Source organism: Prenolepis imparis, unplaced genomic scaffold (assembly GCF_030444845.1).
Source record: "Prenolepis imparis isolate NDT839.2.m4 unplaced genomic scaffold, iyPreImpa1.0 SCAF_8, whole genome shotgun sequence".
Taxonomy (NCBI): domain Eukaryota; kingdom Metazoa; phylum Arthropoda; class Insecta; order Hymenoptera; family Formicidae; genus Prenolepis; species Prenolepis imparis.
Window position 1 is genome coordinate 7,425,097 of NW_028141166.1, and position 116,856 is coordinate 7,541,952.

The following is a 116,856-nucleotide window of genomic DNA, read 5'->3' on the forward strand; positions in this document are numbered from 1 at the left end:
AGCAGTGGTATCAACGCAGAGTACTGGTCGCAGTCAAAATGGCCGACGTCGTGTCGCGGCGTACGTCACGTCGGAGCTCGGCTAGGCTCGGCTCGGCTCGGCTCGGCTCGGCTCGGCTCGACTCGGCGCGGCTCGGCAGTCCGGACCGTCTTTCCGGCTGCGACCTTGGAGTGCTGCGCGTCTCGTAAATGGCAGTGTCAGTTTTACATCAATATTACAGTTTTTAGACGTATTTCCGGTTGTTCGCGATCGACGTTTGCGTGCTCATCGCCGTTCCGCGACAGTACGAGTATGAGTTTAGTCGTTTTACGTGTTTAATTATCGTATAAATCCGATCGCGTCGCGAAATCATGTACCGACATCGTGATCGCAACGGTCAGGCGAGTGTGTGCATGAAGTTGGCCACACGTATCCATTATACGGACGGATCGAATTACCGTTGCTCTTTCGACGCGAATTTCCGGAGTTTTTCGGTGTTGTCGATCCGCGATTTCTACGTCGTTGAATTGTGAGATATAAGACACAGTGAAATGTAGTGGAATTTCTTGAAATTCGGCGACTCCTAGTGCGTCGCGAGGGAGTCGCCGCATCATCGTCGTTCGACGAGGCCCTTCGATAATGGGCCTCGAAAAAAACGGCGACGCAAAAACAGAGCATCGGTTCTATTCGTGCGCGAATAAGCTCTCGCGATTCTCATTCTCTTTTGCCGAAACGCGTCGAAAATGTGATAAATGAAATCCGGGCGTCGCCGCGCGTCGCGAACGAAAAAAAAAGTAACGCGAGTGCAAGTGTTCCGAAGCTTCTACGAGGAGGAGGCCCGGGGAGGCATCGGGCATCCACGGAGCAACCATGTGGTAAGCAGAAAATAATTTAAGAAAAAAAAATATATATTGATATATAATTAATAGAAAAATAAAAGATTTATTAACTGCGCGCATTATTGCGCATTATTAGCTTTTTCAAATATTAATTAATTTGAAAACTATTTCATATACATATAATTTGTGTTTTTTATATGTTATAGATCAACGCTTTGTACCATAGAACTTCACTGCGCATCGTATTGGTGAGTGTATTACATGTATACATATATATATATATATAACATTATTTGTATATGTAAATTAATCGCCAGAAATTAATTAGAGCGCAGTTCCGAAAAGAAAGAATTAAGAAATTACATGTTAATTTTATTTAAAAAAAGATTTAAGAAATTATATGTTAACTTTTTCATTAAAACAATAAAGTACATAATTTTCTTTAAAAAAAACCTAAAATTATATGACAAGCAAATAAAAGTGTTAAATATTTTCGTTTTTTTGGTTCATGTATATTTACACATTCATGAACACGGTTAAAACTTTCTGGCGATTATTTCTATGTTATATATATTAAAATATATCAATATTGTGCTATTCTGAAATGTGGCTCACTCTAGAAACAAAATACTTTCGCAAATGTTTGGCCCCGAAAAGTTCGCAAAAACATAATACAATATATCAATATATACTGAAAAATTAAATAAAATAAAACAAAATAGTTTTTTTGTATAAAAGAGTTATGTAGAAGATCAAATCTCCAAGAATGCTCTCTAAGAAAGTTTGAAACTTTAATCAAATTTAAGAGAGAGCTAAATTTTTATTTAATAATTTGTTTTTTAAGTAATTTTTAGATAAGTAATAATTAATTAAAAATAAATTTGTTATTAAAATTTTTGTAATGATTTGAAGTATTTTACAATCAAAGATTTATATTTTATTCTCCGCTCAAAAATGCGTAATTTTTTCGATATTTTTGTAACATAATTTATCGAAGTTTGCTTGAACTAAATATGAAGTGTTTGTATAATTTTAGAATTTATATATTTTCAATCTAGATAATATTTATCTTATTGTTTTTAATCGAGAGATCCACATTTTATCTACCGAAAAAGACAAAATCATCAAATGTTCTAATGGTGATAATTTGCAACATTTGCGATAATTTTTGTAAGAAATAAATCTGTGATCGTAATTGTTGGATGTATCTCTATTTTTTGATATATCTAATACCATTCGCAGATCAGAGATTCTTCTTTTTCTAATGAAGAACTATAATTATATATGTATATATTAATATATAATTTGCAGATGAAGTTATTATTATTAACAAAAACCGAATTTTATTGAACAGATTATTCAGAATTTTGTTCTTATCTTTTTATCGTTAACGATAAAATGATGTATGCGTATTCGCATTATATTATACTTGCGCATTAATTTTTTAATTATGCTGCGGACAGAAAAAGCATTTAAGCGATTAAGCAACTATAGAAATAGCTCAATATGTGCAATCTTGAAATCCATCTATTACGAAACACAATTAAGTTTCTTTGTGTCAAAACTCCTGCAGATATTTTTCATATATACATATATATCGAAATTATATATATATATTCCGAAAAGAAAAACAAATAGAAACGAAGAAATTTACTATAATGCAGTAAACTTATAACATCGTATACATTGATGTTTTGTGGGAAATTTTATTCTTTTTTTACATAAAACATTCTTACATAACGATAATAAAACACTAATTTTTATTCTGCAGATATTGATATACTGTGGAAAAATGAATAAATTTCTTAGCAGTTTTATTATGTTGTTGCAAATTACGAAAAACAAACGAAATAGGAAAGCATTTGAGATTTCAGTATTGTTTTTAATATTCTTACGTTATTGCATTCCGTGTAGTAAGCATCCTAAATATCGCTTTTATCAAGCTATCTTTAAAGTTTTGCATCATGGTCTCGAACGAAATATTATACCCTAAGACCTAAGATGCAATTAGTGGGGGCGGGATTATATTTCATAGGAAATTTAGATCAGATATGTATGTTGTTTTTATTGCGACTTATATTTGATAGATTTGAACGACAATGATGATCCCTGGGAAAAGCATTATTTTTGGAATCGTAAACGCTTTTATATATTTGAGAGGAATATTTCTATATTAATGTTTATCACTTCCGATTTGCTTCAAAATTTACATGAAGCTTTCTTTTGGTCTTCAATTAAGATATGTATGTATGATGCTTTCAAGCTGAGCAAACAGTATGTTGTCTTTGGGAAAAAACGCCACTTGACGATTTTTTCCAAAGACAACATAATTGTTTGCTTGATTTAAAAACACAACATATCTTAATTGTAGACCAAAAAGAAGCTTCGTGTAAATTTTGAAGCAAATCGGAAGTGATGATGTTAATATAGAAATTTACTAAAATTTCGAATAACATGTTTTAAATATACGTTCAATATTGATCTGTGTCAATATACGATCTCTAAGAAATAATAATTAATAAGCTTTACATGAAAACTATCGCGATAATCAGCAGTTATTTCGTACGTAACGAAATAACTAGCATTTATTTTATCCGACTATCCTCTTTAATCGCTAGACTGAAAATCTAACTGCTGTAAGAAATGTGAATAAGTCTCGAACGCATCTCTTTCCGTTTTTTCGCTTTCTGTCCTTTTTAGGAATACGTGCTTATCTTATTTTTGTAGAAATTTCCCGTGCTCGAGCTTCGAGCCTCGATGTAATATGATACGCCTTCGCATTTTCGAGCATTGTAAGATAAGCGATTATTTCACTCGACCGAATATTGTAAACACAGGTGGTCGTAAGCTCGCGTCGAGACTTTTCCTTTCCCTTTCCGCGTTCGAGATTCACCGGCATTATTTTTCCAAATAGCATCTTATTTATTTATAGTAGTAGTCTCGACTGCCGCGAAGATATTACGTCAAACTTTTCTGCGGTTTTCGCTCGTGTGTCGCGTTATTTGAATATCTAAAGAGCATTGTAATACGCGTTTGTGTGTGCGTTAACAAGTAATAAAGATTAATTTTATGCGATATTGTGTTCTATAATTCGATACATACACACGTATGTATGTGTACGTGTTAATATTCAATGTACATATGCTTTGTTCAATGTGCATATGTTTTGTGTTTAATAGACACAAATTAATAAATTATAATGATCTTTGAATGGTATCTTTTGGAGTCGCTTTAATGAGATCGAAAATAGAAAGGTTAGAATTGATAGTACGCTGGCGCATTATCATTGATTTACAATGTCAAGATCCTTGTGACGCAGAATAATTGCGAAGAATCGTGTCGAAGAAACGGAATCAATCGTGATTAATACTATGATCATTATAGGCATGTCATTTGACGTTCGCAATGCTCGTAAGATCATTTCATTTTCTTATTGTTCAATAACACATAAAGAAAGATAAATGATACTCGCGAGCATTGTGAATCGGCAAGTGGAGCACTTTATGATCATAATTATATGACAGTTATGAGAATCACTCGCCTATATTATCGCATCGGAATTACGATTTTAAATTAACGATAATAAAAGTCTCATTTGCAAGTAACCGTGCAGTGGAAAAAAAATATCGGGAGTGTGGAAAAAAAAGTATCGGACGATTATCGTATTATATCGCACATATTAGATTGTATTAAATATCGTACAATACCGAAAGTATCGAAAAAAGTATTGGGAATGTTGAAAAAAAAAGAAATTATCGCGAATGTTGAGAAAAAGTATCGGGCAATTATCGCATTATGCGTATACGCGATCATATGATCGTATTAAATACAGTATATCGTGTACGATAGTGCAAGTGTGAGAAAGACAATTGACAATTGACAATTAAACTCGCATTATATTTTTGCTGACGTACTGTGGACTTGCTACACTTGTCAATCTTCTGACCTCACAACGATTATTTCTGATCCTGCCCTCGATAAACACAGTCGAGGTATGTAATTTGCAATTTTATGGTGCGACGCAATTATCATCTCGCGAGAGAAGCTGTTATAGTTGTATTAAATGCCTCTTTATTTTTCGCTTTCAATACGAATTCGAATATTGAACCTTGAATATTTCAACTGCGACTAAATCCATTTGTAATGATCTCCTATATCTACTTTATACAGTTCAGTAATGATGCACACGTGTAAAATTATGATTATTATCAGACACCTTCGCGTTGCTGTTACATTTTCGATTTTGATTTATGTAAACTGCTATTGTTATGGCATGCTAAAATTGTTACGGAAATCATTTACGCCAATTATCGATGTATGATAGCGGCATTAACCAAAGTGTATCTATCGAACGAGAATTATCATTTACAATCAAGAACAAATAATTAGCAATAAATATGTATTTCGATTTTAAAATTCGATTCAAATTTTTTATTATACGAAAAATCGGTTTTTAACGCACTTTTATTTGTACATAATTTCCTTAAAATGCATTTCATATGCATATACTAGTATTTATTTATTGTTGATATATTTTATTATATTATATATACTCTTATGTCATGTGTGTAATATAAACGGGAAATGCCATACGAATAACAAAGAGATTTCGCGGTATGAAACGCACAGTAAGACAGCCCTACTTAGACTTTATTATGAAGGGCCATCTATTGTGCCCTTTCGTATATATGCCGTGAAACAAAGCACAACAAAGGGCAAAATACGTAGCTCGGCAATAAACAAATAGTTGTCAAGCACCTAAAAGGTCTGCTGCGCATATACAACTGGCAATAAACGTTGAATTACGGTCCAAGAAATAAGATTTGTAAATCGTGCAAATGGACCATTTACAGACGATTATTATTTTTAAATGTAAAAAAGAATTTGGCATAAAAAGAAAATTTACATCGACGTTAAAAAAGTTATCTGCTAAGTTACAGTTACTCTTTAAACGAGTCATTTGATTATATTTTAATTATTTATTAAATTTTTAAATCATTTGATTATGTATTAAAACTCACTCGATTATTTCTTAATCATTTAATCATTTATTAAAAAATAATCGGGTGACTCGTTTAAAGCATAATAACTTGGCAGATAACTTTTTTAACGTCGATATAAATCTTTCTATGCCAAATTTTTCTTTTACGTTTAATAATAATAATCGTCTGTAAATGGTCCTTTTTGTACGAAACGTAAAAGGAAAATTGGGTATAAAAAGAAAATTTATATCAACGTTAAAAATTTATCGTTAACTAAGTTAACGTTACACTTTAAATGAGTCACTCGATTATTTTTCAATAAATGATTAAAAAATTCGGAGTATTTTTAATAAATAATTAAAAAATAATCGACCGACTCTTTTAAAGCGTAACTTAGCAGATAACTTTTTAACATCGATATAAATATTCTTTCTATGTCAAATTTTCTTTTACGTTTGATAATAATAATCATCTGTAAATGATTTGTTTGTACGAAACGTAAAAGAAAATAAGTTAGACATATAATAAAGAGTTACTCGATTATTTTTTAATAATTTACGAAGCATACGCGAAAAGTAAATCGTAAATATAGAGACGAAATAAATTCTAGGATAGATTGGAAGAACAGGTACGTCTGTGAAACGAGAGAAGTGTTATCAGTAATCGAAGAAAAGCTTTTATTACGAAATCCAATTTCTCGTATACAGAAGATGTGTCGATTCGATATCGATCTGTGTAAAGAGAACCGCGACGTGCTGCAGTGGATTATTTCCAGAATTCCGACGCACGTTTAGTTCGTTACTTGCATCATTATTACGATTAATAGCGATCGTTTGATAGAAAAATTATCGGAGTGCTCGAGCAAACGTGACAAAACGCGTGCATATAATGCGCTTGACGTAATCTCAATTAATAATCGCAACTCGCGTTCACCGAATAAGGACAGTTTCGTTCTCGGCATTTTAATGACGCGCGAATTCGTTTCCCATAACGGATATCAGACAAATAAAATATGAGTTCCGCGTCGAGTCCGTAAGACATATCGCGCGGTGAAAACACGCGACCCTCTTTCTCTCTCTCTTTCTCGCACGTATTATTCTGTTTTCCTTTGTATCTCGTGCGGCACGTGCGAGTTTCGTGATGCATGAGCGATGAATATGCAAGGCGTGAGCGATGAGATGACGGTGTAAGGACGCTGGGCGATGAGGATGATAATAATGATGATGATGACGAGGATGATAAGAAAAGTGCGAGATATTGTATAGGCCGCGGTTTCTCATATCCGTTCTTTATTCTTGACCGTGCAGATGTTCCTCCAAAGCTCGATGTCAACGAGAGGAAAGTATGTGGCGGAAAAATGTGTGATCCTTTGCTCTCTCTTCCCTCTTCTCTCTCTATTTTCGTTCCCTCTTTTTCGGCCAAGTTACGATGCAGGTGCTGCGCGAGAAAAACAAAGAGATTAACACGAGAAGCGACCGCTGTAACAGAGTACGAAATTATTGACTAGAGTTAATGATAAGTCGATGATGGCCGAGGAGAATAGCTCTCGTCGATTTTCCTCCGATGAACACTATATCGCAGATGATATCTGACTGGTGCGCAATTAGTTTGCAATATAATTAGTTCGCCCATAACATGCCTGCGACGATAGATTAGATATTTTTTTAGTTCGTCGGATGCGATTGTTGTTGTTGGTTTTTTTTTTTTTTTTTTTTTTTAGTCTTGCATTTCATACTTGCTGGCTTTGACATACCGTTCATGATGTATTTCGCGCTCTTTAGCGCGGGACTGCCTCTGATGCGGATTGTAACTCGCAATATCAAAACTAGATTAGCTAAAAATTAAGTTAAAAACCCAAAATTAATAGGAGCCAATTTTGCCAGGCAACGTAAAGCTGGCAATCAAAAAATTCTATCGTTCCTGTATTTTCTCGTGTTTTTCGCGAAATACAAAACCGTGTGGAAAAGTGTTTGGTTTAAACAAAAATGAAATTATCTCGATAAAACAACGATTGCAAATGTTTGCAAAAAGGTTTAAAATGCCAGATTTATGAAAAAAATAAATAAATTTTGCTATGTAACCCCTGAAAAACAAAAAATAAATAATTAAATCACGCACGGAATATCTTTTACGTACTTTCGGCGGGCGCCGGTGCTGGAGTCGCGGGTGTCGTGGCTGCGGGTACAACAGCCTCTCCTTCGGGAGGTGCGACTGGTGCACCTTCCGCTGGAGCTGCTGCAGGAGCAGTTCCTTCGGCTGCAGGAGCTCCTTCCGCTGCCGGAGCCGCAGATGTTCCTTCCGGTGTTGCTGGTGTTGCACCTACGCAATTGTTTTTTTTATTTTAATTTTTTTTCACGGAAAATGCTTAAATTTCTGTTATATGTAACAGTGTAACAGATCAATCACAATCTCTTTTTATGGCATATTTTTTTATATTTAAAATTAAATACAAACGTGATTGAAATCGATAATGATTGATGGACATCAATATTTTAACTATCGCATCCGAAGAGGCTATTTTAAAATTATTGATTGGCAAAAAATTGTCTTAACTTATTATTAATCAGCATGAAATAAAGATATCATAAATTAACATTGAAAAGTCTTCATACATCGATTATTTGATTAAAAATTTTATTTACTTTTACCATTAAAAAAATGATTTTTAGTATGCCATGTTTATTAAAGATTTAATATTACATATATAATTCAGATTGATTTTCCATTGTTTGAAAATTTAACGTAATTTTTGTGAAAATATTAAAACTTTTATTTTATTAATATCAAACAACAAGAAAATAAAAGATGAAATTAACCTTCCGCTGGAGGTACAGCGGGTGTTCCTTCTACGGATGCACCCTCGACAGGAGTAACAGCAGGTGCAGAGCCTTCAGCTGAAGGTGCTCCTTCAGCCGGTGCACCTTCCGCTGACGACGCTACTCCTTCCGCAGGAGCAACAGGTGCGGTTCCTTCAGCCGGAACCGCAGCTCCTTCCGGTGGCGCGGCACCTTCCGTCGGTTGTGCAACACCTTCCGTAGAAGGTACGCCTTCTGCTGGAGCTGCTGGAGGCGCACCTTCTACAAATATATTGAATAATTAATATTCGCTGGAAAAATGTAAAACTAAAAAAAAATGATAAAGAAAACGAGGAAATTCCGTGCGTGGATTTTATCAAATTGTGATAAAGAAATTGATTAAAGAGGAATTCATCAAATTAAATTTTTTTAAATTAATTATTTAAAGAATTGAGAAAAACTGAGCTGGAATAAACCCTCTATAGTTTGTTAAATAGTTTAAGATATTTCCTACAAAATTTTCAATTCTCTCAAAAAGAGAAGAAGATTTCGCGAAAAATCGTATATATTAAAAATATTTTCGAGCTATATTCACCAGCAGGCGCGGGCGCAGCTCCTTCCGCCGGTGGGACACCTTCTGCGGAAGGAACTGCTGCAGCACCTTCGGCTGGAAGTGCCGGTGAGGGTGCTGGGGACGGTGTGGGGCCGGATTCCGCTGCCGGGGTTACGGGGGCCGGAGCTGGCGCTGGTTCTGGCGTCGGTGTCGGTTCCGGTGGTGGTGGTTCCGCCGCGACTTGTTCGCCTTCCTGTACATATTAACACATATTAACACGAAATGCATTTATTATCAAGCAGCACTCATAATATGTATTATCTAAAAGACTTTTGATATTGATTTGACAGCTCGAAATATATAAGAGGGGGAGATTTAGGAAATGTGTTGAAAAATTTTGGACAATATTATATATAGGGCTTGTTTTGACCGTCAGAATTTTTTTGCGTAGATAAAGATAACAAGATAGAATAAAATGACATTTCGAATATGTTTCATTAGAATTTAATACGCGCGACCGAGAGACAATAGAAATGGAATTTGTTTCGTCATGGGATTTGTCAGGAAAAGTGCTTCCGTAAGCAAAACACAATTGCGCGAGCACATACATATATTAAATTGTATGATTAACGGTCAGCGCGCACGGCATTTCGCAAATGTACTCGCATTAAACCATCGTTTATAGATACGTCATTTGTTCCGTTCTCGATAATGATGCTTTATGCGACATCCATGAGCTTACGACGCGCAGGGCTGCTCGTTTTCCCCCGGCTTCGTTGACGGCATTTTGCGCCATAAATCATCGCGGCCATTATGATCGCGAATATTGTCAAGATAATTAAACAATGTGCGCGACGTCCGATATGATTATAAATACGGTCGAATGCGTAGAACGCGTGCCGAAGCGGAGGATAGGTTTACGCCAGCGTAGAGAAAACGATCGATGAATCGTGAAATAAACAGGGTGATTGAAAATTGACACATGTAATGTGCGATCGAATGAAAAAGCTCAATGTTCGTTTCGAGTTGATATAATACGGCTTTGTTGGAAGTGCCGTTTAATTGGATACATCAACGCCCATTATCGAGACGCAAATTGTCGCGATAATAAATAATAAACATGTATGAAAGAAACTGCGATATATGACTGTAGGCGTGTGTTGAATAAATAAAAAAATAACTCAACAAGTCTAAAAAATTCATATCTCAAATGTGATATTTTTTACTGACGAATAAAAATAAGAAAGGCAAAGATAGAATGGTTGTCGGAATTTTTTCTAGAAAGTAAATATATAAATGTAATCTAATTAAATATAAAATATTGAAATGCTAAATGGGAAGTTAATCGTCAATTGAAATTATCGCATATTTTTCATTTTGGAGAATAGTAACGACGAAAGAACTTCTCGAAAGTGGAAATGTATTTGCGGATTCGCAAATCAATAAAGTGGATTAAAATTGTCAAAGCACATAAGAGCATGTGTATCATATTAGCGAACGTGATGAAGCTGTGTCGGAAGCATCACTCAATAGCGAATGGTTATTAAGCGAAATCCGGTTAGTGACATACCTACCGTATATCTCCGGATATTAGCTTATCTACAAATTTAAGAGCTTTCGGCATTATTCTTATTGATCAACGTTATAATAACGATAAAAATATCAGCACGAGTTTTTTACTAACATGATTTTACTAACACACTATTAATATATACTGATATTTTCTTTCTGCATAAAAATTATCAAGACAAAATATAATAAGAAAAATGCCAAACATCGAATATTTTTAATTAAACTATATTATATACTATTGCTTTAGTTTGTATCAAAGATATTTAATTAGATATCATTTTTTTTTATTTTATCTTAAAAAATTTAGCTAAAATAAAAAAGATGCTTTTCTTTTTTCTCACAATTATATCATTAAAAAAAGTTGGTTAATCTTCCTACTACATTATCTATTTGATAAATCTATTTGATTGATCTGATTGAAAAATGTGTAAACATACGATGATATAACAATTCTTATCGTACATGAAAAACATATAATTTTGTTATATGTTAAATCATTAAAGGTTAAAATAAAATTTCTTACTAAGGGCACATAAAAGGAATTTGAAAAAAAAAACATGGGAAAATGATCACACACTGAGGTTTTAAGTATCGTTAAATATTTTTGCTTTACAATAAATCTTAAGTAACACATTTTCCCCCTGTTAATCTTTTTACAATTACATTGTTCTCCTCACATTCGGTTTATAGAAAGACAAATTTTTTTTTTTTTTAATTTTTTTTCTTGTATCTTGCACGCAACAAGAGCTTTACAGCAAGGTCTATTAAAAAAAAATAGATACATCACATCCATAAAAAAGATTTGTTAGGAACTAGAGCTATCCGAATCGGATATTGGTTGTCAAAAAATTTTGATACAATCTAGGATGTAGCAATCATAACGGGCAGATAGACGAGCAAGATTTTTGCGTGCAACAACATGACAGCGGGACACATGAATCGATCGTTAAAAAATATAAGAGGAAGTTTATTAGAGTTCTTGCTTCGAGAGCGGTTATTGACGATGACGGACAGATAGATGATCCTGCGTGTCTCTCGCATTTTCAATTGTCTCATGCTTCCACCGGTGTCGGTGGCGCTTCTTCCTCCTTTACCTTCTTTTCCTCGCCCTTCTTGGACCAGTCGGGTTTCTTCTGCAAAATCGAGCAAATGTTGCGATCAAATACATGGAAATCTCGTTATCATACATTCGAGATTAGATTCGCACACTGGTTAGCAGTGTCGGAGTGAACGCTCGCAAAAGCAGGGACGACGGTGCTTAGGGGTTCAAAAAGTTTCGAAAGGGGGGGCTAATTTAGTCGGGGTAGGGCCGTATGCCAAAAATTTACGAGAACTATTTAGATAAAAATTGCTTCGCGATTGTATCGTCGTAGATTGCGTCGACAGTCGACATAGATTGTCCAATCGCGAAGAATTTTAGTACCAACTTTCAGGATCGCCAAAATTCCGCATATCCTTTAATACCGAAAAAAAAATTCTCGACGTTTTCGTAAACGTCGTCTAGCACTGCGCTCTGTCTGGAGCACCTGTAGATACAAAGCCGTGCAGATTGTTAGTAAAAATAAAAAGAAAGAAAACGGCGGAACAAGCTCTGTACTAGCCTCCGAAATAAAATAAGTAAAAATATATCGGAACGGTAAAACTAAGGCAATAGCTTGCAGGATTGTTGAAAATTTTCGAGAGCAATGCGTTTAAACATCGTGACAAAATCACGAGTACAAAGCGAAAGAAAATATTGAAGAAAGATTTGCATTGACTACATCACTACGAACGTTTAAGAACGACGAAAGCTTTTTCTTTATATATTCCTATCTCTCCATTCTTCCACTTTCACACACATACAATCTATATATAATCTATTCGACTTTCTATCTACTCCCATCTATCACACATGTCATTCTTTTCCACGCATGCATATCGAGCTACAAGTTGCCTGTTAAAGTTTTACCTTATCTTTCGACGCGTTCTGCGAACATAATGCAAGAGCAACATATTAGTCAACGGATAAGACATGGACACTGATTAAGGATTTAATATACACATTATATTTAAATATTATTTAATAAATGCCTCGTTCGTGGTTTATATCAATAAACCACGATCGACACATCGTAATCGATGCACGCATATGAATCGTCGTGAAAAATTATTTATATAAATTATTTATCTATCACAAATTCGCGAAAAATATATGAGAAAGATTTTTTAAATATATTATAAATGCGTGCACGACACCGTGAACAAGAACAAAGACACGGAACAACAAATCCTACACATTTACAGCCTGGAAGCATGGCAGCCGAATGATGGCGATAAGGCAAGCTGCAAAAGAGCTTCAATTACTGCGTAATCAAACGAAAAACTTTAGTTTCAGAGAGTGCGTGTTTCTTTCTTCTTTTTAAGGCGGGGAATTCCTCTTTCTATTTACTTTTTTTTTCTAACGTTTTGCATAGCACTCGGCAATTTGCCGGACGAACGATTTTGCGTGAGAAAGTGCGCGGCAATTAACACGTGTGAACAAAAGATAAACGAGGCGAGTGTGCGGAAAAATGGAAGGCAACAGTATAATTAGATAGTAAAGAGTAGAAAAACGCGAGAGAGTGTGTGTATGGGCAGGTGTGTGTGAGTAAAAAGCGCTTCTGCCATTATGTACGAAATAAAAGTGAAGAACTGTCAGCTTCAAATATACTTTACAAGCCATTCTCACCTTTTTGCACGCCCCACTTAATCTTATATTTTATCTATTTCATACTGGGTTATACACTATACGCGATTTTTGCATAATTAGATAGGTAGAAGTAGAGAGAAAGGAAAAAACGAAGATTAAAAAAAGATACGAATACCGAAAACAAATTAGACCGTAATCGTCGCGATATGTCGGAGAAAAAAGGCGAGATAAAGGAAATTAAACGATGCCTCAGAGAAAGGCGAATTAGTGAAGTTTTACGAGAGGAGAGAAAGATAGAGAGAGAAAGAAAAAGGGAAAGAAAGAAACGGTACGATTCTCGATAACACCTGACCTTTTTCCTTATCGAATATTTGAAATACGCGCTCGCGTAACATTGTCGTAAAAGAATTTCTCTTATCAACGCGACAAGAAAATACGAGCACGCCGGCGCGAAAATCGTATCTGATTTTGCATAAAATATATGCATATATCGCAAAAAATGCTATGATCACGTTAATTCATTCTCATACGCAACATCGCGTTTTCCATTACGTAAAAGAGAATCGGGAATTGGGTCAGTTTAAGTTATCGAGTTTAATTAAAAAAATATGGACAACGAGAGAGAAAAGAAAAATTTGCCGATAAAGGATATCGTGACAAAAGAATCGGACGTATATGTACAAGGAAGACATCTGACTTATTCACGTGCGCTTTCTTGGGTCGTTTTATTGCCACAATTTATATTCGTTTTTTATATATATCATATTTTATATATAATAATAATTGTACGTGAATATATTTACGCAGAATCAGATTCTCTCTACATTGCATCGTTCTGACCGTCTAATCCGGAAGAGAAATATTAATCAAATATCGACTATAACTTTTAGGATTGTTCGTGCAATTTTCAGTCTTCACTCGTTAATTTGTTCCGCGGCGCTAACGAACTGGTTTGCCAACAATTCAAACGAACGTGATGACGAAAACGCGCTGGCGAACATATACGAGACGTCGATAGAAACGATATCAAAAGTGTTTTACGTGTATTTGTTTTTTTTCTCTTCACTTCTGTACGCTTTTTCGCGGTTTATTTCGCGCGCGCGTGTCAAGTCGATTGTAAAAACGCGATCGTGTTAGTGTCTCCTCATATGTGTGCATGTATATGTGTGTATGTAAAGAAATTAGATTTTTTCGTTTGCTTTCGATTCCCTTTTTTTTTTGTGTCGTAATAATCTGCATTTTATTGAGATTTCGCACTCAAACTGGTTTATTTTCTTATATTAAATCTACTTCTTGGTCTGCCACTCTGCCTTCTCGGACTTCTTGGGCTGTGAAGAACAACACAAATTGCCTAGTCAACTAACACTACTACGAGTACATATACGAGAAAGGATTTACAGATGGTCCTTTTGAGGAGATCACGCTCGCGCGATGAGAAAAATATTTGTCTATGTATTTATATCAATGTTTTTTGGTTTGTTTAAATCATTGCGGTCATTGATTATCATAATCATACATTTTGCGGTTAATCAATTCGCATAAATCCAAACGGCTTCGAAATGCTAACGTTCTCATATATTCAATTAAAAGTATCGCGGTTCGATGAACCGATGATTAATTACCGCACGATTATATATCCATTGCCCGAGATTTTCGGGAAATTTAGCTTTCAAATTAACCGGTAAAATAAATGCAACGGGCAAATATATCATGATAAATGTTCAACAATATCGAAATGCAAACAAGGGCATGTATAATGCGGATCTCCTAAATTGGACAATTGAACAAAAAATTGCTAATACGAAGAAAACCTGCCAATTGGGTTTTATATACACAAAAAGAAAACCAGGGTCACAAAAACTGTTTTTTTTTTGTTTATTTAAAACACCTGTTGTACTACACTCCTACCCGTCGTATGGCTGTAAAAGAGTAGCGTCCCTTGCAAAATTCAAAAATCGTCGATGAATTTATCAATCGAAATAAAATTCGCAGAAATACAAGATGTACGAGCTAAAATTAAATCCGCAGAAATACGAAATGTACGCGCGCGAATACAATGAATATACAAATATAAATGAATTCATAATGAAAAATTAAAAACGCATATTTCGAAATACATAAATAAATTAACATAGAATAAAAATTTCAACTTGTATCTCTACAAAATCTCACTTTGATAAATTCAAAAAACGCTTGAATAGACCTTTGACGGGCGAGGAAAAAAACAATTTTGCAAAAAAAAAAAAAAAAATCACGTTTTCTAGACGCGAAGATTCTGTTGAAAACAATTGTTCTTACCTCCTTGTCCTCTTCCTCCAAGGTAAATTCCTTCTTCTTGACTTGCTTCAGCTGATTACGGAAATTAAACTCAGCGGCTTTCTTCTGGAGCTTGGCGAACTTGTTCTCGTACTTAGACACCTTCTTCAGGGTCGGTTTCATGCTATAGTGGAATGTAATGAAATTAATGAAAAAACTTATACAATAAAATATATTCGCGAGTCTCGATGATTCGGACGAGAAAAATTTTATTGATAAAATATAATTTTTATATACAACACACATAATAAAGAAGAGATACTTACAATTTACCTCGGAGATCGTTGACCTGGCTGTTCAAGTCCGCGATCTGCACGTATCGAATATTTCTATTAACATCCATTACATTCGATATTGCAATATAATTTATTCATGCGTATTTAGTCATCTTTTTTTTTAATATACCAAGTAAAGGAAGAGAGTTAACTGTTTCGAATATGTGCATTACGCAGTGATATCTATTTGCAATGCGGCAGTATTCGTGTTCACAAACGTATTTTTTTTTTTTTTTTTTCTTTTTTTTTACAATAAATGAGAAATACTCGAGGTATCTAAACTTTTAGATTTTACAAAGAAAAGTTTTTTTTTTCTCTTCGAAACAGGAAGAAAGATGTAGTACAATAACGGTTCGTATGTAAATGGTAAAAAAGCATTGTAGAGAAAAACGCGGATTAGTGGATTCACGTGAACGACGTAATAATCCAATCACAAATGGTTAATCGAAAAAAAAAAAAACCAACAAACAGGCAAATCAAATCGTATCGACATGCGTCGACTGCGTGGCAAAAGCAGGCAAGAGAAAAAGAGACAAGGGAATTTACACATGTTGAGCCGCAAGCGGATATTCAGCTGGTGAGCCATTCGAATCGAGATTGACAGTAAATTGGCTTGCGGATTAGCTGCAGTAGCGGATGATGGCAATGGATCGGTAATAGAGGAGCGATTTCGCGATGGGGGATGGACGAATGATAACGGAAAAATAGGAGAGAAGAGAACCGTAAAGTAAATAATAATGAAAAAAAAACTATTATGCGGGAGAGAGGAGGAGTATTTACTATCGTGATATATATTGCAAAAAAAAACGATTTAATTGGAAAGTAAAAATTTTAGTATAATTGTATTTACCGACGAGAATTTACGCGTTATTTGCAAATGAAATAGTATTGTGTGATGAAATAACTTTTCATCACTTTTTAGTTAGAATTATCAGGATTGAAACATTGCGACTTTAGTCACTTTATTCGGCTTCACGGCCAAAAGAAAAAAAAAAGGAATGTTATACATGAAATTGCGATTTTATTGCGATAGATAGAAAAAGTTTCGTAGATTATTATAGTAATATAAAGATTCTCCATTTTTATATCTGGCGGAAAACATAATATATATTGACCTGTTTCAATATCCTGTGGAAACAATTCCACAGCATCGGATGGAATATCTGTAGAATTCGTGAAATCGCTGAAACTCATGCAAAGGCTTAGAGAAATCGTCGAATTTGTTGCATTACATATGCAAATTCCCGAAACAGATTAAATCTAAATGCAATTTCCAGTCGATTCGTATCACCGTATAATCATAATCGTATAAAGTCTTCGTTTCTGAAAATACTTTTACCGCTCTTACGAGTAATATTGATTATTTTACTTTTTTTTCTTGGAACAGCTTCCTCAGGAGCAAAGTTTTACTCTAAAGCTACTTGTCGGATTCTCTCCCTTTCTTCTTAGGAATCGTTTGATTTTAATTTTTTTTTATATCCTTTTTTCTCATTCTTCTCCTCGTGCAAGATTATACGAGAAAGGAGAGAACGCGGGAACGACAAAAGAGAGAAAGAGAGAGAAAGAGAAGTGAGGGATTGGATACGATGGGGTGAATTTCATTTTGGCCAATCAGGGGACCGGCTGGTCACGATCAGCCGTTTCGTCCGCCGTGGATGATGAGAAAAAAATTACAAAATCCACTACAATCCGTTTTCTAGACTGCCAGAGCTCTGTTCCTCTCACTCGAAGCGTGAAACTAATCTCTTGAAATCGATACTCGATCGATTTTATTGGCTATTTTGTGTTTCGCTAACGATACGCGTTTGATTTATACGCTTCAATTATCTCATAATAACAATAACATTTATTTTCGAAGCAGTGATGTGAACACATTGAAACCTGTGTACATTTCAAACGTAGAATAATTATTGCTAGCGATTCTCTCACGATGCACCGTGTGAATATATTTATACAGAGAATGATTCAAAATTTGGCAAAAATTGAGATTGTTGAGATTTATAGGAAAGTTCTATTCGCGAAAATAAAATGAGAGGAACATAATTTTCATTCGAGAATCTTGTCACGGAAGGAGAACAGAGTTCTGCCAAGACGAATTCGCTATTTACAGCCTAATTGAACACCATGGCAAGAGGACACTGACAGTCGGCGGTGCGTGCGAGAGTCGGTGCAAAATCAATTTCGCTTCGCTTTAAAGACATCGTAGACGCCTGTACGTGTTTCACTCTCCAACGTCTCTCTCGTGAGTCGGAAATTTCGTAATGCACATTTACTAATTCCACCTCACAAAGATCAATCGAATGCAGGCGAGGGCTGGATTCGATTAATCGAACAAAAAGGAAAAAAAAAAAGAAAAAGACAAGAGGAAAGTTTTGCGGCTTGAAGATTTTCACAGCATGGCACTTCGGTCTCGTGATCTTTTAATCCGTTTTTCGAGCCAGTCCACCTTTGTGAGAGTTAAGAATGGAGAAGAAAAGAAAAACGTGATAGGAAGAGATAAACAACCAACTCTTTTTCGGGGGCCTCTATATGGAGGTCTATGATAATCGTTTTCCGAAGAAAATGATTTGCCGAATATCTATGTATGTATCCACTGTATGTGCACTAATGCCTTTCTCGATGCGATCTTGCGAGTATCGCAAAACGATTTACGTTTTTTACCAAGGAGTTTAAATAATCCATGATGTACTTTGGACGCGCGATATATCTTATTTTTTAGACTATGTCATTTTTTTTAAATCACGTTCTATATATATCATGGTCAAATAAAAATTCGCGCGATTATTTAAGCGTCAAGAATAGAAATGAAAACATGCGCGATTTGTGTATGAAATTGCTTGTTTTTCTTTCTTCCCGACGAATATGAAGTGCCATACTTCTTATCGCGCGCCTAATACAAAAACATCAACGTGATACGCTAATTGTGATAAACGTGTAAATTAAGCTCTATTCATTCGATTGACTCTCGGTCGCAAATAAAGTTTATTGATTCTAATCGCATTGTTGAATCAGAACGAAATTAATAGAAAAGTTAGCGATTATATAAGCGTTTATACTGTGTTAATTCGGCTGCAAGCTCTAAATCATTTTATTTTCATAAATTATTATTATCGTTACACTTTTAATTAGAGAATCCACTCAAATTATTCTGCATCGATAATTAAATTAATAATCCCTGATCGACAAGTTATAAGTATACTTCTCTTTTTAAAGTTGATATAATTTAAATTAATTCGCATTTTCAAATAATTCTGCAACAAATTCTGAAATAAACCTAATCTATGGAAATGTTTAAAGATAAAAAAGAAAATATATTTGTATTAATTTACTATATTAATTTATTGTATCAATTAACGTAAATGTTATCTAATTATGCATTTAGTCTATGAATACATTAATATTGCAAAATAAAAGAGAGAGATAGACTGCTTGTTTGGCGACGATTAATTTACGTGGCATGATACATGATTCCGACAATGGATATTTCAGTAGAATACGAATCTATCGTTAATCACGTAAAGCTCCGAAATATCAGGTAGTGATCGATCAAGTTCTCAATTACACGAAATTAATCAATACGATAATGAAGCTATACACCCGGTTCGTCAATCCTGTTACCGTATCCAGGCGCTAATTAATCTACGTCCATTCTACATACATATATCGCATATCTTAAACCGTTTATTAGTTAGAAAAGCCATGCATGCACGGTGTGAAGCAAATTTGTTTGTATTTGGAAATTAATTATATTCGTGCTGCGTATAACAGAGCGTTAAAGAGGTAACAAGGTAAGCAAAAAAAAGAGAGAGAGAGAGAGAGAGAGAGAGAGACAGAGAGAAAAATTGTATACATATATAAAAAAAGAAAGAGAGAGAGAGAGAGAGAGACGTGAAGCATAAGAGATTAAAGAAAAAAGATAAGAGGAAGACACCGTAAAAATCGTAAACGATTTACGTAATTTTTTTCTTGCATTATTATATATGTTTTTTTCTTCCACTTTTCTTTCTGATTTTGCACCGCACATCTACGCACGTACGCACGCACGCACACGCGCACACACACGCGCGCGTATATAGTCTCAGGCACACAGTGTCAGTTTAGTCTCGCGTGAGACTAAAGGAGGATTTTTTTCTCGATGATCCCCGTGAGTGTAATATGTTTTCTTCGATTGCGTATTTTTTTAGCAACAAATCTAGGATTTCTATCACTGCGAAATCGTGCGCCCTTCTCGTTTCACGATCATTTTTCTCGGCGCGCAAAACGCAACTTTAACGCTTTCAATCTGCGATCATTCAATTGCGTGAATCTATATGCGGACGATTTATGCTGCAAACTCGAGAAAGTATATGAATAAGGAGAGTGTATATAATAAAAAATCGGCGTCTTCTCTATAAACTTGCCCAGCCCTGACTCGAGAATAAAGCTTCTTTTTTTTTTATTTTTGTTGGCGAGTTAGTAAAAAGCTCAGAGAGATACATGTTGTTGCGTTATGGTTAGATAATAGAAAGACAATATAGACTTGACAATACACGTTATAAGAGAGAGAGAGAGAGAGAGAAAAAGAAAAAAAGAGAGAGAGCGAGTGGATACAGTGTGCATTTAGCCAGACAGTAAAGATAGACGATAGAAAAGTGAAAAAGTGGATTCAGATAAATTCACGGCACGTTACGCGATGAAACAAAAAGAGAGAAAGAAAGAGAGAGATAGAGAGAAAGAGAGAGATCGAAAATACGATAGAGTCAAAAATATGTGGCCGGGCGAAAAAAATTGTTCTGCGTTGCGGCACTTCATATCCACGAGAAAAAAGAGAAATTCTTTTCGCGTTGTTATTCGCGGTCGTTCTGTATCGCGCGTATCGCAAAAAAATTGTATTAAAAAAATTAAAAAAAAGAATAGATCGTCATTTAGTAGAATATCGAGGCCAGGACTGATCAAGATTACAAAGATTGGAATGGCAAAAAAATGTTGTCGCCGTCGAAGATTTTCATCGTGGGAACTTTCCCCATTGGTTCGCGCCCCGGAGCAAATCTGCGTTCGCGCCGCAAGTGTTCTCCTCCAAGAAAAACATCGTGAAAGAGAGAACAATAAATCGAAAGAGAAATACGTATATACAGAAAGGGGGTGTTGGGCGGAGAAACAACGCGAAGAGAGAGATTGGGGGGAAGAGGGCTCGGTGCCCTTATATATATATCTATATTTGTCTGATACGCGTAGGGGGGTCGATGGGGGCGGAAATGATCAAAAAGAGACGTGCGATCTGACTGGTTTGCTCTCTTTCTCCTCGCATTGTTCGCCGTTGTCGTTGCGCTTTTCACTTTTCCTGTACCTCGTAGTCCCTTTTCCGAACTTCACGCTCCAAATCCCACTTCTGACCCTCACAAAGGTAGACGCGGTCGTGATACATTTGGCAAATCCCCTTCAACTCCACTACAAAGAATACGGAGAATCTCTCAGAAATCTTTGGTTCCTCGATATGTTTGCTTTTCTGACAGCTTAGGGCACAGTGTGTGTCTGTGCCAGGGGGGCACAGGCGGAGCGAGAGATAGATAACTCCTCGCGTGTGATCGATCACGCGCGAGACGCGACATGACTCTGTGAATCCGCGTCGAAAAGTAAATATCATCGAAATATAATCGCATTTAACCCGTGGGAGGGCGGAGGGATAAATCTTGATTGAGAATTCAACGTCACGTACCGTAAAATGATTTGATTTTTGAAACTTGATTTTTTGAACGTAAAAGTTACAAAATATTTAACAAAAATAGCCGCGAAATTTGGAGCTGGAAAATCGCCGGAATATCTACGATTGCGATGCGCGCGAAACAATTACGCATTATCATTCCTGAATAAGTAAATATTACACGAACGCTATATCGGGATAATACTTTTTGTTTTGTACAGTGCGCTGCTGCAACTAACCGAAGTCGGCTTTACATATTTTAGCGAGGAATATAAACCGCGCGGCACGAATACTAATGGTACCGCCGCGGACACACGATGCTGGAATCTCAATGAGAGAGCCCCTCGATTCTCCCGCAATAAGCAAAACTTCCGAAATCTCCGATCCGAGTAAATTGGCCCGGGGTCCCTCTCTCGCTCCACGTGCGCGGTAATAAAAGTTGTGCGGCGCTCGAATGCCTAATCGCGCCTCGAGAAAATCAGAGATTTTCCTCCAGCTCGCGGGCGAAGTCACCGAAATCTCTTCCTTTTCCGATGAAAATCGCCCTTATGTCGTCGCTCGGTTACGAGTGCAGTATCGCGAGGATGCACACGCCTTCGAAACTTCGATCTTCGACGATTCGCACGTCCCCGGGCTATCTCGTACTTGATTTCAGGCATAAATGAAAATAAGAGGGGGGCAAAATTATCCGGTCAAGCGATACCGCACGAATTCCCCTACGAAATTATCCGTGATTTATTATATATATAATTGTTTCATCGCGTTTACTTTTCTAGCTCTAAATTGAACAGAGGGACAAATTAAATTTTTTTTTTATTTTTCATGCTCATTCGCATCATTCTTCTTGATGCGATTTTGAATTTCTCGTCGAAATGACACCGCAGCTGCGTTGGGGGGCGACGGCGCAAATAAAAATAGAAACAAAAAGCTTGACGTTAAGATCCCTTGCGGCGATGCAGATAAGTTAATGTGTTGGTTACGTTCCGGCAAACTGTCCTCAAAGTCTCATAGAGAGTTTGGAACATTAGTGTCTCGCGGCATTTCCCCTATCTAAGAGACGTGCAAACGTGCTCGTACCGAAGGTTCAAAGACCCGTCGACCAGAAACGCCTTCGAGAACCGTTCGACCAAGGGTGTCGCTCGGTCAAGCACGTGGCGGAGTTAAAAAATCACGTGAATAAAGAGAACAGGAAAAAAAAGAGGGGGGCGGAGAGGAAAATAAAAGTTGAACAAAAATAATTTATGCAAGTGACTCGATAGGCTCTCTCTTTTTTTAGGCAAGCCGATTTAGCCGATCGTAATTACCTCGAACTGTTTCAACCTAATTTGCCTCTCGAGGTCATACTTATCGCCCTCGAGTGAGTATAGTCTGTTCCAATATGCCGAACAGATCGTCTGCAACTCGGCTAAAAGAACAAAAAGTTAATGGAAAAAGGGCAAAATAGAGTCTGCTGAGAGTATGTCGTTCCTATTGTCAGCTGTTTTTAAAAAAATTAATTCGCGAGCAAATCAAATATCGAAATTATATGTATATAGTTTTAAAAATAAAAAAAAATTATATATATACCTCTATAATTTTTTATTTTTAAAACTATATATATAATAGCTAGTTAAAATGCTATTGTGTCCAATTAATTAACGTCGATAATAATGATAACTTTTAAATATTTAAATATATAAAAATAATAACAAATTAGATTAAATATTTAAAATATTTAAATATTTAATTTAATTTATTATTATTTTTTACATATCAATATCAATGAGTTGCTTATACATATTCTTTGATAAACTTGAATATATAACGTGATAAAAAATTATGTATATAATTGACGATCTGCGATTTTCTGTAATGACTTACAATTTCGTTACGAAGGATTATTCGTGAGGAAATGAAATTACTATGGAGGAAATAGAAATGAGTCTTTCGCGTTGGAAGCGAGAAGCACGAAGCTGACAATCGCGTGATCATTAACCCGACACGGGAGGGAAAAGTAGGAAATGGGGGAAGGGAAATTCGATAGGAAAAGATCGTAGGGCGAGAGATAGATAGAGCGAACAGAGGGAAGGGCGTTGAAAGGGTCTGGTGATGCCTACTCGCAAGTAAATGAACAAAATTCTGTCTACTCGCATACACCTGCAAGAAAATAACATTACTGAGACAGTTCTACTAGTTGAGCGATTCTACGAGTCGCGAGGGATGCTACGTTAGAGTTGCTGCTGCTAGGAAAATACTCAGCCTCTCGATGTCTATGCCTAATTATTATTATTACGGAATAGCTTATGCAAATCGGAACAGTCGCTAGATACAGCGAAGATGGGCTTTCGCGCAAGTGTGTGAGACAAAGAAAAAAAAAAAGAACAAAAGACAGGAAAAGAAAAGAGTATTTGTGTTTGGCGTTAATCGTAGCGTCGCGCTTTCATATCTCTTTGTTTGATCACGAAAAAAAACTTTTGTTCGACCTCCATATCCTTCTTGGCGACTTCGTACTCAAGGTCGTACTTCTCCCCCTCGAGAATGTTGATCCTCTTATGATACTGGTTCAGAATGGACTTCACGTTAGCTGTTAAAATTCAAGTCACTTCTTGAAAAAATGTTCTCGTACACAGACGCCGTTTAAAAGGCTTCTAAAAATGTCCATTGTGTATCGCGAATTTTTATCTATTTTTTATCTCTCGCATCATAGTCACATCGTGTATATTCCTACGTGTTTGTAACAGCTTCATGTTGTAGAGATATATATATATCGTATCTTTGCGAACGACAAGTATACGGAATCTCTGTCTCGCGCAGATGACTTGTACGAGCGATGGATGGATGAAGTATGGTGAGGGGAACGAGTCGGGGAAAAGAGGGAGGGATGAAATTGATGTGAAAGCTAAATCAAGATGTTATAAAGTATCGCTGCCCTGCAGCGACGTGAAGACTGTCTCAAGTTTCCAGCGAATGAAAGCGCGCTCTTAAATTATCCTTCGAGCGTAGACATCATTGCAAAATTTGAAACAATCTTGAGTCTAGGTGAGATGATATAGATATTCGCGCATATAGATCGAAAATAATGCTAGTAAGAAATGTTTTTTATACAATACTCTCACAAACGAAACAAGCGTCAGACGACACGTATATTTTTTTAAACGAATAAAAATCAATAAAAATACCATATATAGTGCATGTTGTGAAGCACGTGTATATATAATAATTGATCCAACGCCTAGCATTGTTCCAAAAAGTTGTTAATCTGTTATTTTGACGTGTTTCGTGCGAGAATAGAGTGAGTAGTAAATAAGCTGTATTAACACAATAATCAAGAGATGCGGATAAATTTATAATTCTTAGGATCACCGTTAAATTCGCCAGAGATTCGTGATAGGATTAAACGAAGTGTGCATAGAGATAGAGAAAAACAGTGAGAGAGAAATCGCGCGCACATTAATTGCGAAAAGAAATTAGGGTGCGATATAAAAATCAAGACACGGTAATTATAAATCGACGGCAGTGTTGTGCGTTACGTATAGATATAAAACAAAAATAAGAAAAGTGTGAGAAGTAGAAAACGGGACGACGAAATAATGCGAAGCTCGTGTCCTTTACCCGGCTGCAAAAGCGGAAGCCACGACGAACGATTCAAGTTTTAGCAAAGAGCCGTTAATCATTCACCAAGTTGCCCGATAACGATTATTCATCGGCTCGGGTTGATAAAAATAGCCGCGACGAGCCCAAGTCGTAAACTTTCTCTCTCTCGATGAAAATTAAAGATGAAAGTTGCCGATATTACTAGCGTTTTACAATAAAACTGGAACTTTTTCGATCATATTATTTCTTCGACCAATTTAATTTTAATTGTCGCGCTATTTTTTTATTTTTTTTTTATTTTATTTATACGATATTATTTAGAGATCGATCTATTTTTATCGAGCGTTTGTCGATTGTGCTAAATACACAACCGACGTGTAAAATTGTGCAATCCGCGAGGTCGGTCTCTCTTTGCCAAAGCTAATTACGTTCGTTGTCGCTCTACGCAAATATGCAACCGAACAAAGATCGCTTGTGTTACACAAGTGCAACATTGAGCATCGTTAACTGTATTCGCGAACGCCGCGTTATCATTTGCGTATTTTTTCGTGTAAACGTTTTCGGTAGCTGTTGCTCTTTCAAAAGTACCTCGAAGTCCTTCTTCTTAACAATATACTCGATGTCAAATTTTTTATCCTCCAATGCCGTGATCCTATTGTGGTACTCGCGCAGCACGCGCTTTATGGTCTCTGTGTGTGATTCATCAGAATAAATAAATATGTAAAAATGCAAAAATAAAGACGTGCGTGTAAGAAGATGTTCGCGTTCTTTTCGTACATTCAGATCATCTGAAATGCATTTCGAGTATTGTGCTCTATATATCGTGTTCTTTTTTTTCCCAAGAGATTGCGAAGACTATTTTAAGATAGGAAACACCTTATTGCAATACAAGGGTTATTCTTAAATATCGCGAATCATTTCGCTTTCGATGAACTTATTTTATCTTAAAAAAAAAAAAAAAACATCGAAAATAAACGACAATTTATAAAGAAATTGATAAAGCACGCGATGTAATAACATTAATAAAATTCCTGTGAAAAATTATAAATGATAATACTGCGTATTATTATCAATTACTGCGACTTAGCATTTTCTTATTCTTCAGATAAATGCAACTTTGTCTGATTAAAGACTACTGCATAGTTATATAAATTATATAAGAAAATGCAGAAATTCAAAGTACTAAAAATTATTTGAAATAATTTTCACTCACATTGATATTCCATCAACTTTTCAAACGCATTGTTTTTGTAGAATAATTTTTTTATCATTAACCAAAATTAATAATAGAGATACGGTTTTATAGTTTTGCTCAGAGAATCGCGATGAGAAATTAATTTGCTCGAATATAATAAGAAGTAATAAACGCGGATTCGGCGGTTTTCCATAAGATTTCGTAACTAAGCAAAGTACCTTCGTTGGCATCGTCGACGTTCTTCGGTTTTCCGCAACGTTCCTCGATTATGCGCCTCCTCTCGGCCGCTTTTCTTTCCTGTTCCTTCTTCAATTCCTCGGCGGCTTTCTTACGCAACAGCAGCTGTAGACACACGGGACATTTGTGAGATTCAGTTCGATAGGAAGGAAAAACATTTCGTAAGCAGACGAGGAAAATTTTGTTAGGAATATTTAATCAGGAATATTTCCCCGTACGAATCGGTTCCCCCTCCTAATGGCATGAAATTGACACAATTTAAATGGAAATCGCGAATTCATATACCTCGGAACATTATATCGATAGTCTGTTATAAACCGTATAAATAATTTAAATCTCGTACGCGATGAGGCGGATTATTATAATGCTTGTCTGATCTAATAAATATAAAGTTGTCCAATTATACACACGGTTTTAATCGTATATTAAAATGGTTATTATGAAAACAAATGGACATCAGCGCGATACGCTGTACGAGTAATTAATTCTTGTATTCGTAAATATGTAATCATGTAATAACAGAAAGGCGAAATGAATATTAATTAATTCGCGTTGTAAAACATGATACGACTATACGATGCTCGGCTCTCACAAGAGAAATATCTCTATTCATGATTTACTCGTGAAATAATTTAAGCTAACGCCTTCCCTCTTTGGTCAGCGGACGAGATAACGTCGGTTGGAAATTTGGTGGATCGCAAATATTGACACGACGGAAGGAAGGAAGGAAGGAAGGAAGAAAAAGGAGAAAGGTGGATTTGCGGCGAAAATAACATTCCGGCAAACGCGAAAAGATTTCTCCAAGAGATAATCTGCATACACACGGAAAACTTTATGTACCGCGAATGCGAATGTTCGCGACACTGCACAAGGAAAGAGAGAATAAGAAAAAGATCAAGGGGAAGAGAAGGAGACGGAGAGAGACGCATGAATGTTTCTGAGGAAAATGTTGCGCGACGATGGAAACAGAATGGCGAACGTAAGACATGCCCATAAAGTAAAGGTAAAAAGACGCGAGAAGATAAAGTTTGGAAAGTCTCGGACTCTCTCTACGCGCCGGTTGAAAAACAGAGCATTGAGAAGACGAAGAGGGGGTCGAATATAAGGGAGAAAAAAGAAGAGAGGAGAAAGAGGAGAGTAAATGGAGAAACGGATGGTGTGGTAGTATTCCGTTGGTATTTCCTGCGAGAAATATTTCGCGAGAAAATCGGCACAAAAGAGCCAAAGAGGATTATCCGCGATATTGCGCGGCAGTTCGAACAACGCGGAGAAGAAGATTATGGCGTGCGATGAAGCAATGAGATAAAATCGGGGAAACTGGAAGCTCGACTTGGCCATCGATAATGACTATAATGAGCAGTCGACATGGCAAGAGGATATTGATGTAATTTGAAACATATACTTTTGAGGAGAAGCCCGTAACACGGCGTTAAATTAGTAGCGAGGATGGCGGTTTCGTTTGAAGAAGTGAAAAATATATGAAAGGGAGGGATTCGCGCGACTTATATCGCGACTTATATCGCGAACGCGAGTTTTAAAGAGGATATTCCGCGAGTTCGAAAATTCACTCTTCGTCGTATAACGAAATTCGTAAAGTAGCTGAAAGAAAAAAAAAAAGAAAACAGTCGGTGGACTTACCCTAAGCTTCTTCTTCCTGTCGGGGGTCATGAAACCCTTCTTCGCCTTCTTGGCTTTGGAAGCCTCTTCGAGGCGGGCGCGGACCTCCGCCCTCTTCCTCTCGGTCTCCGCCTGTTTCCTCTTCTTTTCCTGCATTTTTCGTGCGAAACTGTCTTAAAATATCTCAGCTAAGAAAAACCCCGAAGAAGCACCTCGCGGAGGTGCAACGCGAATTTGAAAAGTATTCCGCGATTCAAACCCATCTGCTATTTTTCGCATTCTCGTTCTTCTCTCGATTTCCAAACTAAATTTTCGCGAATCTTAAATTGAAACCGCAATTACAAAATTTACAATAATCACTGATATCAATTTTTCTATAATCGAATAAAAATTATCAACATGTTAGGATATGGCTCTAACTATTGTCAAAACTATTGATTTATATGTCTAATTATTACTGATTTTAAAATTTCGTTATTGCAATAAATATAATGTAAATTCTAAATTGAAATTATTGCAATTAAAAAATTTACGATAATTACTATAATATCAATTTTCCTCATTTAAAATTTCTCAAATAAAAATTAATATTTTACTATTAGGATAACTAATATTGTCAGAGCTATTGATTACAATTATTACTGATCTCAAAATTTCGTACAATGTAAAAATAAAAAAGCGCGTTCTGTATCACATATTTTCGTCTTATTTCAAAGAATGTTAGCGTGCTCGAAATTACGCGTGATTTCTTATTTTCGCAAAACTAATATCGCTAATTTAGAATATTCGCAATATATTTCATCCTGCAATAAAACGAGCGTAAGCTCTTTTCCGACGAAAGGATTCCTTTCATCCGTCTGGTAAGTAGCCGTCCTTTAAGAGGCGACTTTACGTTTCTCATAGCTAGTTTCCTCTCTTACGTACATCCTCGATGCGCTTCCTCTGTAAAAGAGAGAGAGAATATTTCTCGTTAGTACGCTCTGTGTCGTCGGTCGCATGCATGCGATACCTGAAACACTTTTTATAGCGCGAGCCTTTCGACTGTGTAAAAGGATATTTTTCAATGGCAATGAAAGAGAGAGAAAGAGGGGCAGAGATTACTATTTCTCCAGTGTTCCAGATTTCGCCATCAAGGAATATCTTACAAAGCATTAGCGTAGCGAACATGTTTTCGCGTGTTTCATAACGATGCAGAGCTAATGGAGTCTGTCTTAAGTGATATAACTTTGTCGCCGTTAAGAGCTAATATAACAGCGCATCCAACGAGCATCTTGTATAATATCGTTTTGCACAAACAGCCGGGCGTTCCACTTATGATGTTATGCTTTCGGCCGGCCATTAGCTCTGCATTCTTCGTAATAAGTTGCGCAGATTTTCATTATCGATAACACAGATGTCGAAAATAAAAATTGTATCTGCAGGCCGAATTTAAATTACATATTATAAATTATTATATAGCATAGAAGCAATGACGGGGGGGAATTTTCACGTATGTGAACTTGGCATCCTACCTTTAATAAATTAAATTTTCAATATAAAAAATGACAATATTTTGTTTATAATTTAAAAATAATTTCGTTTGTAGTCAAAACCAGCACAAAAATACAGGATATCGAAAAAATATCCTGCCTTATACGATTTTAAAATTATAAAAAAAATTGTTGCTATATCTTGATTCAGAATCGTTCGTAGTTGTTTGTAATTTTTTATTTGTGATTTTTATTCGTAGTTATTCGTGGTTTTTCTTCAATTGTAAATATACCATAATCTTTGAACGATTCAACTACAAAGGAGAATCACTACAAAAATAGCTACAAAACGATTCTATGAATCAAGATACTTTGAGCAATTTTTTTATCTTATAAAATTGAGTGACAATTATTTTTTAAACGCTGTATTTTTATAGCTTTGACTACGAACAAAATTATTTTGTTACTCCTTACTAAATAATTATAAACCAAATAACTATACTATCATTTTTTATATTGAAAATTAATTTATTTAAAAGTAAAGTATTAAATTCATATAGTTGTAATTTTAAAATAGCCGCGATTTTAAACCTTGGCATCCAGAGAAATGTTATTGAGTAACACCGCGATATGAATAAGCTTAAGAAATGCTGACGCTGTTGACATCGTTCGCTATTAAACGAATGCTATTAATAATTGATGATTACAAGTTGCGACATTCGAATAAAGTACAAATTTTTTTGCATCTCTATACTTTATAGTTTATCTCGAATTAATCTCTATTAAATTCTGATCAAAAATTCATATTTAATATACGAAGCACTCACATGGTGCATGCGTGCATATTTGGTGATATTAAATAATAGATACTGCACTTTCACATTTATCTTATTATTAAAGGAAAATAAAGCATTAGAGGAGCATACACATAGTATAATAAACTTTTCACATCGAAAAACAGAAATCATTCCTCATGCGAGTCTGGTATCTACTTTACCCTAGGTCTGTTCGATTGTTTTATGTTTATCTATAGTGCTCGTTCTCTGGAGTTCTATTTGACTATAATGATCTTCAATTATAGTTTTAATTGAAGAAAAAAGCGAGGAGAGATATACATTTTTGCGAGGGAACAGTCAAATGTTTGCTCATGATGGCAGCAAATAATGAGAATCACTTAATTACGCGTGATATTAATTAACTAGAAATTAATAAATATTATAATATTATATATAATATAATAACGCAAAATGTTCCAAGATATTTAAATATCTTCTAAAATTATTACGATTATAAATTATATATTTTTTGGAGATTATTAATCTTTAGTTGTAGAAAAGAGTTTGAATATTAAGAACTCTGTAGCATTTCGTGTACAAGTTTAAACAATGATAACATTAAAATTACTTGAATACTTTTGAAGTGATATTATATAACGAAAACTTTATAATTATCAATAGAAAGTTTACGTGAGACATTTCTTGCGCCTGACGTTGCTAGCTTTCGTAACTTCGAATAAACGAACTATCCGCAAAAGTGTCTTTATATAACAGTTTTAATCAGTAAATGGAAGTTCTCTAACCGATCTTCGATAAACGTCCTTTCCAATGAGTGCACTCACGCTGAGTTTTGCTTTTCGCGATATACATTGACAAATATAAAGTATTTTTGCGTCTCAAAGAGAAAATTTCTCCTTCTTCGTGCCATCATGAGCGAAAGGAATCGAGTCGCGAAAGGATGGGTCGTTTTATAAATATAACTAAGGAGAAACAACTATAAGGGAAAACGGAAGACTGTGGTCTAGAGAGACGAGTAAAATATATAAGATGAAATATACTTATATATATATATATAAATTATTACGGTAGACCGAGATTGTGACAAATCAAGCAGATTACGATGTTCTCGGACGTAAATTTACAATTGAAAATCTGGAACGATTTTGTTCTTCCTCTATAAAAGGATAACGCGACTGATAAATAGCTCGTTCGTAGCAAGAAAGAGGAGACGTAAAATTAGGCGAGGAGATCCGGGGTGCGGGGAAGTTCGCGTTAAATAATGCCGAAATAAAGGCGAAAGAGTGTGACGATAAATCAGACAAAAAGTCGGGCTATGGAGCATATAACGGAAGACAACGGGCATGTCGGTCGTAATGCGACCAGTACTATTTCCCGTTCTTACGGAGCGGAAATTTTACGGTGATATTTGCGAAATGTATGTTCCCTACCGCGCGTAGAACTAAAAACCTTCATTAACTTTTACATTTGCGGTTCGCGTCCCGCAAATTGGCTTCATTATGTGAAAGAAAACTATCCCACCGTGCGCGAACGAAGAATTGTCGGCCACGAGATGGACATTATGTAGAAAATGATATGGCACAATTATCGAGATGTAAAGTGCCTTGTAGACAAATTTGTTTATTTAAGAATTTAACAGAGAAATAAAATTTAATCAAAATGATAGGGAAAAAGACGGGCCTTTTATTTGAAAATCTTTTGAAAAGTTCTTTTTTTCTTGTAAAATCCAATCTAATGTTAAAATCAAAAGAAAGGGACAAACAGATGAAAAATGAGAGAACAGAGAGAGTGAAAGGATCAAGGGATGTTGCTGGAAAACTAAATCGTTGAAAGTTTCTTGCGAAAGGAAAAACGAGCGGAGGATAATCGCGATGAGAAGCGAGCTTCTATGATCGCCTCGTCATTTTATGTAGCACATAAATCTTTTTCAGGACGCACAAACTGCGTGGTTCATCCTTGACCACCATCTATATCTTCTACTAAGCTACTTCAAAATGTCACTGTGATAGGAAAAAAAAACGAGGCTCAGTCTGCTCGAAGTCCTCGACAATCGGAGCTTTGTACATAAAAGCTTGATATCATAAAAAGTATAATATTGTAGGAAAATGATTTATTCATGAAGAAACGTGTATTTGAGACTGAGATTTTTTTGCACGTATATTGAAATGTCTCTCATCATCTTATGATAAATATACACATAAAGTAGTTTAGAAGAATTTTAATTTATAGAAAAATAATAAAATTAATTTGTTAAATAAAATAATAATTACTCAAAAATATATATATAATATTTGCTTCCTTATAAATTCTGTCAAATACACTTTTCGACAATGTAAATCGAAGGATTTGTGATAGAACATGTTGAACTGTTCTATTTTTATCGACAAGGACTATACTGTCTTCGCTAAAGTTACACAGAGTTTACGTTAATGATCTCTCACAGAGAATCAGCAGAAAGCACAAACAATGCATACCTTTCGATAGTTACGCTAATTTTACTGCACGGATTCAACACAAAAGGCGCGCGTGATGTTTCAGCATTTCCGGTCCGAGTGTGAAGATCAGCAACGTGTCGAAAATCCAGCGAAACGATGCAATATGAAAAAGAGAAACGTAATATTAAGAAATATTCGATATGTGCGTTCTCACGAAACTATACGCGCCGTAGCTTCCTCGATCGTTGCTATTTTCAATAATGAATAAGCATGTGAAGAAACACGTGGTAAGAACACTGTGAAAAAAATTCACAGATTAAAATACACACCTAACCTCATCGTCTGCCATGGTGGTGTTTGGTTGTTACACGCGTCTACCTAAAAAAAGAAAATTACAGAACGATATAAATATTTTTTTTTTTCTAATTAGCATTCCGTATACTTTGCTGAAAATCTCTCGGAACACGCGCTATTAATAGCGCACGTATATACCCATCAGAATCTCCCCTCTTCTTTAGTCATTAAAATAAATAGAGACTTGCATAAGCCGCGTAATAAATGCGCCTGCAGCCGTGGCTCTCCGGAACAAGGTTGAGCGGATGCCATGTGTATGAAGCTCTTTTTTTTCTTTTTTTCTTTTCTTTTTTTTGCGTACGCATACTCCCTTATATCATATGCGTAAACGCTTTCGCGATTCCGTAATAACGCGCGACGATTACATATGGGGCGAACGCGAAAGCTGTCCGTGTCATCGCGGAGGGAAAATATTAATAGCGGAAAAGAGGAAATTTATCATCGCCTGACGCGTCTCTGTCTCTTTCGATAAATACGATCGATTTCAAGAGAGTGTGCTCTCTCGGAGTCGATAAATCACGCCGCTACGTGCGTAGATTTCGTCGCTGAAACGTGTCCAAGGAGGTGGCGCGATACGGCGGTAGGTATAGAATATCCCGACGTGTGCGAAAATAGACGCCGGTCGTCCCCACCATTTTCCGCGTCGTCGTCGAGACGTCGAGATACGATCGACGCGATCCAAATTTGGATGCAACGACCCCCGGTGTAGTAGGTACACCCCGTCATCGGCGGCTTCGGCTGGATTCGATGTCAAAACGGCGAGACGAATGGATAAACAGAGTTCTCGCGCCATGAGGAGAATTTCGAATGTGTGTATGACGGATATATATCGCCGACTATTTACGAATGACATTTCGTTGGAAATAGTCGCCGATAGCTGGGGGGAAAAAAATATATCGATGAGGAAGAGACTCGTGTGAGAGAGAAGACCTCTTATTAATCGGAATTCCGTCGCAAAATCGATATAACACGCGGTTGCGGAATATATCGACCTCGCCGCGAGGTAACATGAGGGAACAACAAAGTTGTTCAAAACAGATAACTTATATAGGTAAACTTCTGTGCGCGCACAACACACGAAAATTGTGCAATTTGGTTACAGAGATAACAATTGCGCATTTAGCGGCGCTTGCACCGCGGCCAATGACGCGCGCTCGTTGTCAGAACTCCAAAATATCCAAGAAGATGGATTGTGTTTGTCTACAGTGGCATTCCACATTCCGAAAATACTTGGGAACGTTACGCAGTCACAAGCGAAATGTCGCGCAATGCTAACGAACAAACGTGAAACAAGATCTCATTAGAATACTATAGGAAATAGGGTACTTATAATTATAATATATTTTTTTTTATTTCTTGCTTTTATTTGTTACATTTAATTTTATTCATCTTTTTTATAATATTTTATGCAAAATAATTATTTATGTAAAGTAAAATTTTATGTGAAACATAGCTTTATATCGCTTTATATATAATAATTTTTTATATATAAAATAATATATATTTTATATATAATATATATAATATGTATAAAACATGTACCAAAGTCACATATAATTCTCTTGAATATTATCTTTAATATTATTAAATAATGAAAGAGAGAGAGAGGCACAGAAATCTTTCTTAAATTTTATTTTAATATTATTTTTCGTAAATTACGTAATAAATATTTTAAAAATATCTCTCTAAGTATTAAGGCTTATTTTTTATATACGTTCTGGTTTTTTTTATGTTTTAATGTTTTGCAATCCGTGCAAGCATTGCATAATTTTCTTGTGTCATCAGCGAAATTAATATGCAAATTTATCAAAACTGGATTATATGATATAATGAAATTTTGTGAAGATAAAAAACGATCAAGTTTTTATTTTTTCGTGAAATTAATTGTTATTACGATATGCTGCAGCATATCTACTTTTATATTTGTAACACGCGATCCGCGCCTTTGCTAAGTATAGATTTCCTCTCGCGCTCGAACCATTCTAAGACACGTCCTACCACATCGAGACGTGCGTACCGTCTCCGATGTCAAAGTGGCAAGCTGCTCCGTAAAAATAGACAACTTGCTAAATTTCATTAAACTATGCAAAAAAGGCGAGCTACCGCCCGAGGAAAGCTATGTTCTACATAAATTTTATTATGCTAAAGCGGGAATATAATGCAAATCATTTCTTTCGTTGGAAAATTTAAATTAAAAAAGACGATCGCGCGAAATAATAATGACACGAATTTTACCGTTTATTGATGATAAAAGCAATATTCTATAATTTCTTTTAATTGAGATTAATTTATAATAGGAAGATTAGTAAAGAAAAAAAAAAAAGATTTTATGATCGATATACATATATTTTGTTGAAATACCCGAAATAATCGATTTGACAATGGTCGATTTGGACCGATAAACGGAAGAAACTCTCGTTCATCACTTTCAACTTTGCGTCACTTTCAAGACGAGCGATTGCTCGTCGGTGATCGCCGATCCGTCACTGTCTCGGGAGCCTTGGGCGGATCAATCGACACAACCTTGAAAAGTATCTTTACAGCCACTCGTCTCACTGACACTCGATAGAACGCAAAAACTTTTTCACAAACAGCGGAACCTTTCGATAGCAACGACTCATTTCCTAGGGGGGAAAAAAGATCGCGCGTCTTTCTGTTCTCTCTTATGCGAAGGTTCTCCAGGCCTCTTCCTGGAGAACACGGTCGACATCTTCCAGGACACTTTCGCGGTTCAATAATAGTAGAATAACGTCTGAAGAAGACCGTGAAGATCGCGCAAGGAAGATGGGCTTACCTTGTGGAGAAAGCTTTGCTGGCTACGACTGGCCAACCGGACTTTAGGCAGCTGACTGTGCCATATCGCGGATAGCCTAGTCGAACTTCGTGAACTTCCACCGTAGGCCGTTCACGTGGTTACGGCGCGACCAATGGCGACACGCCATTGGCCATAAGCATTTTTAGGCGAGAGCTCTGCTCGCTCTGCTTGCTGCCAAAAATAATCGGGAACTGAAAACGGAGCCGAGCCCGCTTGGTACGTCGCTAAGCAGTTTACTCGACTCGTCGCTGGATCCATCTGATCTGGCTTACCGTATTACCGTGGCTGATGAGGCGAAAACGAAGCGGTCTTGAACCCGTCTTCTCGCCCTCGAACGTCTCAAATAATTACACGCGGTTATTAAAGAATGATGTGATCGATCTCCTCACATTCTTTCACAACCAATAACCAAAGAAATAATTTTTAATATACTTATCTGCATTTCTAATATACTTATCTGTGTTGAAAGAAATAGTACATATTTCTTTTATATTTTTTATATGCAAAGTATATAAAAATATAATCTCAGAAATAATATAACTAGAAGTTGATATAAAGATATGACATAATGAGGTATGATATAAGATATATTTTTATTTGTACTAATATATATGGCAGTTCTTTTATTCTTTGCTATATATTTGACATTTTATAAAAGATCTACACTTAAAATAAAAAATCGCATCACTCTTACAGACAAATTAAATGAATAAGATTCCCTCTCGAATGTCTTGAATAATTATAACGCGGTTATTAAAGAACGATATGTGATTGTGCGTTTATTGACATTGGTAGAATTTTCTCTCAATCACAGAAATAATTTTTAATTAACTTCATTTGGACTTGCATAGAAAAAGATTATTATATATATGTATATAAGATAATATATATTTCTTATATTGTTTATACATATATAAAACATTTTTTTATATACAAATATAACTTCAGAATAAAGATATGACATGATGAGGTATATGATAGAAGATATATTTTTATTTATACCAATATATAGCAGTAATTTTATCCTTTATATATATTTTAAATTTTATAAAAGATCTATAGTTAAAATAAAAAATCATTACTCTTAGAAATAAGTTAAATGCGTAAGATATCGCGTAGGAAGACGCAAAGACTAAGACCATGAAAAGTGAGTAGCTTATTAATGTCCAGTTCACAGCTCGATGGGGTAAAATCAATATATTATCGGTACTTTTTAAAACGCTGTTGTTTCGCACTAAACGCGATAATGGTAACGAAAACGTCGACACGCTACGACGTAACACAATCGTAATGTCGCCGTAATGTCATCGTCGAATTTCAATGAAACTCTTGGCTCGAAAGTAGAAGTTGCGTGTGCTATGAGGGACTCTCGTGAACATTCCTTATCTATAATAGCTGCCAAACGTGACTCATTCTCGTAACGCTAATTCTACAGAATATCGATATTAATATGAGTGTAATACACTGCTTTTATGGATACGTGATATCGACATATAATCTACCTTATTATCGTTCATATATAATAATTATTACAAATATTAATAATATTATATTATACAGCCTTTGCGTGTATGAGTATTATATTATGATATCTGTAATATTATATTATATTATATTACACGTGAGAAGAGCGCTATTATTAATTTTATTATAGTTATATCTGTGCATTCATATTATAGTTATATCTGTGCATTCATTAGGAATTAATGAAGGAAATAATTAAAACCAACAAAAGAGCTGTACTATTTTTGTACATATTAAGTTCAGAAATATTAAAATAATTTCTACATATATTTTAAAATTAAAAAAATTAATTATTATAAGGATTAAACAGGCAAATAGTAACACATGTATCCGTTTTATCTCGAAAGCAGAGAACAGAGGGTTAAGTAGAAAAAGTTCGCCGCGTAGTATCGATGTTATGTTGCACATATAATACAGATAACGTATCTAGTGTAAACTCTATTATCGGTAATATATTTTTTGCGTATCTTTTATTATTATCTTTTATATTTATATAATTCTATTTGCACGCACATATAAATAATTAATGCTTGCAATGATTGTACCCAAAAAATTAATCCAAAAGATCTTGTTAAAATGAGAAATAAAATTGCAAGTAGAACAAGTGCATTTGCAGGCAGACACATGGTAGTAGTACATTTCAAGCTTGGTCGGACAGCTTAGTGGGGGCGGATAAAATAGATTCCTGTGAAGTTGTAGTAGATAAAACACCCTACGTAGATGCTGCGCAATCGAGAAGATGGCGAGAACAAACGGAAGGAATTTAAAGTTTTCGCACATTTGTGTAAAATCCTCGTTACCCCTGTATAAGCAACGTGTATAGTGACAGACTATATCGCAGTATTGCGGATTGTCTGATAAAGATTGCGTGTTGCACTGCGTATATACTGCAGATCTATTTTAACATGCATGGAATATTGCGGTTATTGCAACTATGATCTTTTCGTAATATATGCAGCATCAAAATAAGGTGCAGAGAAATATTTTAATTCTGTAATGTCTGTCTTGTGAGATGTCTATTTTAAAATACGTATATGAAGCTCGATGTTTTAACAGTTCCTTTGAAAAAAGGGAGGTTTCCGAAATAACACGCAACCAGGTGTAAATAAATAAATTTTTCGCATCACTACGCGTAGCCCCTGAGCTTTTATCGGAAATCTGCGATGCCCGTAATTTGATCGCTTAATATCAAGATCATAATAATTATACATGCTCGACATTATCGATACTCTGCTCAATCAGCCCTACATATAATCGCCCTCCTTGACGCTCACCTCTGATATTAGAGCCTAAATCTTGGACAATTGATGCGTGCACGCGAGTAAAAAGACGGATGTATACGTGCATACGGAGCGAGAGAGAAAGAGAATGAGAGTGAGAAAGGGTGAGAGGATAAGAGATAGCGCGGATTCTTCCCTGATGCGTGCACCCTCGTAACCTCTAACCTATTCCTCTCGTCGCAGGTAGAACCCCTGAAGGGTGGGACGGCGAGGTTGAACGTGGTGCGCCCGAGAGAAACGCGGGGGGACGGATAAGAGAAGGGGTTAAGGGGAGAGAAAGAGCTACCTTTGAACTGAAGGTGATTGACCCGGCGTCCCTGTTGCCACGACGACGATCCCGTGACGTCACGGGACAAGCTGGGGTTTATGGGTGACCCATATTCCAAAAATAACCGTCACCGATTTGCCACCCATCCCCCATCCCTCGGCCGGCGTTCTCACCCTTCGCCTTCTCCATCGTCATACACATACATACATATATATACATACACACGAATATACGCACACGCCGAATCACCGACACCATCTCCTCGCGTATCTCTATGCGATTTTCTCCTCTCCTCTCGGCGTATTTTCCTCCCTCTTCGTTTCTCTTACGGTCGTCCTCGCGACTGAAACAGAAAGCTGTTGCCGCGCGTCAAACCATCCTCGGGGCTTGATAGGATCGGACTACATACGAAGGGGGGCGAAGAAACCGAGGTGTACGCAGGGGCACTCCAATTCCCCGTGTTATTGATTGACAAGTGACGAGAAACGCGCGTAAATGCGCTGAGCCGATCGCATGCTGCCCTCGAGATCCTGCAGAGTATCGCGGAATCGCGGCGCAGATTTATCAGAATGGAGCCAAATGAAAGAGGCTTCGTGACTGGCATGTAAAATAATGACGATGTTCGCTTTGAATAAAATCAGGCATTTAAATTTCGAGACATACGATTTCTGCTCTCGATATGATTTAAAAAAGCCTTAACTCTATCTTTTTCTCTCTTGCAATTTTTCTTTTATCTCAGAATTAAAAATTAATCGCGTTCATAATATTAAGTTGGAATAATCAAAAATGTCATTGGGAAGAAAAATAAGACGTTAATTCTGAATTTACATTATAGTACATATTGACATATATTTTAAATAATTATATTTTATATAATTATAATTTCTATGTTTAGCTACAATTTTTGTCTTCTGCCTATGTAAACTAACCAATTGCCAATTAAAAAATTGTTTTGTTTACGGCGCGATTTCAATCTGTCTGATGGGATAGATTGTGCCGCGATTACCTACTAAATTTTGATGAACTTTTCGCAATACAAGTTTGACGATCGTTGCTCATTTCCGCGAATTAAATGAGGTCGCGAAAGTGTATCGCTATAAAGTATATATTAAATAGTTCACGCCCGTGTAATACGGCCCAGAGAATTTAGCTAAATAAATAAACGGGTCATCTGTCTCTCCGTTAGCTTGAGGCTTTTCTTACGTTGGAATTTCTATGGAATATCGTAGAGCACGTATGAATGCAGACGTCTTTTATGGTAGTCATGGTGACCAGTCAATTTTATCGCATGATTTTACACGTCAGAGAAATAATAGATATAATACAGACATTGTGTGGCTCTATATATAGAATATACTAACTAAGACTAATAATAAATCTGATGAATCGCCTCTTGTATACAAATTCTTCCATCAATTTTTTCCAAATTATTTACATGACATTCTTTGAGAGAAAGATTCAAATCTTTCAGATATATTAATTAATAAAAAATCTTAAATCTAATCACATTATGAGTTTATATTTTGATATTCAAGTTGTTTATATTTATTCGAGCTGTCAAATATCGTGCAAAATTTAACGTTTATTCCGCGCACACTTTCCGCAGATAATATAATATAAATATACTTTTTTGCAACACTTGCAAGTAGTAACTGTAGAATGATAAAGTGTGTAGATATTGAAGGGTTAGCGTTGACGTTTTTGTTTTTATTTTTACAAAGAACGAATCTCAGTTAAATACACGACAAGCGGACGGACATGCAAGGACGTCCGGCTTCGATGGCGGTAACCGTTTTAATCTCGCTCCTTTTTTTTCAATGAATCGGACGACCGAGCAAGGGGGCAAGTATCCACGGGAAGTCGATGGGGTGCTTCGACCCCGCGACCTAGTTTGCGCCCCCGTGACGTCACACCGACGTCATTGCCCGGGGAAAACTAGGTCGGACAGACCCAGGCGGACCGCCGGAAGAGAGGTCGAAGGGTTTATTGAGAAATTCCCTTGACTGGATTTGGCCCTATCGAGGATAAATTTTAAAACACTAGGAAGAACTTTGCCCTTCTCACACATATATTAATAAAACAATCGCACGAAATATTTATGAAATTAAAGCATCTTTATCTTGCTTATTGCTATCTGAAGCAAAATTAAAGAAAGAAGAGATTCTAATTTATTTAATTCTAATATTAGATACAACTTATTTAATTCTAATATTAGATACAACTTAGATACAACTATTGCTCTCTATTTTCTTCATTGACTGTTATTTGATAGAAAACGTTGTAATATTTAGTAATATTTTGTATCAATTATTTGAAGGTTTTCATGATTCAATTTCCTGATTCTTAATTTATGACAGGAAATCCGAGATCTCTTCTGGAAATAGAGTTCGAATTCATTAATCGCGAATTAAATAAACTCTGTGCTGAATATGTTGTATAATCCCTTTTCAAGCTAATTCATTGATATATTCAGCAAAAAATTTTTATTAATTTTATCTTTCTTGACATTTAACTAATTTAATACACAATTAAAATTGTACAAAATTATCTTATACTTTAAGCTATTTATTAAAAGTAAACGATATAAAATCTTGTAACAAACATATAAGGAGAAGAAAATTACATTACAAACTTTTCATCTTTCGAGAAAGTCCATTGATTTCGAGTCGATTAATTTTTATCGCGCATCAAAAACATATCGTAACTATTTAGAGAACGATTTATCGTGTATATGTACAGCAATAGAAAGAAAAGATGAACAGGAAGATTTATTCATACTTGAAGCTTCATTCAGTCGGCGTTTTCTCATTGTCGGTTAAAAGAACGGAGGAAAAGGATTCAGTCGCGATTTCGGCGATCGTAAAGATAATCGACGATAGGCCCGCAGAGATGAATTTTGGAAAAAGTCGTGAGACGTGCCGAAAGCTTCGAAAGCCGAACGGTTAGCAAATCTCATGAATGGCCGCGTAATGTGAATGAAGCTCCAGTGACCTAGTTTTGCTTGGTGCCCCTGCATCCCCCGGCCTTTCCACCCCTCGGCCAGAGAGAGGGAAAAAGAGGGAGAGATAGATAGAAAGACAGAGAGTGCATCTCCCCTTTCCTCCCCCTTCTGCCAATTGCATCGCATGGGCGTTACGTCAGGGACAGGTTATCGACTGCACCAGCGGCCGCATCGAGAATATTAATTCGCGGCATCGATTGGAAATTCGCGCGATAACACGCCAATCGCCGCGCCGGATGTAACGAACGAGCGGCGAGAGACCCTGATGAGATTACGACTATTATATTTTTCCATGGAGGGTCGTTTTATGTTGCTTTCGGTGTTGAGCAACTAATTGCATTGAACTGCCACTGCATTGCTGAGTAAACGGCTAAGGCTGGCTACAATCACGTTTTTTTCCAACGATTTTATTGGAGATTGTGCGCAAATGTTCGAGACAAAAATTAAAATAAAAAAGAATTGGCATGAACAATTTTTAGTTGCGAAAAAATATATAATTATAACATGTAATTGAGAATACATTTTTCAGGGTAATTATTGCGAGTGAATTCTGCAAATTAGCATTTGCATATAAATCTCCACGTGCAGATCTTACTTTAGTGCTATGTCAATTTACTTAAGTGTTTTACATAAGTGTCTTACATTACGCGCTTTGACAAAATACTAATACCATTCTAAATTGCACATTAAATATTGTTTTATTAATTTATGTTTGTTGTTTTTTGGAAGATTAATTATTAACATAAATTATTATTATTTTGCACATATAATTATCAAGGCAAAGACATCTCTTAAGATCTTAATCTTCCACAAAGGAGAAAATAAAAGAGCAATTTCAAGGGGGGCGACGCAAATCGATATGCGATCGAGGGGGGTCCGATCCACTTTTCGAAAATTCGGTCCTGCCGCCATTGCATCCTTGTCGGCGATATACAGGAGGGAGAGGGAGGATAACCCGGGTTCGCGAGTAGGGTAGAATGACGTCAGGAGATGACGCGGGCCGTCGAACTCTCGTTGGCAAGCGAGCATAGGGGTGCATCGACCTGAAACCCCCGGTTGCCTAGCTAGAACTCTCTCCTTTCTCTCTCTTTCTCTGTCTTTCTTTCGTTTGCACGACCCAGCATTAGTCTACTGCATCTCGACTTTGTCCAATCGACGAAGAAAGGTGAGAATTATGAAAGATTGACGAAACGCGCTAGTGAGAAAAAAAATGATGTTGCGTTTACCGAGAGAACTAAGAACGGAATGAGCATAGTTGCTTTTTGCATGTGGTTCTGAAAAATGATATTAATAATATAACTTTTTTTCATCAGGTATCTTTTTACATACAAATTTCGTATAGGTAGAAAATTCGTGAATTTTCACTAGATAAGTTCAATCTATTTAGCTATAAAAAATTAATGATAAATAAAGAGCCATTAATCTCTATGTGAACTGCATATATAATTCAAGTTCTTGTGCAAGATCGAATTAAAGGGACCGACACTGCAGGCCACGTGTCACGCTATAATCGACGTGAGGAGAGAAGTGCTTGCGTTACAACGAGCGAGAGTTGGCGTTTCCCGGGGATAACTAGCGCGCGTCCCTTCTCCGTTCTTTTGTCCTCCCTTGAGAATAATCAGCGAGATATGAAGATGTACGTAACACCGCTTCTTCCACGGGTTTGAGATATGAGGGTCGCGCCACGCAAGGACTCGACGCGCACAGAAGTGCGAATCTGAAAAAGAGGGAGCGGGAGAGGCGGGGAATAGCGCAAACTGGGTGAATGAGGTTGCTGGAGAAGAGGGCATCGGCGGTAGTGGTGGCTGCGTCGTTGCTGCTTCTCCAACAGAGTATTTTTGGAATTGTTGAATTAGGCATCCGGGACAGACGTCACTCCTGGGATGCCTGGATGCGATTCCGGAGTACGTAGTCTCCGATGGGCAGATAGAGGAAGATGAGGGAAAGGGGGGAGAGGAGGTAGAAAGGAAGAAGGAGGACGGTTCTTGCGTGAGGAAATGGGGCGACGATACGCGACTATGTCGTCGCAATACGCTTAGGACCGAATGTCGACCCGTGATCGGATCGATTATCGATTGAAAAAAGTATTTCTTAATGATTGCGCAAGGTCGCGATTATATGAGAAAATACGTGAATAAGGGCAGAAGCAACGTTTTCGTAAAAGTTGCAGTAAAGCAACTTATACTTTTTATTGTTTTGCATTACATTTTTTTATTGCCAAAACTCTAATTGCTTTTAGTTCTTAATATCTTGGACTTTTTTTTGCTTAAAAACATGCAGTTTTATTGCAATATTTATATTTAATTTAATTGTATGATATTATTAATTTTAAACGTATTATCTAACTGAATTTGTTTTTTTAATTATAGGGGGACTTTGTTTATCAGCGAAGCAACGAAGAAAAGACAGATTAGCAGAAGAATCCTCTTTCCTGCATATCCTGTAAGCAGTTTTTACCTAGGCCAGTAGAGCGAATGGCAAGAGAATAGAAGGGACAGGATAAAAAGATGAGGGAGAGGGTGATCTTCGGGAAGCCACGTGGTGCGGCATGCGCGGGACAATCAATGCAGTGACGTCATCATCACCGTCAGCCCGACCAATCGCGGATCCGCTCCATTCAAACCCGCCAGCCTCGGGGTCTCCAAGTGGAAACTCAGCGAGTTTCATCGGACTTTGGCCTGACTGCAGTTCGGCCTCGATCACTGAGAGGCGCGAATTCGAGCGGTCGGACGCGCTCCGCTCGGCGTTCACGTCGCTTTCGAAGAGCGATTCTTCAGACAATCGTCGAGTCTGTCCGCGACGACGCTTCCTCGTATCACTAGTGGCATCACTTCAGATGATGCGACACAGCTGGCCAAATTGCTGGCGCACGAAGATCTACATGACGACGTGGACCGAAAAAAGAAAAGGATCGACTTGAGAAGAAGCCAGGGAAATATCCTGTGCAAGGGATTTCAGCCAAATGAAGATGGTGCACGGAAAGAGAGGAAGAGCTGGGAAAATGCTGATAGTGCCTCCTGATTTATCGTTGACGAGCTCCAGAATGGTGAGTTCTATCTTCAATTTTCGTCTAGTCAATAAGAGCAAAAAAAGTATTCGATTATTTCTATTTTTTTAGTGGAAACGAATTTTAACAAAGAATAGCAATTTAGCTTTCTTTAATGCAATGTTAAATGTGATAAACTAAACATGCAAATCAATGCATTTTAATTTTTAATAGTTTTTAAATGGAAAGATTAATATATTATATGAATACTTTTTTATTTTTCGTATACTAGTGTATTATATTTTCTTGTTTTCCTTGGACAAGTAAATTGTTGTAGATGGTACTTGTTTTTCTAGATTGATTTTAGATCAGATTTTATTGAATTATCGAGTAACTTAGAGCCGATTATAGTGAATATACGTAGAATCGTTTCTTCAATATGCATCTTCAGTATAATAAGAGAGACAATAGTAAACAATTTTTAATTAAAAATATAAATTCCATAATATAACATAATATCTAAATAACATTTAAAATTATTGTACTAAACACTTTAAAGCTTTTGAGGGTGAATTTTTTTTATTAAAAAAATTGCATTGCACATTAGTTTGAAATTCAAAAAATGCGGAATGTATCGGTGATATTGCGAGAAAACAGCACGTGGTTCAGCAGAGAGACCCAAACACACGCCTACGCAGAATTCTCAACAGACGAGACGCCCACGTTTGGAAAATTGCTGTATAGCCACTGCTGCTTTCTTGCGAGAGTGAGAGTGTAGCGACCTCGCTCCTCTTGTCCTCTTGAGAAATCGAAACAAAAAAGTTCAATTTTTCTATTCTCTGTTTAAAAATGCAAAATTTTAAACAGGACATTTTTTGTGCGCTGATTTGTGCGGGACGATAATCGTTAAAATTAAAATTTACGTGAAAATCTTGCTTTCGTCTGAATCTTTGATTCGATCGCAGTGTTAATTCAGGAAAAGTGCTAGCAAAATAATGATTAAAATTGGAAGAAATCTGTTGAAAAAAAGAAGTACGTTTAAATGTTTATACATATATTTTCTTGTTCTTGTCTTTTTAGAAGTCTGATTGCATTATAAATTAATCATACCATAATATTTATCTCGCCAAGCGAGAAATTACAGATATATTTTGCCAATATCGCCCACGTATTTTTCAATGTTATTGTTTCGTTACCTTGCGCGAAAAACTTATTGCGATATGACGCATCTCTAGCCGTCCCCATCATTGCCCTACTTTCAGCCGGTGTACTCGATCGAACGGGTTAGATCTAGTCACTTTCGTGGCATACGAGGTAAAGTTTGAACGTTTTAAGAGAGAAGTCTTAAATTTAGCAACTCAAAAGCTATAATTAAATTTAACACGCGTCTCCTTTTAATGCGTATTTTATTTTTAAAAGAAGGATTACTTGCCGATATAAAAAATATTGTGCTCACAGATACTTTCTTGCATTATGTTAATTTCAAACAATTAATTTGCATGCAGATAATCACCTTTTGGCTGGAATAATACAGAAGATACAATCGGAAATTTTTTTTCTGTATTATTTCGGGTACAATAAGAGAAGAAAGTTCAATTTAATTTTATTTAATCTCGAAAGAGTGCAATTTTTTTTTTAAATATGCATATCTCAGTTTTACAAATGCAAATAAATCCCAACAATGACACAAGTGATAACTGTATATTTGAATTATAATTTAATAAAACGCGGAGTGTTAAGGATATTGCGAGGCGTCCGAAGGAGTGAACAAATTTTCACAGCGGTCGTTTAGTCCAGTTAATTGGGTCAAAATATGGCGTACCCCTCATTCTTGTCATCCTGTACCTTCTGCCACCACTACCGTCACCCCGTCGCCGCACTTCACCCCTCTTTCTCATGCACCACGACAATCCTGTTACCGAACCCTTGCCCCCCTCTTTCTCCTTGGAATGCACGTCACAACGGGGGAGGTGATGACGTCGGTGGAATGCAGACGTGCGATTGGCTGGAAGCTCGCTGACGTCACGGGGGTGAGTCTCTACATGCGCTTGGATGCAATCCCCCCTTGGACCCCCTGCTATCTCGATCGCGGGATCCCTCTTTCCCTCTTCACCATCCCGCGCCGACACGCGGAGGGGTGCAATAGGCATCAAGAAATGGTGCACGCCAGTTCAAAGCCACAGTTTTCCAAGGCTGTCCGATCCGAGAGGTCGCCGTGCGCCTCTCTCATCTTCTCTTCGTCGTTCGCCAATTCTTCCGAGGCTGTCTTACGAGACTCTCCCCCTCCATCTTGTACTTCCTGCCGCGATAAAGACCATTCATCGTACTTTCTTTCCGTCGACATATATTCGCTGTTCCCGCTATTTCGTTCGTTTTATCTCGTTTTCATATGGGATTCTAAATCTCTTCAAGCTAGATTGCCTCTCTTCCGTCGTTCTTCGCAACCGCGTTAACTTTTTAAAAATATATTTAATTGTTCAGCGGAAAGTGATACAAATCGTTTCTTTATCTCGAAAAATACCTACAAAAAGAAAAATTTATGAAAGTTTAGTTTAATAATAATAGTTATATCTTTTCCGATCGTGTATAAAGAAAATATTTAAAATTTATATATATGCACACACTATTCGAAATAATCATATACGATATCATCAAAGTCTATATCAATTTTTTATACATTTTTTTCTTTTCTTTTTTTGTTTGAAAACATCTCTGTGTTTGATCTTCTAACATTTTTACTCTGATCCGATTACGTTGTCTTATTATAAACTACGTGGTATAGTTGTACATGGCTCGTGTCCGGGAATATGATTAATGAATAAAAGGGAAGTTCGATTTTCTAAAAACTCCGAGTTGCTTTTGATACCGTAGATAGAGCCGAGTTGCTTTAGCCTGACCGAGTTTCCATGACCTTCGGAGTAGAAGCGAGCAGATCGATAAATCGTTGACATTGTCAAATGCGGTAATTTCTTCTGTACCTCGATATAGCAGCGCACAAACCATTATTGATCAACGAATATTCACGTTCTACTAGTTTAAATCCGACTGCGCCGTAAAAAGTGTGTATTAATAGCCTTCTGTGTGTCGAAACTTTTTATAACATTCTTATACAAATGTGTGCGTTCAGCTTATATGTATATATATATATATTTTCTCTCTCTAGTGAATTTTTTTCTCATCTTTGAATATTTTTTTTGACCGAAATGGAATATTTTTTTTCGGAAGTGAATAAAAATTACGTAATAAAATGAGAGGAAATATTAGATAGTTTGAATATACTTTGAGAAAATCAATTTGTTATTAATTCTCGACAATCTGCCAAAGTTTTTAATCGAAGAAAATTTTACAAAGGAAATCATTTTTTCGTTCAGATGAATATCTATCCGACATAAATGATTGATAAGCCTTACATCGAGATAGATCTATTAACAGAAAGGATTTAAATACGAATGATACATCAGATATTATAATGAACCGCGAGAAATGATTTCTCTTCTTTGCGACGCGATATCGAGTCGAAATTTTCATTGAGACCGCGCTCCTTGGAACAACATCCGGACGAGATCATTCATGATCGGTGCGTTAATCGCGCACCGCGATCCCATTCGCACATCGGTAGATACATCCTTGGCCGGGCGACATCGAGTTTCATAAATAAAGCCCCATTGAAGAGAAATTCACCGGGGATGGGGTAGCATGACCTGCTGACCCACATTTCCCATGACTTGCGTCATTCACAATCTCTCCCCACCAGCCTCGTCGAGCCTTGGCGACTACACGTATCTAAAATAGTGGTGGATGCAAAGGAAAGTGGCGAGGGAATGAACGGATGGTCGCGAGACTGCAAAACAGACAATCGCGAATCGAACAACGACGTCCTCGGTTGAGCAGCCTCCGATCGACGGCGAAGCGACTTTCGGTCTTCTTTCAAGGACGCGCAAAGCAACGGATGTATACCGATATATCGCGGCCGCGAATCATCGGGATTGCATCCGGAGAGATCTCGATTTATTCTTAAATAATTATCATCCAATACGAACAGTGTCAATTTTTGCGACTTAAGTCGTGCAAGAGTCCTCTCGTCACGATGATGAAGATTAGAAACTGCTGGTGGACTATAGATTTTTTCGTTCGTTCTGTTCGCGTCTGTGTTGAAATTCATTCTGAAAAGCCGGAACGATAACTCGCGAAAGTCGGTGCATGTCGGACTTGGAAGTAGCGAACCTATCGTCGCAAAAGGTAAGACCGGAGAAAGGGCGAAAATGTGTGGACATCTCGCGCCGAAACCTTTGGCTCAAGCCGTGGTGCGTCTGTTGCCTGGCAACTGTATTCCTCCTGGGTCAATGGGATACGCGTGCATGGGAGAATCTAGGTCAACCTGCGAGACCTTCGAGAAGGATGGTGGATACCTTCTAAGCTCTTACGGCGGATGCACGCGGTCATCAATTTTCTGTGTGTTACAATTTCGTCCCCCCTCTCCCCGGGGGAGTACTATAAAAATATCTTCACGTCGGATTTACGGGAGGCTGGGACCCGATGGTCGTAAAGCAAATTCGCGTAAGGAAATATCTATCGCTCGAGATTTCCGTCTGTGTAGATGTCATCTGAAATTATCTTGTATTATTAGATTGTGGAAAAATCTCATCTTCTCTCGGTTAAATTACGAATAAAAAAAAAGATTATATATACACTTTGTCTAATCGAATTTTTAATTAGATTAGAGTATCAATTTTTATTCATCTTAGATTATTTTTATATACTGAAATATTTTGGCAGAGAAAATGTTGCGTATATTTTATTAGAAAAATTCCAATAAAGGGCAGTGGATCGTGGCTAAAGAAAATTTTAGGTAAAAGTCGCGTGTTGTAAAAAATCTTGAGCTCGCCCTTGGCTCGTCTTCACAGTTCTCTCCTACTGACCCGAATACGTATATATGGGGTGGCGCGCTATTTATAGAACCACCCCCGATGAATGACCCCAACGAGCGCAACGTAACGAAGGTCTGTATCAAACGCGAACAAGGAGACGAATATGAATGCATCCCTTTCTAATTTAATTAATGCAAGCGATCTGACATTAGTTATTCGCGTGCGATTGACAGCATTTTGTTTGAAAAAAAATTTACAAGAAAAAGGTACGCATAATATTATTATAAATAATAACCACGATAAATATCGGGATTTTCGTTTGGAAGTTAGAAACAGCTAACATTGACCTTTAAGATATTTACGGACACGTTCTATTTATATCTATAAGGTTTTTCGATAGTTTAATATCGCGAGCAGGATCGAGAAAGTAGCCCCCGAGTATATTCTTAATCTAAAGCTAGAGATTAAGAAAGAGACCTTATTTCTCTCTCACCACGATCTTTCAGATTACAGACTCCTTGCCCATTTTTCTTTTATGTGTAATCGTTAAATGTAACGTTTAATGTACAATCCTGAGATTTTTCAAGTACGTTTAAAACGTTGAAATTGCGATCTTTAAAATTCTTCTTTTTAACTATGTTACGACTCACGCTTGACGATACGTACGTTGCTGGCTTATTCTTACACTATCTCTTACCCCGTTTGCCCTGGTTTCGTATCTCGTCTCTCCTTCTGTCAACGGTGACCTCGCTCCCTCTCTGGTGCAATCGGGTTCATCGCCCGATGCAAACGTGTTTCCTTCTGACGTCATGGACCACCCGCGCGTCATCGAGCGCCGCCGCCTGACATTGTCGTTTTCACACGTATGAATATATCGATGTAAAAAAAAATATTTTCTAAATAATGACGTCAAATACTTCGCGCCTCGATGCTTCACTTCAAAGAAGAAGCATCGCTGACGTGCTCGGAAATTTATTAACACGTCTTTAATCGTTATAAATACAGAATGCTAGCTTATCGTCGACAGCAGATAAAACGCTATCAACGATGCGAATTCCGAGGAGAGAAACGCTCGAAGGAATATGTGCTCGCGGAAATAACGGGGGAGATAAACTGCACTACCGATGCGGCCGACTATAAGGGTACTGGGTATTGATAATCTAGACTTAAGGGAGGTAAACGCGAAACAGCTGTTCTTTTACCGTATGTTATAAACATACCGTCGGGACAGGCTTGGTCGACACGTTTCCCTTTGCGGTAAAAACGTCGCGTTTATTCGGTGAGTAGAAACAGTGTCTGGATCGTAGCGACAATTGTCTGATCGAATACGCGGCTCTTCCACTGAGAGATCGGGGCAGACTCGTTGCGATGGAATCAGTGGAAGAACTTTTTTCCGTACGTATAGAAAATTTTTATTAGCTTTATAAGCTTCATTCTAGTTAATCAAATATATATTTTATTCTATTTGTAAAATAATGTTAACATATGATTAGATATGATAGACTTAATTTTCTCTTTACTTCTATTTCGGTTCTTGCCTGCCTTTATTTATTTTAATATGTTCGGGGATGTCGTAAAGAAAGTTATTTAAGCATATATAAATAATATGCAATAGATAGGATATTATTAGAGAATATTAGTAGATATTAAATATTGTAAAATAAAATTAAGTTTAGTAGAATACTCATACATAGAATTCAAGAGGACAATAACGTCAGATGCATTAATTTGTCGTGATAAAAAAATTATTCAAGTCAAATATATATTTAAATATATATGTATATATTATATAATGTTTATTTATACTATTTTCTGATAGTTATGAAATAATGTAACTTTGTCCCAATTTTGTATGTATCGACATACATTTCTTAAATGACTTAGTGAAACCTTAACATATACGTGGTAGATCGATATTTTTCCTCCGTCTGCCTGCAAGAATATTAATCGACTACTTACTTGGATTATTATGCACGTCCATACAAGATACGTTATTTTAATCAGGCTACTTTGATAGTACATATTTATTAATCATTAATAGATAATAAATTTCTATAGTATAGACTCAATAATGAATACATTAAAACGTAGTTTATTAAACATCATATGTTACTATAATCATGTTTTAAATTATAAAGTCATTGTATTTAATCATTGTATTTTGATATTGTAAATTGATATCAAAATTTATGCAGAATGTTTGTGACGATCACGTTTGACATGGCACATTGAATTTAAATCACGTAGCTGTGTTAAAATACATTCATATTGATATTGATAAATTAGTGTTAAGTTTTTTTCATACGCTCTCCTTGGCGAACGGCAACGTTCTCTACAAAGGAAAAGCTACCAAAAACTTCGGTGAAAGTTGGAAAATTTATTTTTACAAACCGTATAAATCTTAAATTCTAATTTCTATAAAACAGAACAGCAGATTATGGAAAGTAATTTTTCTTTTAAATGGAGCATTATGTTAAGTCGGTCCAGAGATAGACTCGTCGATCCCACGCTGTTGATGGAAATGTTTATCGCGAAAAATCGCGAAAAATTGGCAAATTCGGGAGATACGCGGCGACGAGAAAGATCTTTCGAATGTGCGAATCCTGGTTTGCAAACATTTTGAACAACAAGAAAAGCCGCTAGTGTTGCATCCGCGTACCAGATGGCAGAGCAAACTCCGAGAAACTGGTAAATTGATCTGCCACACGCTCGTATACAGGCAGTCGCTTCGCGAGCATCTGCTATGTCAATTATCTGGAAAAAGCGTGGATCACCACGCGAGATCGCCACGCGGTCCATTCTATATTTTTGGCCGATTTTATTCCGATTATTAGGGGACGTGAGATCTCGTCGTCGTCGACGACGTCGAATGAATGGCCGCTACCGTCGGACGGCATCGCGTGCCGACGCTTCGGGATCGACGCATGATTGCGGCTTCAATCCCCGATTGAAAATCCAGCGATTTTCTCGCCGTTGGGTACGTATCAGACACTTGTTCAATTCGCGATCTGTTCCCCGTATGTTTGTCCGATCGTTTCATCGCGACTGGTGATCGCGGATCGCGTAGAATCTCCGAAATTCTCGACGCGACGACCGTCCGATCATACGCGATCTTTGACTACTTGATCGAATAAATCGCCTTTCTCTTGGATCGATGCGAAGAAAGAGATGTATAAAGCTTGAAAATTAAGTAGAGCGGTGTTATATTTGCAAGATCTTTTTGAAAACTGTTTAATCGCGTACGATTTTCGAGTATTTGCGAAAATAATTGTTGTCCTGATATTAATTTTAATAAATGCAGAAAATTTGGTAAGTTCAGTAGCGAAATAATTTTTATTTTCACACATTACTGTTTCTAATAGTCGTCATTTGTAAATTATATGTTAGTTTAATTAGTATATAGCGTGTTACGCTATTATAAAAAAATTAATTTTTGCTTTAGCGTGTGAAAATTGCATCTTTAAACTTTATATATTAATATGATAATAATACTAGTCTATAAAAAATATTTATATATACTTTTATTATATTTACATCTGTTTATATATATTCTTACATAAATATGATTAATATGATACGCTATTTACATATCGCAGAATTTTATTAGATAGAATTAATTGCGAATTAAAATTTTAAAAATTAATAAATAATTTTGATAATAAAATGGTTTTATTTGTGGTATGTTGAGTTTTTAATGCAATATTCAATTAAAACTGCAATAAGTTAGACGCAATGGCAACAAAAAATAGCAATATTTAATATAAATTCTTCTAATGCTTATATATTTGTAAATTTATTTTTAATTATCGCTAAAAGAATGCAATCCAAGTTAATCTACCCAGTTACGCGTACGATTCACTGTTTTCTCATAATATTTTTAGAATTAATAACTAAATTTGATACTTATATAAAATGAAAATTAGAATATTAGATTTTAGAAAACTTCATAAAACGGCTGGTGTAACATTTTTCGCAAAATTTATAGTATTTTCGTAAATACGAAACGTTTTGTCACAATACATTGTTACACATGTAGGCCTAAAATTTACAAAGCAATTTGCATCGCAAATCTAATAAATCTACAATATTATTTTATAGTTTTACCCATAATATGAAGTAAATGTGATAATTGTTGCATAAAGATGCGCATTATCTTAAAAAAATTTGCTAATTCTTTAAAAGTTTTACTTTTGTATTCTGATTTTGATAATTGCGATTATTAATTCAAACACGAGTATTCTGAAATATATAAAAAATTAATTTTTAATATTTTAACTATCATTTTTCTGGTTAAATATTATTTTCTTGTGAAATGTATTATATAATTATTCAGTACACATATGTAATATATAAAATCACTACATTATTGTATATATTATTCGAAATTTAAAGCGAAAATATCATTTTGTAAAAAAAACTATTATATATGATTATTTTTACATTATTATTAACCGAAATATTATTTAACTTCATATAAAGATATTGCATTAAAAGAAAACCAAACCTCTATATCATTTTTCTTTATTTTACATAGAAATTTATTTGCAAAGTTTAGTAACACATTTACTAAAACATGTAATTCTCATGTAACTTGAATGTGCGCGTATCAGTACGCAAAATATGATTAAATATGACGAATTAACAATTTTTTAATTGAATCAGCTATTATTCGTAGCTGAAAATTTTTAAGTTTATAATTGACAAATAAAGTTTTATATTTTGAAACTCCATTATGATTATCTCGTGTTTCGGGAAACATGAGAAAATTTTTTTATTTATAACGTAATATATAGTATAGAAAAAAGCAGATTTTAAAATAAAATGAAATTTTTGTGTGTTATTTTCAAAGGAACATATAATACATAGATCGAATGTTCTAAAACCACTTCCATCCTTTTAATGACAGATTTTTTGTCTAATTTGGAGCCAATTTTGCCTTTAAAAAAAATTGAGAAATTATTTATTGTAATTGCTTTTATTTGTATACTTTTATAACTAAAAAAAAACCTTAAATTAAAATTCTATCGAATTTTAAAGATGTAATTTTGTTATCCATTTAATTGTCTTGTTTGCCAAAAGCTCTCTTTTCTTGTCTTATGATTAAAAAATTACACAATTCAACAAAACAAAAACACATAAGAACAAGATTAATCTTTTCGTGTACTTTTTTTATGCTGAATACCTTCCAAATTGCTTTATTACATCAAATTGTAAGAAATTTATAGTTGGAGTTGCAAGAAATGATTCTATATATATTTTTATGTATTTTGTCATATTATAATTACAGTATGTAATATGTAAAGAATTTTTATTGCAATAAAAATTAAATATGTTGTTAAGACTTTCAACTCTCGACAAAAATTTGTTATATTGACTATGGTTAATAAAATATTTATGGTTAAATATGCGATCTGATGTGAATTTAGATCATCGAGGATCAAATAGTTTTCAATTATGTTTATTTAAACTTAAGGAGTTTTTTAGGTCGCTGAGAATCTAATGTAAAAATTGACAAATTTAAAATGGTAAACATAATGTGAATATCAAAATTGAAAAAATTTGAATTTTTACAGAAGTTTTTATATATACATGCAAAAATTTATGTATACAGCTTAAATTTGTCAATTTTGACATTAGATTTGTATTCAGCAAAAAATCTTTAAGTTTAAGTTTACGTAACTGAAAACTTTAGAGATCTTTAATGATCTCATTCGTAACAGATTTTATATTTAACTATATGAATATCTTATTAATTATAGTCGACACAACAAATTTCTTTCGAGAATTCTAACAATCTAAAAAATCTAACAACATACTTAATTTTAATTGTAATAAAACTTTTTCAATACGTTACATATCGTAGTTATAATATGACCAAATAAATAGCTATTTCTTGCAACTTTAACTGTAAATTTCTTAAAATTATTACATAATGTGTGGAGAAATTAAAAAACCGAAAGCGTATCCAACGTCAAAAGGACCACAGAAAGTATTTAATTTTGTTATTGTGTTAAAAAAAGTAAATTTTTTATTTATATTGTGTAATTGATGGCGTAACATTTTCGAGAAAGAGAAATTGACTCTAAATATGCAAAAAAAAAAAAGAAAAGAAAAGAAAACTGTCATTGAAAGTATACAGTGATTTTTGGGACTTGTATAAAATCTAACACCGTTTCTGCCATTTTCTTTACTTATTCCTTTTAAAAATAGTAACTACAAGTTATTTAATGATAGATCTCGGATGTAACAGTTTTCAAGAAACTATACTTAATATAGAACTTACAGATATAAAGAAAAATGGCGGTTCTATCATTAAACGATCAATGATAGGCATCGCGATTCTCGACGATAGCATATTCACCATCAAGGTCGAACGTGGAAAACGAATGCTATTAGTGCAAAAAAATATATATATTAGCTTCGTTAGAGAAGACGATTTCTACGCCAATGAGATTGGCAAAGGCTTCTCGCATGGGTTTGAAGGGATTAATCCCGTTTACCTCGGGCAGATTTAAGGCTTCTTATGCAACTCTTCGTACCTGTGCATGCATGTCCATCTGTGTACGCCTATACACGCAATCAGCGAAATAAATGCGTCCCTTTCTGAGCGGATCTCGTGACAATCTAACGAACAATCTTTCATTCGTCTCTACGTAGCTCTTGAACACTGATTTACTGTGATATAATTATCTAGCAAGTTTATAAAAAATATCAAATAGGAAAAAAATAATATATAGACGATAGACGAAGTATTTCTTTGTATATTTATATTGATCACAAAAAGAGTGATGTTTATTGTATTACAACATATTGGGTCATATAAAAGATGCGGCAAATTTTCTTATCTATTAATCGACACAGACCTGTATTTTTTTCCATCATCAATCTTTCTAAATATAATTTTAAACAGTTTTGGATATAAAATCAAATGGTAAACGTCTTTAATATAACTATGAACGAATAATATCGAGTGTGACGAAAGTAAGTTCGTCACTGACTATATACGGAATATCATAAATTCGTTACGCAAGATTGCATACATGGTATAAGAGCTTTACTTTTATCCTACGTCTTTTATAAGTCACATTAGATAACATGTTACATATATAGATATTGTAAATGTCCCCAACTCGATATATTGTTAACTTTCATGTGATAATTTATAATAGGTCACTTAAGGCAATATAACTGATGTGACTTTTACAGTTGATAAACATATAACATGTTTATAAACATAACATCTTTGCAGGTGATTTTATAACGTGCGTTTTAAACTTCTTATGCAATTTCTTTTTAATAAGCATTATACAGTTTAATAAAACAATCTGTAATAAGTTTGTTAACAACATAAAAAAATGCATCTTGATATATTAAAAGAATTATATGTTTGATCTCTATACATGAATGTTACAAAAGTATAATTGAAAATAATGTATTTTTATAGTTTTCTCGAATATAAATAAGACTTATAAAGAGAATATCGAGTTTGGGACATACGTAATTAAGAGATATGAATGGAATGAATTGTTTAAACTTAAATTCTCTTGGTAAACTAACAATAGTACATTTTTTAGCTGTAATATGCAGAAGGAATTTCAGAAAATTTCACAAAAGAAACGGAAATGCAGCCAACACATCGCGTTGATATTTATTATTCTCATATTAATTAATATTTAATAACACACAGCAAAGTTACAAATGAATGGAGGAAGAAGCTTTTATAGATTATTTATTTTTCAAAATTTTACATATTTTGACTACAAATATCTCAATCATTGCTAAAAGTATACACATTGTGTGACGTGACGTCTTTTTGGTTTGTCTGTCACAGAGGCTAAATAATCGAATAAAGATCGCAAACAATTTTTTTTCGGAGCTTGCATCCTCCCGATTTAGGAAAGAATGGTCTCGCTTTTTGTATCTTTTATATTCTCGAATATTTACGGAATTTTTCGATCTCCTCGCCTCTGTTTCTAACAAACCACTTCTATACCATTTAGTGTCTTGTTGAGCTAAGTGCTGTCTCTTCGTCTCTATTTTTCCTTTTCGTCTAAATTTTCGCATACTTTCGTATGGTATGGCTCTCCGTATCTGACATCCAAAATTCTCGAAATTCTCGCGATTGAATTTGACGTGGAAGCGAAAAAACAAGGAAGATGTACCATATGGTCGGCAGCAGAGATGTCGCGGCCTGTTGAGAGTGTAAAAATTAATGGCCACAACATAAAATATTTGCGATCAATAATTTTCTCTTGTAATTATCATGAAACGATCATACATCGTTATCTTATCAATCAAGAAATATTATAATATGCGATATCAAAGAAGAACCGGCAACGAGACAACAGCTGACAAAGTCACAAGGAAAAATATATCATAAGCAAACCGTCTTATGTTTCTGTCTTATTTCATTGTTAATTTGCGAGATGAAATATGACATAAACTTAAGGTGGGTGCTTATATGATCGACGAATTTAACTACGATGGATATTTACAACCGCCGTAATCAACAATGGTAAAACGACAAATTCAAAGACGTTAGAAATATTTATCGTGAGTCTTAAAACAATAGGTTGAATCTATTTTTCATTGGCATGTGCATCTTACATCCGATTTAAGCTGTCATAATGTAGACAGTTATAATATACAAATAAAATAATGTATTATTATACGTGTGTTATTTAAATATCGGTAAATTATCGAGAAGAGAAAATTTTAAATAAGACAATCAGAAGATTTTGCATTCTTGAACACGTATAATTTTACATTCTTCAACATATAATTTTAATGAACAAAAATTCGTACAAAATGTCGCATAAATTGCGATCTCCAGTTGACATACTCTCAAAAATCCTGTCCCACAACTTGTAATTTTAATTTCAATGTCAAATTTCTATCGAGAAAGTTTTAGCAATTCCAAGGAAATGATATCATTTATCGAAAAATTTTCTAATTACGACATTATGTAGGATTGTTCGTAAGTCGCGGTTCGACGGAAAGATTTCTTCGGAGAAAAAAGACAAGATATTTTTTATTAGTTGCATATTTTTCGTGAAAAGAATGAGGCTGAAAGTAAAAGTAGTGTACGCCTATTTGGCTCTGTATTATTACACTGTTCAACAAAAAATGATTTTTTTTTCGAACACCGGAACGAAACTAATCGTTTCTTACAGTTTTTTGGACGCTGAACACGAATCTGGTTTCCAAATTGCTCCATCACGTCACAATTTTAAGAAATTTGCAATTAAAGTTGCAAAAATGAGCTATTTTCACGAACTTTGTCATATTATAGCTACAATATGTGACGTGCTGGAGAAGTTTTCTTGCAATAAAAATAAAATAAAGTATATTGTTCGGACTTTCAACCCTCAAAAGGAATTTTCGGTGTCGGTTATGGTTAATAAGATATTCATGGTTAAATGTGAGATGTATTGCAGAAGTTAGCTATGACTCGTCATTAGCGATTTATCAAGTAGCTTTTAAGTATGTTTATTTAATCTTAAGGTTTTTTTAGATTAGAATTGTCAAATTTAAAGTGATGGACTCAATATAACGGATGACAAAATTTAAAAAATGTTTAGATTGCAATCTAAACAATTTTTAACAAATTGAGTTCTCCATTTTGAATGTGACAATTTTGACATTGGATTCAGCGATCTAAAAAAACCTTAAGTGTAAATAAACATATTTAAAAGTTACTTGGTAAATCGTTAATGACGAGTTAACAGCTATCTTCCGCAATACACCTCATATTTAACTAATATTGGATATTTTATTAACCATAACTGATACCAAAAATTCCTTTTGAGAGTCGAAAGTCCTAACAATATACTTTATTTTAATTGCAATGAAACTTTTCTAGCAAGTCACACATTGTAGCTATAATATGACAAAGTTGATAAAAATAGTCCTTTTTGTAACTTTAATTGCAAATTTCTCAAAATTGTGACGTGATGGTGCAATTTGGAAACCAGATTGTTCAGCGTTCAAAAAAATATAAGAAACGACTAGTCTTGTTCCGGTGTTTTTTTTTGTTTTTTTTTTTTGTTGAACAGTGTTATATAATATTGACACTTATTGTTTGATTACGTTTTAACATCAATACTCAATCAAAGATCTCCTTACGAAATTTTGTAGAAATATGAAATAAGATATACAGATCTAATTAGATTATAATCTGATTATAATCTGAGAGTATATCGGAAAAATATATGTATGATAAACAATAAGTTATTCTATCAGATAGCTTATTTCGAACTAAAAACGTATGTTAATTACGTCAAATATTTCTCCTATTTTCTCACATTTATCGATTTTAGAGAATTTTTACGTTTATTTTAAAGGATTTGTACGTTACTTTTATTAAGTTTAATTTATAGGAACTGAACTCTTAAATAGATAATACATCAATCATTTTTCACTTACAATTAAAGAAGCTTTTAAGCAAAATTGTAGATTAAGAGCCGATTGTGTTTCAACTTCTTGATAAATTTTACTAGGTAGCATATCTTCGTCTTTTTTTCAGATAAATTTTTAAAAAAGACGAATATATGCTATCTGTGTAAACTTCACCAAGAAGTTGAAACAATCAGTCCTAAATAATTTCAAAAGAGGATGAGTTAATTGCTTAAATTATCAAAATAGATATTAGATTGAAAATTATAATAAAAAAGAAAAAAAATTGACTCGGTAATTAAAATTCTTTTATAGGATACTCTTCTTTTCTTAAATCAAAGTTGAATAACGAATATTTTTAATGCGGTATGTTTCTCACATTTACATTGTTATTCCAACTACCAAGTTATGCATAGGATTTTGAGATATATATTCGAAATGGATACTTTATTATAGGCAATCTGTGTTGTAATGAATTAAAACGGGAAATAGCAGCCGCGTAGAACAAAATCACCGATATAAGGTAACGTGAGCAGCGCGCAAGGTGTAAGCTAAGAAGTTCCCGGCATAGAATAACAGGACGGCTGTCCGAGAGTCAGTGGTCGAGGCCCGGCTCAGGCCCGGCTCAGGCCAGGCAGACGTGAAGCCGGGGGTGCTAAGCCGTGAATCCTAAAAAGTGTCCGGAGCTTACTCAGCTAATGTTACCCGCGACGACACTTCTTTCTCACCTCGACGTTGCACCCTCTTCGGAGGGTGCACGGCCCCGATACAAGGGCGTAAAGTTGATTTCCTAGTTCTACATATTCCACGATGCACATGTCATTCTCATTGCATCTCGCTTATTCGTTCACTAGCAGGCGCGTCTTCCCTCCGAAAAATCGAGCATGTAAATTTCAGAGAAATCACGACGAATCTGTGTCACAAAAGAAAGTCAGAGACTATCGCAAATTATATCTGGCTTATATTCTGCAAAAAGTGAAGATTATGATATTGATAGACAGTTGTTATATAACATTAATTAAATTAAATTTTATATAACATTTATTAAAATTAATTTTATTTAATCCATTAAAAATTATAATGGATTAAATAAAATAAAATAAAATAAATGAGTTAAGTTAATTAAATAAAGTATCGACGTTTGATGTGACTTTTCTAGATGATCCATCTTCTAAAAATATTTCAGAGAGAAACGGATGAAAAAAAAAATTCTATTCTATTCTATTCTATTTTTGTTTCACTTTGTCACAAAACTTTGTCACGAAGTGTTAACAATTCTTATCAACGTTTAGACATGAAAACTATGCAGGACACTGTTGCATGCCGAATATAGCCAGAACGGTCGAGTCCCTTGCTGTCCCTACCTTGCATCGATGTTCCTTGCGTACGTCTCTGGTTACAGTTCAACGTCTCCGTGCAAATTCACGAAAAACTTTATCCTTTATTAAGCATCACCGATTTGCGCTGATTAATATGATATAAGGTTCGTGCAATTGGTCTAAGAATAACATGTAGCCTTAATCTGATCGGATCTTGCGTGAGAAGCAGCAAGGTTTTTTGTAATCTTCATGAATATTTACTCGATTATTATATTATATAATTTATATTTACAATCTGTTTGTGTGAATGTTCTATTTGAATATTAATTTGATAAAGACGCGTGATAAATTCACACTTTCTCCGCAAAGTGTTAGCAAAATTGTGATTTTAGCACAACTTTATAATGCAGCAATAATTTAAAATGCACGAATATGTATAGTATGCCGTTAAGAGCGAATGAAAAGAAGAAAAATTCATACATCATCTTCTCATTATAAATGCGATGCTTTTCGTTTTTTCCTTAATATCGAATGCATGGTTGACATATGTAGAAAATAGAAAATTCATTAAAATTGATGATGTACGAATTTCTAAGGCGCATTGATATAAAAATTTAATAAAATAGCATTAGGAAAATAGTGAGTAGTTTCTGCTCAATAATAATTAAATGATTATTTATCGTTTGCACATGCACTATTTATACAAAATGCATGTATTTTAGAATATTTATACGTTGTACTAATTTTTAATTGTATGAGCATGAATAATGTGTAAGCACTCAGCGGGGAAGTTGGACAAAAGTTAATTTTTGCTTCAAAAAAAAAAAATAAATAAATAATCGCTCGCGTTATTGACCTTATCCACGAGGATACTGTCACGACGATCGCGTTAAAAGATGCACAAATTAGGTCGACCTAATGCCGGATCCCATTATTTACCGAACGGAGTACTTGCTTCACGTCGGTATGTATGTGGGGTACGTTTTAGGGATTCACCTCTTCACAAAATCATTAAACACTATCACTACTAACCGGCATCACCAGCCACTGGCGATCGTGACAAACTGCAGCGGCCAGGTCAGAGCCTAATTCTTACAAGAGTTCGTAGGAGAATTTTTTACGCACTCTATGCATCTATCTGGATTCAAGTCGTCTCTGCAAGAAAGAGGCTCTGTCCTGAAGACAAGCTCGTATCTCTACTCATCAAACAACAAACGACAAATATTTCCATACAAAAAAATAATATAAAAGTCCGAATAGAAAAGATGAGAAATGCGATTATATATGTGTGAAAAGGAGTATGGCAGTGTGAATATACCGACAGGTTTTTGTCGCCTCAGAAAGACGACATATAGTCTCTGCATATTCGGTGACAGACGAAGAGACGGCGGATTCTCACTTTAAATTCTTTAGAAGTTCTTTAGTTGAAATGATGACACGACTTGTGAAGATTGAGGGCAGAGACGAAGATCTGACGTGCACGGACACAACATACGGGCTATCATTCGATCGGTCAACTTTGGTAACGCAAATACGATTTTGCCCGTAATTCCTATGTCTTTATTTCCCAAGAAACACGTATCTTGCAGCCTTAAAGTGGAACGTCTATTGGTTCCGTTTGTCTAAAGCCACCCTACCATTGGTCGATGGATTAGATGACCACGTGGTGTCGTGCTATATAACCAAGGGTGAACTAGCAAGGTATCGGCAGTTGTGCTCGACCGGTGGTCGTATGAAATGTGAGCGTTTTCCGATTCGACGATTCGCATAAACTTCGCGTACGTGGAATCATCATCCGATTACTACCCGAGGGAATTCCTTTGACAGTGCGATTCGCAAAATTCCACGACTTCTGCTCTTTCGTCGATTCCGCGATTCGAAGATTAATAGCGTGTCGCCGTCGTGAGATTTTATTACTTGAAAAAAGTATCATCTTGACACTTCTCGGCGAGGACGATACGAAATATGGAGTGAATAAAGCAATGCTGAGTAGAGGAACACATCATCAGCTGGTGCTTATGAATTGATGTGATTCTAGAAATCCGATTCTAAAATCTATTCTAAATTCTATATGAAGATTCAGACTTTTTCATCCTTGATCGCAACGAGAGGGACACTATTGAAATACTTGATGCTAGTTCGAAATTACTTTGGCCTAGGAATGACTCCGACGTATATGACATTCGCAGAACACGTGAGTAATCTTCACTTTCGCATGGTGAACATGTAATTTTCTAAAATTCGCTCGCTAATTTGGCACGATTTATATCTCTTGCAAGCAAATCATATCTTTGCTCTTTAACGAGACCGGCATTTGATATTAAGGGCTGGAAATTATTTTTAGCGCTATAGCACCGATAATTTTCATCGACATAGATTGCCCTACGAGTTCGATTTTTCCTGATGGAGTGGCATTAAATCGACAGGAAATGCTTTTTAGCGTAACACTTCACAAACGGCAGTAGGTCTGTCGTAAGCGTGTACAGTTCGGAAGATCGAATGCTATGAATTTTGTATTTAAGTTGAACTATCCTACCGGCCTATAGAATCGCCAGATGTCCAGTCCCCACAGCTTACTTTATCGCGGAAACGCGTCTTCCATTGACATTCTCAATTCTGTGTCACTTATTTTCAAATCTGATCCAAAATACTTTCTCTCGGAGTTATTTGCAAAAATAAAAAATTTTAGAGAGATCAAACGATGAAATTGCATTTTGTAATACAATTTTATATGTAACGATATCGTATATTAATATATGTGATATTTCCAAGAAGTATAGCAAGAAAAAATAATTAAAAAATGCTTTTAAAAGACTATTTTTTTAATTAGTGGAATTGTGTCTGCGCGAATGTAGAGGAAAAAAAGTGTCCTGACGGGCACAGAAAAAGTAGTTGAACTTTCACATGTTTAATTTATTCATCCGTGACGTTTATACATCCTTGACTGCTATTATTCAATCTTTCTAACAATTACACACGATGACGGAAACGATGGCAAACATTAAACGTATTAAATAAGATTTAAAAGGTCTTATTTTAAAGGTCTTTAAATATGTTAAATGTCAAATCGGAAATCTAGTTATGACGATAGTATCGCGTATTACACACGTCAATAAAATACTTATCAAATGTTAAACGGCCTACAATGTTAAAATAAACGGTCTATAAAAATAAATGAAGGTAATTGATTGCCTAGTTTTATCGAATTTTGTCAAAAAAACACATCTTTTTATACATACATATATATTTCATCCGCTTATTTATATGTAATATTATATATAATTAGACAACATTAATTTTCTATTAATCAGCAACATCAATTATACATAAAGAGAAAGAGAGAAATAAAGTAAAAATTAAAATTAAAATAATTATTTAAAAAATTTTGAGATGTTGAAATCATTTAATTTTCGTGAAAAAACATAGACATTTTACTATCTTATGGAAGCTGTAAAAAAATATTTTTAAATAAATAATTCAGTAAATTAAACTCTAAATAAGAAAAATCAATATGTTTTCTAAATCTTGTCTTGTTTTCTTCTATCTTGTCTTATTTTCCAAATTTTATCCAAGTTTATTTAGCAAATGTAGGCCATAATTTTAATTAAACAATTTTTCTTAATTTGATCGTCAATGGAGTAATATAACATTAATAACTGCCAGCTAAATTACTTGGTATTTTCGCGTTCCTTTATAAGTGATATTAAGACTAATGCGTGAAACGATGAGTCTAAGCACGCGGATCGAGCTGGGACTGATTGAACGCGAATGATCAGAATACCGTAAGATGCAATGCGGGGTAACATTGGACCCCAGTGCAGCTGCTGGCCACTGCACAAGATTAGAAATAACACTCTTGTGCGTGTGACAGCGACTATTATGGGGCTTCCATGGCACATCACTATTCGACGCTGGAAACCGTCGCGAAGGAAACCCCGAAACGAAAATGTTGTTCTTGCAAGGAGTAAACGTTAAGTGTGTATTGAGATATTATAATTATTCGCTTAAAAGGTACATAGTTTGTTTCTCTTCGAAATTGTTGAGCAAATGTTTGTAATACATAAAGACGAAATAAAATGATATAAAATGGCATAAAAAATATATTGAATAAATAGTTGCATTATGAAAATAAAATATTGTGCTGCTGATAATGAGTGCAACGTTCTTTGCATGCTGGTTTTTCTACTGAAATTTCTGCTGAAACTAATAATAAGCAAAAGGAAAAAAATAAGGTCTGAAAATACTTATCTCTAATTGACAAAAGATTTTTAGAAATGTCAGACTTCTTATTTTAAAAATTGGAAAATAGGATTTATTGTAATATAATATTTTTTCTCGTTAATTTATTATATTTACAAATAAATTTTGTTGTTTTTCTACTTGTTTTTATTTGCTCTAAAGCTTTATATATGACAACTACATTTATTTTGGATAAAAATATTTATAATATTAATAACATTTTATTATCAGTGTGAATATATTATATAAGAAGTGTAAGAGGAATTAATAATTAATTGGAACATATATTTCATCATTGATTATTTCTGTTGCAGATCTATTCGACTCTTTCATCGCATTTTGCCGATAACTTATCCGGATAACTATGTTTATCAACATGGAGATTCTGCATGCATCATCGAGACGAGGTTCTGTAAAAGATTCGCAGCTGAATATTCGTCTAGTAAGTCGATCCTGTAGCCCAGGAATAGGAACTAACCGATTGTTGGTGACTAAGTCAGAACTATCTAAGCTCACAAGCGAATAGTTGTTCACTATTATTCATCTCTTGCCTTTACTCGCTCGCGTAGTTAAATAGTTCTGATATAAATCAACAAATAAGAATATCATGATGACATTATTTTTATTTAGACTTCTCACGTTCTAGTAATATACAATATTTATTTCATTTGACGAACAAAGAGAAATAACGACAATTATAAGAATACATACAATATGAATAAATAATTAAATAATTTATAAATAAATAATTAAATAATATATCTAAAAAAAAGTGTTCATATTTTTCTGTTTTACACATTGACGCGTATACATAACATTAACTTTAAAAGTTCGATGATTCACTTAAAAATTTATATTATTCAAATAATTCTAAATTTTTGTAAAATTTTAACGTATCTGTTATCATCCAAAAATATTTCTTTAGTTTTAGAAAGTTAAAAATACACATGATAGTCTATGACAATTGCTTTTATATTATTTCTTCGTGTTCCATATTAACAATGTAAAAAGGCACTTTTAATAATTTGTCATTAATGATTTGCAGGAGACGGCTTCACAAAATATTCCGCAGTATTTCGTCCATCTCGGATCTTTTGTCTTCGAATAACAAAAAGCACAATATCACTCTCAACCTCGTAATACCTGGTTCGAAATTTGGATCGAGCTCCAGAGAGGATTTGTAAAAACTTGCAGCAGTCTCAAAATCACCCTGTAAGAATAAGTACGTTGATTTTTTTTATTTGATTATATGATATGTAATTTTTACATTTAGTGAAATATTTAATTTACCAAAGCGGCATAAAGATTAGCGAGAACATAATGATTTATTATAAAGTCCGGGCCAATAGAAAGCGCTATCTGAGTGACTTCGAGGGCCTCGTAGAGATAATTTTGCGAACTGAGGAAAGACGCCAGATTTACGAGAAGTATGTCTTGTATATTTTTCGGAGTATTTTCCAGGCTTTGCCACATACAATCCAGTGCTTTGCGACTGTCGCCTGTCGCGCGCCAATAAAATGATGCGGCTATCGCCAAGGTCCAAGAAGCACAATGCTAATTCGAAATAATAAACGATATTGTATGTGAATGCAAAAAAACAAGAATATGATTATAATACTTAATACTTGACGAATTATAATACTTAATACTTGACGAATTACCTTTTGCAATGCAAACGCAATTTTGGTCCCGAGTCCTTGCAAAGTATCACTCTGCGTTCCAGTTATCATCATCAGCCACTCGGCCATATCCAGTTCAGTTTTGTTTTGCAACGATCGTGAAAATTGCACCATTTCGGTTATGCGATTTATTTCAGAATTACCTTTGTCGCATGTCGGTTGTAAAGTCGGGGTATTGTCGTCCAATGATTCGATCTCATCTTCAATGCTGAAATCGAAATGTCAATTTAGAAATAATTTGTATACGATATACAATAAACTCCCGTATAATTGCGCGGAGATACATTCTATACTAATGAGAATTATATAAAATTCAAAAATACATTGTTTAAAATAAATATAATTTTTGTCTTTAACAATTATAACAATAAAATATTTATTTAATTTTAAATATTTATTAAAGCAGAACAGACAAAGGATAGAATTCTTTCAGTACATAATCCGAAATATAATATTGAAGTATGAAGTAGAATTTAGATTTATAGAAATTAAAAATCGATTAAAAATTTGAAATTTATTTATCGCTTTATATATGCCGTATTGTCGCTAATTTTTTACCACACATTATATCCGAATCCATTATAAAAGTACTATGTTATACAGGAGCTTATACTATATTTATATTTTTCTCATACTTTTCAGATTACGTACGTCATATTTCGTCGTATAAATTCATGAAATACAAATAGAGAAGCAGCCCAATCCTCATACTTGAGCTCATCACATTCATCCTTACTCGGGTAATATGATTCTTTTTGATTGTCAGACATTTTAACGAACGTCCAATCGATATATGAGTGTAGCATATTCTTTGATAAAGGTATTAAAAATTATATAATTATTTATATAAACTATTCACAGATTGTTTGTATTGATTAGTTAATAAAATTATATGTAAAAAATCTGAATCTAATGCGTGTGCATAAAATAATATGAAATATAATTTTTATATATAATATATATATATATATATATATATATATATATATATATATATATTATCCATTTCTATTATCTAGGAAATATGTGGGAGATTGTTCGTATCGTATCATTTGCTTACATCATCTGAAATTCGACTTATATCTATGTGTGGTTCATGTAGTTTAGTTGCGCTATTGGGAAGTAGTAATGAATGTACGAGACTTTGACGCATATTTTCTTTCTTATTATAGTACGACACATCCATTACCTCGATTTTGTGATTACTCCAGCAATATGTTCCTATAATAATATTTTTTAGTTTATAGTTAGCCCCTAACCTAACCTAACCAAAATATAAGTATATAGTAATAGAAAAGTAATAGAAAATTTATATATCATTTTCTATCAAAGAAACAAAAAGTATTTATTTCATTAAGAAATTTAAGTATTAAAAAATTTGCAATATACCAAATACAATAGTTAATATCAAACATTACATGACGTCCATAACAGGTAAAATAATATAAACACATATAAATAAGTAAGAATATAATCTTTATTACATTTAGTATTGTATTACTATTGTATACAAGGAAAAAAAGCAACAAATAACAAGACAAGATTATGACAGCATAAAAGTGCGCATAATTGTAAGCCAAAACTATTAAATTTGATTTACTTCAAGCAAAAACAAACGTAAATTTGTGTCAAATAGAAAATACATAGTGTAAAAAGCATAGCGTCTATTTGTTAAGATATGCGTGCGAAAATACGCACCTATTTCTTCAGTCTTTGTTGAAGCATATATAACATGTTTACAATTGGCTTGTCGTTTGCGCAAAAATGTATCACTTGCTTGTAGATTATACTTAGTAAGTAATACAGAAGGCAGGTTCGTAGAATGTTTGGATAAATTAATTCCTTGTTTCTCACAGCCTATGATTATGACAATGTTTGTCATTATTCATCACAATAACCTGCATTTTTAGAATACAGTACCATTGACATTGAACAAAATTAATCAACTGAAAAAAAAACAATACATTTCATGCAAATATAAGTGCATGTAACATAAGAAAAAAAATTAAAGTTTGAATTGTGAATTTTCCATAAAAGCGTGATTAAGGAATTATTTGCTCAAATTAACTTATATATTTTTTTATTCTCGCTTTTTAATTTTTCTATTACCTTTAAATTCTAGTATTTTTGTTTAATAAGAGAAAAAATGGTTTATATATATCATGTCATGTAAAACAAGTCAAGATAAAATGCAAGAAAAACTCAGTGTAAAATAATATAAAATAAAAATGTGACAGAAAATTGTGTCAAGCATTTTAAAAATATGTATTAAATCTAATAATATTACAGTTATATAGTAGAATGTGTATATAGTAATGAAACAATAGTAATTATATATACTTAGACATACTTGCATGATTCGTAACAACATTAAATTTTTCTCGACAGGCCAACGTCTTCAATAACATTAAGGCCTTACCATCGTACAAGTTTGAATCCACTCTTAATGCTTGTTTCAAATAATATATAGCTCCTGTTTGATTTCCTTTTATATTCAATAATATACCAAATAAGAAATTGGTCATTGGCTGAAATATATATATATATCATTATTATTAAATAATTTTTTTATCGTCAATGTATAAAAAACAAAATCGCTATTTTTAGTATTATAAAAGTTCATATATACCTCTACAGCGTTAATTTCCAAGGCTTCATTTGTAATTCTTATAGCATCATCAATTAAACCTATTTTGTGATATATCGAAGCTATACTAACAAAAGGTACATCTCTGAATTCTGTAGGAACATCATCCAATGCTAACTGTAGGCAGTCCAAGGCTAATCGAGGTTTCCCTACTATTCTCCAATGTAGAGATGCAAGCATTGACAATACCCATGAGGCTGCTACTTTCTGATTTGAGATTGACACACACAGTTAAATTTTATAATCAGAAATATAATAATTGCTATGTCTAATAATAGAGAGGTAAATCGTACCGCCTTAGTTGCTGTCAAAATCCTTTGACCAATTTCCGCCAAGTCCGCAGTTTGAACCAAATTATGTAAAAATGGTTTCAGAGAAGCATCCGGTGAACGTTGCTGCGTAGTCGCATCTAATAGTATACGTGTAATATATTTTTTATTAAATGATTTAGGCGTTTGGCATATTGGTGGATGCCATGGTAATGGATGCTTCTTCCATGGTTCCATATCGATCAATTCGTTCACGAACAAATGCGTTCTAATGACATACAGAAAAATATATACTATTAATGTGTCGCAATGTGGCTTAGTATATATAAGTATACTTTGAAGTACACTTACGCGTAACCTTTGTTTTCAGGCGACAAATAAATAGGCAGATATTGTTTTCCATCTCCAAACATTAACATGGAACCATCACAATCAGATATCTTTGGCCAATGATCAGCTTCAAAATCCTCGTTTCCTTTCTTTATTTCTATATTATGATATTTTGGATATTTTGTCGGTGATGCAAACATATGATCATATTCCACAATTTCCTCTGCTATATCTGTAGCAATATTAAATGAATTTTATATTAATGATAACATGCAAAAATTCCTATAATCTATATATTTATAATTAATCTATAAATTTTTGTTCCAAAAATACCTTTCGTGACATGATTGCGCTCCTTTACTTGATTTTGCAGATCTTTTAACAAATGTAGACTACCATGAACATTCTGCAGCATGTTCTCAGCCATTTTTTTTCTATCTCCCAAATCCATGTAAGACAGTACGATGTTATTATCAATATGATGAATTGATTTTTCGACTGGATTTATCGCGAGTACATGTAGATTCTGCTCTCGCGCAAAAGCGAGTTTAATCTCCCTCGTGGTGGATTTAATATTTTGTTCCCATAGCATATGTTTGTAAAGCTTGAACCACTCCTTTTTCCAATCATGATACGTGTGTATCTCCGACAGTACACTCCGCAAGCGACTGTAATAATCGTATAATAAATATATCACAGTATGCATTTCTTTTAAACCAGGAATAACAATATTAACTTACTGATCGAATAATAATAACGTTGTTTCCAACAAACGATGGCATAATACAGCGTATCTCATCTGTTCGGCTTCTATTATTTCAGGTGTGAGTTTCAAACAATTATCATAGCACGCTGCGGACCGTTCGAAATCACCGAGAGATGTATAAACATGGCCCAACGCTAGATGATGGTGGCTCTCTATCGGATTAAGATCTATCGCCGCGTGTAAAATAAGCGCGGCTTCGCCAGAATATTTCGCAGCGTGTAAAATTCCGGCGGTGGTCAGAAGAGGAATATCGCGATATTGCCTTAATCACGTACAATGCTTTCGTTACGAGATCAGTTTGAAATTATACGGGCGGTCTTCTGGCGACACTTTTCTCTAGTATCCCATAAGAGCGAGTTTCTTATTATATTACCTTGGAGCGCACACAATCGCTCTACGACTGCACTCTAAAGCATTGTAAGCGTTTCCCTTAATCCGCCAATAAATCGACGCTAGATTCAAGTATACCCAGGAGGTCCTGTTGCGAGATAAGCTATAGGCGAGCTGATGACCGAATTCATCGAGATCAGTATTCGGCTGTAGATATTTCATCAAGTCGAGTTCTTTATGTTGGGTAAGATTCTTTCGATTCTGCATCGCCTGATAAAAATAAATAATGTAGACATATCGTAGTGCAATTCTTGGATGAAGAATAATGTGTCACTTACTTTAAGATGTTCGAATGTATAGATGCTAAAATTTAATGGAAATGTATTTTGACAGTCTGGAACTGTTGGTTTACTGTTTGCCACTACGTTATATAACATATAATCACTTTGGCTGCAACAAAAAGTTTTAGCATTTGACATTAAAAATCGTGAATAATTCTTGAAGCTCTTATTTAAATATGATTACTAATGATCACTCACTCTATTCCATCTCTGAGGCTGTAATCGATCACTATACTGGCATGCGCATCTACGTCAGCCAACGATTTGTCCCATAACAAACAATCCGAATTTGAATTTTCTATATCAGCTATGCCTAAACCAACAAACTGATTGTCAATGGATACTTCTTTCCTTGAAATTTTCTTATATATAGCATTGGCTGTTTCCTTGCGTTTTTCCTGTTCCAGAAACGCCAGAAGATCATATGGTCGACGCATGTCAAAAACACTGTCATGCTGAAACATAAACAGGAATATGCACAGTGTTAAATCTACATTAAAGGACGATGTAACGTCTGTGATTTCTTTACGAAGATTGAAACGCATCTTGTATCTACGAAATTGTGTACAGAGAAAAGAAGAAATACCTGCGGCTGAATTCTTCCATTTTCGGTGACGTACCAATGTTTGGTAGCCGAAATTTCGAGTATCACCGCGAATATCGTAATAATTTTATAAGGTACGTTGTTCCGGATCATTTTTCGCGATATAATCTTATGCGAAGACATAATCCTTCTCTATCGATTTTGTGCCTTTATCGAAAGAAACGCAATAACGACGACGACCATGGCTGCAAAAATAAATATGTTCTCACACACCACGTGAGGTTCGTGGGAAATACACGAAAATTACGCTGTATTACGCCGTATATTTATCTTCGATGAATGACTCGCGATACGACGATGACGCGGTATCAGTTGATTGTCAACAACCAGAGCGGCCAGCGGCCAGCTGATTGTGAGAATCGCCAGCTGACGAATCGACTTATCGACCTATCGATTTATCGTTTTTTTTTCGATACATTATATCTCGAAATGTACAAACGGAAGGTTATATTACGAATTAGAAGGACACGCAAGAAGCTTATTGTTCTCTACGAGTGTTAATAATTAAGTATTTCTGGAAAATACAGAGTAAGTTTGCTACAAATTATTATACAAAGATGTAACTGTGTGCGTGTAAAGATATGTGTATATATACAGTAGATCCGGACATCCTATTATCATACAATTTGCATAGCAGTTTATTAACAATAACCTTGAAAAAAAGACTTACATTTTTTCTTTGCTTGAAAAATGAATCGAGCAAATAATTGTTAGATAAGAAGTTAGAGTAGGACAGAAAATGGGGAATAAATATATAAAGCTTGCTAGATTTTATTTCGATTTTTAACATAAATTCAAGAGAAATGTATCTTCAAATTTCAAGAGAGAACTGACTTATTCATAAGAGAGCGGATTATATATGTTTCTTTACCATGCATTTTTAACATTTCTCTCACTTATCAAAAAGTATTTTATTGTTCAAATAACAATAAAATAAAAAATGTCAATGCGCATATGTCACCTGAAACTAATTTGTTTACGTACTATAAAAATTAACGTGCATACATGTTATTTTCGTCTTTTAGTCCCTTTAGTTCCCCGTTTCTGCTCGAGTATTTAATTGCGTCTGACCAAGGCCAAGAGAGAGAGAGAGAGAGAGAGAGAGAGAACGAGAGAGAAGACGTTTCTTGCCGACCATCGGGAAGCCGCGCCTGCGTGTCAGTCTCGCATTCTGACTATTCCGTCGTCGATTGCGGAATATTTTGAAAGCCCGTACCTAGAGACTCGTGACACTGTGCAACGCGTCACGAACAAACGATTGCTAATCGATTCGCAGCCTATTGACAGTTAATCGCGAGAGCGCAGTGTTTTCTCACATATATACATTGTCAAACGCTAATATCACGTCTAACAGTCATGAGTCTGGTGCGGCAGAACTTCCACGAGGAGTGCGAGGACGGGGTCAACAAGCAGATCAACCTGGAGCTATACGCCAGTTATGTCTATCTGTCTATGGTCAGTCGGTGTATTGATCAGACCTGGATTTTAACTTCGTCTTTCGCCTTCGACATCTCGAAGCTTTTTTTTTCCTCCTCGGTTCGATGCACCTAGATAAAGCAACATACACACACGTGTCTCTTTTAGCACTACCCTTTTAATCTTTCTTGATATGATCTGTCAAGATCGAATAAAGACGCGGTTATGTATGCAAATGTCAAAATTTGGAGAGATACATGGGCCAAAAAATTCTACTGAAACGCGATGTCATTTTTCCCTTCTCGATGCATCATCCTGTTTTTTGTTGCAGGCGTACTATTTTGACAGAAGTGACGTCGCGTTGTCGGGCCTCTACAAGTACTTTAAGAAAGCTTCGGACGAGGAACGCGAGCATGCCATGAAGTTTCTGACTTATCAGAATAAACGAGGCGGCGATATCGTGTTGACGGACATTCAGGCACCGTCCAGGAGAGACTGGAACAGCGCAAAAGATGCTATGACAGAGGCACTGCAGCTGGAGAAGAAGGTGAACCAGGTGTGTGCGCGGCGTCATTGCGCGTAATCGATTTCACTGAGAATATATATAGGGGAGAAAAAAACAATATATCTAAATTTATGTACACTTGACGACGTTGAATTTCTATTTTAATTTTAATTTTTATATAAATTTCTGATCAATATTTTATAAATAATTTTATCAAAGTATTTTTCTGATATAAATAATCTGAGAGAAAGTTTATAATAATTATTAATATTTATTGAGCATTATGCTAGAGAGAAAGAACGATGTCTTTATTGTTAGAGTCGGAATTATCATACTGATAAGTGTCTTAAATGGGTCGATGACTAATAAGGAAAGACCAAGTTATGTATGTCTTCTTAATTATTTTTCAGAATTTCTCGCGCCGTTTGCGTTAATTTAATTATCATAAATTGTATAATTTCTGCGTTGGATACACGTATATCTCTTCAAATACTACGATTTTAAGCTACCTTGTAACAATTGGGGGTGTAACTCAGTGGTAGAGTGTCCGCTTCGCATGCGGAAAGTCCTGGGTTCAAATCCCAGCTCCTCCAGCCCAATTTTTTTATCTTTCGTTTCAACATTATATGTACTTGCTTTTAATCTAGCGTAATGTAATTTACAATAATATTCGCGATTGACTTTTTTTATTTTTACAGAAACTGCTTGAATTACACGGGATCGCCTCGACGCACAACGACGCGAATTTTCTGGATTTTCTGGAGACTGAATTCTTGCAGGAGCAAGTGGACGCGATAAAAGAGATCTCTGATCACGTGACGAATTTGGAGAGAGTTGGAGAAGGCCTCGGCGTTTTTATTTTTGACAAAGAGTTGACGGAGCAAGATTAATCAAGTTATACATCGTATCTGAAGAGTCTCTGCCAAATTTAAGTAGAATTTTAAATAAATATATTGCGAAATGTCGTGTTAATCATGTTAAATCGCATAAAAAAAGTGCTGCAATGTGATAAGTAGATAAGCGAAAAAGCTTATGTCTATAAGCAAATTGTTATTCATATTGTGATTTTGGAGAAGCACAATTAATATGCGATTTTATTCTAACATACAGGTATCAATTCATCGTGCAATTAATAATCTATATAGTGGCTAACTTTTTAAAATATATTGTATTTGTAGGCTCTACACAAATTATACACATTACATTTTAAACGGAATAAGAACAATGGGAGGTACACTATTACAAATCAAATATGTATGACATTTGTTCACTCTATCCCTTAATAATAAAATATTCATCATACACACTATACAACTATACAAAACGTTTACAAAAAAAAATCACATCTTCACATTCTCGCAATTGCCATGTCTCATTTTCCTTACTTTAGGAAATCAAACTTTAAAATTGTTGCTAATAAAAAAAATATGAGTTTATATATATCATATATATTTTTAAATATATAACACGAAACTCGCTGTGCTATCTAATATATATATATATATATATATATATATATATATATATATATATATTTTAATATTTTATATGCATTTCTTTTATTGTAAAAACATTATTGTTTATTTTTTTAATTATTTTCCACAGAGCGTCTACTCCAAAGCTCTCTTTCTCTTTTTAATTTTGATATTTAAACGATGCAGTCTTATATCTATTACGTCATCTATGGATAAAGCGGAACGGAACAGCTGTTATGTTATAACCTTAAATATCGCATTGTGTGTCTTTACGGGCCTGCACAGCTGCACGTTTGACATGATAGTAAGAGCAAATATACCACGATTTTAGAAATCCGTCGTACAATGAAACGTGGCCCTTCATCAGTGACTTTATAATTATCCCCACTATATATATCTTCACATTATTAATTACGATCTGTGCATCATCGCGAAAATGTATTTAGCCTACGTTATCGTTAGTGTACTATTCTACGTATCCTTCGTGGATCTTGTTCATGGGGTTAGTACTCATTTTATTGATATTTATTGTAGAAATTTTACTCGACAAATACATGAAAATTTCGAAATTTTAGAGCGAGCTCGACTACGACGGCTGGTTGCAATTGCGGTTATGGCACGCGTTCAACGACGATCCGGTGCCCGTGTTCACGGAACGAGGAAACATCACCGTGTCCAGCGTGCGTAGTGGCGCGTCCGTTGTAGGACAAAACGGCCTGTTGCCGGCCCAGATAAGCGCGTTGAAGAATCTTGCCGAGCACGATGGCAAGTACAGGCTGAAGGCACTTGCACGCACCTCATCCGGTAGCGAGATCACGTTCCTGACTTCGGTGCCAGCGGTAATGACACTTGACAAACTTCCAGGAACCGTCCACGTATCATTGATACAGATCCATCGATGTAAATAAATCTATTTAAGGATGCTTACACTCAGGAGTATTCAAAATGTATTTCGATGCGTGGATGGTTCTTGTCTCATTCGATAGATGTTATTACTTTGTTACTTTATTTTGAATATGTTAATCGTATCCTAATTATTGTCAATTTATAGTGTTATCTGCTGGGTTCCGATCTAGAAGATATCGTAACAATATGGTTGGACAGTGCGGCAGAGCCAATAGCCGTGAGCATTTCATCCTTGGCTCCTTGTACATTAGACAATCCCTTTACAAATATGTGGACCACTAATGTCGTGGTCAGATATCCGGATGGAGGTCCTATTCCAGATACTGCTATGTATATTCAAAAGCTCGAACGAGAACGAGAAGCGAGGGAGAGAGGAGAGACCAAAGATAACCGTTCATTCCTTGCAAAATATGTAAGCACGTTTCTATTGAAAGAAATTTATATGTATATTATATCAATTTTGCACAATGTGCATCTCGTTTATTTTTATTTATTTTTATTTCAGTGGATGTATATTGTTCCTGCATTGATCTTTCTGCTGCTGTCATCTGCGACAAATCCAGAAGCTGCTGCGGGAGGAAGTGCACAAAGACAATAATCTCCTAATAAAAATTAATAATTTGTACCTGTGTGTGCATTATGCCCCAGAGGACGGTTTTATGGAAATTATCCAAATTTATATAGTATTAATTTCATATACTGTAATAGTAATAAAATATGATACATTAATGATTTATCTCTAAGCAGTATTTTACATATGTATAATAACATTACATTTTTCTGCTAAAATAAATATAATTATTAAATTGTAATTATATTATTATTATATGTTATTGCATGCTTATGTTATATGTTATTGTATACTTATGTTATTATTATATGTTATTGCATGCTTATGTTATTATATGTGTTGCATACTTATGTTATTATGTTATTGCACGCGTATGTTATTATTCTACATATAACGAAATAATGTTCTAATGTAATGTATATTGCACAAGTTGTGACATATCCATAGATATGACTAATGTAGAAAATCAATATTTCATTACCATGCCAATGGCGAAGGCACAACATTCGTGGAGCACATTGTGATGATTTCACGTGTAGAAGAGATATGGCAGAGTTCTCTTTAAATATCCAGAAACATATTAAGGCAGGTCTTGTTGTGAGCGGAAAATTCGATGGATCGCACGCGTGTCTCGCAGCTGCTACACCTGGTGGAAACATTTTGGTGCACAGTCCTCACAGGCAACCGCAGGTCGATTACTCCGATCACAAGCAATCGAACAAAAGATTATCGTGGAGCGGGGAACTTGCGGAGCTTCAAATTGGTGCCGAGGTGCGAAACTATGTGTTTGATTTAAAATGTTATAAATTATTTTAAAAGAAAATTTTGTTTATATGTTTTATTAACAAAGATCCATATATTTAGGTGAAATCATTATGCACCGGTCGCCTCGGAGAGGACGAGAGGGATATTCTTTTGATCGGCACCGTCTCTCATGTGCTCGCTTATCACGTTGAAGATAATGCCGATGTCTTCTACAAAGAGGTATTGATTGTAATTTAAAGTTATAAATTGACAGAATTCATAATTTTTAATTATATTAATTTTTTTTTAGATGTCGGACGGCGCGAATTGTATAATTGTTGCGAAAGTTGGCTGGCTACCTAATCAAGTTGCAATAGTAGGTGGCAATTGTTCAGTCACAGTTTTAGATGCTCAGGGTGCGGAAATATTTTGGACCGTGATGGGAGGCGTCGTCACTTCGCTGACAGTGTTTGATTTCGATGGAGATGGCGAAAATGAGGTAGAGATTATCTATTATTAATTATGTATATATATTGCATATTTTTTTGCTTTGCCTTTTTAAAATTAATTTTATTTTTTAATTAATTTAAAATAAATTATTTATTTCAATTATATTTTATATTTTAATAAATTATTTCAATTAATTTATTTTTAAATTAATTTTTTGTGTTATTCTGCAGTTACTGATTGGTACAACGGACTTTGAAATTAGAGTGCAGAAGGAGGACACCATGCTTTGGGAAACTAAAGAAACAGCAATGATTGTTGCTCTCACTGATCTTTCAAACAGACAGTTCGCTTATGCCGTTGACAATGGAACAATCGGTGTCTATGAAGCGGGACAAAGACTGTGGCGAGTTAAGGTAAAAAGAAATTTATTTTATATCTAAAACTCACTTTAAACGATTTATAATTTGCATTAAAATTTGAGGGAAAATTTTATTTATAATTTTATCTATTATATGATGTAAAATTGTGAACAGATTTCTGTCGCAAATTATAAATTGTCTAAAGTGCCTTTTTTAATTGCATGTTAAAATAATATAATAAGATTTAGCAAATTTTATTTCAGTCAAAGCACAAAGTAGTATCTGTAGGCACTTTCGATATAAACGGCGACGGTGCACCAGAGCTAATTACTGGTTGGAGTAGCGGAAAAGTGGATGCAAGGACATACAATACTGGCGAAGTCATGTTTAAGATTCAGTTGCCATCCGGTGTAGCGGGTATAGTGGATGCTGATTATCGAAGAACGGGCAAGCCTGATTTAGTGGTCATTTCTACTAATGGCGAAAGTATGAAAATATTACAATTTATTATTTTTGTTTAATCAAACAATTATCATATTCTTATTTATGCTGTATATATTTTTTAGTACGTGGATATAGTGCTGGATCCGCGATACAAACTCCAGAACCTGGAGAGCTAATACGTGAGTTATTAGCTAAAAAGCAGGCGCTTCAAATGGAATTGCGACAAAGGGCTGCAACTGGTTCCAATATGTATTACGGATCAAGATTAGCCATCAGTCTGTTGACACAAAGAGGTGCAGCCCGCGTTGCGCTTGCTGCTGGACCTGGACTTTTGGTAATATGCATTTATATACATTGTTTATGTTTATTATTATATTATCTCTCCAATTTAGATCGATTTTTCGTTAACAAATCCTGTAGAAAATAGTTTTAAAAATCGCGAAATTTCGTAAATGTGTAAAATAATATTTAGGTACATTGCGCTATAGTCTTTGCCGAGGGTGTTTTCGAGGGTGAAACGCTGGTGACGCATCCCAATCGGCCACAAGGAGAATTAGAGATCACGCTTTATCCTGCCAAAAATGATCCCGTGGACATCCACGTTAAAGTGTACGTTGGACCTCCTGGTGCCGACTTATTGCAGGTATTTGATAATCACGCAATATATTTTACGAGAGTTAGATTTCTAATTCTAATTCTTTCCTAACATTCGACAGGTTTTCGAGATAACGCGGCAGTTGCCAAAATTCTGCATGTACGAGGTCATGCTGAAACCGCAACAGATCTCGGAAGAGTTATCGAGTAATGGCGTTGTAACAGATGTAAGTCACGTTTAAAATTTGGATAAAATAAATAATGTCCGAAAGTTGATATGATTTTTTAAAATAAACATGTGATTTATATAGGTCGCGGAAAGACCGCAGCGCATCGCCATTTGGTTGAACCAGAGTCTCATCCTGGGGGAAGAACTGGAGACCGCGGAAAGTGGCCCGAATGCCGGATGCATCGAGGTGTGGCTTCGCGGGATGCGGGACAACAAAATACACTGCTTCAAGTCGAACGCGAATGGGAAAGTGACGATCCAGACGGATGATTCGACATTCGCCGGCGATATCATTCAATCTCTCGCCATGTATTTAGGCGTCAGAGAACTGAACTCGGAAGCCACGTTTCCTGCGGAAGAGACCAGAATGCTGGACGCATTGGAACGTGTCAAAGGTATAAATTAATTTTTTTTATCAGTAAACTTCTCTTCTCGGGCCAGAGCAACTATAATGGCCATTTTTATAAACAAAAGTTATATCTAGTAAAAAATGTTTCGACGTTCCTGATTTTAGGTTTGAAGGAAGTTGAGGCGCGACTCCAGGCGGAAGCCGCGGGCGGCGCCAATCTTCTGAAGAGCATCGTGATTCGTTTAGAAGACGCTAGGATCCTCGAGAATATCGACGATATGCGAAAGAGACTGATGCAGTTGAAGAATATCAACGGCGACTTGATCCGGGAGCACGAGATTCGGCTGAACAGTCATCGAGAGCTCGCGGCTAGTCTGAAAGAATTGAATATCGGTGTGCAGCGTGCGGCAAGACTCAGAGGTAAGTTTTTTTTATTGCACAAGAGTGCATCCTTGTTATTCTGATCTCTTATCGTTATCATATTTAACGCTGCAGTCGGGAAAGCTGCCTCCAACGCGGTATCTCGTTGCAGAGCGGCGATACAAGACGAAAATCCGAAAGCTCTTGCGCTCGCAATAAAGCACGGGTAGCTAAATACATAGGATAGTCGTTATGCAATAAAATTTTTTATTTTCTAATTGCATAATGATTTTCCTTATTTTTTGCTGTTATCTAAATAAAATTATATAGATGATCATCTAGATGAAATTTTGGCGTTATCTTATCTTTATATAGATAATTAAAAAATGTATTATGTATATCTGCATCTTAGATAAAAAAAAGTGTTATCTTTACTAAATTATCTAAAATAATATTCAGATAATTTGGTTTAGAATTTCATAGCACATGAAAATATTTAAGTAATAGAACTTGAGCAGTAAACGATAAAAACTTATAAATAAAACTATAAATATATTTTTATATCTATAATTTTCATTTTTTTATTTTACATTACATTTTTATTTATTTACATTTTTTAACTGTTTACATAAGCGATTTTAAAAATAATATTATCTGGAAGTTATCTAGATGAATCGTCATATAATTTTATCTTTTATCTAGATATATAAAAAATAAAATCATCTTCATCTTATCTAAGATGAATTTACATATTTTTATCTCATCTTTAGCTAGCTAATTTTAAAATCATCTAAGCACAACACTGGTAATAAAATGATATACATATATATCAAAAATCGTGGCATTGTGGTGTATGTATCATTGAATCTGCATCATTGACGAAAAATTTTTGTCTTGCCACGTTATATGCAAAAAGTTTTCTTACAAATATATATTTATTAAAACAGTTAAAATACAATTTTTCGTAATATATAATGTCTTCTATATGTTTAATAAAAAAAATATTGAATTTTTTAAATATACACGTAACACGAGATTACAATAGATTTCCGCGAGCGGAAATGCTAAATCTTCTTCTCGGTGGAGGGGGTGACTCTTTCTCTCGACGGAGAGTGTTTATGGTCCCGTCTGTGGAAGCTCTCAGTCTGAATGTTGGCGGCTGCTGTCCTGGCAGTTCGGTCAGCAGTTTCAGTATATTCATAAATACGGCCGTGACCTGTCGAATGGAAATAATCGCGAATTGTCATATGACCGCGCCATTATATAAAGGCCCCGACATTATCTTAAATATTTGTTTTACAGTCGTTCACAGCGTGAGCATTATCATTCACGTCATATATCTCTGTGTTTTTTCTTTCTCTATCGCGATACGTGTAAAATCAATTGCTTTATATCTTCCATTTCGCGCGTATACGTCATTTAATTAAAATATTACTTTCATGTACCCCGGTAAAATCAAAGAGTACGTGTCTCCACCAAATTTGTCTTATATACGCATCACTTTGCATTCTTCTAACATCTTTTTATATATATATATATATATATTATTAATTGTATCTTAATTATGGCAACATCAAATTATTATTAAAGCGACATATATAAATTTATTATTAAAAATTACAAATTCTGAAACAATATTAGGATTTCTCTTACAAAAAATTAAAAGAGAATATTTTTAAATATTTAACAGTTTAATTTTTTCGTCACTGAATTTCTAATTAAAATTTTGAAAAACGAAATCTACTTGAAATGAATACCATAATATCTTTTTGTTAAAAATTCTTAAAAATTTAATTTGTTTTAATTTTACTTGTAATTTCGACTCTATGATTATTACCGAATGTTAAAATGCGTCGTTATTACAATGCGTATAGATAAACGCACGAAGATGCTGGTCGCTCGTATCGCATGCCTTGAAAAAGAGTGATATAGATTTTGTTTATGGCTCACGATCATGGCGTTTACGCGTGATCGTGCGAGATAAACATTCGTTTAGAATAATAACCTTCGCTGTGATTAACTGATAGGACTAACCACATTTATCAGATGTTCCGTTCATTTATAGCCTACCGATTTCCTCAAAGTAATAATTTTTAAAGATTATAGTACTATTTTTAAATAATTGAACCGATATGATACCATAATCAGAACCTGATAATTACTTCGACTAAATAGGGGCTTGTCTCTTTCTTTTTTTTCTCTTTCTTATTTTATTTTTTACTTTACGTCGTCGAATTGATCGAGGACATCGCGGATCATTACCTGATCAATTGATTCCCTTACGGAAATCTCGTGGAAAGCGTGAGCCTCGATTTCTTTTGCCCTTTTCTGGCCTTCCAGAGCAGATACCATGCGCTCACCCGGCGAGCAAGAGAGATCGGCCTTGTTTCCCACAAGCAGCACAACCGGTGGCACTTTTCTGCCTTTCCTCGCGTGCGATACCAAAAATCTGGAAGTACGCGACGTGTGTGTGCTTCAGAACAAATTTCGTAGTAAACTACGCGAAATTATTTCTTAATACGCGGTATTTATTTCTCTTCTGGTTCCATTTGCACCAATTATACATGCGTAAATAGATTGCATACCTTAGACGAGAAGTCTCGTCGAAGCTGACGCGATCTGTCACTGAATAAACGAGAACTATCGCGTCGGCCCATCGTAATTTCGGTTCAGGCGAGGTAGGCGGAGATCCCGGAGGATCTGCTATCTCCCACGAGGATCCCAGATGGTTGTCGACCCGATAGATCCTGTCCGTCGTGCAATCGTATTCGCCTATGAAACGTTTCGTGGCGAATCGCACAGCTAAAGCTGAACAAATAATTTATGAGATATCAAAAATATATGTCTACATATACATAGATTAGCATTACGTAATATGAATCATTTATTTTAAAAAACTAGAACAACACAAGAGCGCGCTACGCGTGCACCATTCCTCGCTATCTTATATAAAAAAGAATGATATTTTTCATATAAAGTTTGTTTAAACTTGATTAATATTTTTTGACAGAAATCAGCTGATACCTGTCAAAAATATTAATCGAGTTTAAGGAATTATAACATATTATTTAAAACATTATTATATTAATTTTTATAACATGTTCTTATTTTAAAAATCAATTAGTAAATTAACGCTTTAATCAGCTGATTTCTGTCAAAAATATTACTTAATAAAGCATTAATTTGCTAATTCAATTTTAAAATAATAATATGTTATAAAATGTAAAATAGTAATATGTTGTAAATAATATGTTATAATGCCATATTTGCGATTAATATTTTTTGACAGAAATCAGCTGATAACTGTCAAAAATATTAATCGAATTTAAAGAAGTATTATAAACATGTTATTTAAAACATATTATTATTTTAATTTTTATATCATATTTTTATTTTAAAATTTAATTAACAAATTGACACATTAATATTTTTTGACAGAAATCAACTGATTAAAGAGTTAATTTGCTAATTAATTTTCAAAATAATAATATGTTATTTAAATTAAAATTATAATATGTTTTAAATAATATGTCATAATTCTTTAAACTCGATTTATATTTTTGACAGTTATCAGCTGATTTCTGTCAAAACATATTATTCATGTTTAAAGTATTATAATATATTATTTACAACATTATTATTTTAATTTCTATAACATATTTTTATTTTAAAATTTAATTAGTAAATTAACGCTTTAATCAGCTGATTTCTGTGAAAAAATATTCGAGTTTAAATAAACTTTATATTATTTTTTTTAAATCATTCTTTTTAATATAGAACTGAAGAATGGCGTGCTTGGTGTTGTTCTAGTCTCTCTCTCTCTAAAAAGCATATTATTGATTCTGGAAAGTCTCGAAGTTCTCTTGAACATCTCGAAATGTATTGTTGCCTCTTTTCCGTGTTGACTGATTTGATTGATTCTGTCATTGCGCTTATTTCGTAAGCGGCTGTCATTGCACACAATGTATGCACTCGATGCACACAATTGTCAAAATATGCAGTGACAATCACTCACGAAATAAGCGCAACGACAGAACCAATTGTCAACGCGGAAAAGAAGCAACAATTTAATACATTTCGAGATTTTCGAGAGGACTTAGAAACTTTCGAAAATCAATAACGTGCTTTTTTCAGAAAGGGAAAAAAAACTACAATTATCTGCAATATAAATTTCACGAACTTTAATAAATAATTGTTGGCCTTATTATAGGTCTTCATTTAATTAATCGAAATTAAATTTAATGATTTTATCTAACGTATATTTGTCGGTTTATGTTTTATCAAAATAATTTTTATTGATCACTCACCCGATTTGCCGACTCCCGGTTGACCCAGTAAGATCACTTTAACTGTCTTATTGGCAAGGCCGAGGCCCCAGCTGATCGGAGGACTAATCCTCTTCTTAGTGGACGCTAACGGCGGACTATTACTATCCATGTCTTAATCGCCACTGCTTCCTTCGCAAGGTGTCTCGTCGATTATGAACCCTCTCGCGTGTTCGATGATATTTAATGGATGCATTATTCATAGCGATCTGTCGCGCGCTTCTCAAAGGGTGAGCACGTAATAAACAATGTGACGACGACGTCACTAACTGCGTCATTAACTATTATTAGAATAATATGTATCACGCGTATGATTTTATTACAAAAACTAGTATGACAGTGTAATACAGCGCTCACAGTGTTGTAATAAAATACGCTTTACTTTCAATTACTTTCAGAAACATTTGGATATCGCGCAGCTAATAAATTACAGATCAATTGTCGATGCATCGTATATATTTGCCGCGTGCCATCACGCGACGACGAGCGGTTATTATTAACTTTATGAGACTTCGACATTTCTTTTATCACTTTATTACGCGTCTCCGTGTTTCATGCCGCGTTTCTTCCGCAGATATATGGTGCGTCGCGGCTCGGTCGCTGACTCATCATCTCGTTGCAACGAGTTGCATCGCGGTTCGATGCACTTCTCACTCGGCTCGGCTTGGGTCTGCGAGTGTATCGCGAATAATTGCTCCGACTGTTTAGCACATGATGCATTAACAATACGCCTTGTCTCTTCGCTCCGTCCTCCTTCCAGAGGACGATCGGAGACACATTGGTGATGGTAAAACACTATCATGATCGGGTATCGCCGATGGTGCTGCATGTATACACTTATCTCGACGCGCTGGTCTTATCCAGGCTAGTGTACAGAACATGCGCGCCCTTTTTCTTTAGCCTTAAGTGAAAATGTGCTAAGAGAGCTTATATTTAGTTTGTGCACCTGGTTCATCGATGCCCCGTTAAAAAAACGAAAAAGAAAAATTGGCGGAAGAAAGAGAGAAAGAAAGGGAGAACTATAGATATTAAAGATTCTGATACATTATTTAGTTATTTAAATTATTGCTAATGATACTAAAAATTAAATTGCAATTATTCTAAGACATCCGGTAATTCAATAAAAATACATGGAATAAAAGACATAAATTTTCTACAGAAATCTCGTGTCAGATTATAATAAGCAATAATGTTTTTTTATTGAATTACAGAATGTTCTAAGATAATTGCAATTTGTTTTACTTTTCATTGCAATTTAATCTTTTAACTTTTTTATCTGTTTCTAATCGATTTTTTCATAGTCTCGATGCAGTACATGTTTTTCTTTAAGTTACTTGACCGGATGATAACGTTCTATAATTAATGGAATGTGCGCGTTATTTCTTTTAAAGGCGTTTTAACCCTTGTAATTTCAAGCCGCGTTAAGTTCCATCGATTATTTTATGTAGGTGAGAATAGGGTCAGAGGTTATATACTTTGAGAGCGTCGTGTAAAAGTCAATTTTTCACATTAACGTATATAATCTATTAATGTTTATAAATATGCTCACTCTCGTAATCTCTCTTTATTTTACAATGTAATGTGTGAACGAAAACATCTGCGTATATACTTAAAAAAGATTCGCGAATAGCGTCGATGAACTTTTCGAATTAGAAAATTCAGAATTTAATGAAGAATTTTTATTTCGCTAGAAATAAAAATAGGTCTCTCATATAGGTCCAATATACTATTTCCTCTGATATTAGATCACTGACAGCTCGTACGGAAATAAAACTGTAGTTGGTCGATAAATAAAGAATAAGATATTTATAAGGTACTGTGATAAAATTGAATCGGTTAACATTGACATATCCGGATGACGAAGAGGCTATTTTCTTCGTTCAAATTTTCTGAACACTTTCTTACATGTACCTTCTTCGGAGAATATAATTATAGTTCTTTATATTTTATAGTTCTTTTTATTAAAGGAGAACTGAGAGAATAATTAAGTAAATATATAGAAGAAATAAGATGTAAGAGAAATAACATCTTAAAATAACGTCTAGGACCGACATTTTTAGTTTTACATGATTATTTCAGGATTTTCTATAATAAGCTTACTTGCTTACCAACACTCGTAGGTGGATCGTTAAATTGTTATTTAATTTTTGTACTGATTTTTATTTTTATCCCGCAGATTTCCCTCGTAAAATTATTAAAGTCTCGCCGCTGAATTATTAAAATCTCTCGGTTTAATCTTGCGGCGGAGGAGCGCTCCGTCTGAAAAGTCTACGTTTTCTTGGAATTGTTTCGACGATTGTTGGTAATCTACACACGTTTCCTCGTATCTAGCTATTCGATTGATAATCTAAATATAGACAACTCGATCGCACGGACCGGCGACACTGCTATCGCGGATACGAGAAAAGCGTGCCGGCGCTCGTTGACCTCCTCTCCTGCGAGTTTCACGAGGTTATCAGCTAAGCACGAGTCTTCTCTCTCTCTCTCTTTATGAATTATCTATAAAAACAATCCTAAATCCACTCATCTAAAAAAGAAGCCCAATGGACGTGTCTCGTCACTCGTCCTAAAAAAATACAGAAAAATAGATAGATGTTCCAAAGGCGATCGTTTACGAGTTACGCATGGATAAGATAATGCTGGATCCATGTGCGAGAAAAAGAGAGAAAAAAAGAGATTTGGAAGGGTCATTAATTTTGTTTTCTCTTTTATGTTTTTTGTCTTATTTGCATCGGACATTTTTGGTAACGGATGTAGTTGCCATGCCCGATATCGGCAAATGACATCAGCCCTTGATAATCCGTGCGACACATTAGGAATATTTTGCTACGAGAAACCGTGTATTTAGTAAAAAGATTCGATCGTATCGCATCCTCGATGACGAAACCCAAATTGCAATTGCCAAGAGTTGCTCTTTCGGAAGTGACAGTTGGACAGAAAGGATGAAAAAGTATTTTACGGTTGGCTGGATAAGGGTGATTTTTGTCAAATTACTAATATAATTAATGTAATTACGAAGGGATCGAGTAGACTTCGCAGAAGATAAACGATAAAGAAGTTGATGACTGCTTACTAAATTTGACGAACAGTTGATATACAATGATTCATTGTTTGCAAGATAATAAAAGACAAAATACATATTTTATATTAATATTATAAAGTCTCAGCCTCTCAGGCAGATGGATTCGACAGTTTTTTAACTGCTGCATATGAAAGACGCGACAGGACATTTCGTCATGGGTAAGATGTTTGTTTCATAGGCCCCTTTGAAACATACCGTACGATCGATGTAAAATCAGTTTATAGCTCTGCGGGGTAATAACGTTGAGTCTCGACTTGGAGAACGCCATATTTCTTGATCATCACGGCGTGGCAGGTTATATTTCGGTTTTATTCCGGCTTGACGTCACCCTTTGCACGAATAAAGACTTAACTGCGCTTTACGTACAAAGAAAATACAAGAAAGGATCGAAAAAGAAGAACTTTATTGCAGTTTTAGTTCTTTGAAGTTATAACAATTTGACGTGTAATTAAATAAGCATGTAACTGCAATAATATCTAAATATAAATAGGATATCGATAATTTAATATTATTTAAGAATTCTCTTTGCAAGAGGGTTGATTGCATGCAAATACTATTGCATCATTAGAGTGTTGTAATTGATTATTAGAATTAATTAACAAGTTATTATAAATTAACTAATCTTGTGATAACCGGTTTTTATTTTCTTTATTTTTATCTGAATATTAGTTTCCTGTTATTGATTGCGATTGTGCTGAATGCTGCAATCTTTTCTAATCAGTATTTTTCTACTTTCTTCAAGTCTGCGTGACAAAATATCGGATTCAGTGCAAAGTTCATTGGTAAATTTCCCAATGTATGAACCGCTGACCGAGCCGCGAGTGTCTAAAAATCCGAAATACATTCTACACCATTTCCCGGAATATGTTCGTTTCTGACCTGACACGATTTTTGCCGTTATAAAAAGATTATTGGCAGCTACATTATGAGCAAATCTACGCGAGTGCGGACAGGCCTCGGTCTCTATTAATAAACACGCGACCTGGGGCTTGCAAGAAAAAGAAGCCCCTAACATTCTACCAAGAATGTAAACACAGCAATAACGATTGTGATCCCAATTATAATCGCATAAGCATTAAAATGTCGTTAACTTCTTTTTACTTCTTTTCTCTTCCCGGCCTTTAATTCCGGAACCGAATGTTAATGCGCGAGGTGAAGTTACTGTGAGTAAAGTTATCTTCATGCTGCTGTACTATGCACCTTGCATTGCACAACAAGGTATATACACAAGAAAATGAGATAACATCCGTATCGCAAAGGACAAGATATTTAATTGTGGCTTTAAAAGTTATGTAATTTATATCAGGTTTTTTTTGCATTACACATTAGGCGTCTAATTAATTTCTGCTGGTGGCTAGACGTGTGTTTTCAATAATTTTTAAATTATAGCGTTTTCACGTATCTTTCATTTATTTATTGTCGTATTTCGCAACAACGGTCCCGCCTATGTCGACAAGCACACTTGAGCTATTACTGGCACTGGCGATAAGAAAAAAGAGTAAAGAAAAAATTCTGTTTTTTCTCGATTACATGAGACAGCCAGGTCGAGTGAAGGTTGAATTTGGACCCTACGACGTGGACGAAACAACATTCTATTCCCATACATCAGACGGCGCCATTCTTAATTAATCAATAACAGAAAGGAATTTTCCGAGAACATGTTATCACTTGTCCTACAGAATTTCCGTTCGACAAGAAAAATTTGGTGCGCGTGTACCAAGCTCGTGTAACTAAAATAAATAATGTATACATGTTTGCCAGATGGTAAATGTTAACACTTTGCTGAGAAAACTGGATAATTTTACAAAGTTTCATGATTCCTCGTCAAAGGGACTAAAATCTTCAGCTAAATAAATTAATAATATATTATTCCGTCACCCACTAGAAGAGAATCAGGATTATATTATAAGAACACACTACTATTATGTCGAGTAAAATTTCTTTAAACTGATTTCTCTTAATTATTTCTCTTTATTATGTTTGCGTTGTCTTCTTTTGGGCAGAACTATCTGAATAATCTTGACGTAAAGATTATCAGAAAGAGAGAGAGAGAGAGCTGTATCTCTTCCAAAACATCTTTACTATTAATTTTATAAAACGTAGTATCGGTTATCATATGCTACTCGTGTAGCGTATATACGTATTGACAAGGAATTATGTCACTTGGTACGATGCTCTCAGTTTACGTAACACGCCTCTGCAGCATCACAACACGCGAAAATGACGACGTGAAATCAGCGTGAGAACTTGTGTGACTCTTGTCCCGGCAATTTGTCGGACGGTACCGAGAATCACATCTAAGCGAACAGTATTAATGATCGTTACAACGATAAATGGACTCTCGGTTTGTTTCGCACGCGCGAAACTTGGTGATTAAAAGATTGCCAGACTTTTTCTTTATTAACCCTTAACCCGAGTGTGCTAAAAGTCGCGTTATCTCTCCGGTTGAGCTTAGAAACAACTATCTTGTGAGAAATATATTGATTCTGGAGCTAGATATTCTCCTTGTTCTGACAACGATTGTGAGTTAAAAATTCAATAAAATAATTAATATTAATATAATTCTTTGAAAAATAATAATATTAAAATTTTCATATGTTGTTAGGGAGATTGATATATCAGATATGCTTTGCGTTAGAAAATATTTCTGTCAAATATACGACGAAATTGTTTGAAGACAATTTGTTTTGCAATCTAGAACTTGTGGAATCTTTTCTTTCGGAATGTATTGCTTTCGCAGATAGATAATAATTTATTTATCAATTTTAAAACGGAAAACAGAGAGGCGCGATTTGTATTTTAATTCCGTATCGATCAAGTTGGCGGAAGAAGATGCTCTCTGTCCTCATAGATAAAGATCAGCAGTGTAGCGAGTAATTGGAAGATAGACGTAACCGATTGAATCATCTGTACGATAAGTGTCATTGCATCAAATATAACCGCTCGTTTCTTACCGTTCGTTGATTCACTCGTTGTAGCAGCATCTCGACTGCATCTTCAATATAGTACGTTGGCTTTGCTGATCTAATCGGTCAACTATTTTATGTATCTCTATACAAATCGAAATGTTGTTTCGCAACATAATTCGTAAGAAGAGAAATAGGAAAGTAATATTTTCTCCTTAGTATCTCTCTAAATAATTAAAATTAGTTATAAAAATTAATTCTTTTTATTCACAGTTTTTAGTTCACGTCAAGTTTTCTTCTTACAAAAATACTTCAATCTAGCAAACTTATCTGAAGTAGAACCAAGTAAAAGAAGAAAAAAAAAAGAAAAAAAGAAAACGCGACAGCTCTTTGGCGTCAGACTAATAAGTTTGCTATTCTACTAGACATTTGCCCTCTAGCGATAGAGGAATACTCTTTTGTTGCTTTTATCACGATAACGCGATACGCTCCCCTGCGAACGGATCGTTGAGCAGAGAGTCTATGTCAAAGTGCAGTCAACATTCGTACACGTGATAGCCGCGTAAATCGAATCTAGATTCGGTACAGCTGCACGACCGAGTTTCGCGCGGGAAAAATTGACAGGAAAACAGCTGATAGACGGTATAGATGATCGACGTTACGGGCTGATGCCAACCATGCGCGTTCGAACTTAACCCCGTTTATTATAGCTTATATCTCCTTACACAAGCTAGAGATAGACTAACACATATCGGCATCAAGTCTAAGATTTTTCGCCGACGTCGCCAATCTCGGAGATCCTTGCGCTCTCCTCCCTCGCGCGTATCTGTCTGTCACTTTTCCTGTCGCCTTCGGCTCCGACAGAACGGTTCACCGTTAAATCGCGGCGTCTTTACGCATCTAGACGCCTTTATGCGTGTCCGTCTTTTGATCCACAATTAGCTACAGAAGTAACGCGCGACGGAGCATTACGACGGTAGAACGGTTTAGTGTTGCTGTTCAACAGCTTCTACTTTCATGCGCGCACAAAAAAAAAAAAAAAAAAGAAAGAAAAGAGAAGAAAAAAAAGAACTTGACTTTTCCGGACGGGAATCCTGTTCAAGGAAACACGACCGCGCATCATCAGTTAGACGAAAACTGATTCTTTCCAGATGGTTGCTCTCATTTTTAAGCGGTCGGTGACTTTTAAGAATCTCTCTCACTTGAGGGAACGCGATGTCGAAAGTTAGGTACAAATACGTCAATTTATAATTAATTTTCTACCCTCTTTATATATTTCTTTTTATAGCTGCGAATATTTAGTATCGTTATAAAGTTCTCAGATTTGAGAATAGAGAGATTGAGAGAGAATATAAAAAGATTTTGCCACACGATGCGCCGCTTATCGCGCATGTTTTTTTCGTTCACGCAGAAAACATCATCGGGATTAATGAGATGCCACATTGTGTCCGATAAAGAGAAGCTAACGAGAAGCTTGGGTTCTACATACATAAATTGTTGCTGTATTATTGTTCTTCTCGTATATAGCACGTATATCGATAGCTTGTTATTAATAATAGACTAAAAACGACCAATACCCGTTCCATAACATGCTTATTTTCCATTGCGATTACTTATCGAATTGTTGCTCTTTCGACGCCGGTCGGGTGACTCGGAATGAATTCATCCCTCGACATAATAATAATCGCCGCGAGACGCGTCAATTAGCGTTTAAAATTGCGTGCAGTTTCCCTGCAATTAATTAGTATCTTGCTTTTAATCTCTCCTAATTGATTGTTATTGACGCTTACGTGTCTGAATACATATATATGTATATTTGTCTTCTAGAGTCGTAAATATTTCCGCATATTTTTGCAATCGCAGCATCAACTGTGATTTATATTATGAATTATTACAAACACGAATAATGTGCTAAACCACCTGTTGAAGGAATCGATCAAATATATAAATGCAGATATACTATACTTATTTAATTTCCTATATAACATTTGTAGCTTATAATTTAAAATAAAATATAGAAACTTACATCAAATCATTAGTAAAGAAATATAGTATTTGACAAAAGCATGTTATAGAAACTTTATTATCGGCTCACATAGATAAAACAATTGTTTTCTTCGCTAGTTATCTCATCGTTACCCCCTTCTGATTTCTGTATCTAAATTCTGTTTATCCTTCATATGATTCATACTCACAATAATTCTAAAAATAAATTACACGTTTCTATAAAATATTATACCTATGTTATATATACTTGTATACACATTACGAATGTGAAATGTGATTCGGTCTCGATCATGCGGTCACTGCCGTGGGGCGATTTAAAATACAAGGAGAAAAATTGCCGCAATCGGCGTGATAGATATCTATTCTTGCGCAATTAGCTGATATAACAGCTATAATAAACACATAACACATTTCGATTTGATTAATCTTTTCAAGGAGGTGTCGGTGCAGCAAATGTTATGTTTTTTCGGACACGCGGTAGAGAACGATCACGAATTTTACGAGTGACGTGATAAATTAACGTTGTAAGATTTCTGTAATTACTACATTTCAGTTTATATTTGGATCATCTTATTGTTTGGGTTATAAATGAGAGAACCACGTGGTTATAAATATTACTTCACGTGAAGTTTGTCTGCTTATCGCGTTTTATTGCTTGTTTTTAACAGCATTCTTGTCAAATGTACGATTGTTTGCGAAAACGGAAAATAATATTTTATATATATATTATATATGTCTCTGAATCATAAATTGAATCTTTGGAATCGTAGAGATAGAATCATAAAATATTTTCAACAAATGTAAACCTTTGAAGATGCGTGCTATTATAATTAATTTATTGCAGCTATCTATTAGCTACCAAATAGCACCATGTCTAAAATCGGCGCATAAAACATCTTTAAGATATTTTTAAGATGTCTTTTGGATATCATAGCATAAGACTTCTTAAAGATGTCTTAAAGATTTCTTAAAGATGTCTTATGCTCCAATTTTGGACAGTGTTGGTGCTGTCTGGGTATACAGCATTTGCTGTGGCTTAAAATTCTTATATTGGAGAAATTAATCCTCCATTAAGAATATAATTTTCCGAGAAAAAAATTTTTCAATTTACGTGACGTGTAAAATTAATAATCCTCATTGCTAAATATATTTCTAGAAACAATTCCTTTTTCGAGTCATCTCGTCCGCGAATTCGTTCGCGAAACTCGCGCCTGCCTGCGCGTGGCCGGGATAGTCTGACAGCTAACGATCCACGTGTGCGACCACTTGAGCCTAGTTTTCCACAAGTTTTCTAAAGTGGACGCACCTCCTCTCCTTTGCACAGGCGGTTCACTTAGGCTCAATAGGCCGGTAAGTGGCCGCTATTACAACACCGGCGCGCACTTAGGAATCACACGTGTGTGTACTCGCACGAGTGCATCGCCACGTAGTTGCAGCAGCACGTGGCGCGCGTGTGTCCTTGGCGGACCCGCTTGATCACATCCTTCGCTGTCACGCGAAGAACGTGCGATCCGGAAAGAAATTCGAGCCGCGAGATTGCGACTTGTCAGCGACTATCGGCACCTTGCGTGCAATGCAAAAAGCCGAGGGGAAGAGAGAGATTGTTGTTTTATAAATACGTGACACAAACGTAAAACGATCTCTCCAGTTCTTGAGGTTCCACAGACGGGTAGACACTTGCACAATTATGTCTATGAATAGACCGAACAGACCACCTTCTTCGTCACCTAGAAGTCGTTCCAACGATAATGACGACGAATTCCATCATTTAAGTACCTAAGCGCGGTTGACTCCTTGTCAAAGTTAATCCATCAAAGTCTTACCGATGCTGTCGTTTTAGTCGTTGGTGTGTGTCCCCTTGACATTTATGTCGAGAAAAAAAATTCATGTCGCATCGTTTCAAGAATTTGTAGGTAAAAGATGCGACATCCTGTACAACATGTATGTAAATACCATTTTCTTCCCTTATGTTATATTACATCTAGCAAATTGACACATACGTATTTTTATAATATAATTATATAGATAATATATAATTTTTATATATTATATATATATTATGTTTTATATATAATACACTACATAAATTTTATTATAAATTTAATTATATAATATATATATATGTATGTGTGTGTAGCTGATATTCTTACTCTTACGCAGAATTCCGCGAAAATAGCGAAATAAAATCCGTGGCAGTTGAATCTATAAATAAAAGAAAGATATCGGGCGGGAGATATTCATATTTTCTCTGGTCGAAAGATATCAAAATTGCTAAGATCGGTGGAAAGAAACGAGGGTAGGAGGTCGCTTCTCGCGACCTCCCTATCTGTAGAAAAATGCGACCGATATATCGAACTGAGACAAAACAGACGAGCGGCGATCAATTAAAACCGCCGATGATGGACCACACTTACTTAGTCTTCGCCGATCGGAACCAGAGATCACTTGACATGATCCTTCCGTGTTTTTGAATCGATACCGGTCCGATCATCCGGTGGGCTCCCCCGTCGATCTTCGATAAGTCATTCAGAGATAATGTAACATTTGTTTTTTTTAAATATACTGATATTGAACAATAATAACAACTATTCCACTTTCCTTTAAAACGACTTGTGTCGCACACGTGATCGATAGCAGTTAAACAATACTGGATAACAATACAGAGTTCTTCCGATTGTTCGTGAAACGCGATCTTTATTTTCATTCATATATGCATTCAAGCGCGATTTGATGCATATCTTTTTTTTCAGCGAGAAACAAATACTATTGATTAAGGTCAATTTTATAAGAGAAAAACATTTTTTATTTTATTATTTTATTATATTTATATTACATATTTTATCAATTTTGACGTTACACAATTACTATATATATATATAATTTATTTTCATTAAATATAATTATATACTATATAAAAGAAGCTATGAGTATATTTTAATGGATGAAAATAATTCGTAATGTAATATGCAATTGTTTAAATTCAAGTTTCTTCGAAATTTACTGCTACATCAGACATGATACTATAGAGGATTAACGAGATACAATAGCATAATATTGCGGTATAATGTAACTGTCTGGCGCTCGATTTTGAGAGACGATGAGATCAAGACTTCACGGAGGGTGTCCGACGAGACAGTATTTAACATCCTTAATAAAAAAAAAAGGATCGCTCTTTGTTCACCCCTCGTCGGGATACGAAAAGACGACGGATGAAGTACGGTATGAGTGACAAATGAATATATATATATATATATATATATATATATATATATATTGCAGAAATGGAGAACAGGTCTTGTTTCTCCTCGCGAGCCAGACAGTTGGACCCGCCGCGCACCGGCACAAAAGAATATATTATACCTTCGGGGAATCCTTGAAGGGGGTCGCGCGACTGCTCCAAGTACGCGGCGATATTATTCCCAAAAATGAGAGAGCGAATCTCTCCCGCCGTCGCGTCTTTCACATCGCCGTCTGTCCACTATCCCGGCATCCCATTTCTTTCGGCGAGGGATGTGGGTTTCCCCCCGTAGTAGGCATGAAAAAGCGAATTGGTGCTATCGGACGCGCGCGTCTGGACCACGCTAACGACCCTCCGTTCCCTCCTTCTCCTGTGTCGCTGGCCCCCATGACCGGTAAGAATCTGTCTACCACCGAGCAGTCTATTCCTCCACCTCCTTCTCCTCCCCCTCTTTCATCTCCTACCTCTTCCACTACTTCTCCCTCCTTATCGTACCTCTCTCCCTCTGGTCCCTGAAATCTGGAACAAGAACCGCGTGGCGAGGCAGCCCGGTACCAGTGGCACCGACGAACTCGGTATCAACGGAAGTCTCTTCAGGACTTCGGGGTCTCGCAGCATCGTCCACGCCACTAGATCTCCCGCCAGTGCGAGGGTCGCAGAGAAACGCAGAAAAACGCAGAAAAAAGGCAGAAAAACGAGAGAGAATCGTACAACGAAAGAAGTCGTTTCTTCTTCAAGAAGAGCGAACTCGGAGCAAAGACTTCCAAACACGTTAGACTGCACATTGAGACTGAAGGCAAGCTCGAGAAGAGGCTTTCCGGTCCGTCCACGCGACTGGATAGAATTAATAAATAATAAACTTAGACACGATCCGAATTGGCGAATGTGCCTGCGATCTTCAAGTATCAGGACTCCTGGAGCTTTTAGAGAAACTTCTACGTTATACGTTTTTTTTTCCTTTTTTTTACAACCTCGATCGTGATTCTCCGAAGTCAAGGGAAACGTTAAGATGACAGGCGGCGATCATGCGATGACATGCAAAACGAGATCGGTGCTCTTATTCGCGTTGGTTCTCCTGAGCGTCCTGAGCGTCGCCAACAGCCAAGTCACCTTGAGAAAGTCGCATATTCGGATGCAGAAACTGTGCTCCCGAAGTCTGAGCGATGCTCTGTACCTGGTGTGTCGGGAACGCGGTTACAATGAACCGTTTTCGTACAGCGGCGAGGACGAGCCGAAAGGCGATTCTGGTCCAGGTCTCGTCGAGGAGTGCTGCTACCATTCGTGCAGCTACGAGCAGCTCGAGCGATACTGCAAACCCCTACCCGAGGAGAAGCGGGTCGACTCGAGACACGACGTTATGTGAGTGGATGTTAGTGTGTTTTTTTTATGTTCTTTTCTCCTTTTTTTCCCTCTAATTTTTCATTAAATTAATTCTATTTATATGACTTAAAAATCACACTTTTCACACACGTTTCTTCTTCGTTAATTGTACAAATTTTTATCTCTGTCTTTTTTTTTTGTTACGCTTGATTATTAAAGATATTCTATTTTTAATTTTCTTCTCTGCATTCTACATATTTTAACTTATAATTAATTTTTTCTTACATTTATTTTTTTCTTTTATTTTCCTAATTATAAGTCAAGATTTTTGTAAGGAGATCTGATCCGCGAGCGCGCGTTTTACATAGCTTTGATATTTTGTTTAATGTTTATCATTTATTTTCATATCCATATATTAATAAATCAAGAAGAGAATTTTATTATATATACATACATATACCTTGCTTTGTGAATACACATTTCTAAAAAGACATTTAAATATCTCAAACGCGCGAAAAGAAATTAATATTGATAGCTGATGTTTCGGTAATGAATATTCGATAAATTCTGTTACTCGTCGATTAATTCTTTGCGCATAATCGCAAAATACATATTGTTTATACTACACATTTTGTCGTAGTAAATTTCGATAAATATATTTCAAATGGAGAGAGAGGACTGTAAATACGCACAATCACATATAAGCAGCTGATTATACATAACGAGCTTATGTAATTATTTATATCGATGCTGAATCATTTGTCTGGCGCGTTGTCAGCTAACTAATAGGTGATCTGCATCTGAGTCTGTCAGTTCTTAGAACGATGGATGAGAGATCGCTTGTACTCTCTTAGAAAGAACAAGTTACCAATATCGAGGACTGAGAAAAGGAGATAGAGCGAATCCGCGTGTTATCATCGTCTCGGTGATAATCTCTGCTCCTCTTAAAGTTCACGGTTCTGTACAAACTGCCTTTTCAGATGGAAAGTCCGAAGTACTAGGGCAACTCGCACATATCATGCGTATATAATATTTTCTTCTTCTCTCTCATCAGCTCTCCTCTCTGTTTCTCTGTCTCTTTTTTCGTTGCTTTGTGGTAATGCTCCCAGTTTTTATCGAATTATTCGACTTGTTTTTCTCCAAAAATCTTAACCAAGTCTCCTTACACAAATTGTTTACAAATTTTTTGCCCGCATCGTACGAATTGCGCTCTCGTATCAAGTGACATGTTTATTGCCATATTTTTAACGCTGACATGTTTATCGTGGTTTGTTCATTAAACTCGATTTTAGGGTCGACGATCTAAAATTGATTTCGAAGATCGGGGGATGGTAATCCGCCAAAAATTTAACAAATATCGATCGATGGGGCTTGAGATAGTTGAGTGAATAGTAGGGGGTTGAATAGGAAGTTGGATCTCTTCATGAAATAATATTATGCTAAATTTTGAAAGATATATTTTTAGAAGAAAACCTAAAAGATAGAAGATTTTGCTAATTCTACATAAAAAGTTATTTATTTATTTACTTACGTTTCTCCCCCTAATTTTCTTTCCAGGGAAGAGTCATACGTAGTGAATCTACCTTATTCCACGATGAGAGAGCTATCGTCGGAACAGAGTCCGCAATCGGAGATGGAATTCGTCAGCGGTACGATAAAACGTAAGGTCGATGATTTGAAAAAGGGACGGCACAGGGGGAAAGGTGATCGCAATTTTGATGGTGAATGCAAGGGGAACCCTGATGCGAAAAAGCGACACCGCGGCAGGCACTGCAGATGCCGTCGTCGGCGTCTGGAGTGTCGCCGAGCTGCCAAGGTGCTTTCACAAAACGTCACGGTGTCAATGCTTGTCTAACATTTTCGCTTACTAATGTTTCTGTTTCACGCATTGCACACATATAATCCGATTTGGGACTAACTGCATTTTTATTATAACTCTGCATTTCGCGAATCTGCACCACCCGAAATGCATGCGCCATGAAATATTAACGCAAAATAATCCATCTAGCACGCATCTGCTAACAAATTTGGGAAGCTAAAATTTTTTGAAAGGTTTTTATGTAACAGTTGATGATTTTTTTTATTATGACGTTGTATTTTTTTTTAAATTTTTAATAAAGAAGAAGCTGATTTTTCGCTTCAGATCGAATTATCTTTATCTATACTCTAAATTGTTATTTATGCAAATATCTGAAGCGCAGTCTCAAAGGTTGTAAACACACTTGATACGACGTGTCCTTGTTTACGGCATCGTGCATTGCTGTCTCTTCTCCTCTTTGTATTCCATTTCAATCAAAAAAATAACTTACGCTTTGCATCTAAAAATAATTATATAGATAGATGATATCGTGCGTATTTATTTTTTTTTCTTAACGTTGCATGATGTCTGGTATTTGTCATCATCGACGCTAAGATTGCAGCGCAGCTTCATAGCTATAGTGATCTCCTTTGCATGCGCTGTCTCTTGTATCGATTAAATTAATTCTTGATATTAACGTAAGGAACGGATCATAACGTGTGTGCGTTTCTGTCGTTGCAGGTTTCGCGCGGCGACGCTAAACCTCTAGATAATAAATTCGTGACATCGTCGCCGACAGAGAAGCCTACGTTATTTCCCTCTATATCGTAACGTTGCAGTGCTAAAAAACAATACCGGTCGTTCACACACATAGTCTTACACATACATACACACACGAGGAATTCTAGGAGATGCGATTTCTATAAGAAGCCGGTACTCTTAGAGCGAACTCACTTTTTTCTTCAATGCCATTCTTCGACCTGTATTCGTCGCACATCGCTGGAACGATCAACCAAGTTTTCACACGAATGATCCCTCGTCGAGAAAAAAAAAACTAAAAATTCAGGACAGCTGTTTCGCCAATCGCGATCTTGGGACATGCAGAAATTCGCGATGGAGGAAAGGGGATCAATATTTTGAGGGGAAATGATGTGGCTTCTCCAATGACGCTTTCTTTTAATGTCAGAAACAATGCATTAAAGAAATAGTGAAATTCGAAATGGCGACTCGAGATGAAGTCGCGGACTGTATATCGAATACAGACTTGAGTTTATTAGAATACAGAATTCGGGACAAATCGAAGGTCGTGATCTCGCAGAGAAAAAAAAGACTTTAAATAAAAGTGACTTTAACGTAAAGCGTTTTTTTCAAGCGCTCGGGAATAGCTCGGATATTCGCCAGTGATCTTAGTTTTATTGACGACTGATGATCTCATTAGTATTAAAATTTTTGTTGTAGATTTAAGGCTTAAGTTAGAGACTTGACACACATATATCCTGAACGCGTACTTTATTAACGAGTCCATTAGCGAATGGATGAGTATTTAAAATGTGGAATTGTAGTTTTTAATAAAAAAAACGTAGATTTATAACTCTCACTAGTTGTAGATAGAAATTTTATCACGCTATACACATAGCATAGCGTGAAAATCTTACTGGTCATCCGAAGATTTCAGCTGATTTTTGCGTTAATAATATAGCGACCAATAAACATTTATACGAGCTAACCGATTTATTATCTATTTTGTGGAATACCTGATTTTGAAGTAAGAAAAACTAATTAAGTAATTGACAAATATAAAATAATAAATTTGATATTGCATTTGTAAAGTTTTATTTATATGTGCTCTTTTTTTTTTTAAGGAAGCGTTAATTTACGAGGGTTGTTAATTCTTAATCTTAAGACACTCGACTTGCCAGACAAGGTATGTGCATCGTTTCTTTAAGACACTTGTCGACATTTTGGCAGCATTTCGATGCTGTTTCTAAGAAAACTTTCCAAGCCTCTTCTTTCGAAGCTCTCGGTGACCTTTCGTAGATATCATTATATAGTTCGTCCAGTTCTTCGTCATTGAGATCGAGATCGTCGTTAAAGGCCTGCCAAACATTATGCAACTTGACTTTTTATTGCTTTTATATTTCTCCAGTTGATTAATTATTTACATTTTTTATTAGCATTAATTATTTATGTTAGTTATTATAACATTGTTAATGAATTATCCAATTATAGAATGTTTTCAGCCAGTCGCTTATCTTATTTTATTGTGAGTCGGAAGCGCTGCGCGTTTGAGAGAAATTTGCATTGAAGGCAGTTGTAGTATATGTTAATCACACATAGTAAAGGCTGTTGTATTATAAAACACTTTTATTGTCTGTCGTTATTATTTCGTTTATGCGTTATCGATTTTATTTTATTGCCGTTATATCGTGTCTTCAGGGATTATGCAGCGGGGGTGAGTTACGTCGTGAAGCGTTTTTACAGGCCGTGGAATTTTCTCAGCAGCATGATGGATCGTAATATTGATCTTGATGGATTGACTAAATTCCGTTCCCCAAAGAACGGAATGGATTTTAGAAACGATTGGCTTACCGGGACGCGGAAGGGTGTAACAGCCCTCCTGTCGAGCGGATAAGGTGACGGGGAATAATATCCTGACCGATCGAATGTAGGACTTAACAGGCTTGGACCGGGACCGTAATATCCTGTCCCGGACACGAGGTGTGCCCTGGCTTTGGCAGCGCCGTTTATAGCTTCCGCCACAATTGGCAGGGCGATATCGCCGGCGACTAGTGCGGATGACAGCTGCCTTTTCTGAGGCACGCCGTGAGTCGTCGAGTCATTCACCTCGGGGTGATGATCTGAAAGAAAACGCGATTGTCAATCGTGCGTATTTCGAATGGATCAACGTTCCAAGATTCGTCGAAGGAAAAATCTCGCCGACGAGATTCCATCGCGATACCTGCTATTATTTGATACCATAATCTATCTTCGATATTTATTTTCTTAAGGGATTTAATTTATTATGAGAAATATTTATACATGATACATATATCCTACACTAAGAGAATTTTCTCTTAGAATTTACCCTGAAAATCATGGTAATCGTGGGACAATATGATATGGAAAGAATTTTATGAGAATTTCTCTGTTTGATTAATTTTACTAAACTGCATAGTAAAATTAATGAAACATTTTATATTTTATTGTGATAGATATTATTATTTTTATTGATAAATATATATATTAATCAGAGAAACTCTCATAAAATTCTTTCCATAATTTTCAAGGTAAATTCTAAAAGAAAATTCTCTCTGTGTATATATAAAAATATTTCTATAATTTCTATATAATAAATATTTCTCTTTTTGTATACTTTATTAACAAAATTCATATTTAAATATCGATGATATGATCACTCACCAGGTTGCTCCTGCCTCTTCGATTCGTATTTCTCGTCGTACTTCTGTAGATCGAATTTCTCCAAGCCCCTCCTGGCTCTAGCACCGAGCCTACATTTCTTCATGTGCACATCCATCACGATCGTCTTGCACTGCGTGCTAGCCCACGAAACCCCACACGTAATTATGAGAATCAGCGCGATCCGATGCACTTCGATGCGATGCAGATGCATCTTTAAATTCCAGTTTGATTCAAGCGGCTTCGATCATTCGGTGCTGATCGCGTTATATAAAATCCGAATATTAAGACTAGTCGCGCTTTTAAGAATGTCCTTATCCGAAAGTACGTGTTCAAGATACGTTTGTATAATCATGACGATGTACCTTTATTTATGCTGCTATGCACGTACGTTATTGCATGTGCATATATAATATTTATATGGTGCGTTAATTATTACCGAGTGGCCGAGGACGATGAGAATCGCTTATACGCAAAGTATTTTGATAAAAAGCACAGATAGCAAAACGAAAAGTGCGTTTTGAAATACATATAACACATTTATAAAAATGTTTTTCTTGGCAATATATATATATAGATATTATACATTTAATTGGAAGATAGATTTCGCGAAAAATGTCTGTGTAAAGAATTCAGTAAAATTCGTAGAAGACATTATTAGTAGATTGTCTGTTAATTACAATGGACTTAATGTGGTTCTCCGTACTATATAGTATTATTAGATAGTGCAGCAATTTTGTACCAGTAATAAACGGCCTTACCTCATTGCTGCGTGGGTGTCAATTGATACAAGGATGGAATGCTCTGCACGACGTTGAAATAATAATATATTCTTGCGAGCATTGCGGAAAATTATCTGCGAGATTTGCGCTTAATGATACACGTGTGTTGCAAAGGCGCGCAATCACTTTTCAACTATTCTAAATAATCCATGATCAAAGGCGACAAGAACGCTTGTTCTCATATTAATTTTGTTATCTTTATTTTTATTTGCTTATCTAGATTTTTATTTTATAATTTTGTTATCTGTATTTTTATTTCTGTAATCTGCAAGTTAAAGTAATAATTGTCGATTGCGGAGTTTTAAATTAATAAATTATAAATTAGTGAGAGTTGTAAATTAATAAATTAATAAGTAAATTATACACAGTAAATTAATAAGATTATTTCGTATCACACAAAATTATTTTATATTTTTATAAATATTTTATATAGATTAAATGACATATCTAGATTTATGTTATAATTATCACAAATAATGTTATCTAAATTAAAATGACATGTGATTCATAACACGATTAAAATATTTTGATGTGGAAGACACTTGTGCGTGATTAAAATTTATAGCGATGCATGAGAAAAAATGAACAAGATATAATTATTTACAGTTTTTAATCAAATTTATAATCTAATTTCAAGTATTATTGTTAATATCACGCGTACAAAATATATATATACAAGCACACATTACAACACCGACATTATGGCAGTCGAAAAATGGATGTAATGGATGTGAATAAGAATAATATGTTTCCAGTTTCTAAAAGTGGATATAATCATGTTAGAAGGATACAAAAAATGCTGGCATAGCCTCTTTTACAAAACAGGCTTCTCTTTGTTGTTATGTATTATTTCTTTTTATTATTACTAAAACAACACAAGCGCGCGCTACGCGCGCGCCATTCTTCGGTTTTATGTTAAAAAAAATATTTTTTTAAAAATAATATAAAATTTGTTTAAACTTGATTAATAGTTTTTCATAGAAATCAGCTGATTAAAGCGTTAATTTATTAATTAAATTTTTAAATAATATGATAAAAAATTTAAATAGTAATATGTTGTAAATAATATGTTATAATATCTTATTCTCGATTAATATTTTTTGATAGAAATCAGCTGATAACTTTCAAAAATATTAATCAAGTTTAAAGTATTATAACATATTATTTAAAATATATTAAAAGACATCAGGACTCTTTCTTGCGCTTATTCAGTGGCAGAATCTGCGAGAAAAATCAGTTTTCATATATTTTTGTTATTTTGTTAATTTACAGATAATTATTAATGCAATTAACGTGCAATAATACGAGTCTTTTAATATCTTTGATAATTCATCTAAATTAATAGATTATATTTTGCGAAGAGATTTAACGAGCAATAATATATTATATGTCTTATTGCGCTCGAAAAATCGTCTGAGTTAATAGGGGAACATATTTTGCGAAGAGGTATAGTGTAGCAATATGTGTCTTTTCAGGTCCGAAAAATCGTCTGAGTTAATAGGAATACATATTATGCAAAGAGGTAGATCGAAGTAACGTCGGTAATAAAGGTTGATAATTTATCGATAATAACGTCGATAATTTATCGATAATAACGTCGATAATTTACTAACCTTCATTACCGACGTTACTTCGAACAACCTCTTTGCATAACATGTATTCCTATTAACTCGGACGATTTTTCGAACGTCTTAAGAGACACGTGGCACATACATAACCTGTTTTAAATTAAATTAAATTTATTAAATAATGCTAAATAATTTTTACAAATTGATGATACTCGTAAATTAAAAATTCATAATAATAAAAAATACAATATGTATTACTATGAACGTTGTTATTAACAATTATTAAAATATTTAGTCATGATGTGAAATATCGATGACAGCTTTTACGCGAAAATTGTAATAAAATGCCGAAATAAGGAGAAAAAAAGAAAAAGAAAGAAAATACTGCATTTTAAAAGAAAATTGATATAATAAAAGAAGAAAAATAAAATACTCAAAGTGTTATCAATTATTATTATAATATTATATTGCGAGAAAATGGCGATTTATCAGGATGCAAAAGTAATTATACCTTCATTAAAAATATATATACTTACAGGGAGATAAATATTAGTAAATTTTTCGATATATTTCATATATTCTTTTATATTTGTTTATTCTCAAATATACATAATAATAAATGTTTTTTTTTTTCAGCAAATCCAAGCACAAACATTGTTATTCATTCTGGCTCTATGTATCTTCATTACATGCAGTGGCAAGGAGATATTTGCAAAGTATAAAGTACAAATGTTTTCTGCTATTAGTCGTAATATTAATAAATATAAACAAGTGTGATATGGGGACAGGATTGTTATCAACATTGTTTTTTTATAAACGAAGGAATTGATGCAAGCAATGGAAGATTCTCTGCTGCAGGTATCACAAGCACTTTACAATTCTGTTAATCAACTGTTATATTTTAACAAATAATTTGAGAATTAAAATATAATTTCTATTACTTTTATATTATTGATAAGATCATGTGGATGCACTGTTTGATTGCATGTTTGGATTTATGATAGGTGTTGAAACGCAGAAGATATCATATATGGAAGACGCAATTTCTCCCAAGGATACACAAGTACATATGAATTATGGCAGTGCAGATGTCACGCAGACATTTTTTTGGCTTTTACAAAAATCTGTTTCCATACAAATTGTGCAAATCCCATTAACAAATTGGAGGATGAGTTGCTTTTGGATCTCTCAAATAAAGATATATTTCTGTCATGTGGATTTAAATGTGTGTAGGAGAAAACATTTATTGTTAAAAAGCCAAAACAACAAACAGAAAAGAATACAGGTATCTTTCTTTTCACTTTTCTTATAAAAAGAGTTATATATATTTTTTCCTCCCTTATATACAAATTTATATATAAAACTGTACCGAAACTTATGCGACAGGTGGGCGATGAATGCTAATAGTATCTTTGAGCTTGTTTCAACTTGAGTTGTTCAGTATTATTGGAACCCATAATGTTCATATTCAAAAATGATCTTTAGGAGATCCAGAAGATCCTTATGATGAAAGTTATTTAAGTATTCATTTTATGCGTAAGTATTCATTTTTCAAACAAGTATATCTCTGTTTGAAGTATTATGTAAAATTTTTCTACAAAGTATTATTTACGTAAAAAAAAGAATAGAAAGTAAAACAATTTATATAGCACAGTATCAATTATATAAAATAAAGATAAGTATTTTAAAAATGTATTTTTAATATTTATATGAAAACTTGGAAATTTATTTAGATATATAATATTTAGATATAAAATTAATTTTCATTTCTTTGGAAATATTTATTAAGTTTTTTTGTATTATATACAATTTTATTAAGATTATTATTATATACAATTTTCAAACTTTGGAAATTTATTAAGATATTTATATTTAGATATAATTAATTTTCATATATTCTATTAATTTACAGATAATGCTGTTGACGTGCAGTAATACGCGTCTTTTCATACTCTCAAAAGTTCGTCTGAATTATTCGGAAAATATATTTCGCGAAGAAGTAAGTAATGCACTTTACACAAGCAAAAACCTTTAGATATCTTCGAAAATACACATTAAAGTTATTAGAAGATTTTGCGAAAAAATGTGAATAGTGCAAACGCAGTAATGTATCTTTTAATATGCTTGAAAATTTATTTCTGAGTTAGAAGAATAAAAGTTTTACAAAGAGATCAGTGGAACTTTATAGTAATGCAAAATTTTATGTGATAAATTCGTAACTTAAAAATAAAATGTGCATATTTATATTTATCAGTATATAATTTTACTTTTATGCATTGACAAAAACATTTCTTTCTTTTAAATTTGGGATTTTTAATTGCAATTTATTTAAATAATACCATAAAGAAACAAATGTAACGCGTGTTTTGTAATATTCTAGTAATAAAAGTGCGAGATAGTCTGTAGAGACTGAAAGCATTTACTTTAAAAGGTCAAAAGAAAAAAACAATAACAATGATCAGTAGAAACAGTAAACCCCTGAAAGCATAACGTAAAGCACTCACTGAGCCATTTCTTCTGCTGAAAGCAGCCTGTACAGTTGTGTGTGGTTTTTTCATCAAGAAAATAAAGTGATTTATATTTGAATTGTTAGAACGTTAAAATGCCAAGCGAGGTGATAACTTTGCAGCTTGGCCAATGTGGCAATCAAAGTATTACATGTTATTTTGTCTCATATAATATAAATCCTTTTCATACGTTTTATAATTTTTTGATACAAATGCTACGATATTTCCAAACACTTGCAAATATGAAAATAACAAATATCTTTATCGTCTTTTTTTTTACATTATGCCTCAATTTTACAAACTTAAAATTTCTCTTTTATTATAATTTGTAATAAAACCTATATATTTTCTTTCTTAGAATAAAATTTATATATTTTTATACATTTTATTTATAGTTGGATTTGAGTTTTGGAAGAGATTATGCACAGAGCATGGAATCAGCCCAGAAGGAATCTTGGAAGATTATGCAATAGAGGGAACGGATAGAAAGGATGTCTTTTTTTATCAAGCAGATGATGAGCATTACGTACGACGAGCTGTGTTATTAGATTTAGAGCCCAGAGTTATTCATACTATTATGAATTTTCCATATTCAAAGGTAGTACGCATCTGGAATATGTATGTACATTTATGTTTATGCATATATATGAATATGTATGTACATTTATGTTTATGCATATATATGAATATGTATGTACATTTATGTTTATGCATATATATGAATATGTATGTACATTTATGTTTATGCATATATATGAATATGTATGTACATTTATGTTTATGCATATATATGAATATGTATGTACATTTATGTTTATGCATATATATGAATATGTATGTACATTTATGTTTATGCATATATATGAATATGTATGTACATTTATGATTATGCATATATATGAATATGTATGTACATTTATGATTATGCATATATATGAATATGTATGTACATTTATGTTTATGCATATATATGAATATGTATGTACATTTATGTTTATGCATATATATGAATATGTATGTACATTTATGTTTATGCATATATATGAATATGTATGTACATTTATGTTTATGCATATATATGAATATGTATGTACATTTATGTTTATGCATATATATGAATATGTATGTACATTTATGTTTATGCATATATATGAATATGTATGTACATTTATGTTTATGCATATATATGAATATGTATGTACATTTATGATTATGCATATATATGAATATGTATGTACATTTATGATTATGCATATATATGAATATGTATGTACATTTATGTTTATGCATATATATGAATATGTATGTACATTTATGTTTATGCATATATATGAATATGTATGTACATTTATGTTTATGCATATATATGAATATGTATGTACATTTATGATTATGCATATATATGAATATGTATGTACATTTATGATTATGCATATATATGAATATGTATGTACATTTATGATTATGCATATATATGAATATGTATGTACATTTATGTTTATGCATATATATGAATATGTATGTACATTTATGTTTATGCATATATATGAATATGTATGTACATTTATGTTTATGCATATATATGAATATGTATGTACATTTATGTTTATGCATATATATGAATATGTATGTACATTTATGTTTATGCATATATATGAATATGTATGTACATTTATGTTTATGCATATATATGAATATGTATGTACATTTATGTTTATGCATATATATGAATATGTATGTACATTTATGTTTATGCATATATATGAATATGTATGTACATTTATGTTTATGCATATATATGAATATGTATGTACATTTATGTTTATGCATATATATGAATATGTATGTACATTTATGTTTATGCATATATATGAATATGTATGTACATTTATGTATGAATTATGCATATATATGAATATGTATGTACATTTATGTTTATGCATGTATATGAATATGTATGTACATTTATGTTTATGCATGTATATGAATATGTATGTACATTTATGTTTATGCATGTATATGAATATGTATGTACATTTATGTTTATGCATGTATATGAATATGTATGTACATTTATGTTTATGCATGTATATGAATATGTATGTACATTTATGTTTATGCATGTATATGAATATGTATGTACATTTATGTTTATGCATGTATATGAATATGTATGTACATTTATGTTTATGCATGTATATGAATATGTATGTACATTTATGTTTATGCATGTATATGAATATGTATGTACATTTATGTTTATGCATGTATATGAATATGTATGTACATTTATGTTTATGCATGTATATGAATATGTATGTACATTTATGTTTATGCATGTATATGAATATGTATGTACATTTATGTTTATGCATGTATATGAATATGTATGTACATTTATGTTTATGCATGTATATGAATATGTATGTACATTTATGTTTATGCATGTATATGAATATGTATGTACATTTATGTTTATGCATGTATATGAATATGTATGTACATTTATGTTTATGCATATATATGAATATGTATGTACATTTATGTTTATGCATATATATGAATATGTATGTACATTTATGTTTATGCATATATATGAATATGTATGTACATTTATGTTTATGCATATATATGAATATGTATGTACATTTATGTTTATGCATATATATGAATATGTATGTACATTTATGTTTATGCATATATATGAATATGTATGTACATTTATGTTTATGCATATATATGAATATGTATGTACATTTATGTTTATGCATATATATGAATATGTATGTACATTTATGTTTATGCATATATATGAATATGTATGTACATTTATGTTTATGCATATATATGAATATGTATGTACATTTATGTTTATGCATATATATGAATATGTATGTACATTTATGTTTATGCATATATATGAATATGTATGTACATTTATGTTTATGCATATATATGAATATGTATGTACATTTATGTTTATGCATATATATGAATATGTATGTACATTTATGTTTATGCATATATATGAATATGTATGTACATTTATGTTTATGCATATATATGAATATGTATGTACATTTATGTTTATGCATATATATGAATATGTATGTACATTTATGTTTATGCATATATATGAATATGTATGTACATTTATGTTTATGCATATATATGAATATGTATGTACATTTATGTTTATGCATATATATGAATATGTATGTACATTTATGATTATGCATATATATGAATATGTATGTACATTTATGTTTATGCATATATATGAATATGTATGTACATTTATGATTATGCATATATATGAATATGTATGTACATTTATGTTTATGCATATATATGAATATGTATGTACATTTATGATTATGCATATATATGAATATGTATGTACATTTATGATTATGCATATATATGAATATGTATGTACATTTATGTTTATGCATATATATGAATATGTATGTACATTTATGTTTATGCATATATATGAATATGTATGTACATTTATGTTTATGCATATATATGAATATGTATGTACATTTATGTTTATGCATATATATGAATATGTATGTACATTTATGTTTATGCATATATATGAATATGTATGTACATTTATGTTTATGCATATATATGAATATGTATGTACATTTATGTTTATGCATATATATGAATATGTATGTACATTTATGTTTATGCATATATATGAATATGTATGTACATTTATGTTTATGCATATATATGAATATGTATGTACATTTATGTTTATGCATATATATGAATATGTATGTACATTTATGTTTATGCATATATATGAATATGTATGTACATTTATGTTTATGCATATATATGAATATGTATGTACATTTATGTTTATGCATATATATGAATATGTATGTACATTTATGTTTATGCATATATATGAATATGTATGTACATTTATGTTTATGCATATATATGAATATGTATGTACATTTATGTTTATGCATATATATGAATATGTATGTACATTTATGTTTATGCATATATATGAATATGTATGTACATTTATGTTTATGCATATATATGAATATGTATGTACATTTATGTTTATGCATATATATGAATATGTATGTACATTTATGTTTATGCATATATATGAATATGTATGTACATTTATGTTTATGCATATATATGAATATGTATGTACATTTATGTTTATGCATATATATGAATATGTATGTACATTTATGTTTATGCATATATATGAATATGTATGTACATTTATGTTTATGCATATATATGAATATGTATGTACATTTATGTTTATGCATATATATGAATATGTATGTACATTTATGTTTATGCATATATATGAATATGTATGTACATTTATGTTTATGCATATATATGAATATGTATGTACATTTATGTTTATGCATATATATGAATATGTATGTACATTTATGATTATGCATATATATGAATATGTATGTACATTTATGTTTATGCATATATATGAATATGTATGTACATTTATGTTTATGCATATATATGAATATGTATGTACATTTATGTTTATGCATATATATGAATATGTATGTACATTTATGTTTATGCATATATATGAATATGTATGTACATTTATGTTTATGCATATATATGAATATGTATGTACATTTATGTTTATGCATATATATGAATATGTATGTACATTTATGTTTATGCATATATATGAATATGTATGTACATTTATGATTATGCATATATATGAATATGTATGTACATTTATGTTTATGCATATATATGAATATGTATGTACATTTATGATTATGCATATATATGAATATGTATGTACATTTATGATTATGCATATATATGAATATGTATGTACATTTATGTTTATGCATATATATGAATATGTATGTACATTTATGTTTATGCATATATATGAATATGTATGTACATTTATGTTTATGCATATATATGAATATGTATGTACATTTATGTTTATGCATATATATGAATATGTATGTACATTTATGTTTATGCATATATATGAATATGTATGTACATTTATGTTTATGCATATATATGAATATGTATGTACATTTATGATTATGCATATATATGAATATGTATGTACATTTATGATTATGCATATATATGAATATGTATGTACATTTATGCATATATATGAATATGTATGTACATTTATGTTATGCATATATATGAATATGTATGTACATTTATGATTATGCATATATATGAATATGTATGTACATTTATGATTATGCATATATATGAATATGTATGTACATTTATGTTTATGCATATATATGAATATGTATGTACATTTATGTTTATGCATATATATGAATATGTATGTACATTTATGTTTATGCATATATATGAATATGTATGTACATTTATGTTTATGCATATATATGAATATGTATGTACATTTATGTTTATGCATATATATGAATATGTATGTACATTTATGTTTATGCATATATATGAATATGTATGTACATTTATGTTTATGCATATATATGAATATGTATGTACATTTATGTTTATGCATATATATGAATATGTATGTACATTTATGTTTATGCATATATATGAATATGTATGTACATTTATGTTTATGCATATATATGAATATGTATGTACATTTATGTTTATGCATATATATGAATATGTATGTACATTTATGTTTATGCATATATATGAATATGTATGTACATTTATGTTTATGCATATATATGAATATGTATGTACATTTATGTTTATGCATATATATGAATATGTATGTACATTTATGTTTATGCATATATATGAATATGTATGTACATTTATGTTTATGCATATATATGAATATGTATGTACATTTATGTTTATGCATATATATGAATATGTATGTACATTTATGTTTATGCATATATATGAATATGTATGTACATTTATGTTTATGCATATATATGAATATGTATGTACATTTATGTTTATGCATATATATGAATATGTATGTACATTTATGTTTATGCATATATATGAATATGTATGTACATTTATGTTTATGCATATATATGAATATGTATGTACATTTATGTTTATGCATATATATGAATATGTATGTACATTTATGTTTATGCATATATATGAATATGTATGTACATTTATGATTTATGCATATATATGAATATGTATGTACATTTATGTTTATGCATATATATGAATATGTATGTACATTTATGATTATGCATATATATGAATATGTATGTACATTTATGTTTATGCATATATATGAATATGTATGTACATTTATGATTATGCATATATATGAATATGTATGTACATTTATGTTTATGCATATATATGAATATGTATGTACATTTATGTTTATGCATATATATGAATATGTATGTACATTTATGTTTATGCATATATATGAATATGTATGTACATTTATGATTATGCATATATATGAATATGTATGTACATTTATGTTTATGCATATATATGAATATGTATGTACATTTATGTTTATGCATATATATGAATATGTATGTACATTTATGATTATGCATATATATGAATATGTATGTACATTTATGATTATGCATATATATGAATATGTATGTACATTTATGTTTATGCATATATATGAATATGTATGTACATTTATGATTATGCATATATATGAATATGTATGTACATTTATGTTTATGCATATATATGAATATGTATGTACATTTATGATTATGCATATATATGAATATGTATGTACATTTATGATTATGCATATATATGAATATGTATGTACATTTATGATTATGCATATATATGAATATGTATGTACATTTATGATTATGCATATATATGAATATGTATGTACATTTATGATTATGCATATATATGAATATGTATGTACATTTATGATTATGCATATATATGAATATGTATGTACATTTATGATTATGCATATATATGAATATGTATGTACATTTATGATTATGCATATATATGAATATGTATGTACATTTATGATTATGCATATATATGAATATGTATGTACATTTATGATTATGCATATATATGAATATGTATGTACATTTATGATTATGCATATATATGAATATGTATGTACATTTATGATTATGCATATATATGAATATGTATGTACATTTATGATTATGCATATATATGAATATGTATGTACATTTATGATTATGCATATATATGAATATGTATGTACATTTATGATTATGCATATATATGAATATGTATGTACATTTATGATTATGCATATATATGAATATGTATGTACATTTATGATTATGCATATATATGAATATGTATGTACATTTATGATTATGCATATATATGAATATGTATGTACATTTATGATTATGCATATATATGAATATGTATGTACATTTATGATTATGCATATATATGAATATGTATGTACATTTATGATTATGCATATATATGAATATGTATGTACATTTATGATTATGCATATATATGAATATGTATGTACATTTATGATTATGCATATATATGAATATGTATGTACATTTATGATTATGCATATATATGAATATGTATGTACATTTATGATTATGCATATATATGAATATGTATGTACATTTATGATTATGCATATATATGAATATGTATGTACATTTATGATTATGCATATATATGAATATGTATGTACATTTATGATTATGCATATATATGAATATGTATGTACATTTATGATTATGCATATATATGAATATGTATGTACATTTATGATTATGCATATATATGAATATGTATGTACATTTATGATTATGCATATATATGAATATGTATGTACATTTATGATTATGCATATATATGAATATGTATGTACATTTATGATTATGCATATATATGAATATGTATGTACATTTATGATTATGCATATATATGAATATGTATGTACATTTATGTTTATGCATATATATGAATATGTATGTACATTTATGATTATGCATATATATGAATATGTATGTACATTTATGATTATGCATATATATGAATATGTATGTACATTTATGATTATGCATATATATGAATATGTATGTACATTTATGATTATGCATATATATGAATATGTATGTACATTTATGTTTATGCATATATATGAATATGTATGTACATTTATGTTTATGCATATATATGAATATGTATGTACATTTATGTTTATGCATTATATATGAATATGTATGTACATTTATGTTTATGCATATATATGAATATGTATGTACATTTATGATTATGCATATATATGAATATGTATGTACATTTATGATTATGCATATATATGAATATGTATGTACATTTATGATTATGCATATATATGAATATGTATGTACATTTATGATTATGCATATATATGAATATGTATGTACATTTATGTTTATGCATATATATGAATATGTATGTACATTTATGTTTAGTACTCTGCGTTGATACCACTGCTT

The 116,856-nt window shown here is 33.8% G+C and overlaps 8 protein-coding genes, 1 long non-coding RNA gene and 1 other non-coding gene across 30 annotated transcripts; 5 read left to right on the plus strand and 5 right to left on the minus strand.

Moving 5' to 3' along the window:
• Positions 1-6,465: 6,465 nt before the first annotated feature.
• Positions 6,466-9,944, minus strand: LOC145939844 (uncharacterized). The gene is made up of 6 exons (XM_083044467.1): positions 9,891-9,944; positions 9,191-9,401; positions 8,617-8,877; positions 7,937-8,119; positions 7,554-7,634; positions 6,466-7,237 (listed from the first exon to the last, which is right to left on the minus strand). Exons 1-6 carry the CDS (start codon positions 9,942-9,944, stop codon positions 7,224-7,226), a joined length of 804 nt encoding a protein of 267 aa, XP_082900593.1. The 3' UTR covers positions 6,466-7,223.
• Positions 9,945-11,297: 1,353 nt separating this feature from the next.
• On the minus strand, positions 11,298-36,283 carry LOC145939941 (troponin I-like). Of its 18 annotated transcripts, none has more exons than XM_083044587.1 (10): positions 36,128-36,283; positions 33,314-33,357; positions 29,206-29,223; positions 28,303-28,431; positions 26,646-26,769; positions 22,964-23,064; positions 15,971-16,014; positions 15,687-15,828; positions 12,669-12,686; positions 11,298-11,853 (listed from the first exon to the last, which is right to left on the minus strand). In XM_083044587.1, exons 2-10 carry the CDS (start codon positions 33,326-33,328, stop codon positions 11,773-11,775), a joined length of 672 nt encoding a protein of 223 aa, XP_082900713.1. In that variant the 5' UTR covers positions 33,329-33,357; positions 36,128-36,283; the 3' UTR covers positions 11,298-11,772. The 18 variants fall into 18 exon arrangements, with proteins under 18 accessions (XP_082900713.1, XP_082900714.1, XP_082900712.1 ...); XM_083044588.1 differs by lacking the exon at positions 22,964-23,064 and adding an exon at positions 24,122-24,222; XM_083044586.1 differs by lacking the exon at positions 22,964-23,064 and adding an exon at positions 21,306-21,406 and having other exon boundaries at positions 36,128-36,281.
• Positions 36,284-44,880: 8,597 nt separating this feature from the next.
• Positions 44,881-68,480, plus strand: LOC145939370 (uncharacterized). 2 transcript variants are annotated; one of them, XR_014425819.1, is made up of 4 exons: positions 44,881-45,267; positions 66,343-66,470; positions 67,074-67,250; positions 68,350-68,480. It is a non-coding gene; the product is annotated as an uncharacterized LOC145939370 (long non-coding RNA). The 2 variants fall into 2 exon arrangements; XR_014425818.1 differs by lacking the exon at positions 44,881-45,267 and adding an exon at positions 63,440-63,983.
• LOC145939367 (tetratricopeptide repeat protein 17-like) lies at positions 66,821-73,368 on the minus strand. Its single transcript, XM_083043630.1, has 16 exons — positions 72,977-73,368; positions 72,589-72,845; positions 72,388-72,499; positions 72,093-72,319; positions 71,694-71,981; positions 71,287-71,621; positions 70,975-71,185; positions 70,648-70,891; positions 70,337-70,561; positions 70,058-70,235; positions 69,406-69,564; positions 68,768-68,928; positions 68,359-68,516; positions 67,690-67,915; positions 67,319-67,582; positions 66,821-67,238 (listed from the first exon to the last, which is right to left on the minus strand). The coding sequence occupies exons 1-16, from the start codon at positions 73,115-73,117 to the stop codon at positions 67,083-67,085; spliced, it is 3,342 nt and encodes a 1,113-aa protein (XP_082899756.1). The 5' UTR covers positions 73,118-73,368; the 3' UTR covers positions 66,821-67,082.
• Positions 73,369-74,147: 779 nt separating this feature from the next.
• On the plus strand, positions 74,148-76,343 carry Fer3hch (Ferritin 3 heavy chain homolog). Its single transcript, XM_083043632.1, has 3 exons — positions 74,148-74,449; positions 74,742-74,966; positions 75,614-76,343. The coding sequence occupies exons 1-3, from the start codon at positions 74,351-74,353 to the stop codon at positions 75,803-75,805; spliced, it is 516 nt and encodes a 171-aa protein (XP_082899758.1). The 5' UTR covers positions 74,148-74,350; the 3' UTR covers positions 75,806-76,343.
• Positions 75,437-75,508, plus strand: Trnaa-cgc (transfer RNA alanine (anticodon CGC)). The gene has a single exon. It is a non-coding gene; the product is annotated as a tRNA-Ala (tRNA).
• A 250-nt stretch (positions 76,344-76,593) lies between the features above and the next one.
• On the plus strand, positions 76,594-78,108 carry Emc10 (ER membrane protein complex subunit 10). The gene is made up of 4 exons (XM_083043631.1): positions 76,594-76,892; positions 76,966-77,229; positions 77,442-77,708; positions 77,802-78,108. Exons 1-4 carry the CDS (start codon positions 76,827-76,829, stop codon positions 77,892-77,894), a joined length of 690 nt encoding a protein of 229 aa, XP_082899757.1. The 5' UTR covers positions 76,594-76,826; the 3' UTR covers positions 77,895-78,108.
• A 114-nt stretch (positions 78,109-78,222) lies between these two features.
• Positions 78,223-101,210, plus strand: LOC145939233 (BBSome complex member BBS2). Of its 3 annotated transcripts, XR_014425801.1 has the most exons (12): positions 78,223-78,638; positions 78,732-78,851; positions 78,922-79,110; positions 79,292-79,474; positions 79,684-79,906; positions 79,987-80,198; positions 80,337-80,507; positions 80,581-80,685; positions 80,770-81,082; positions 81,202-81,456; positions 99,832-99,935; positions 100,814-101,210. XR_014425801.1 is itself a non-coding variant. In XM_083043464.1 (11 exons), exons 1-11 carry the CDS (start codon positions 78,414-78,416, stop codon positions 99,846-99,848), a joined length of 2,013 nt encoding a protein of 670 aa, XP_082899590.1. In that variant the 5' UTR covers positions 78,223-78,413; the 3' UTR covers positions 99,849-99,981. The 3 variants fall into 3 exon arrangements, 2 of the variants coding, with proteins under 2 accessions (XP_082899590.1, XP_082899589.1); XM_083043464.1 differs by lacking the exon at positions 100,814-101,210 and having other exon boundaries at positions 99,832-99,981; XM_083043463.1 differs by lacking the exons at positions 99,832-99,935; positions 100,814-101,210 and adding an exon at positions 81,532-81,827.
• On the minus strand, positions 82,033-86,525 carry LOC145939725 (ras-related and estrogen-regulated growth inhibitor). Its single transcript, XM_083044275.1, has 4 exons — positions 85,704-86,525; positions 83,982-84,204; positions 83,659-83,845; positions 82,033-82,612 (listed from the first exon to the last, which is right to left on the minus strand). The coding sequence occupies exons 1-4, from the start codon at positions 85,831-85,833 to the stop codon at positions 82,433-82,435; spliced, it is 720 nt and encodes a 239-aa protein (XP_082900401.1). The 5' UTR covers positions 85,834-86,525; the 3' UTR covers positions 82,033-82,432.
• A 149-nt stretch (positions 101,211-101,359) lies between the features above and the next one.
• Positions 101,360-103,773, minus strand: LOC145939236 (uncharacterized). Its single transcript, XM_083043466.1, has 3 exons — positions 103,493-103,773; positions 102,662-102,930; positions 101,360-102,168 (listed from the first exon to the last, which is right to left on the minus strand). The coding sequence occupies exons 1-3, from the start codon at positions 103,701-103,703 to the stop codon at positions 101,971-101,973; spliced, it is 678 nt and encodes a 225-aa protein (XP_082899592.1). The 5' UTR covers positions 103,704-103,773; the 3' UTR covers positions 101,360-101,970.
• Positions 103,774-116,856: the final 13,083 nt, after the last annotated feature.

Bases quoted from the DNA above. Each gene is read 5' to 3' on its own strand.
- LOC145939367 (XM_083043630.1), bottom strand. From the start codon at position 73,117: ATGTCTTCGCATAAGATTATATCGCGAAAAATGATCCGGAACAACGTA. The intron at 72,846-72,976 runs GTATTTCTTCTT...TTTATGTTTCAG, and splicing joins ATGGAAGAATTCAGCCGCAG to CATGACAGTGTTTTTGACAT. The intron at 69,565-70,057 runs GTATGTCTAAGT...TCATAATCATAG, and splicing joins TGTTGTTACGAATCATGCAA to GCTGTGAGAAACAAGGAATT.
- LOC145939725 (XM_083044275.1), bottom strand. From the start codon at position 85,833: ATGGATAGTAATAGTCCGCCGTTAGCGTCCACTAAGAAGAGGATTAGT. The intron at 84,205-85,703 runs GTGAGTGATCAA...TTATTTGTTCAG, and splicing joins ACCGGGAGTCGGCAAATCGG to CTTTAGCTGTGCGATTCGCC. The intron at 83,846-83,981 runs GTATGCAATCTA...GCGTACTTCCAG, and splicing joins GACGAGACTTCTCGTCTAAG to ATTTTTGGTATCGCACGCGA.
- LOC145939236 (XM_083043466.1), bottom strand. From the start codon at position 103,703: ATGCATCTGCATCGCATCGAAGTGCATCGGATCGCGCTGATTCTCATA. The intron at 102,931-103,492 runs GTGAGTGATCAT...GTTTTCTTTCAG, and splicing joins GAAGAGGCAGGAGCAACCTG to ATCATCACCCCGAGGTGAAT. The intron at 102,169-102,661 runs GTAAGCCAATCG...AATGTTTGGCAG, and splicing joins TTACACCCTTCCGCGTCCCG to GCCTTTAACGACGATCTCGA.
- LOC145939233 (XM_083043463.1), top strand. From the start codon at position 78,414: ATGGCAGAGTTCTCTTTAAATATCCAGAAACATATTAAGGCAGGTCTT. The intron at 79,907-79,986 runs GTATGAAAATAT...TATATTTTTTAG, and splicing joins CATTTCTACTAATGGCGAAA to TACGTGGATATAGTGCTGGA. The intron at 80,686-80,769 runs GTAAGTCACGTT...TGATTTATATAG, and splicing joins GTAATGGCGTTGTAACAGAT to GTCGCGGAAAGACCGCAGCG.
- LOC145939844 (XM_083044467.1), bottom strand. From the start codon at position 9,944: ATGGCGCAAAATGCCGTCAACGAAGCCGGGGGAAAACGAGCAGCCCTG. The intron at 9,402-9,890 runs GTAAGCTCATGG...TAATATGTACAG, and splicing joins AACGAGCAGCCCTGCGCGTC to GAAGGCGAACAAGTCGCGGC. The intron at 7,635-7,936 runs GTACGTAAAAGA...CTTAATTTTTAG, and splicing joins AGCACCGGCGCCCGCCGAAA to CTAATCTAGTTTTGATATTG.
- LOC145939941 (XM_083044587.1), bottom strand. The intron at 23,065-26,645 runs GTACTTTGCTTA...TTGTTCTTTTAG, and splicing joins CGTCGACGATGCCAACGAAG to CCGAGTTGCAGACGATCTGT. The intron at 15,829-15,970 runs GTAAGTATCTCT...ATTCCACTATAG, and splicing joins AACGATCTCCGAGGTAAATT to CATGAAACCGACCCTGAAGA.
- Emc10 (XM_083043631.1), top strand. From the start codon at position 76,827: ATGTATTTAGCCTACGTTATCGTTAGTGTACTATTCTACGTATCCTTC. The intron at 76,893-76,965 runs GTTAGTACTCAT...TCGAAATTTTAG, and splicing joins TCGTGGATCTTGTTCATGGG to AGCGAGCTCGACTACGACGG. The intron at 77,709-77,801 runs GTAAGCACGTTT...TTTTTATTTCAG, and splicing joins GTTCATTCCTTGCAAAATAT to TGGATGTATATTGTTCCTGC.
- Fer3hch (XM_083043632.1), top strand. From the start codon at position 74,351: ATGAGTCTGGTGCGGCAGAACTTCCACGAGGAGTGCGAGGACGGGGTC. The intron at 74,450-74,741 runs GTCAGTCGGTGT...TTTTTGTTGCAG, and splicing joins GTTATGTCTATCTGTCTATG to GCGTACTATTTTGACAGAAG. The intron at 74,967-75,613 runs GTGTGTGCGCGG...TTATTTTTACAG, and splicing joins TGGAGAAGAAGGTGAACCAG to AAACTGCTTGAATTACACGG.